Raw genomic sequence first — 144,179 nt, 5'->3', positions numbered from 1 at the left:
TAGCTCACCAACGCCGCCACCGACGACGCCGCCACCGACGACGCCGCCACCGACGACGCCGCCACCTACGACGCCGCTAACAACAACAACGCCGCCATCTCTAACACAATGAAGAATTACTTAACAACAATTTTTATATTTCTAATAGTTAATGGTAAGTTAAATTGAGATTATTTTTGTTTTTTTGGGAATGGAAGATTCAAATGCTAAAAGTCTAACATTTGCGGGGGCCAACTCCAAAAAAAAAATATAGGAAAAAAAATAAAACAAAAAAACATTTTTTTGACATTTTCAAGTGAACAAAACCAACAACAACACAATTAATAATGAAGCATAAAAACGAAATCAGCAAACAACTGCTCTTGTTTAGCAACATAAAAAAATTATTATTGTTGTTGTAGATTTTTTTCTGGTGTTACGGTTTCTAATGTACGATTATTTTAAAAGTTAAGGGTTAAAGTAACTGATATTTGACCGACCCTGTGAGCTGAATTTTGTACATTAATTAAAGACCAAAAAAAAAAAACCGAAACCGAAATCAACAAATACTAGGAAAAAATGTTTGTTAGTTGACCATGTCGTGTATTTCAACACATCTCTTTTTTGTTGTAGGTAATTCATTTATTAATGTTGTATTTTTTTCTCGGCCATTTCATACGAGGTGGCTGAAACCTAAACAAATTTTTTTGTGCCATTCTCTTTGTTTTTAGATGTCGGAAATAAAACTAAAACAAAACATATATAATTAGGCAATTTTTTCCATGGTTTAAATTAGGTAATAAATCAGATTTAAATAGGTTGTATAATTTGTCACAGAGTTGAGGCAATATATATCAAATATGAGGAAAAATCGAAAAAGTGAAGGACATGTTGGTCCTAAGGGGAGAAACACATACAAAGATTTCAGGGCTGTTCCTAGAATGAAGACAAATGCCGAACTTTGACAAATTTCAATTTAATTCGCATATGCAAGTTTCGCATCAGGGCAGAATAAATACATGTTATCAACATACGACCTTTGTAAAGCCACATAGCCCAATGTGTCTGATGAGCCGCTTAACGAACTTCGAAATGCGTCGCATAATGGTGGCTACGTAGGTTCATCTCCTGGCTTTCCTTTTCATTGCAAAACATAGATCATTAAGCACGACTCAAAAGATTATAAATAATCACTTAAAATTTTTTGAGAATGCCTAATAGGTGCGGATTTATTTTAACTAATTTTTAAGAATTTTTAAGGGTCTTCAATAGGCTTGGATTTTTAAAGAATTATTTTTTAAGGACAAATATCGAATTCGCATATGCAAGTTTCGCGCCAGGGCAGAATAAATACAAGTTATCAACATACGACCTTTGTAAAGCCACATAGCCCAATATGCCTGATGAGCCGCCTAACCAACGGCGAAACGCGTCGCATAATGGTGGCTAAGTAGGTTCTTCTCCTGCCATTCCTTTTCATTGCAAAACTTAGATCATTAAGCTCGACTCGAAAGAGTATAAATAATCACTTAAAAATTTTTGAGAATGTCTAATAGGTGCGAATTTATTTTAACTAATTTTTACGAATCTCCAATAGGCGTGGATTTTGTTTTAAATTATTTTTAAGGGTCTTCAATTGGCTTGGATTTTTAAAGAATTATTTTTTAAGGACAAATGTCGAATTCGCATATGCAAGTTTCGCGCCAGGACAGAATAAATACAAGTTATCAACATACGACCTTTGTAAAGCCCAATATGCCTGATGAGCCGCTTAACCAACGGCGAAACGCGTCGCATAATGTTGGCTACGTAGGATCTTCTCCTGGCTTTCCTTTTCATTGCAAAACTTAGATCATTAAGCTCGAATCGAAAGAGTATAAATAATCACTTAAAATTTTTTGAGAATGTCTAATAGGTGCGGGTTTATTTTAACTAATTTTTACGAATCTCCAATTACTTACTTAGCCGGCTTGTGACAGAACTTTCATTCCATAAGCCAAGCTTAAAAAAGATTTCACACGTGTCGGGTTTTTGCGCAGTTTTTCCAATTTGAAATACCATGTTCGGCAATGTTGTATTCCACTTGATCTTTCCATTTAATTATTGACCTTACCCTTCTGCATGAATCATCAGATGGTTCGCTTTTATATGCTTTTTGAGCTGGGGGACATCTTTATCCATTCTCACAACATGACCTAGCCAACGTAGTCGCTGCAGCTCGATATGTCTGACATTGTCGATGTCCGAGAATATACAATTCATTCAGGCGACATTCACTGTCGTCGCAGATCGGCCCATATATACTTCGGAGAATTTTTCATTCAAACACTCCAAAAGTTGCCTTATCTGCTTGCGTATAATAGAACGGGTGGTATCAGCGTCTTGTAGACTGTGAACAGCTTACTTAGACCATGGTAGAAGCATCACTATCCTTCTCCGAATTTCAAACCTGATGTCATTAGTTTTATTTATGGCGGTACCAAGGTATATAAAATCGTTCACTTTGGTCTTCACCTTTGCCTCATGTATGACCTTTTCCAGCAAGATGTTAAACAGGCCACACGACAAACTGTCACCTTGTCTGAATCCTCGTTCGTTATTGAAGGGCTCCGATATGGATATATCGCGGCGTGGATTTTTTTAAGAAGTTTTTTCAATGAATTATGTTTGAGGAGCTCCCATAGGCGCGGTTTTTTTTTAATTTATTTTTTAATGATCTCTAATAGTCGTGAATTTTTTTAAATATTTTTTTATTTTAATATAGGCGTGGTTTTTTTTAAATATTTTTTTTTAAATCTCCAATGTGTTAAATATTGTGAATTATTAGATTGGCAAAACACATTTTATTTAGTGATCCCTATGTTGATCAATAACAATATAATATGTATGTATTTGATGGTTACTGTTATGGCACAATGAATAGGTAGTCCATTTAGCGCAGCTGATGCCTCGATTAACTGTCAAAGTGCGTAATTTCTAATTGAATTCAATGTGCAATGTTGTCAACCATGTGAAATATTATAAGGAAAAATTTGACAGATGGTCGAGACAAAAACAAATGTTTTTATTTTGATACATCACCTTATAAAATAATTTTTTACCATCTCCAATGTTTGGGGATTTTTTTAAAAAATTATTATTTAGAGATCTCCAATAGGCGAGAATCATTTTTAAGGATCTCCAGTAGGTGTGCATTTTATAAAAATTATTTATCAGAGGTCGTCCTATAGCCGCGTTTTTTTACTACCTCCAATAGGCGTGAATTTTTTTAAAGATGGATTCTCTCTTATTCTTTTACATTAAACAATGCAAACTTAATAGTACGTTTACTTTTAACCGGATTTCGTTAACCCCGTGGGTTTCAATTGTCAATTCCATTGTATATATGTCAAATAAATCCTCATAATGTAGGTTGACCCGGTCAAAAGTTCTAATGTATATGCATGTATATGTATATTCCTCTGCCTGAAATCCTCGAATGTGTTTCCCCCATATACAGGTCCGAAATACCCCGAGTAAATATCTAAAGCCGGCTTTATTGACGGATTATCGAGGTAGAGAGGTTAATAGTACGTTTACATTGTAACACAGTGTATGTCAAATAAATCATAACGAAGTAGGTTAACCTGGTAAACATTTCTAATGTAAATGCCGTTTAAGTAAAGGACAGTGATATGACTCAGCAATATGGAGGTGTCATTGTAATCTGCTTTACTACGATTTAATTCATAAATAGAGTTGAATTTACCTCGGTTTAACATACAAAATTAAAGCCACTCAATATCTAAATTTACTTGAAATCCTATTCTAAATCGAAATATTTTCAAATACAACCCTGTTTTTGTGTGAAAAAATTTATCACTTCTCCTAAATGTACCAGAATGCCAAAGCTTTACGTTTCAAAATCCAAAATAGTTGCCTAACCAAAATATGACCACAGCTGACAATTTGGAATTATGAAACCCCTGGGAAAAGTGTATGTATACGTAAACAAATAACAGCTGACTGTCAACTTTATATTATTTCAATACCCGAATAAAAGGTTAGGATTTTGTGCCTCGATTTAGAAATCGAATCGTTAAAATTCCAACAAAACTATGACTATTGCTGACAATTTGGAATTATGAAAACCCGGTGAAAATTGTATGTCATGGTACAATAAATAGGTAGTCCATTTAGAGCAGCTGATTTCTCGATTAATTGTCAAAGTGCGTAATTTCTACTTGAATTCGATGTGCAGTGTTGCTAACCATGTAAAATATTATAAAGAAATTTTTGACAGATAATCGAGAGAAAAACAAAGGTTTTTGTTTTGATACATCAGCTTATTATTGCATCATGGTATATGTAAACAAATAACAGCTGACTGTCAACTTTATATCATTTTAATACTAGTCTAAATACTAGTCTTGTATAACGATTTAGAAATCAAATCGCTTTTAGAACAGTTAAATTCTTTTAATTTTTCCTTCAAATATATATATTTTTTTGTTTGTTTTGCAAAATTAATAATGTAGTATTTATGCAAACAAACATCAGCTGATTTTCATTTAGATCATGATCAAAGGTATGTGTAAACAATTAGAGTGTATTTCTGGATTTCGCTAATCGAGTGGATTTACAAATCGTATATAAAAATTTATTTTAAAGCGGAAGAAGATCCCAAAACAGATGATTTATCAGGCATTGATTAATAGCTTCCATCTATACGGGAGATGACCTCAGAGGACGCCATCTAGACGGGAGAAGACCTCCAAGGTCGCCATCTATACGGAAGAATATCTCCGAGGCCTCCATTTATACAAGAGATGACCTCAGAGCCTCGATATATACGGAAGAAGACCTCTGAGGTCTTCATATATTCAGGAGATGTCCTCAGAGTTTCGATATATGCGGGAGAAGACCTTCAATGCCTCCATTTATACGGGAGAAGACCTCAGAAGCTGCCATCTATAGCTTCATTTGGTTTATTGATAGCTTTAGTTGATTTATTTAGGCTCCCTAATCAAGAATCTTTGAGCTTCAGCTCACCTATACCCATAAACTTAAGTCTTAATTAAAATCTTAGCTCAAAACAAGACATTAAAATGTGTTTATAATTTCGGTATGGCTCATAAAACATTAAGCTAATAAAAAAAATTATGTCAAAAACCATATTTGTGTTACAGTGTACTATATGAAAAAGTAGGTCAAGAAATATGTGACACTAGACGTTATTTCGAACAGACATACTTTTTAATATCAATGTTAATTCCCTATCTAAAAATTCTAATTATAATACAACTCTTGCTATACTGTAGGCTTTTTATCGAATTTAATTTATACAAAATTAATATTCATTCATTAATTCAATAGAACGACATACCGCTTAAGTTTATATGGCTACTAACAGCGATCACGTTTTCAAACAAAAATCGTTATTAATTGCTATCGTTTAATGTCTTAATTTTCTGTTAATGTTTTGTTTTCATGATTTACTTTATTTTGTTTATATTTTCAATTTTGTTGTTTTTGTGATTTATTAGATGAATAATAATAAAAACATCAACACCTTTTTTTCGACATTGGAAAATAATCAGTAACGGAAAGAGATTTTCAATGCATAGAGACGAAATGTTTCGATGTTATCATCTCTATCTTAAGCGGCAGTTGTGCAAGTATTTCATAGACTAATTAATGAAATTGTTATCATCGATCAATTTCACAGTTTAATGAAAAAAAATACAAATACATTAAAACCTGATTTGATTTGTTTGGCTTGTCTTTTAAAGCGAAATAAATAATTATGTTTATGGATTGAAAAACAAAATAGAAAATGTAGACGGAAATTTAACTCGGTTTACCATAGAAAAATAAATCCACTCAATATCTTAATTTATTCGAAATCCTATTCTGAATCGATATAATTTCAAATGCAACCCTGTTTTTTCACCCAAAAAATGCATCACTTCTCCCAAAAGTACCAATAAGGCAACGCTTCAAATAGTTGGGTAACAAAAATATGGCAGGAATTGAAAATTTGTTTAAATGTATGGTAAATATTACAATAATTCATATCGACATATGTTTTTTTTTATAATCTTTTACCTAATAATTTTTTTACCTAATTTCTATTAAAAGTGATGAAAATATTAATTGACAAATTGCTTTAGAAACTATGACACCAATTAAAAGTCTATGTATATGTAAACAAATATCAGCTGACTTTCAATTTATATAATTTAAATTAAAATTAGTCTAAACAACTAGTATTTTATACAGCGATTTAGATTGCATTCTCTAAACGTGACTATAAAGTTGCTGGGCTACATATGAGTTCTCTTCTTGATGCTCACTTCCATGATGCAATAATAAGGTGATGTATCAAAACAAAAACATTTGTTTTTGTCTCGACCATCTGTCAAATTTTTCCATATAATATTTCAAATGGTTGGCAACACTGCACATCGAATTCAAGTAGAAATTACCCACTTTGACAGTTAATCAAGACATCAGCTGCGCTAAATGGACTACCTATTCATTGTGCCATGGTATAGTCTAAACGTGACTATAAAGTGATTAGGCCACAATAAGGTGATGTATCAAAACAAAAACCTTTGTTTTTGTCTCGACCATCTGTCAAATTTTTCCATATAATATTTTACATGATTGGCAATACCGCACATCGAATTCAAGTAAAAATTACGCACTTTGGCAGTTAATCAAGACATCAGCTGCTCTAAATGGACTACCTATTCATTGTGCCATGCCCACTTCAAACTGGAAGATTAGGACGATTCACACATGTCCATAGTTAGGGTTCAATTCAATTTCTAAATCATACCTCGATTAACCATACAAAATTTTGTTTTTGTACCAAAACATGCATTACTTTTCCTAAATCTATCAAAAAAAGGCAACGCATCATATAAATGGATAACAAAAATATGGCGGGAACTGAATTGAAAATTTGCTTAAATTTAAAATGAGTATTGCAATAATTTAAAACAACATATTTGTTTATACAATGGAGAGCATTTTCTATTAAAATTATAAAAATATTGATTGAAAAATTGTCACAGAAATTACAATACCAATTAAATGTATTTGAATACGTAAACAAATATCAGCTGACTGATATTTTTATATCATGATAATAGCTCATTTCCGTATTTTTTGATAGTAAAGCTTGTAAAACTACTCTCGCATTTTTTCTCTTTAAAAACTGGAGGCAGGTCTTCCTCCAGCTAGTCCACTTTCTATTAGAATAGAAGGTATAGGACCATATGAACGAGATTTTCATATATTTTTCATTTAGTGGCAAGTTAAGCGAACACTTAACACAACGCCATTTTGTATTTTTTTAAGCCCGTAGGCGTGATTAACTCTTTAAATGCGCCTTTCTAGTGAGCCGTCCTAAGACGAACTGTACCAAGATCTATTAATAAAGTCACCCAGGTAGCAATCGAAATCGGTAAACAGCTGTTTTTTTCTCAAGTCTAGTGTCAACAATTTCGACTTTGTTTACGTTTTCATAATGGAAGTCAATTCACAATAATGCATTTTGACAGCAAATTTGAGTGACGGTCTCCCTTGATGACCTTATTTATAGGCCATGAACTGTACTCTCACATTTACATTTTTATATCATGATAATAGTTCCTTTCCCGTATTTTTGATAGGAATGTTGGTAAAAAAGGGTGAACTACTCTCACAGTTAAATGCGTATACATACGTAAACAAATATCTACTTGGTTTCTTTGCTATTTTTTTCCCTCACAAAAATTATTAAAATTTTTTTTTCGTTCGTTGAAGTCTTTATTTCGATCTAGTTATCCCTAGCAATTCCTAGATTTACTTTTTCCTGCAACTGCAAAATTTGTCTTGCAGCAAATAGGAGAAGAGAACGCCATTATTCAGACTTCCTTAAATTTTGCTCCATTAATTCTATTAGCAAGGTCTATTTATAAGGTCGTCCTGGAATACCAGCTGAATATCAGCTGCCTCTCAAGTTTGCTGTCAAAATCCATTATTGTGAATTGACTTCCATTATGAAAACGTAAACAAAGTTCAAATTTTTGACATTAGACTTGAGAAAAAAACAGCTGACTTTCGCTAGCTGGGTGACCTCGTTAATAGATCATGATTTTATTAGTTTTCGGGTCGTGTAAACCTTTTCTAGGAAAAGATAGAAAAATAGTACGAAACAGTACTATTTTGCAGGTTTGGGTACACAACTAATAATAGTATAAATCACGAGGATTTTGTACGCCAATTTAGGAGGCATAGTTTAAATGCATATTATGTTTATTCAGTTTAATCTGAACCCGTAATTATCCGTAAAACGGCATATACATTAGAACTTTTTACCGGGTTAATCTGCTTTATGAGGATTTATTTGACATATATGCAAAGGAATTGACAATTGAAACCCACTGGGTCAACGAAATCCGGTTAAATGTAAACGTACTATAATGATTGGAACATTTTGCAGGATTAATCTACTTTATGACGATTTATTTGACAAATAGACAATGGAATTGACAATTGAAATCCACTGGGTTAACTAAATCCGGTACAATGTAAACGTACTATTATCTAAATTAAAAGCATATGTTAGGATATTTCATATTTCTCCCGTACTGCAAGAATCTTTTAAGATTTACTAGAAAAATTATTATCGTATTAAAATGTTAAACTTTCTTGAAAGTTCTGCAATAAAATTTATAATTTATATATCAAAGATTTATATTGCTGACTACAGCCCTTAAGGGGGGGAGACACATACGAGGTTTGCAGACATGCCTCTTTAAGTTCCTCTGTATTAAATATCAATTTGTTAGAGGAATATCTGTGACAAATTTGAGTTTGGGCGCCATTCTCCTTTAGGTACACGAGTTAATTTAGATGGTATAGTGTAAACGCGACCTTAATTACATTTTGTAGATTTCTATTCCTGACTGCAATCCTTAAGGGGAAGACGTATACGAAAATTTCTAACATGCCTATTTAATTTGCATTTGGGCGCCATTCTAAATTGTCCTTACACGAAGGCAGTTCGGAAAGTTATTAGCCTAGCACAAAAAGAGCAGTATAAACAGCAGTATATGAACACATGTTAAATAGGTGTTCAAAAAAGACGCATCCGCAATTTTTTACAAAGAAAGCAGGTATTTCTAATTTTTCCATTGTAAAACATTGCGGATGCGTCTTTTTTGGACACCTATTTCTATATGAAGAAGTTGCCAGACCGACACAAAATTTAACATGTGTTCATAACAACGATGGAAGTTTCCAAAACACTTAACTTTTTTCTGTTTATACCGCGCTTTTTGTGCTAGGCTAAGAACTTTCCGAACTGCCCTCGTATGATATCTTTAGGTATTTGAGATACACCATTCTATTCAATAGCTTTCAAATTAAAACTTTTCTTTCATTAAATTTGAAACATTTTCTGTTTATACCGCTCTTTTTGTGCTAGGCTAATAACTTTCCGAACTGCCTTCGTATGATATCTTTAGGTATTTGAGATAGACCATTATATTCAATTGCTTTCAAAATAACCCTTTTTTGAAATAAAAATTTAAACTTTTTGATGTGTGTCTTAAAAACTCTTTCTTTCATTTCTCACAGCTCAAGTGGATTTTTCAACATCCGATGGAGTCCCTTTACTCACTCAAACGATTTATGGATTTTTGGACTTTACAACCACCATTGGTAATACGGTTATGGTATTTTCGCCACAAAGTGCTCCACCACCGACACCAAATAGTAAGTCCACTAATTTTTATTCAAAAAATTTAACAAAATAATAATTTCCATTTCTCTCCCTTAGGTCCACCTCCACCACCCGTGACAACCGAAGAACCCATATTGATTAAAACTACACCCTTGGAAACTGTGGCACCCAAAGAAGCCGATGAATCGACTATTAGTCCTACCAAACTAAAACCCTCTTCGACGACAACAACAACCTCCACCGGCCATCATGAAGAAAGTACAACGAAACCAAAAGTTACGGAAGTGAAAACATCGACTACTACAGCATTGACGACAACAACAACAACCACGACAGCCGCTAATGTACCGGCATCACAGGTTACTGCACAAGAGCCAGCAGCAGCAACAGCAAATACCGCCACATCAAAAGCCAAACCAGTTCAGTTGCCCAAAAGTGTAACACAAAAATCAGCAGCATCATCATCTTCTTCGTCGTCTTCCTCTTCTCACTCCACAACACCATCCATAATAATCGATAATGTTGTCCACGATCCGGAATATGATTTACTTTCACGACAACCACCACAATATGTTGAAGAAAATTATCGTGTGGTTAGTTTGAGACCAAACAATAAAAATTCCCGCCCAGCCGTTGTTGTTACACCCGAAAAGAATACTGCCTCCACCAGTAGTGTTTTGGCCACCAGAGTTACGGCTTCCACAGTGGCTTCATCCAGTCGTTCGCATAAAAATAAAAAACATAAAATTCGATCATCATCGACTTTGCAAGTTCTAAAGACAGCTGCTCCGGTTCAGCATCCCAAAGTGACGGCTAGTTCTAAGGCACCAAGTCATCGCAGCAGCAGCGGATCTTCTAGCTCAAGTTCAAGAAAAAGCGGTAAAAAGGGGTCGCATCGCACAACCAGCACTACTACAACCACACCACAGCCCCAAGAAGATGTTGTCATTGTTAAGTCATCGTCATCATCATCGGGTTCGCGTAACAAGCCCAAGAGGTAATAATTTATTTTGTTTTGATCATTTTTTGTTTTGGTTAACAAATTCCAAAATATTATGTAATTAAAACTTTTTTGGCTTTCTCCCTTTTCTCATCTTTCTTCTTTTTTTGTGATTTTTTTCATTTTAGGAAAAACAAAAACAAACATTCATCATCATCTTCATCGTCATCATCGAGCACAACAAAACCCAGATACAGCAGCAGCGGCACCACAACAACCACCACCGAGGCCACCGTTAAACGAGCATTTAAACCCAAACTACAAATTTCCAATCCCGATTTAGAAAGTAACAATAATTTACATATTACGAAATTGAATCGCACTCCCGGTCGTTGGCAATACAAAACCTCACCGAAACCGCGTGTTTCGATACGTAAACCAAATGTAGAGGTAAATGGCCCATTGGGCTTGGCCAATGTCTCATCAGTATATCCGGAACCGGCTCTATCTGATAATTTCCAAAATAATAATTTCCTCAACGGTAATGGAATTTACAATCAAAGCGACTTGGATTTTGAAGGTTCACAAAATGGTGCCGTTCTCAATAATATCGATCAAGAGGGTAAACAAAAATATTTTACCGAAACGATAAATGTGGAGATTTCAACACCCGTCGATTTTAAGGATACCTATTATGAGATTGCCACCATTAAGAAGCCTTTTATATTTCAGGTAAGGTTATAATTTGGAAATGATTTAAATTTTGGTAAAAAAAAAGAAATTGAATTGAAATTGATTAACAAAGGTAGAGGAAAAATTGTTAGGTGTGATCTACACATAACTACAATTTTAATAGGGTAGATCACATAGAGAAATTGGTTCAGCTATCAACCAGCTGCTTCTCAAGCTTGCTGTTATTGTGAATTGTCTATAAATTATGAATACGTAATAAAATACGGTAATTTCTGCGTATTTTATAAATGTGTATAGAACGCCCTCTATATTTCATTTTTGGGGGATGATGTCAATAGAAAATATGTTCTACGGAAAATTTCACTATAGGTCAATGAAAAAATATATCAGGAGATATAAGATATATAGAGAAATATCCACTATCAAAATGTAGAATAAAGGACGGTAATTTAGGTCATTTCTGCGTATTGTATAAAAGTAGAGAGAACGTCCTCTATATTTCATTTTATGAGGATGATGTCAATGAATAAATTATTCTATGGAAAATTTCACTATAGGTCACTGAACAAGTGAAAACTGTATATGAAATATATATCAAGAAAATGTCACATATAATTTGCGTATATAAAAAATAATACATTTTTCGGCCATTTTTTGAGTATTTCCATTTTTGACCAATATCTCTCCCTATACTTAATTTTACTGGGATTATGTCAATGGAAAAAATATTCTACATAAAATTTCACTATAGGTCACCGAAGAAAACATATCAGGAGATATAATACATATAGAGAAATATCCACTACCAAAATGTATAATTTTTTGACGTAATTTAGGTCATTTCTACGTATTGCTTATATGTGTAGAGAACGCCCTCTATATTTCATTTTTGGGGGATGTTGTCAATACAAAATATGTTCTACGGAAAATTTCACCATGGGTCACTGAACAAGTGAAAACTGTAGATGAAATATGTACATCAAGAAAATGTCACAGAAAATTTACGTATGTAAAAAATAATATATTTTTCAGGCTATTTTTGAGTATTTCCATTTTCGACCCATATCTCCCCCTATATTCAGTTTTAGGGAGATTATGTCAATGGAAAATATGTTTTACAGAAAATTTCACTATAGGTCACCGAATAAAATATATCAGGAGATATAAGACATATAGAGAAATATCCACTACCATAATGTATAATATTGGACGTAATTTTAGGTCATTTTTGCGTATTGTATAAATGTGTAGAGAACGCCCTCTATATTTCATTTTAGGGAGATGATGTCAATAAATAATATATTCTACGGAAAATTTCACCATGGGTCATTGAACAAAAGAAAACTGTAAATAAAACATATCTCAAGATAATATCACTGTAAATTCTGTTATATAAGAACTAATACCATTTTACGTCATTTTTGGCGTAGTTCAATTTTTGGCCACTATCTCCATCTATATTTCATTTTAACAGAAAGGTGTGAATGGATAAAATACTCTACACTAAATTTCACTATAAGTCACCGACCACAAGAAATCTGTAGCTACAATAAAATATAATTTTTTTTGTCTGTCATTTTTTGGGTATATTTCTAATTGAACCAAATCTCCCCCGAGAACTTCATTTTAGTGGATTTGTGTTAAAATATTCTCCAATCAAGGCTTATTAATAAGGTCAACCAGAAAGATCAGTTCAAGGCCTATTAATAAGGTCATCCAGGAAGACCAGCTGCATATCAGCTGCTTCTCAAGTTTGATGTCAAAAACCATTATTGTGAATTGACTCCCATAATGAAGACGTAAAAAGTGCAATGTTTTGGCCTTAGACATGAGAAAAAACAGCTGACTTTCGCTTGTTGGCTGACATTATTAAACGATGTTGGTTCAGTTGTAAATCAGCTGCTTCTCAAATTGCTTTTATTGTGAATTGACAATAAATTATAAAAACGTCGAAATTTATTAATAATGTCATACAGGAAGACCAGATGAATATCAGATGCTTCTCGAGATTGATGTAAAAATCCATTATTGCGAATTGACCTTTATTATGAAAACGTAAACAAAGACCAAATTTTTGACATTAGACTTGAGAAACAGCTGACTTTCGCTTGCTGGGTGACATTATTAATAGATCTTGGATCAGCTGCTGTTATTGTGAATTGACTTTTAGTTATGAAAACGTTAACATTTTTGACATTAACCTAAAAACACAGGTTTTATTTACTTCTTGGATGGCCTTATTAAAATGCCTTAATACCAATAACAATTGTTATTATAGGGTAGATCACATGGAGACATTTATTGATATTTATAGGCGTTATTACACAATGCATTTTAACCAATATTCACTAACACTCGTGACATTTCTTAATTTTCTAATCATTTTTTTTAAATATTCTTCCCTCTTCCATTCCATTTACAGGCTGGCGTTTTGAAAAAGACCCGCTATATTACGGTAACCTCAACCATTGAAAAGTTCCTAACAAGTGAACCATCAATTGAACCACGCAATGATGATGAACCCTTAACCGAAAATATTTTAGCGGCAAGCGAGAAACCAAGCAGCGGCCTACTAATGGGTAGTGTTATAACCTTGGCCCCCATTTATGTTAACAACGACTCGTACACCCCCTATTTGGAAACGGTAACCGAATCCTTCAGCGTCGTCAATCAAAAATTAAAAACACAAATTCTACCGGTTATCAATGAACTACATAATCTAACCTCATATCACACCTTAGTTCAAACCATAGATATGACAAGCTTAATAACCGTGGTCAAGACCACTTCTCCCGATATGGAAACTAAAGATTTCCATGGTTTCCAAGATTTTGTTGGCAATCTGGATGAAGCAGGTTCGGAAATTAATTTAGATTTGGAATTCGGTGATGAGAATAACAATCAAGAATCTAGCCACGAATCGGGACATAAACACCACCTGGATCATTTGGATGTTTTGGGACATGGTAATAAAACCTCCGCCGCCATATTGCCAACTCTTTCGACAGATCCACAAAATCTTTTCCCCAATATCATTACAAATTCCCGACCGGTCATTAAATTGGAAACTATATGGGATTCATATGTTGTACCCATTACAAATGGACCATCAACATTCTATCGCACCTTGTCCAAGGCTAAGGGTGTTGTAGAGAAGACCGAATATGTTGTGGACACCACAACAGTACCGGCACCAATACTGCCACCAACATCATTGCCTAATCCATTCCTATTGCCTCAGTTGCAACAATTCCAAACTATCACATCACCTGTCGTACAACAAACCGTTGTTACACAGACAGAAAGTAAGGTATTGAAATTGACATTTGGTGCAAAGACGGCATACACCACGCTCTATTCGACACATGTGGTACCCACGGTCCAGACAACATATGTAACGACATCGGTGCCGGTTCAACCAACAGCTAATCCATTCCCTGGTTATTTCCCACCTGCCTATAATCCATTTGCATATTTAGGTTAAATGTCGAAAACAAAAATTGGGCAGAAAACAAACAGAAGTTGGTGGGAGTTATCGATACCTATATATATTAAAGCGTGTTTAGATTTGCGGAAACCACACTCAATTTCAAATGTCAATTCCATCGGGTATATGTCAAATTAAATTCGCTGATTTTATGACTAGAATTTAACAAGGTCTATTAAACAGGTCACCCAGCTAGCGAAAGTCAGCTGTTAGTTCTCAAGTCTAATGTCAAAAATTTGGACTTTGTTTATGAATTGACATCCATTATGAAGACATAATGGATGTCAATTCACAATAATGGATTTTGAGAACAAATTTGGGAGCCAGCTGATACCCAGCTGTGTGTCAGCTGATTCTGTTATACATCTGTTCATCCAGAAGTATGCTGTCAAAATCTATAATTGTGAATTGACTTCCATTATGTAAATGTAAACAATGCCCAATTTTTTCACATTAAACTTAAAAAAAACAGTTGTCTATGGCTTCTGCCCAATTTTTTGACATTAAATGTCTAATTTTTGACATTAGAATTGAGAAAAAAAAACACTATGACTATGGCTTCCTGGGTGACCTTATTAATAGACCTTGGAATTTAGTTGACGTATACGTTATGAATTGACATTTTTTTTTTAACAGAATGAATTATGTAGTTTAAAAGCCCTTCAATTTTTTTCAAAATTTCAAAATCAATTCCCAAAAGTAGAAAAAATGAATTTGAGTAAACTGAGGGAACATTTCTTTTAATTTAGACTTGCCAATTCAAAACATTTTCTGGTAAACGTAATTTATTTGACATTTATATGAGGAAATGGCAATTAAAATGACAAGCATATGTTCCATAAAGGTTATGTTACACGAACTATCAATGCCATATGTGCTGTCAAATTTTCCTATTTTGTATGCCCAGCAAAAAGTGACAGCACATGTGATATTTATGGCTCGTGCAACCTACCCTTAAGCAAGACCTATTAAAAAAGTCATCCAGGAGATCTAGCTGGTCTGTCTCTTAAGTTTGCTGTCAAAATCCATTATTGTGAATTGACCTGCATTATGAAAACGTAAACAAAGTAAAATTTTTTGACATTAGACTTGAGAAAAAACAGCTGACTTTCGCTTGCTGGGTGACCTTATTAATAGATCTTGCCTTTAACATAAATTTATATCTCGTTTACATATCCTTTGCATATATTTCAAATCAAGATCTATTAATAAGGTCACCCAGTTACCGAAAGTCAGTAGTTTTTTCTCAGGTCTAATGTCAAAAATCTGGCTTTTGTTTACGTTTTCATAACGGAACTCAATTCACAATAATGGATTTTGACAGCAACCTTAAGAGGCAGCTGATATCCAGCTGGTCTCCCTGGACGTCCTTATTTTTAGGCCTTGTTTCAAATAAATGACAAAATATTAGGGAGTTCGTTGTCAAATTCCAGAATGTCGATAACGGTGAGAAAAAAAGTGACAGCACACAACAAAGTGATGAAGTGTCAATCTATACGTTAAGGTCGTAAATATTTTTTACCCTATTGACTATGTATTTCAAATGAAGTATTTTCTTTTCCTAAATTTTTCAAAACTATAGGTATCGATATATGCCTATAATGTACAATATTATATACATATTATCCTATCTTTCATATTTTATACATCGAAACATATTTCTCTTTCCATTCCTTCCCTAAATATTCAATTGCATGGCGATACATCAATTTTTATTGTATGCATTTTATAAAGGCAACTGGACACACAATAAATTAGCTCATATCAAAAGAGGTTTAAGTTGGCTTTGTATTAAATGTCAATTTATAAAAGGAATATCAAAGTCAAACTTGAATTTGAACGCCGTTCTCCTATATTCTTTTACAAAAAAGAAGCCAACTTAACATGCCAAGCCTGAAGTCCTCTTATGTGTTTCCCCTCTTTAGAAACAAAAATTGAGCTCCAGTTGGCTACTATCAATAAATATTGATTGCAATCAATGTATTTTACTAGGTTAAGAAATCAAATACACCCATCCACAATGACAACAACAAAAAATACTCAATACTCACAAATTTATCATGCATCTCTTTCAGATTTCATTTGTCCATTGTAAATTTTCTTTATTTTTTTCAATTTTGTTTAATTTATTTTTAAAAGAAAAAAATATGTATTGTAAATCCACACACATACAAAAAACTAAAACACCACACAAATCACATACATTCTAACCAATCATATACAACATTATCACCGCAACACATTTTTATTATTAATTATAAATCATCATTTTGTTTGTACAGTTAGCAATATACAAAACACAAATATCATATTCCTTATCCTTATATATTAAAAAAACAAGTAAAATTAAAAATATAAATATGTTAAGCAACGAACACAATAATAATTATTATAATAACTAATTGGATTTAATTTTTTGTTTGCCCCAAGAAAAAAACCGAATTTAAAATTTTATTTTCTTCCCTTTTTCAATTGTATTTATGTATTTAATGAAAAATTTATGTATGTTTTTATGTATTCATATATTTCGTTTTTTTATAAATTTATATTGGAGCTCAAATTATTGAATAAAATATACATATTTTTCGTTTTGTTGAAATTTTTTTGTAAAATAATTGTGTTTGTTTTTTTATTCGGTGTATGTTCACCTTTATTTTTTTACAATAAAGGAAGCCAACTTAACATGACAAGCCTGAAGTCGCCTTAAGCTGCCCACACACGTCGAGCATGTTTAACGTTTGTGGTACAGTGTGTACCCCGAACGAAAGAAATTAAAAAAAAATCGTTTTGTGAATGTGTTTGTTATAAAATTTTGTGGAGTGCGGATCAGCGGACAATGTCAAGGACATGCACACTTTTTTTGGAAGAATTAATAGATGTTTTTTACACTTAACCTGCAGTGGGAAACAAATATGTTTGAATGAAATAAAATTTAAATTAAATTATGTGAAAATTTTCGTTTTTTGCGATCACTGTGCATCTCCTCGCTTTAAAAATGAAGTTTTGTGGATTCGTTTGATGTGTGTAGCCTAGCTTATGTTTGACGTGTGTGGGCCGCTTTAATATAAAATTCTTACCTTGAAGAAAAGCTCATGTCCCATTTCTTTACTCTCCAATGCTGATGAGAAAAACAGAGATTAAACGATGACGGCCACTGTGACGGCAACGATTGTTCAGACAACCGATGATGAGACGAGACGAAATGTAAACAAACGAAGCCACGAAATGGCCACTGACCAAAACAAAAAACAAATGGGAGAAAGAAACACACAGTCCATTTTTATTTAACAACACATTTTATATTGATCAAATAATTATATTTTCAATACCGATTTGACAAATTCAATTAAAATACTTGAATTAAACAATTTTCACTTCACTTTGTCAATAATTTCGATTTACAATAAGGTATTAAAATATTGATAATGACAGGAGGGGCAAAATGACAAAAACACACAAAGAAAAACAAACACTGATTACCGACATGAAAGAAAACACAACTCGCGAAACTCCCGAGACAAACTACTCGTACCCGGCTTTAATGAAAACACAAAACAACTGACGAGAAAATAATTGTAGGGTTGCCCTAATCAAAGAAATTAGATAAAAAAAAAAACGGTATGGGATTAAAGGAGCAAAAAATATTAATTTTAAATGCTGAAATAGTTATTTTTGTAATTTTCAATAAATATTTACTTAAATGCTGAATTAAGGTAAATTTTTAATGAAACGAACAAGAATTTTAGTAAGGATAATTATTTTGAAGGAATCAGCTGTTCCAAAACCAAACAGCTGATCGTATGTCATGTAGTATACATCCATAACCAGCTGATTTCTGTTAATAAATTCATGATGAACAAATCTAAAATACGCTTAAAGCGGATTTACATGCACCATTTCATCTTGCTTTATCATACAAAATGGTATAACTATACAAGGTAGTCTCATTTGAGAAATTGATAATGGCAACCCTTCTCAATATGGAATTTATATATCAATTTCAAATAAAATGGAAAATAAGTTCCATAAAATGTTACGCATGACGATTGGCAAATTTTCAACAAATTAAAAAAAATATATTTTCCACATTGTTCTCAAGATTTTACTAAGAATGTTGAAATTTATATTTATAGGTTTTATAGGCAGGGAACTTAAAATTATTAATAAATATAAATGACTCAAAAAGATTTGCACTGAACACAAGATTGGCGTACATTTTGATAGAAGAAATTTTTGTTTAAATTTTGAAAGCTGAATGTTGTCAAAAGCTAATTTATGAAAAATTGTAAACATATGATTGCATGAGACTACCTTGTATAGTTATGTCATGGCATTTTTGTTAGGAAAACGATTTTTAAGGATTTAAAATCAGCTGATCGTATGTAACGTATACATTCTTAACCAAATCAGCTGGTTAGTATTTATGATAAACAAATCTAAAATACGCCTAGATTTATAACCTTTAATGTCAGGTCCGTCAATAATCCACTAAAATTATGACGAGGAAATTGAACTCTAGGACTATTTTTGATATTTGAGATATTTAATTTGATGTTTATCATACAAAGAAAGTCTGAATTTGAATGTACTATGAGGCATTTAGATAATGTCTACAAAATCTGCTCGAATTCTAAGATACAAAGTAACCTGCTGTTTAGACGGGTATTAAAATGTTGTAGAATAGAACATATTTCCTGGTTTCTTATTTCCTGGTAATAATTAATTTCAAGCATACATCATTAAACAGCTGATTTCTATTAGTAAATTAATGAAGACAAAATCTAAAATACTCATAGATTTATGACCTTCACTCTATTTTAAATGTCAGTTCCGTCAAACATAATCCACTAAAATTATGACGAGGAAATCGAACTCTAGGACTATTTTTGATATTTGAGATATTTAATTTGATGTTAATCATACAAAGAAAGCCTGAATTTGAATGTACTATGAGGCATTTAGAGCATGTCTTCAAAATCGGCTCGAATTCTAAGATACAAAATAACCTGCTGTTTAGACGGATATTAAAATGTTGTAGATTTGATAGTCAGCTGTTATTTGTTTACGTTTACATATATATTTCCCTGGTTTCATATTTTCCGTACCAACTTATGTCAGGTATACATCATTAAACAGCTGATTTCTATTAGTAAATTCATGAAGAAAAAATCTAAAATACTCTTAGATTTATGACCTCTACTCAATTTTAAATTTTAGTTCCGTCAAACATAATCCCCTACAATTATGACGAGTAAATCCAACTTTAAAACTAAAAACTTGAGATCTTTAATTTGATGTTTATCATACAAAGAAAGTCTAAATTTGAGTGTACTATGAGGGATTTAGATCATGTCTACAAAATCGGCACGAATTCTAAGATACAAAGTAACATGTTGTTTAGACGGATATTAAAATGTTGTAGATTTGATAGTCAGCTGTTATTTGTTTACGTTTACATACATATTTCACTGATTTCATATTTTGCGTACCAACTTATGCCAAGTATACATCATTAAACAGCAGATTTCTATTAGTAAATTCATGAAGAAAAAATCTAAAATACTCTTAGATTTATGATCTTTACTCTATTTTAAATGTCAGTTCCGTCAAACATAATCCACTAAAATTATAACGAGGAAATCGAACTCTAAGACTATTTTTGATATTTGAGATATTTTATTTGATGTTTATCATACAAAGAAAGTTTGAATTTGAATGTACTATGAGATACAAAGTAACCTGCTGTTTAGACGGATATTAAAATGTTGTAGAGTTGATAGTCAGCTGTTTATTTGTTTACGTTTACATACATATTTCCCTGGTTTCATATTCTCTGTAACAAATTTTCAATCAATATTTTCGTAATTCTTATTAACGGTATTACACTAGAACTTTTTACCGGGTTAACCTCCTTTATGAGGATTTATTTGACATATATGCAAAGGAATTGACAATTGAAACCCACTGGGTTAATGAAATCCGGTTAAATGTAAACGTACTATAAAACGTATTAACTGTTTTAATTATATTAATACATATTCATTAAGCAATTAACATATAAGGGTAAATATTTCCGAAGCTAAAAGGAAGACACATAAAATGGTTTAAGACAAGCTTCTTTAATTTGCTTATTTTAAAATGTCAAATTATAAAGAAATATAAGACTTATATTTCCGTTTTTCATCGTTAATTTTAAGCTTGCCTGAAATCCTTTTATGTGTCTCACCCTTAAGTATTCCTTATAACTTTAAGTAATAATAACGAATTGTGTGTGTGTGTTTTTTTTTAATTTTTCTTTTCTAATTTATTAAATAATTATCATTATATTAAATGTAAATTCACAACGTTGCTTGATTTTTAAAATAAAAATAAAATAAAAACGAAAATAAAATTAAAAAACTTAAGTTGATCTTTTGTAATATTACAACTGGACACCAATTAATTTCTCGTAGGTAATTTCAACTTTCGTTATCGATCATGGACGGCATTTTAAATCAATTGATTGAGAGTGCTAAAACTGGCCGATGCCTTGTCAATTTCATCGAAATTCTTCTTGACTTTGGTAACATCCGAGGGAATTTGCAATTCAGGTGTATAGTAGACTTCTTCCAGGAGGCGGGAACACAAATTGCTGCGTAAAGATTTCGATTGATTTTCACATTGGGCTATTAATTTGGAGAGTAGTAGTCGGCTGTAGAAAAGTGAACACAATAATTAAATATTGAAATACATAAAAAAAATATAAAGTATTAATAAAAAATCATTCAAGATCGTTTATACTACCGTAAAACTTGTGTGGAATCCGCATTAACTGAATTCAAGTAAGCTAAAGTGATGGGAAAAAGTTATCGAAGAAAGAAATACAATAAATTTTTTATGTTTATGCTTGTTATATTTTTGGCGGCATTTATTGTCTAATGCCATTATTGTCATGCAAATTACCAGTTTATCATGCTTATAGTATATATTATATATTTAGTAGATATGTCATTTGCTATACACAATGAAATAGATTATTGATTAATTATGGTTATCGATAATAATAAATAATGTGTTAGTTATGCTATATTATCAACTAAAACAAAAAGCTAAATAGTTTCAATTAAATAAACTTAAAAATTATTAGTCACATGCGACATGCTTTGTTCCGACTCATTCATTTATATATCCAAAATCAAATCAAACAAAATAATAATTGTGGGGCAACTGAAGTCTTTTTTAAGTGATTGTGTGAGGCCTTAAATTAAATGACCACCGCCGATACTATCCAAGCTTCGTTTATCTACCAGCCGTTTGGAATATAAAAATGACAGCAAATCATTGTCATTCAAACCTCGTATAGCATCTAAGCTGTGGCGTTGGTGATCATCGGTGGTGCGCACGGGTGCAATAACAAACATCTGGTAACGATCATGCAATTGATTACCTCGAATTGCACCAAATTCCTCTTCGGAAGCTAAAAGGAAACAAAGCAAAACAAACAAAATGGCGGGAAATATTATAATTGATATTTGCTTGTACAGTACATAGGGTAATAATGACATGTTAAGCAGGGTTCACATGTTGTAATATTTTAATTTTATGTAAGAAAATTTTAGGTTTGCGGTAAGAAAATCGCATATCCAATGCATTTTCGATAAGAAAATGTATTATCGAAAGGATTTTCTTACAGAAAATCAATTATCGAAAACAGTTTCTATACGAAAATATGTTATTGAATGCATTTTCAATAGAGAAATGTATTATCGAATTAATTTTCGGTAGAGAAATGAATTATCGATTTCATTTTTTATAAGAAAAACTGTTATCGAATTCATTTTCTACAAAAAAAATAATTATCGATTAAATTTTACAAAAGAATATGTGTTATCGAAGTCATTGTTGATAGTAAAATGAGTTATCGAATAAATTTACTATAGGAAAATGTATTATCGTTTACAGTTTTTAAACGAAAATGTGTTATCGAATAGATTTTCTATAAGAAAATGTATTATCGAATAGATTTTCTATAGGAAAATGTATTATCGAATATATTTTCTATAGGAAAATGTATTATCGAATACATTTTCTATAGGAAAATCTGTTATCGAATACATTTTCAAAAAGGAAATATGTTATCGAATACACATTTTACATATAAATGTGTTATCGAATACATTTTCTATACGAAAATGTATTATCGATTACATTTTCTATACGAAAATGTATTATCGATTACATTTTCTATACGAAAATGTATTATCGATTACATTTTCTATAAGGAAATGTGTTATCGATTACATTTTCTGTAAGAAAATGAATTATCGATTATATATTCTATAAGAAAATGTATTATCGAATACATTTTTTTAATAAAAAGTATTATCGAATACATTTTCTATAATAAAAATACTATCGAATATATTTTCTGCAAGAAAATGTGTTATCGAATACATTTTCATTAAGAAAACGTGTTATCGAAAACATTTTCTATAAGATAATGTATTATCGAATACATTTTCTGTAAGAAAATGTATTATCGAAAACTTTTTCAATAAGAATCTGTATTATCGAATACTTTTTCTATATGAAAATTGTATTATCGAATACATTTTCTATAAGTCGATGTACTATCGAATACATTTTCTATAATGAAATGTGTTATCGATTACATTTTCTACAGGAAAATGTAATATCGAATACATTTCCATTAGGAAAACGTATTATCGAATACATTTTCTATAGGAAAATGCATTATCGAATACATTTTATAGGAAAATGTATTATCGAATACATTTTCTGTAGGAAAATGTATTATCGAATATATTTTCTTTAGGAAAATGTATTATCGAATACTGTAGGAAAATGTATTATCGAATACATTTTCTGTAGGAAAATGTATTATCGAATACATTTTCTGTAGGAAAATGTATTATCGAATACATTTTCTGTAGGAAAATGTATTATCGAATACATTTTCTGTAGGAAAATGTATTATCGAAACGATTTTCTACAGCAAATTGTATTATCGAATACAATTTCTGTATCAAAATGTATTATCGAATAAATTTTCTATGGAAAAATTTATTATCAAATACATTTTCCACAAAAAAATTATTATCGAAAACATTTTCTAGGAAAATGTATTATCGATTATATTTTCTATAGAAAAAATTATTATCGAATACATTATCTACAAAAAAAATTATTATCGAAAACATTTTCTGAGGGAAAAGGTATAATCGAATATATTTTCTATGGGAAAATATCGAAAACATTTCTAATAGAAAAATCTGTTATCGAATATATTTTCTGCAACAAACATGTAAACCACTCTTATATCAGCATGTAAACACTATATTAGAAGTTGCTTCATAGCCTTAAAGGGTTCAGGCCACAATACAAATTCAATAACGGACTTGTATGAAGAATATCCAAATTCTCTCAAAAGGGTTTTCCCATATACTTACTCAATGGGGTCTAGACGAGGGAGGTACATGAAAAGAAATAAAATAAACATTTTTTAATAAAATATAAAAAAAATTAGGAAAAAATATATATTTTATTTTAATTGACACCTTACCTTTTGTGGCATGGCCATGGTATAGGCAGCCAACAATAATACTGACAAAATATAGAAATTCATTTTTGATTTTCTGGGGTTTTTAACACTTTTCAAAAAATATATTTTTCACAAAATATGGAATACTGTTTCGTTTATTTTCGTTTTGAAATAAAATTCGCTTGTCGTTTTGTTTAGCTGGGTGAGGTTACTTCTAAAAGTGAACACCGAACACTGCATGACTTTTCACTTTGACACTTGGCTTTTATATAGTTGGAAATCCCGCAACAAAGAGGACGCAATAGCCGCCTGTTTCAATTAACACAACAAATAGAGAGAAAGTATCCGCCACTACCATATCATCACAAATGCATTGGGTGGGATGAATGGATGGATGGCTGGTGTTGTTTTAAGGATTTGTCTCATTTGTGTAACCACTAAACAACCATTCAGCCATATGATCAAACAAAATACTAGAAAATCCTCAACACCATCATCAGCAGCGGCAGCAGCAACAACCAACCACATTTACACGCACAATCTGTTGTTAACTACTATATCGGCATTCAGTTACATATTTGTTAAATAGTGGCTAAGTGGGTGGTGGTTGGATGGGTGGTTAGCTGCCTGGCTCGCTGACTGTCAAGTGTTTGACTTGTTCTGTTAATAACATAATTTCCCCATCATTTAATTTTTTTGCGGTTAGACCAACACACATTTTGGCCCAGCTTCTAGATAACATTATTTGCCGCACACACACACAAATTTTCCACATGCAAGAATGCTTTGTTGATTTTTAATTCCATTAGTCCAATATGTTTTCAGTTTAGCATTAAGTAATTCATTATTATTATTAGATTTAACATGGCATAGCATTGCAAGACTACGTCAGCTACTGACGTTTTTGTTGATGTTAAACAATATCAAGTACTTAAATTTATACATATGTACAATTAATATTTGGTATAAATTTTGTAAATGATGACGACACTTGTTGTGGAATAGATAAAAAAGAGATATTCCAAATAACTCGCACTGTCCCCGATAATCACCTCACAACATTTTGAAAATCTATTAACACATTAAGGGGGAGACACATAAAAAAATTTCTGGCATGTGGCTTTGGGTTGCTTCATAAAAGCTTAAAAAAGCAACCCTGTAGATAGTGGCTTCATCTGCCAAATATTAAAAACATAATTAAAAAAAATTTGAAGCCTGAAATGTTCCTTATATTCTAGAGTTCAAATCGTGGTACAAGAATACAAGTTATGAAAACTAGACGTGAATAACAAAAAATCAACTCTGTGGGTAGTGGCTTCATCTGTCAAATATAAAAAAAAAACACACGCAACAAGTAATTGTGTTTATTTGACATTTTTCAACACATAATTAAAAAATTTGAAGCCTTAAATTTTCCATATATTTCCGACTCTAATCATGATATAAGAATAAAAGTTATGACAACTTGAGGTGAATAACAAAAAAGCAACTCTGTAGGTAGTGGCTTCATCTGTCATATATAAAAAATAACACATTTTTTGACATTTTTTCAACACATAAACATTAAACAATTTCAAGTCTGAAATGTTCCTTCAAATCGTGGTACAAGAATACAAAGTATGGCAAGTGGAGGTGAATAACAAAAAAAAAACAACTCTGTAGGTAGTGGCTTCATCTGTAAAAAATTGTTGTGTTTATTTGATATTTTTCCAACACAACTAAGAACACGGAAAATTAATGAAAGGTTGTTTTTCTTTCGAAAATCCAGTAGAGAATATCATGAAATATTTATTTCATCCATAATGCGGCATTTATAGTACGTTTACATTGTACCGGATTGCTTTAATCTAGTGGGTTTAAATTGTCAATTCCATTGTATATATGCCAAATAAATCCACATAAAGAAGTTTAACTCTTTGATAGAACAGGCGATTTTTTTATATTTGCCTCACCTTGTAATAAATATACAATGGTTCCAATACTTGAGATGTTAAAACCTCTAATATTTCCTTCCAAAATACTCCATAATTTTTTTATGAGAATCAAATCTGGGGATTTATGAGGTATTTTAATCACCTTTAGACAATTATAAACCATCCATTCGTGAATAATGCATGATTTGAGCTTGGGATAATTATCTGGATAACATTGGAATGTTGTCCCCCATTCTTAATTGGAAGCTATTCTCTGAATGATCCCTCAGAATGTTTCAATAAAGACATTTTTTCAATTATTCCTTCGATAAAGTCCAGATTTCAATAATCAGCTGACTGACAACTCTGGCTCTGACTGGCTAGTCTGAACAGTTAGTATTTAGTTTACCGATTTACGATTTTAGTTTTGGATTTACGAAATCTTAAAATGTCAATTTTATAGCATGTACGTCAAGTGGAATTTATTTCACGTATACGCTTTATTTGAAGTATTCGATACAACATTTTTAACTATTCTTTGAATGGTCTCTCAGAATGTTTTAATAAAAATATCTTATTAATGATTCCTTCGATAAATATCAGATATCCTATACCGTCAATATCAGCTGTCTGGCAACATCAGGTGACTGGCTACATCAGCTGACGGGCAACTTTACACAATACACTGAGGATTTAAAAATCAAGTGGATTTAGCTGACATATTTAAATTTACGAAATCCATTCGATCTGAAACATCAAGTTCTATAGCGTATACGTCAAATGGATTTTATTTTGCGTATACGCTATGGAATTGACATTTCAGATCGATTTGATTTCGTAAAATTACCGCATTTTACAATGCGATTTTTCGGTTTGTGGTATGCTATGCAGCTCTTGTGTGATCTGCTAACGTAATTGAAAAACATTCAATGCTCCCAAAATGACCTGAACCTTTTCCGGAGTGACGTACACGGAAAAAGATCCTTCTTGAGCATTAATGATCGAACTGCTTGTACTCACTTGGAAGTTTATAAGCCCTAATAGTACGTTTGCAATAGTACATTGTTTTATTATATCCAGTAGATCTAAATCGTCAATTCCATTAAATATATGTCCAAAAATATCCTCATAGAGGACGTTAATTCGAAACAAAGTCCTAATACAAATGCCGTTTAGACCCTAATTTTATTGCAAATGCGGTGTAGTGACGTTTGTGGAATGCCGACGGACAAATATGGAGTTTTTCAAAATTTTTGGTTTTAGAAGCAGTTATTTTATCTGTTGTTCCTGAGCGACGTGAACGGGTATTTGTCCTTCCCATCACTAACGTGTTCCAACAGATTTACAGAAGTAGTAATAGCAGTCATAGAATTCGGATACATTGGGCGCCATTTCGTACACCATTTACCACTTTATCGGAACTCCTTCCTGGGCGACATGCACGTTTTTTATTCTTTCAATAGCTAAGGTGTCTCAACAGTTCGAATTTCCTATCCTTGTCGATATTTGCAGAAGCAATAACGCCAGTCATAGAATTCTGGTACATTGGGCGCCATTTCATACATCAGTTGGTATCGGAACTTCTTCCTGAGCTCGGATTTTCTATCGTTGTCGGTATTTACAGAAGCAGTAATAGCTGTCATAGAATTCTGACACATTGGGCGCCATTTCGTACATCATTTGCCTATTTAACGGAATATACAGAAATTCGTAGCCAGAAATAATATAGATCAAACGACGAAACGTTGATCGGACAATTCACTTATTTTTGAACCTTTCTGGCCTAAATACTGTTTCTTTGATAGGGTGACCGATCATGCCTTCTAATAATCAAAATTTTATTTCGATTTTCCCTTTATACATTTAAAAAGTTTTGCCACATTTTTGAATAATTCAAAAATGTTAAAAAATCCAATAAATTTATTCGTCTCTTAGAAACTCTATTCTATATATCCATAATATATTTCTATGAGGAAATTGAAATTTGTCTTAATAAAAATGTTTTATGAGCGTTGTCAAAAAACACTTTGCCTATCCTCATTTTCTTTTTATCCTCCAAATGTCCACACAAAAGTAAGTAGCTCTCAAAAAGTTACAAAATAATGTAGGCTGCACTCATATGCATGTATGTATGTGTGTGTGCTATGTTACATAGAACTTTTTTCACATAATTATTAACATCTTCTGTAACCACCGACGCGCCTCATTCTTGAACTAATTTCTAAATTGAAGTATTTGGAAATTGTTGTGATGCATATAAACATATTTTCCCCCTCTCTCTCGAGAAAAAAAATAAATTATGTTAACGAAGTATGTCCTTTGTCCGGATGATACTACCATTCATTGAGATGACGATGCTGCTGCTTGTGGTAATGACTTATATCTACTTATGAGTAGATACATATGTATACGTAAAAAAAGAAACTATAAGGATACTAGTTATCCTTGAACTCATTTTAGGGGAAATAAAAAGAGGGATGGAGAGGTTAAAGGTATTCTTTTTGTCATATGTAGTGCATTCATAGCTTTCTTTGTATGAGGATGTTTATTAGGTTTGAAAAAAAAAAATACCGAATAACTTTCACAAATATAATATCTGTTCCAAAACCTGCAATAATGTACACATTTTTACTACGATAACTACTTTTCCTCTATAATATTGAAAAATTAGTATAAATTAGTTGTATATATTTCACCAAAATATTTCCTACAGCAAAATATTTATTTATTTCATTATCATTTACAAATATGTAATAGAAAATGCATAGAACATATTAATAACACCTAAAAAAATACAATTAAATGATCGAAGGTTATCGAAATGGTGACAGTCAGCTGATGTTTGTTTACATATACACACATCTTGATATTGAAATAATATAACAGCCCATCAGCTGATTTTTGTTTACATTAAAACGGCTTCTACCAAGGCCCATTAAACAGGTCGTGCAAGACGGGAATATTATCGGCAATTTTAGATGAAAATCCTCCATACTGTAAAATTTGTTGTTTACGTTTTCATACGAATAAGTCTACATTGAAAGCATTTTGTAAGCTCGGGTGAAAATCATTTGGCCTTATCGGACGACCTTATAATTGGCCCATGGGCATCTACATGATGCAATAATAAGGTGATGTATCACAACAACAACCTTTGTTTTTGTCTCGATTGTCTGTCAAATTTTTCCATATAATATTTCAAATGGTTGGCAACACTGCACAAAATGGACTACCTATTCATTGTGCCATGGGCATTAGAACTTTTTTAGGATTTATTTGACACATATGCAATGGAATTGACAATTTAAGCCCACTGGTTAATTTAGTACAATGTAAACCTACTATAATGTTTATTTATGTTCTTCTTCAGAACCTGCTCTTCAATATTTATTTTCCTTTAAAAATTTGAAAAGTTTTTCCTGCATCTACATTTACTGTCAAATATTAGCGTTGCACCGAAAATGTCTACTCCTATTCCTCCTCTTGTAAACTCTGTATAATCAACCATTGCAATTATATGCCAGTGTTGCATTTCATCAGAACAATGATTCTAAATAGATCACGGTTCATATATTTATTTAATATTTGCACTCTAGCGGTCGGCTCAACTAACATGGATTCTTACGCTTATTTTTTTTTTTTTTTTGTCGTCGTTGAGACCACACACGTCAAACATGTACGTTTGATCGGTGTGAAGCTCCTAGGCCACAAACGAATCGACAAAATTTCACTTCGAATTTTTTAAAGATTGAAGATGAACAACGATAGTGACGACTTAAGAAATACTGAACTTTTTTTTTTAATTTCATTCACACCGATTGAAAGCACATGTTTGACGTGTATGAGCCGTTTTAGCTTAATGTACTAGTCTTACACCGTGTGCATCACTGTCTTACATAAATATAGCGGCATATGTAAACAAATAACAGCTGATTGTCAACTTAATATAAGTATAAAATCAAGATCTATTAATAAGGTCACCCAGGTTGCAATCGAAATCGCAAAACAGCTGTTTTTTCTCAAGTCTAATGTCAAAAGTTTCGACTTTGTTTACGTTTTCATAATGGGAGTCAATTCACAATAATGCATTTTGATAACAAACTTGAGTGACGCAGATATCCAGCTGGTCTCCCTGGGTCACCGTATTTATAGGCCATGTATAAAACCAATACAGCTGATTACAACAGCAAAAAGTTTGAACTGTCTGTTAAATTATATAAAATCCCCATAAAATTCCCCATGTAATATTTTCAGTACTTCATATGTCCCTAAAAAACAACTCTGACAATACAAGATCAATGTAAATGTAGCATAAGCAATAGTCCAAACATTCCCAGAGTTGTATTTGAAAAAACAAATACTCATTTGGTCAATTTCAAATTTATATGAAATTTCCTTCTTCGTCTTGTTTGCCAGCATAAATTATGTACTTCAAATGTTCAAAAAAATAAAAACAATTCAGACAGAGCAAGATCGATGTGAATGTAAAAACTACAAATACTCATTTGCTACATTTCAAATTTATATGCAATTTCCATAGAACACGTTCGATGTAAATGTTGCATTAAATTAGCTTGTTTTGATGATCAGGGTCTTATCTACACATTACGATTAATCTCCAGAAAACTCCCCATGCAATATTTTCAGTAGCTCATATGTTCCTAAAAAAAACCAACTCTGACAAGACAAGATCAATGTAAATGTAGCATAACCAACCCAAACATTCCCTCTAACAGAGTTGTATTTGAAAACCACAAATACTCAATATGCTCCATTTCAAATTTCATTTGCAATTTCCATAGAACACGTTCAATGTAAATGTTGCATAATATTTGCTTGTTTTCATGTAAATTATATAAACTTCACCATGTAATATTTTAAGTACTTCAAATGTTCAAAAAAAAAAACAGTACTCATTTGCACCATTTCATATTTATATGCAATTTCCAATGAACAAACGTTCATGTAAACCTTGAAATATATTTGTTTTTTTGTTCAACAGCACTGCCATATGTTTTGATATAAATTCTCATCGAAATTTGGTAAATCACTTTAATTTTTACCTAAAATATGGCAAAAAATCAAACTCTGACAAGCCATGATCAATGTAAATATAGCATAAGCAACAGCCCAAACATTCTCTCTAACAGAGTTGTATTCCAAAAAGCCAAATACTAATTTTCTCAATTTAAAATTTATTTGCAATTTCCTTGCTTGTTTTCACATTCAGGTTCTTCTTCGACTTGTTTAACCCCTATAAATTATATTAAGTACCAAAAATATCCCCATGTAAAAAATCAACTCTGACAAGACAAGATCAATGTAAATATAGCATAAGCAACATCCCAAACATTCCCTCTAACAGAGTTGTATTTAAGAAAAAAACACAAATACTCATTTGCTGCATTTCCCCCCACTCGCACACACACACACAGAAATACCCAACAATCGATCTCCCAATTAACGATCTTCCAAAGAAAGATAAACTACAAATTTAATTTTTTTTTCTTGGTTTTTGTTACTTTTTCGAAATTTGATGAAATTGAAATCTAATTCTATGCGGTTGTTTTTTCATTTGGTTTGAGTTTATTTTTCTTAATTGAGTTTTTCTTATTGGTTTTCATTCATTTTTTTTTTCAATTTTTAGTTAAATTTTGTTAGATTTGTTTCAATAATTCTCTTATTTGCTTTTGCATGTTTTGGTTTTTTACTTTTTACGTTTTTTTCTTTTAGTTTTGTTTTTGTACATTGAACATGACAAAATAACAACAAACATAAATTGAGGGCCACATTTATTAATTTCCATCTCAAATTATAGAATAGGTGTGAATGTGTTTGTGTGTTAGTTGTTTAGTTATTTAGTAGTTGTTGTTGTTGTTGGTTGTTCATTTCGTATTTTTGTTTTTGTATATCTGTTTTGAGAGATATTAGAGTAATCTAAAACATTTCATTTTTTGTTTTTTTTTTTGGTTGATTTTTTTTGTTAATTTTTTTGTAGTTTTTTATGATTTTTTTTTTGTTTTGTTTTTTTTTAATAGTTTTAATTCAATTGAACACTTAAAAGCTAATCGTCTGTCATTTTTTACCACCGGGTGCAGAAGTTTTTAGCACACGATGCCCTGGTGCCGTGGGTGACAAACTCAATGGTGATGGTATATCCTGGCGTTTATCCTGTATGGAGAGTGGCAGAAACTGTTGCTGGCGTTTCTTGCTAAGTTTATTATTATCATAGCCATTGTCGTTTTTACCATAGAGTATGGCCAAATGAACAACACAAAATAGGCCCAAACTCTGTGAAAATTTAAAAAAAGATATTTTTTAATTTATGTTGTTGTTGTGGTCTTCTGCAGGATATATCGAAACTCACCTGGAATATGGCTATAATGGCAGCACCAAATGCAGTTATCAGTAGTGTATATTTAATTTGTTCGGAGACAACGGCTAAACAGCCTCGTTTATAATGAGTATCGCAGGCTGATTCATAAGCGGTTTCAGGTCGCGAGCAGCAGGACCAGGGTAATGATAAACGGCGATAATCAAGTGGTCCATCAACGCCACAGCATTGTAGCTAAGGTGAGAAAAAGTATTGTTAATTATAAGATGTATCAGAATTTGCTAACTTAAGAAAATTATACACTACGTTTACATAGGGCAAACAAAATTAATGTTTTTTTTTTTAATGTCCCGGAAAACAATACATAAAAACCTCAATGTTACGTTTACATTTTACCAGATTTCGTTAACCCAGTAGGTTTAAGTTGTCAGTTCCATTGTAAATAAATCCTCATGAAGTAGGTTAAACCGGTAAAAAGTTCTAATGTAAATGACGTTTAAGAAACGTATTCAATATTTATTATATATTTCTTCTCATGAATAAAATATTTTATGTTTACATTTACATAAAACCATGTTATTATATTATTGCAATGTGGAACATTGTATTGTACAAACTTGATTCACACTAGACAAGTTTAATTGCTTCATTTTTGTAGTTGGTAGTTGTGAGGGTTGAGGTAGTGGAAATCGTTCAACTCTCTCACAAATTGTTGCTCTGTTCATGAATCTGCAATAATTTCTATTAATCGATATTTTTCTTTATATAGACTCGATTAACGAAATCCAGAAATGTACCCTAATTGTTTACACATACCTTTAATCGTGATCTAAATGCCGATCAGCTGATGTTTGTTAGTATGCATACAAAATTATCAATTTGCGCCAAAAATATTTGTTTGCAATTTGAAGAAAAGTGCGTTGCATTTCAGTAGTACCCCGCCGCAAATGATTTTAATGTGTATGATAAACAATGTAAATCCAGTCTGATAAAGAAAATAAACCCTGATCCAGCCTTTAATCATAATTATATGTTATATGTAAATCTGTTTTAAGACTGAATTTACATTGTACTAGATTCAGTAAATCCAGTGGACTTAAATTGTCAATTCCATTGCATATATGTCAAATAAATCCACATACCACCAGAAAAATAGATGTTTACATATGTTCCGTTCCCGTTCTTGCAAAAATCTACTATTTATCGAAATATTTTTCAACATTTACATTTACAATTGGTATCAATTATTTAGGCCATGATCATTAAAATTTTGTTAAATAAAAGTAGTGCTTTCATAACTAAAGAATAAATAAAGCAGAATTTTCCAAAAACAAAAAAAAATTAAATCCGCTCAACATCTTTATTTGCTCGAAATCATATCCTAAATCAAAATAATTTGAAATACAACCCTGATTTTTACACAAAAAATGCATCATTTATTCTAATAGTACCAAAATGGCAACGCTTTACGCTTCAGATTATTCAAACGTTCAAACGTTATAAATAAATAGCAGCATACGTAAACAAATAACAGCCGATCATCAACTTTATATAATTTTAAAACTATTCTAAACAGCTAGGATTTTGTACCCCGATTTAGAAGGCATAGTCAAAAAGCACATTTAGCTAAATATAAGTAGCATTTTCATACAATAGATATTAGCTGGATTTATTCTATATATTCAATATTTCGATTTGCTCGAAATCCTACAATAATTCGAGATAACTTCAAATACAACCCTGCCTTTACACAAAAAATTTATCAAAAATATAGCAGCATAAGTAAACAAATAACAGTTGACTGTCATCTTTAAATAAATGTTTTTAAAACTAGTCTAAACAGTTAGGATATTGAGCCTCGATTTAGAAGGCATAGTCTAAACGCACCGTTAGCTAAATAAAAGTAGTGTTTTCATACATTACATACATGGCACAATGAATAGGTAGTCCATTTAGCGCAGCTGATGTCTTGATTAACTGTCAAAGTGGGTAATTTCTACTTGAATTCGATGTGCAGTGTTGCCAACAATTTGAAATATTATATGGAAAAATTTGACAGATAATCGAGACAAAAACAAAGGTTTTTGTTTTGATACATCACCTTATTATTGCATCATGATTACATATTAGCTGGATGTATTCTTTGCTACGTTTCCAAGAAACATTTTTAAATAAATATGTATTTTAAATGAAAACTGAAATGTTTAAGATCCTTGTAGACTAATAAATACTGTCACTTTCACTGAAATAATTTTTCTCAACTTCTTACAATGACAGGAAAAACAATTGGTTGACGCCAATTTGGGAGACCTCTGTATGCTTTACTTGCATTCTCAAGGTTATTTTGACATTTTCCCTTTTATTATTTTTACTATTTAAAAAACACGGGAACTCAGTAAATCAGCTGTTTGTTTTATGTTTAATTTTTATGAAATGATAAGGGCGTATATACATTTAATTCAGTGTTTGTATTTAATTACATATGCAAAAAGAGCCTTAAACTTTTTGTTGTTTTACAATGGCAACAACAAAAATGGCTAACCCCAAGACATTTAGAAGCTCTATTTATATTCTTTGTTCTCTTCGAGAACACCTCATAAGTCAGTTGTGAATAATGTTTAACAAATATAAGGTCGTGTTTACAGTTAATTCTATTAAATATTTCATAAACAAAAGTAATTGGTCAGTTCCAGTACTAATGGAAAAATTATAAAAAAATTGAATATTCTTACATTTTTTGGAAAGGAAATAATTTTTTTGCATTTACTGGTCACTTATTTGATTATGCTAGTAGTATAAATCAAATATTAATGTTTAAATAAAAATATACAATAAAACAACTATCCAATTTTTTCCACTTCAATATTCAATAAACCGCCCTCGAAAAGTAATAAATATTTCTGTTCACTTCAATATTCAATAAACCTCCCTCGAAAACTAATAAATATTTCCAAATACTCTGCAAAAGTAACCTTCAACTTTTTGTGTTGTTTTACAATTGGTTAACCCGGATTTGGGAGACCTTTGTATGCATTGCCTTTTACTCTCATAGTAAAGTGGACAATTATTCCCTTTCACTACTTTTTTAATAAATGTGCAAATACGATGAAATATCAGCTGTTTGTATCATGAATAATTCATATCACATGTTTAAGGGCGTGTTTACATTTAATTTCGCTAAGCTAAGCTAATGGTACATTTACATAAAATACGTTTTGCGAAACTATTTCGTTGGAACAAATTAACACCTTGTTCCATGGTATGATAGGTTCTGGAACGGATTTTATATTATATGAAAACACTATATCAAGTTGGTAATTCTAAAAAAAATATTTTAATGAAAAATTTTCGTCCTTCACTGGTTTTAATCTTAAATGTGAAAGTACGAAAAAGTTCAGCTGTTTCTATCATGTTAGAGGCCGTGTTTACATTTAATTTCACTAGTTTTATTATTAAATGTGGAAGTACGAAGAAATATCAGCTGTTTGTATCATATATCACTCATATCATATGTTTAAAGCCATGTTTACATTTAATTTCGCTAAGCTAAAGGTAGATTTACATAAATATGTTTGGCGAAACTCTTTCGTTGAAACATATTAACGCCTATTGTGTTTATTATATATGGTATATTATTTATTTATTATTTATGGTATAATAGGTGCTGGAACGGACCTTATATTATATGGCTTTATTCATGATGCAAAAATAAGGTGATGTATCAAAACAAAAAACCATCTGTCAAATTTTTCCATATAATATTTCACATGGTTGGCAACAATGCACATTGAATTCAGCTAGAAATTACCCACTTTAACAGTTAATCAAGACATCAGCTGCGCTAAATGGACTACCTATTCATTATGCCATGCCATTATTTTTTATTATGCGGAATAACGAAGAAATATCAGCTGTTTGTATCATGCATAATTCATATCATCTGTTTAAGGCCGTGTTTAAATTCTTAAATTATTAAATTCTTTGGTACACTGAGAACGATTTTGAAATGTTTCCCTTTTACTAGATTTACTATTAAAAAAAGTGCTGGAACAGACCACATATCAATTTAATAATTATAAAAAAAAATATATTTTAATGGCTTTCCTTTTCATTGCAAAACTTCACAGGTTTTGCTATAAAATGTATAAATAATCACTTAAAATTACTGTTGAATATATCATATGTTTAAGGCAAAATTCAAATACATTTAATTTTTTTTTGTATTTCACAGTTTTTATTATTTAATGTGGAAGTACGAAGAAGCATCAGCTGTTTGTATCATATATCATTCATATCATATGTTTAAGGGCGTTTTTACATTTCATTGAATGTTGCGGTTTACATTGCATTTCATTGAATTAGGAATTGATAAATAAAATCAGTAGCATTTTCCAAAACAAATTAATGTTTTTTTTTAATTAATAGATAATTTCAATATTCATCAAACCCCTTTTGAAAGCAAGTAAACACTTTCCCTTTCAATGCAACCAAAAAAAGAGAAAACCTTCAACTTTTTGTTGTTTTACAAATTGCAATAACAACAACAATAACAAATTGGTTAACCCCAATTTGGTAGACCTTGGATGTTGGGTGTTTTTCAGTATGCGTTACAACCTAATGTACACACAAAGTTGCATACACACACACAAGCAAATAATTATGTATACACTCGACTCAATGACAATTTCTTTGTGAGTGTGTGTGTGCATGTATAACACGCACAGCATAGTTCAATGTGTTGTTGTTTTTGTTATTATTATGATTGCTGGCAACTGTGCCTGTGTATGTATGTGTGTGTGTGTGTGTCAAGGTTACCTGTGATTGCATCCTATTCCATAAATGTAGGTTATCAACCTTGGTCCTGGAGAATTTATCCAAAAATTCGACAAATGAATCATCGATATATATCTCCACCGATGATGGCAAATGTTCACGCATAGCCAAGGACCAGCCGCACAACAGGAATTGTATTAGAATATTGATGACCAGAAAGGTGGCAAACTTGTGAATGAAAATAAACAAAGAAAAGATAAATCAAATGAATGGCTATTATTGGGAGCAAAGAAATTTTTACAACTTACCAGACCCAAAAGACATTTTTTCTTTTGATTGGTGGCCTGACAGCCAATCCAGCATAAAATAAATGTACCCGGACCCAAACACAGGAGCAAGGCAGCTGGGGCCCATAGCCTATTTTGTACAACGCCATAGTGGCCGGAATGACCCCACAGCAGGGATGTGCCCAAAAATATTTGTGCACAGCCAGTGACCTAGAGATGGAAGAGGGAGAGAAAAGGGGAAAATGAGAACAAAGAAACAACAACAATAACAAAAAACAGTCATAAGAAATTGTGTTAACATAGAGCATAGAGTAGCACTCATTGTTTGTCTGATGTTTTTATTTACATTTCTAAGGATAAATACGCAACACTGACACACATACACAAACGTATACATACATGTGTGTGCATGCACTTGCCTTTTGTTGGAAAAACATAAACATATGTAGATATGTGTCAAAGTTGCGCAATCATCATCATCATCATATTTTCACTACAGGACTTTTTAATGAGACAGAAAGACAGACATACAAATGTGCAAGGATATTGCTGTGATGGCATGTATGTGTGAGTGTGTGTGTGTAATATGCAATTTATTTATTTTGTTTGTAAATACTTACCGCTAATAGGACAATATAACAGTATACCATATATTTGAAACATTTTATACGTTTAGTTAATGCCATTTCATATGCTGAACTCTGAGGTGGCAAATTTTTACGATTTTGTTGATAAGCCACCAGCAGTTTTGCTACTAATTCTCGTTTCGTTTGTTATTGTTGGGGAGTACAAATTGTTCTTTGGTTGGACTACCACACCGTCTTCTTCGTCGTTGTAATCTCAAATCTCAGTTTATTTATTTTTTTTATTTTCTTTCGTTCGTTCGTCTATCTGTCTTGTGCTCCTCACATAATGGCCAACCAGCACACAACACTTTGTGTTTACTTGGTTATTTTTTTTTCTGTGTCCTTTTTTTTTTGCTTCTGGCTCCAATGGCCAGCTTTGCTCTAAAATTCCAATTCGTTGTTATTTCTTTATTTTAGATTCGATTTATTCCTCGCACACACACGCACACAGAAATTTATTATTTTGTGCCAAAGACAAGGGACACCACCAAAATTAAATTAGGAAAAAAACAATTCAATTGAACCAAGAGTAATAAAATTTTAAAGAAAGCAGTTTGATGCTGAAAGTAACCAGACTTTTTCTTACATGACATTGTTATACTCTTCTGATTTGAACAGTCAACGCATTATCTATAACCAAATTTACGCAAATACTCCACCGTATAGCAGGATATTGTCTGTGACAAACCAAAGAGCAACAACGACAAACAACAACAATAACAAAAACATAACGTAAAATAGGGACATGGTTGTTTCCCATATGTCAAATACCATGCACATATGCGAACGAAAGGAAAAAAATATCCAATTGGAAACAACCCCTAAATTAAAGGGAATGGCGGGAGGAATTTGAAAATGAGATTAAAAAAATTGAGTTGTACATTAAGTCAAAATTAAAAAAGAAAGCAATAAATTGAATTCCCCAGTTTACTAAAATATATCACTAGTTTTACGTAAAATTAAGGTAGCTGACAATTTAAATCACACATTTTGACATTAGCTCGACAATGGAAAAAACAATTCATATTTGGTGTAAACATATGCTAATGGTATATTTACATACATCAATGTGTCCTCAAAAGGCATATACATTAGAACTTTTTAGCAGGTTAACCCACTTAATGAGGATTTATTTGACATATATGCAAAGAAATTGGCAATTGAAACCCACTGGTTTAACGAAATCCGGTTAAATGTAAACGTACTATAACTGACGTATAGAATTGATTTTTCTTATTGACGGCTTAAACTTCTTAAAGTCGATTAAAATTCGTATTTATATATACAACTCGATTAACGAAATCCAGAATTACACACTATTTACACTTACAAACAAATTGAATTCTGCTATTTACTAAAATACATCACTGGTCTTACGTATAATTAGGGTAGCTAGACTCTAAATAAAGAGTTGATTTTTCTTATTCAACTTAAAGTACATTTATATGTACGATTTTAAATCAACTCGATTAATACAAACAGTTTAAACTTACATATAATCATGAAATAAATCAGCTGATTTTTACATACAAACAAACAACAAAACATCAGCTGCGCCAAACAAAATATTTGTTTTCAAATTGAAAATGGAAAGAAAAATTACAACAATTGAAATTGGAAAATACAAAATGCGATCACAACACAATAATTCTATTAATATTTTTCTATTTTCTTCTTTCTATTTTTGATAGAGATGTATTTTTCAGTACAAACCATACAAAATTAAACGCACTCAATGTCTCGATTTGAGATATTTTCAAATACAACCCTGCTTTTGTACCCAAAATAATTACATTTTCCCTAAAGTATGCTACAAAATACATTACGATTCAAAATAGCTGCCTACTGAAGATAAATTGACAGCTGATGAACAATTAAAATTTGTTTTTAATTTATAATGAGACTTAAAGTACATTTACATATACGATTTTAAATCGACTCGATTAACGAAATCCTGAAATACACCCTAATTGTTTACACTTACCTTTAATCATGATCTAAATGCCGATCAGCTGATGTTTGTTAGTAGACATACAAAATTATTAATTTGCGCCGAAAAAATATTTGTTTGCAATTTGAACTTGAAATAAACAGCTGACATAGGCTATAGCTACATACAAATTATAATTTATTTTGAAATTGTGGCTTGTTATGTCGAACCCATATACAAAATTTGTGGATGTGTATAATGTTTTGAAAAATTTTACAAATATTTAAAACATTAAATAAAAAACAGAACAACTTTTTCGATTTGCTATTTATTGTTATTTATTTTGATTTAAAAAGCCAAATGGTTTTGTTATAGCGCATTTACATACACACTTTTTTATGATTTATGGATTTACGAAATCCTGAAAATAAATTAAGGATATTTATAATACATTTACATAGTACTGAATTTAATAAATCCCTTCAATTACACCTATGTCATATAAATCTTGATAGAGAAGGTTAAAAGTACATTTACATATACGACTTTAAATCGACTCGATTAACGAAATCCAGAAATACAACCCAATTGTTTACACATGCATTAAATCATGATCTAAATGCCAAAAATATTTGTTTGCAATTTGAAAATGAAATGAAGATCAAAACAGTTTTGCAATACTTTGATCGTTTGGAAAGTAAAAAAACGCCTAAATACACAAAAATTCTGTAAATAAGTTTTATTTTTCTTTGATCTTCCATTTTTGTATTTGCCAACCGTTAAATTTAAAAACAAACAACATGTGGAAACAGTTGCAAATTTTGGTACATTGTGAGAGAGGTGTATTTCTTCGTATAAAAACCGAGTTGCATCTCAGTAGTATCATGATTTCGATCATGATTTAAAATAAACCCTGCCGCACGATGATTTAAATTCGTATTATAAATCATGGTAAATTCAGCCTGATTTAGAAAATAAAACCTGATTCAGCCTTTAATCATGATTAGTTGTTATATGTAAATCCGCTTTAAGCCGGTAAAAATCAGGTGATACCTTCTTAACCACAAACGCACAATTGATCTTGGTAAAAATTAGGTCTTTACTCAAATCTTTTCAAATTATTTTGTAATCTGAGAGATTTTATTTTGAAATGTTTCCCTTTTACTAGCTTTACTATTAAAAAAAACTGGTGTCAAAATTAGCAGACAAGACTTTTAGTTTTTGCATTCATAACTGCACATATATTTTTCGTACGACATAACCTATAAACAAAACAAAACCTTAAGTGTTTTCATATATCTTTCAAACAGCTGATTTCAAACCAACTCGATTTCTAAATCGAGATACAAAATTCTAGCTGTTTAAGCTACTAGATAGCTCATTAAACTAGTTCCCTATTTGCCCATATATTCAATAACAATTTATAAACGACCATCACCTTTATTCTTTTACATAAAAAAATTGCAACTAGATTTTACTATTTTCTTCGATATCATAAAGGAAAATTCGTCATCCTAGTAAAAAGTAGCAGATTCTTGCAGTACAGGAACTGACCAATAAATAACAAAAACTAGTAGATTATTGCAGCACGGGAACAGACCAATTAATAGTTTGTCGTAAAAAAATGCCACTACAGAGCTGTATTTTTCATATTTTCCTTTAAACCTTTTCATTGTGTCATGTTCTTCATGTTTATATTAATCATTGATTATTTAATAACAAATTTCTCAATTATTTTCATTTTAATTAAATCTTTGAAAGAATTAATCTTTTATTTATTAAGAAAATACACTTTCTAAAGTTATCCCATTAAAAATGCTGCCAAGTTTATCATCTACCCATAATCATTTACAATACTAACGAATAACCACATGCAAATCTATTACAAAAGCTGCTGTCAAAATGTGACCAACTACAACTAACTTAACTCCGTAGATTTCTTTCTTTTTCTTTCTTCCGGCCATAGGAGACTGACAAAATGGTGCGTGTGTTAACAATTATCAATTTAATGAAAAATAAATATGGAAAAAATGTGATCAAATAACCAAAATGAAAACATGTAAACATATTTATTGATAAAACAATAACAGAAGATACTATAAAGCAAAAGATATTGTGAATGGTGTTGATGTGTTATTAATGTGTGTGTTTTATCTCCCAATACAAAATATTTCCAGACTAAGAAGCGTCGTAACGGAGGTCGCTGCAAGCACAATAGAGGCCATGTAAAGGCTGTGCGTTGCACCAACTGTGCCCGCTGTGTGCCCAAGGATAAGGCCATCAAGAAGTTCGTTATCCGTAATATCGTCGAAGCTGCTGCTGTTCGTGATATTTCTGAAGCCTCCATCTGGGATTGTAAGTTTTGTTTGAAGTGTTGTGTTTCTTGCATCCAAACCCGAGATATACTAATTATTTGTTTGTTTTCTCTAATATTCCAGCTTACACTTTGCCCAAATTATACGCTAAATTGCACTACTGCGTATCATGCGCTATTCACTCCAAGGTCGTAAGAAACAGATCCAAGGAAGCTCGTCGCATTCGTACTCCACCAGTAAGAACCTTCCCCAAGGATATGGCTCGTAATCAACCAAGAAAGTAAATAAATGCTGTTGAAAAGCATTGAATAAAACTTTTTAATTAAAAAAAATTTGCAAATGTGTTCTAATTGGATGAAAATTGAGGCTGGGTCAAGAAAGTATATTTTTGGATGCTGTGGGATAAAACAAAAAAAAATTTGAATTTCTTGGATGCCAAAAAGTAGGGCTTAATTGAAATAGTAGGTTACAAACTGGAATCAGATTTGTTTAACACAACGTTAATTTTTGTTAAAAATATCGACATTCGTCGGGGGATTTAAAACTGCCGGTGAAAATTTCGACAAAGGAAATATTTTATTTAAATAAAATACTTTCCTAAAGCGTGACATAATTATATTTGGCTTTGTAATCTAATATAAAGACCAGAAAGTTAAAAAAAAACTAATTAAACGGCGTTCGAAAATTGGGCTACAATTGGAATTTCAATTTTTCATAGAAAACATGACATTTAAAAAAAATTATTAGAGAATCTTTTTAAAACTTTACTAAAACAAACTAAAATATATAAAATTATTAATATATTATTATATAAAAATTCAAAATATATCTGTAGCATTGGCGGGTTTATTTGGGATATCATTTGTGTGTATTTCTTTATTGCAAAGTAGTCAGGCGTATTCCTAGCTTTTTACTGAAAAAGACAATCACTTATTCAAAATATTTGGATTTTGAATCGCTCTTGTCCCTTTGGATTAGATTTTCTAGATTTCAGAAAATTTCATGTAGTATTTTTATAACAAATTCTTCGCTTTTAGAAGCAATCTAAATTTATTATCTTTCAAGCGAATCACATATGCAAAATTCGAATAGCAGACAAGGTTATTGAACTGTTATTTGAAACCATCAAGGCTTTATATAAATGTTCATTAAGTGTTAAAATGCTGACTGATTTTGGAATTACAACAAAAATACAAAAAAATAAGTGTATTTTTAAAGGAGAACTTTCCAAGCATTTTCCCACGAAGGTATGGAGTTTCTTCCTATATATATATATGTAATCGACACAACCTGCCGAACATTCAAAAGCAATTCTCATGACTTCAGAATATTTTTTAAACCAATGCAAACCAGGAATGCTTAAAATCTCCAAATGCCGGATATTTAGGGATTTAAGAATCTAAAATATTAAATTATAGTTAATACTGTTATACATCCTCATCCAAATCAGTGAAAATAAGGGGTACCATAGCATGGGGCTATACCTAAGTTGGATCAGAGTCCAAAATAGCGGATTGCATTCAATTTGCTTAAAAATTTATTCAAATCTTCCAATATATTGAAAATTCGGTTTCTGAGACTTTTCATAAGCAGGGATCAATAAAGGGATCAATACAGTTGAAATCGCTTATAACGACAACCAGGGGCCATCGAAATTGGTCGCTGTATGCGATATGTGTCGTTATAAACGATTTCGACGTTATTTTTATTAGGAAAATGTGCAATCAGACAGAAATTTTGCTAATAATCAGAATGTCAATATCAAAATATAAACATTCCAGTCGCATACATAGATATATATTTAAAACTGAACCTAGACCGACATTGACGTTTCCACGTACAAATATTTTAAATCTAAATTAAAAAAAGCACTATTCTGTTGATTATAAAGTGTTCATTTTAATTATTTTAATTAATAGAAAATATATATTTATTAATTGTCTAACGAATCACCCTATGTCAGTACGCAAGTGACAGCACTACATTTTTAATATAAATTGTTTCATGAATCACCCTATGTCCCTACACAAGTGACAACACTAAAGTCCTTTCTCAATCTTTATTTGCTTTATATAGTATATACAATTCTTTACATATAAACAAATAAATAATAATAAAGATTAATGTCTTTATTTATAAATGGTCATGAATCGCCTTGTGTTATTATAACACAAATCATTCACAATAGTCATGATGTACAAAACAATCATTCACAATCATTGTACAATCATTCACAATGGTTTTGGTGTACACAACAGGGTGATACTGTTGTCATTTATTTGACTAATGGCAACAATTTATTTGTACAATATGGCAATACTCGTTTAACTCTGACAAAGTAACCACTCATTATAAGGATTTGTGTTTAGCAGAAGCATTTTCTCCACAAATAAAATATTACTTTTTCATTAACAACCTGTGTATTTCCATAGATTTAAGCGGTTTATTGGTAATTTCAATTCCTTTCCTTTTTTCACGCACTAACAAACAACTACAACAATAACTGGAAACGCATGCGGCCGCCGCAAACGAAATTGATATGTGTTGTTTGTGATTACTAAATACATCATTTTAATTTTTCTTCACATCACTAGATTTGTAGTTTTTTACACAATGTCAGCAGCAGCAGGAAAAGGTTTTCACTTCTAAATTGTTGAGATATTTTGTTCAAAAAAAGCTAATAATATTATTGGGCAAGTTGGTAAGGAAAGCGCAAGCAATTTATTGCAGTGTACATCATCATGTCGATACACTATAAATTTAAAAGTACCCTGGATTATGATACTATCACATTTGATGGGCTGCATATATCCGTGGCGGATCTCAAGAAGGCCATACTTCAACAAAAGCGACTGAGCAAAATAACAGATTTCGATTTGCAAATTATAAATGCACAAACGAAAGAAGGTATAACAAATGAAATTAAATTATTGTGTTTGTGCGTGTGTGTTCTTGTTTGGTAAAAGGGATTTAACTTTTTTTCTTTCGTTTTTAGAATATCCACATGATACCAGTCTCATACCGAAAAATACCTCACTGATTATATCTCGTGTGCCGTTAACAAATCAGGCGAAAAAATCATGGGATGCCGCAAACAAGCCCATACAGCCACGTATTGTTCCCAAGCCGGTGGAAAAGACCGACTTTGATTTATCGAAAATGGAGGGTAGTGAAGAAGAAAAAATCCAGGCCATGATGATGCAAAGTACAGCCGAATATGACCCCAAAAGGTAAGGGGAAATAAATCTATTAATACCTACAGTTTGATTAAGTTATTGTTGTTTTTTGTTCGAAAACAAAGTTATCAGAAAATACGTGGTTATTCACAAACGGGAGAGGTGCCACCAACCTATCGCTGTAACAAATGCAAGAAAGGTGGCCATTGGATTAAAAACTGTCCATTTAATATAAGCAAGGAACATACCGAAGTTAAGAGGACAACAGGAATACCCAAGTCTTTTATTGACAAGGAGGAAAGGTTAGACTAAATAATATGTGCAATTTTAAATGCCAAAAAATAATATATGTTTTTGTTCATTATATACAGAGCCATGATGATTGAAAGCCAAGAACCCTTGGTGGAGGAGGAAAAGAAACAAGAAATCCCCGAGGATTTGGTATGTGGCATTTGTAATGATCTCTTTGTGGATGCCGTTATGATACCCTGTTGTGGTAGTTCTTTTTGTGATGACTGTAAGTAGAAAAACAACTATGTTAACAACTAAAGCATTATATTCTTATCACAAACAAAATTTCTATATTTAAACAGGTGTGCGTACGGCTTTATTAGAGTCCGAAGATAATGAATGTCCGGATTGCAAGGAAAAAGGCAGTTCTCCAGGTTCATTGATACCCAACCGTTTTCTAAGGAATTCTGTTAATGCGTTTAAAAATCGCACTGGCTACAAGGCTAGCAGTCAAACCAAAAAAGGTAAATTGAGTGCTATTCATTTTAATATTTTTTATAAAAATCTTATTTGTTTCAAAAAATTCTTCATCACTAGAAGTCAAAAAGGATCCCCCTCCACCAGCACCACCCGGCAATGATGCTGCTGTTGAGGAAGAAAAGCCCCAATTGGATGCAATTAAAAAACAAGAACCACACGAAGAGGCTCACCACGACAAACCAACGGAGGAAATTGAAAAACGGGAGGAGGACAATAATGAAATTTCAGCAGCAACAACAACAACAGCCGTAACCAAAACGGATACTGACAACGAATCAAAGGATACAGGTTTATTGGTGACATCTAAAGCTAAAGAACACACAGATGATGTGCCAAGCACCACCACCACAACAGAGGTAAAACCAAAAGAAGAACATCACCACCACCATCATCATCATCATCATGATGTCAGTCATCCCAGTCCGGCTCATGAAGATTCGGATTATGAGGATAATATTGTGGTTAAAGTACCATCAGCATCAGATACTCGTACTGAAAAGTATTTGAGTCGCCGCCATGCTTCATCGTCGCATCCAAAACCACCAGGACTAGAACCACATTCACCAAAAAGTAAACCACAGGTAAGACATTTTTTATATACAATTTTTTTCGAAAAATCGTTTTAAAAACTCTATAACAAGACTTTATTTTCAACGCAATGTAATTTTTTGCTTCTTGAGTTGGTTTTTAAAACGAAACATTTTTTTATTTTGGTAGTATTATATATACTCTATACTGATTTAATTATCGTACAACAAATTACATTCAATAGGAATCCTTGAAGTTATCTATAAAGCTCTTAAAAAAACCTCCCATTATTTCTGCCTAATGTTTTTCTCAAAGTCTTCATTTAAATTGCCTATAAAGACTCTTATTAAGTCACTGACTTAATGCTAACGGACGCCTCCATAGGTTGCGGATAGCCCAATACTATTCATTGGGTATCTGTGAATAACAAATAAACAGTCGCGGACAATCAGCGGCCTTAGGGGGAGACTCTCGGAGGAAATGACTGAGTGTCTATGATCCCTGGGCCGACGAGGCGAGAATGGCGCCCCTATATAACCATTTCAAAAGGTCTGGGTCACTACCTTTTTAAAGTGCTCTCTCTAACGCTGGGGTGTCATGCGACCTCATGCTCATCAGCCTTCTATGGTTTGCTGTCAAAGTCTCGACTGTATTAAAACGGAGCCTTATTGATACCTGGGCGCCTCAACAAGCTTATTTAGGCCTAGCTGCCAAGTCCTTGCCATAGTAAGAGGCTTTGCCATGGTCGACCTCAATCCCTCACACTTTCTATGGAGCAGAATTTTAAGAAACCACACACCCACCCCCCAAAAATAAAATTAGTATGCGATATTTCGACTGGCTCCCTTGGCACCCTCAGTCTCGAAATTTACAAGGCCAGACCTCAATGAACCCCCTCAAGTGTTAACGACCCAAGCTACCCCCCTGGACCTATCTTTTGCCTCTTGTTCCACTCCCAGTTGTTGACTAGGGAAATAAACCCTGGCGATATTTAAGATCTGCCCAGGCAGTTTGCTGTCGAAACGGATACTGGTACTGTACCAGAGAGCACTTAACTACTGCAACCGATACGTCGGACGGGACAGCGACTCCATCACGGGAAAGGAGTTCCTTTTAATCAAGAGGAGTTCCTTTCAATCAAATTTATCCGGAAATTCTACAGGAACTATACAAACGATATTGAGACTTCCTTTAAGACCTCTAAAAAACCCGGGTATAAAGCTTTCCATTAGGCTGTCCTTCAGATATCGTCCATAAAGACTATCTCCAAAGTTCGTAAATAATCCCTTCAGAGGCCATCTATTAAAACTCCCTTCAGATTTATATCTATAAAGAATCCCTCCTATGTTTCTATAAATATTAACTACAGTTTCAAATTAATTTTAAGCTTCATGAAGGTCTTGTATTAAAGGACATGTTTTTATGAACTTCCTCCTTATTCCTTTTTATAACAGTTTCCATTAGAAAATCATCCCATTCTACGTTAAATTGAATCAGTATAGGGTATAGCCACTTTCCTGGTTTTAATTTTAATTTTTTTTTTACACTTTTTTAATTATTATTTTTACTTATTTGTACTAATCCACCAGTATCATCAACAGGAAAGTAATTCACATCGTTCCCACGATCGGCCAAGTTCTAAAGATTGGGAACGATCACCACGTGATCATGATACACCATCATCATCTGATCATTATGGTGGTGGCTATGATAAAAATAGTCGATCAATTTCATCCTCGAAACCTCCCTTGGAGAATTGTCCACCTCCTGGAGCACCACCACCCGGCTCGGCGGTACAAGTACCACCCTTATATCCTCCACATCCGTCACAAGGCGGCTATGAAATGCAACAACGCCCCATCCGGCCCATGAATATGCATGGCGGCTATCACAATCACATGCATCCACGTCCACCGATGTATCCGCCGCATCCGAATATGCCGCCACATCCGCATCCACAAGTTGGGCCGCCACAGCTACGTATGCCAATTGCAGCAATGGGTTCATATGACCAACAACCCTACAATCCCATGGGCAATGTCGTGGTACCAGGGTAAGTGTGAGACACATTGTAGTACAGTTTGTCATATTTCTTAGACGTATTTCTCAAGCAAAAATTTTCGGGGTCAAGAAAAACCGCTATACTTATACCACACACTCACATTGAATTATTTGCTGCCACATAAAATAAAATGTTATTTTTCCTAAGTGCCTAAAAAACAAAACAAGGAAGTGCAGCAGCAGGTGTTTTTTACTTCTACTTTTTCTTCAGTATTTGTTGAACAAATCAAACGGCGGGAGTACCAAAAAGAGTTGTTAATTTAGCCAGAAAACCAAAGAAACTTAACTTTACATTATTTAACTTGTTTATGTAAAGATGATAATTTATCTATATGCCTAATCATATTGTTGTTATATTGCTAAGTTGTTGTAAATTGTTTTTTTTATTATTCTGTGATAAAATAATTTTATCATAAATCTCAAGAACTCACACACATATTATTTTGTAAGAAGAAACAACAAACAAATGTGATAACAAAAATCAATCAAAATCAACTGATGATGATTATGAAAATTATGATCTCATAACTAAACACTTTTGTTGTAGATTGCAGTTAAATAAAATATATGTAAGTTAAAATATATTTAAAAAATCCTAGAATTGTAGTTAAGCTATAAGCAAAACATAACAAACAACAAAACAAAACGAAAAAAGATACCAAAGTTATTTAAGGATTGCTCTGATGATGATTGCATTTGTTTTTTTATAAATTGTTTATCCATGTCTTGATTTTGAAAGCAATAAAAAAGACTGATTGAACTCGTAATTATTTGTTATTGATATATCGAAAAATAAAAAAGTCACTAAAGAAAGTTATGTGAAATCGAATCAACCCCCTAACTCCAAAAAAGTAGAGGATTAGTTCTCCACAATAGTTGTAATCTGGATTTGTGGATACCCTCCCCAAAACAAAGTGAAGGATGGATTCAATCTCCTACCACCCTGGACGACTATGCAGCATCAATGTGAAGGAAGTCAGTCAGTTTGTGGCTCCCACCACCAGCAAATGGTTTTACATAGCAAGCCTCCAAACAGTTGACGTTGTTGTTCCTCTCCTCACACACACACACATCTGCCTGCCTGTCTGTCCACATATTTTATGAGACCATCCTTTTTTATTGATTGTTGTTGTTGTAATTAACATTTTCGGAGAGGGGTAAGTGTTTCCAGGTTTTTTGTTCCATTTTACTTTTGATACTTGTAAAGCAGTCGCCGATTTTGATGAGGTGTTTTGCGGATCCCATGTTGCACTAAAATGCATTTGGTGCGGTTTATACGTTGTGCGTGTGCTTCAGACTACTACTGCTGCCTCCAACTCCTCCTCTCTACTCCATTTGCCGCCCAGTTTCACAAAATTGTTTTTGTACCAAATTAGATGTGCTTTTTTATTTCACAGATATCAACGATTTCCCCCAGCACCAAATATGCCCAATCGTTTCAATTATCCGATGAGCCGAGAGCATGAAAGTCAAAATCAAATGAGACCCTATAATAATATAGCATCAGTGTATGAGGTGGTCCAGGCCAAAGTGGGATCAGGGTAAGTTTTATTTCAAAAAAAAAAAAAAGAAAAAAATTCAAATAAAATTTATTTTCCTTTTTTTTTTTTTTTGGTTCCACAGCATCATTGATGATCCCTTGGAGGCCTTTAATCGCATTATGAAAGAAAAAGAGAAAAAGAAAACCGAAGAGCGGCGTTCCCCAGATCGTGGTTCACGTCGCCGGTCCAAAGATCGTCATATAAGAGGTAATTTTCGTACATCACCATATAATAATCGCAATTCTAAGGATCATGGCGGTCCTGGAGGTGGTGGCGGCAATAACAGTGGTGGTGGCGGCGGCAGCTACCACGACAAAAGAGGCCGTTCTCGTGATAATGACCGTCGTTGGCCGCGTTATGAAAAACCCAGCGGCGATAAAGAACGGGACAGGGACCGTGAAAGGGACAGAGAAAGGGAACGTGATCGTGGCAAAGATCATGGCTATAGGAATAATCGACGTTCTAAGTCTATGGAAAGAAATTCAAGGTTGGTACAACAAAAGGGTTTCCAAAAAAAGGAATTGATTTTTTTTAACGTTTCTAATTTTTCAGATCGAGATCTCATTCACCTTTGAATAAACGCTATCGTTCACCATCGAATCACAAAGGTCATGGTGGTGGCAATCAGGATAAGTAAGTATTTATTATTGCTAATGAAAAACTTTTTTTAAATATATATTCCATTTAAAGGCATCCGCATCATTATCATCCAAAATCTAGAGCGGAGGATCATGAGGATACAATGCACAGTAATAGGTAAGAATTCACTTTTGAGAATCTCAATTCTCAAAATTAAAATACGAGACTTTTTCATTTCAATATTTTAAATTATAATTTTTTTCTCATATTTCTTTTTTTCTTCAAAACAGACACAAACGTGAAGGTAGTCGTGGTCGTCACAATTCAAAACCATTTGATAGCAAGGTCATGAACAATGACGACCGAATGCCAGGAGGAGATATGAGGTAAGTTTGAAAATATAAAATTTGAAATTAAACTTCAAAAATCTTATTCTGCACTGCAGGAAACACTATAACATGAATGATGAAAATTCTGAACCGCCTCCACCAGGATTTGAATTACAAACCACCACCAACTCACGTAATCCATTCCATAGTAATAGTACGGCATCGCCCTCAACTAATCTAAGAGAAATTCGCCGAAATCCCACACCAGATTTATATGAGAAATGTGTCTCCCAGGATTTGGAGGAGAATAAATTGTACACCAGCAATACCACCACTGCTGCTACTGGTGGTGGTAATCGAAATTCAGAAAGAGATTTACGTTCGTCTAGGACACGTTCTAGATCAAGATCTCGATCTCGTTCAAGTGTTCGCACGGCCGAGAAACGTCGTAAAATGCAAAGGAGTACAACGCCCAAAGGTAAACCTTCAGCGACTGAACATCATCATCACAAAAAGGACAAGGATAAGGGATCATCGTCGGATAAGGGATCATCACATCACAACAAACATAAAAGTGTGGATCGTCACACACAAAAGGACAAGGAACAGCATCACGATCGTGAACGCGAACGTGATCGTGACGATCATCATCATCATGATTTTGATACGAAAAGACGTAGCATGACCCCGCCTAGACAGCAAAAGGAACCCCTAAAGGATGCCAATGATCATCATCATCGTCATAAATCTATGAGTGATCATCATCCCTCATCGCCCGACGAGAAATCCGAAAAGAAATCGGAAAAGAAACTCAAAGAAAGTAAGAAAAAGAAACGCAAAGATAAAAGTGAAAAGAAAAAAGTCAAAAAAGAAAAGAAATCGAAAAAGGAAAAGCATCGCAATAAATCGATAGACAGCAGGCATAATGATGACGATGATGAGGACGAGCGGCAAGATGGTGATGATGAATTGCATAACGAACGGGAACGACGACGAGAACATCAACGTGACCAAGAAGACCGTGACGAACATGATGATGATCAGAAGCAACAAGAACATGATCGTTCGGACGAGACTTTACACGACGATGACAACAAGAATACCAGCAGTCATGAAGAATTGAAATCAACGACAGAAAAGGAATTTCAGCTGTACGACGATCTGGAAGAGGAGGGAGAATATCGCAGTGTGGAAAAGGAATTGCAACCCAACTCGACTCCTAAAAATAATTCATCATCACCGCCTCGAATGGAAATTGGTATTACAACACCACCCAACAAACAAACAACAACAAAGTCGTCATGTGATTACGGCTCGGCCGACAAAACACCACCCTCGTCAGATATTAAGTGCTTTGATGCCGTTCTAGATATACACGAATACGAAACGGATTTCGATGATAGTTTTAAACTTCAGGACAATGTTGCTGGCACCAGTCATAATAATAAATTGGTGGTCGCACCGGAAACATCCAAATGGGAATTAGATGACAATCTTAATACAATGATGGGTGGTGGTGATCGTATGCCGGGAGAGAATAAAAACGATGATGATTACGACCACTTGGGTCATAACAACAACAACAGTGACAATAAGGTAACCAATGATGTTATTGTACGGGCGGAAAAGGCTATATTTGCTCGAGCCATTAATGCCATTCGGCCCATTGAATTACACAAGAAATCTTCCTCGAAGGAGCGGTCTTCATCGGCGAAAAATTATCCCGATGATCATCATGATCATAATATGCGAAATATTAAAATAACATTGCCTGTGAACATTAGCAATGAACGTTCCGTTGAGGTGCGGGAGGGTGAGAAGAAAAAATCCATAAAGGATAGATTAGGCAGTAAAGTCAATCAGCCGGATCATAGTGAACGCCATCACTCCTCTCGAAGAGGGGTGAGCGAGAGCAAAAGTTCCAGTGGCAAAAGAGGAGGAGGGGAGAGAGAGAAAAATAGCCGTGATCGTGAAAGGGGGACGACGGCGGGAGGAGCTGATAGAGAACGTGACCGAAGAGAAAGAGAACGTGAGCGTGAACGCGAACGAGAAAAGGATAGAGATCGTGAAAGAGAACGAGAGAGGGAGCGGGAAAAGGAACGTGAGCGAGACCGTGAACGTGAAAGAGAGAAGGAAAAAGAGCGGGAAAAGGATCGCAACAAAGAAAGAGAACGCCTAAAGCAACGTGACAGTGGCCGAGATCGTGAAAGGGAACGAGACAGGGATCGTGATCGTGAACGCAATCATCATGATTACGACAAAGAACAACGTAACAAAGACTGTAAAACTAAAGAAAAGTCTGATAAAGAACAACATCAGCCACAACGTGGCGGTGATAATGAGGAGAGGAGAAGGCATCATCACTCAACGCCGCCAACGGTTTCGTCAAGGAAGCGTAGCCCCTCCTCGTTATCCTCCGACTCTGATGACAGTGATGTGGAACGTAAACGTAAACATGCCAAGACCGATAAAAAATCACGTAAACGTTCCGAATCGCCAGACAGTGATAGCAAACGATCCAGCAAAAAGAAAGCCAAATCGGACAAGAAGAAGAAAAAGAAGAGTAAAAAATAAACAAACAAAAAAAAATGAGAATGTACTAATTGTAAAAAAATAAAAACAAAAATAACAACAACAAAAAGAGAAATTAAGCAGAAGATGAAGAAGAAATGCTCATATTCAGCATTTATATTATACAAAGAATGAAATTTACAAAAAAAAAAAAAAAAAAAACTCCCAACACATACATACAAACATATATATTAATTATATAATTTATACCATTAAGGAAATTTGATTTTCTTTTTAAAATATAATTTAATAATAATAAAAAACAAAACAACAAAAAAACTTAATATCCTTTCAATATGTGAAGAAATTATTATTTTTTTAATATTTGAATTCCTGTATTATAAAAAATATATTTAAACAAACAACAAAAACCAACAACACGTTTTTAGTAGAAATATTTTGGAGTTTGTAAAGATTTTTTTTTAAAAGCTTATGGTAAGAATGATTTATTATTTAATTTTAAAAGAAAAAACAACATGAAGTAGTTATATTTTTTATATATATATTTTTTTTTATTTAAAAAAAAAACTTCATTTTTTGTTTACTTATAAATATACAATATTGCATGGCTAAAATTATTTTCATTGAAAATTTATTAAAACCAATAAAAAAATATTTTTGGTTGTAAATTTATTTTAAAAACAAAAAATAAATTTTGGTTTTATTATTGTCTTCAAACAAAAAAAAAAAAATATTTTTTTTTTCTTTTTGTGTGGTAAATAATTTAAAAAGTGAATATAACGCAACAAAATTGCTAGCTATAAAAATGTCCGGTTACTTAATTTTTTGTTAAATATAAATTCTTATAAAACGGACAAATTACAATTTTTCATTTAGTTTTTTTTATATATATACAAATGTTATTTGTTATTAGTTGAGCGAGCTATATATTTATATATTACTATAATATCAATAACAAAACAAAAATCGTAAACGAAAAGCAACCCCGCCACATGATTCATATCTAAGATGCCTTGACTTTTTTAGTAGCCTCTGGTTTTTGTTGTTCTTTTGTCTTAAACAATGATTTTGGATAGGATTCGGTGAATATCATGGTACCGGCAAACACCAAAATTGTACCAATCCAATGATACAAAGTAAAGGAATTTTTAAAATACAATATTGAAAAGACTAATGATACAAATTTACGCAGCGTTACCACTAAAGTAACGGTCAAGGAACTACATTCAGCTGTTAAAACGTATACCGAACTTATGCAGACATACTGTGTAATCATATTGCAGATTAAATAGATAATTTGTTCGGGTACAAATGTATTTACACCCATCACCATCAATGGTTCACTTGTGGCACTAATCACCAAATGTTGCCATATATTTGAACCCATCAAGAGGAAACCGGGTAGGGGTAATAAATGCTGAGGGGGAAGAAGTAGAAAAAAATATTTATTTTATTTTAGTTATTATCACAATACAAATCACAACTTACCGTATAGTATAAAGCCTCTCGGGAACGTTTGCCATGTTTTTTGTATAGGACCTCCTGATATATACCCATACAGGCTGATATCAATAGGGCTACAGTTAAAATGCCAATACCAACACACCACCAAAATACAACGGAATAGGTATTTTCCTCGGACGGAGTTTCTTTGCGCAATTTGGGATTACTGGTGTCTTCCTATAAGAATAGAAAATAAAAGAAAATTTAATCAGAAAGAACTATGTGGCAGATTTAGATGTATGATAGGAACACGATATGTTCTTCTATGGTTAGATCATATAAAAGACATTTTCGTATTCTATACGAATCATTAAGGTCTTATAAAGGAAGACCTATTTCATATTCTATGTGGAGACCATTTTAATTTTTCTATATTTTATATGAAGCTTTTGTGGTTTTCTATAGGAAACCCTTTTTTCTATAGTAAAAGTCTCCTATAGGAATAATTTTTCGATTTTCAAAGAAAGTTGCTTTAATTTTCTAAAGAAAGTTATTTTGGTCTTCTTTTGGAGTAAGTTTGTGGTCTTCTTAAGGAAGAATATCACAACATCTTTAAAATGTCATTGTGATCCTTATTTAACCTATTACGAATACCTTTAGGATACCCTTGGCTCTTCTTTACACTTACCACTTTCGATGCCGATACCATGGTACAGGTTATAATACCGATTGTAATCAATATCACCGAAATATATTTGGAAATGCAATATTTCTTTTTCAATATTAAAATACCCATGATCATGTTGGCCATCAGGGATCCCTAAAAATTCAAACAAAATAAACACACATTTACTATCCGAATACAGCAAACAAAATCATTCACATATACATACCGCTCGGAAAATCATATGCAATGGCATGGGTATATTAAAATCAAAGGCATAATTATTACAAACGCTTGTAACGAAAAACATCAACACCAATATGGCATAATCCTTAAAACCAATTACCGGCTTAACTTTACCAAATTTCGATGTAAATATAAAACCCTCAATGGCAATGAATAAGAATTGGGAAAATGTAATAAGATTGCCGGAACCCGAGTCATATCTGAAAGAAAAGAAATTCATTATTATTTTTCGTTACTATGACATCAGATTTGTATACTCACTTAACTAGAAGCTCCAGAAATATGACATTACTACAGCATCCAATAAATACACCCAGTACAGCTGACCAAGCCTTTAGATTCATTTTGAACACGTTGACTATTCTAAAAGCAGTGAGGAGCAGAATAAATTATTCCCTTAGGTTAAATGGTTGGTTACAAATCAAATGCTACGTTAACGTGATTCAGCTATTTTTTCAATATGGTTTGTGTTTTTAATAATCTTAATGATCAAACAAACACGACAAATGACGATTACAACAACAATAGTGAAATACTCCACATTGTTGTTTTATTTATTTTAAAGACAATTGATAGTAGTTCGTTCATTCGTTTAAGGCAAGGTGATAGTTTATTATTGGTGTTTATCTTAACGTTGCCTTATCACCAACAGACTGGCGTACTGACTGTCTGGCTGTTGGTCAAGTTATAAACAATATACAATTTTTATTATGTAATGATAATAATAAATTTACAAATATTACCGAAATTTGCTATATCACTTTAAAAACGATGAACTGTATTTCACCAGCCAGATTTTGTTTATTGATAGGACCACCAAATCGTTTTGGGACGAAATGTTTTAATTGAATAATTCCACTCGAAAAAAATTACACGCAGGCAATAAATAGTATTGTTATTGTATATACAACAACATTTTAATAGAATTTAGAGAATTCAGAACGCACCACACACACTTGCCCTGCTTAGTAGCCTTAGCTTGTGTGCCTGCGTTTAGCCTAAGTAACAACAATTCTCACTGCATTAACAATTGGAAGAAAATCTGTTGTTTTTTTTCGTTTGATTTTTTTATGTTTGTTTGTCCGATTATTCAGCTAATCATAACCAGGACGGAGTGGTTACTTTTGGCTCTGTTTACCAGCTGTTAGTTACAAGCAAACAGTGATGTCAATGCATAAAATGAGGGGTTATTTTATATTTTAGCGATTATACGTAGCCTTCACTAAAATTATATTCAGAAATAGATTTGTTTTAAAGATAAATATATTGAATTTTTATTTCACACATTTTTTAATTAAAATAGGCGGGAACTTTAGCTTCTATATGCGTTACATGATGACAACGGCCAAACAAAGTCAAATTCGTTCACTAAAGGGATTCATTAGAACTAGTTGAAATGCATCCATAGTTCCACACAGTGAATATTTTTTGTTGAACGAACAGCACTTTGTGGTTGCTTTGTAACAACGACCATAGACAATGATGTACAACAATTATGCCAATATAATAAAACAATGATAAATTTACATCTACGTGTATTACACTGGTCACACAAGGTCTCCTTCAATGGAAGGATGTACTGAAAGTTATAGAAATATGCCAAACGTTCCATGCAATATATATTTTTCTTTGAACAACTACTACTCTACACATTGCGGTGTAATAACGGTCATGCAATATGAACCTCATTCACCAAATGGATCAATTGAAACTAGTTATGACAAATGAATGATGCACAACTGGTTCTTATAGTTCCATTCTGTGAATATTTCTTTTTGAACTAATTTGTTGCCGACAAAATATCTCAAAAAAACCATTTTATTAAATAAAATTAGGGAATTTAATTAAAATTAATAAAAAATAAACATTTAGAATGGCCAACATTCTAAATGAAAACTTTGATCTGCTCAAGGTATTGTTTACCGAATGTCTACAGGCCAAAAACAACCCAAAGGACTCGGTAAGTCACTACGATTGCCGGTGGATCATTTTGGGGGAAAAGTAATTTATTTAATTTTATTTACAGCGCATTGATTTAGAGGAGAAAATCAAAAGCGGTTCACTATTATTTGTGTTGATTAAAAAAGTCAATCGCCTTGTTAAGTACAAGGTACGGTCTGGCCGTGAAGAACTGCAAGCCCAAAAAACATTGGTGGATGCCAATCGTTTACATTTGCAGAATCTACTCTACGAAGTCAATTATCTAAAGAGGGAAATTAAACAATGTTACAAATTTAAAAGTCAAGATGAAGATATTGATATCTATGAACCACCGGGAAGTAAGGCTTTGACAGCCGATTCCAATTTGACGCATAAGGAACGTATCAGCCGCCTTGAAAGGGAGTTGAATTTACGTAAACAATTATCCAATGATTGTAAAAATTTACTCAATGATAAGACAAAAGTATTCCATGAAATTATTAATAAAATGGAAAATCTATCAACATTTGCCCCTTCGCTAAAGACATTGTTAAAGGCAACACGACCCCTACAAGAAGCTCTACAACTGCCCATTGAACAGAAATGGACATTGGAAAATAAGGTGCATATGCTGCAACAAAATCTTTATATGACCTATGTTAATTTGAGAGCAATTGAAATGCTAGAGGGTGGCATAAAGGTCACCGTAAATGGCCAAGAAGATGAGGTAAAAGAATATGAAGCTAAAATGAAATTGAAATCATCCGAAGAATTGGAACAGTCATTCCTGTTAAAGCCACATCCTTTGTCATTGCAAATAAAGGTATGAGGTTTTTTGTTTTACCTAAGAAAGAAATTGGAATAATATTATTTTTGTATTACAGCTTAGCCATGAAGAATGCTCAGAGGATTTTGTCATGGTGGACATTTATTATTTGCCCTTACTAATGATTGCCACTGCCCATTGTGAGATACGTCTAAGTGAGAACAATTCCAATTTGATTGAGACAAATTTATTACAAGATTTCCTTAAGTTTATAAATGAAGATGATTTGGGCGAAAATTTGCCTTATTCCGAAACAAGTTTAAATGTAAGCTGTTGAAAATTTGTTTTTCTTTTTGGAATTTTTTTTTTAATTCTATTTACTTTCCCCATAGCTTCAAAAACACAACATCAAATTGGAAGATTTCAAACAAAATCTCTGCAAACACAATCTGGGTTTACCCTATCAGTGGTTGCAAAAAATGATTGGAAACTCGACGTTCAACAACACCAAATGCAATGATATGCAAACACAAAAACTAAAAGACTACACATTGGAATGTGTTAAACGTATACGCAACTACTTTCAAATACGTCATCAATTAATTACCCAAATTCGAGCATTTATGAATAAGAATATTGATGAATATATTGGTGGGGGTGATAAAATAAATCAGCTAAAACCCAACTGTGCCTTGGTACAATGGTCAGCTGTATCATGGGAGGAATATGAAAGTGCACCGACCACCCAACCATTTGTGGTGCAAAAAATTGTCGATGAATATTGTGGATTCTTTAGGGCTGTCATTGTCTTGGGTTCGGCAAAAATGGAATGTCTCATTAGTTTGTCAAATAAATATCCGCTGAATATACCGCTGTGGTCGATCACCGTTCATTGGAATGGTCATCATACTGCATTGAATAATTCCGCCATAAAGGTAGTCGGCAATGCTATTTTTAATTTTTTTATTTTACATAATTAATTTTGTCTCGTTTTTTAGGTCATGGAACATTATACAAATTCGATTAAGGATTGCAAACAAGCAAATCTATTGGCTTCCCAGCTGTTACGCACAATGTATAGTTTTGATATATTCTTGGAAACTGAAGGGCCTCTGTATCAGCCATTGGAATATACTAAGGAAAAAAGTTTTATCAAATCATTTTCAAAACGTATACGCATGAGACCGTTTAAGTGCATTAAAAAGGGCTCGGTAAATTATTTTAAGCAGTAAAATATATTTTTTGGTTAAAACAATAAAATTTGATAATATATGTAATGAAAACCTTTATAAATAAATACATTTTTGATAAAATTTTTTAGAATTTGATTAAAAAAATTTTAAATTTAAAATCAAATTTTTTTTAGATAAATGTTAAAATTACAAGTGTAGATTTTTTAAGCAAATATTTTAGAAACATTTTTTAGAAAAATATCAGATTATATACGCTTGAATTTTTAAACAATATTTCTTTAGAAAAATATCAGAATTTTCTCTTATATAATTTCCAAAGCTATAACGCATTTTTATTTATTTTTATCACTTAAAAATGTATTTCGATTTATTTTATAAAACAACGCCTTTTAAATTTTCCTATAATCAATAAAATGATTACAATTTAATTTTTATTACCCCAAAAAAAATCCAAAATACAAATTATTATTTTTGCCACGAGCAAGAAGAAATTTTAAAGTGGTTTTTGTTTCGTTGAATGAAAGATATTTTTAGAAGACAACAAACACATTGAAATAGAAACAAAAATTCTGCCTCCCCCACAAGTTAAAGAAAAAAAAACAAAATCTATAAAATACTAACAACAATAACAAACATTTCATTCACCCTAGGCGGACGCTGGCTGGTAGTGATGGTGTAGCTATCATTCATTGACTAATGATTTAATTTCTACATGTTTAGTATGTTGTACATACATACCTACATAATGCGATGTCAAGAGCCCTACACAATTTCCGTTTAATTACCCAGATCGGTTTGTATTACAACAGACAGAAAACGAAATAACAACAAACAATTTTCTCCCAAAATTATACAAGATTTTTTTTGTTCAAAAAAATTAAAATAAACAATTAAAGGCATTTTTATATCCATCCCCCCTACCTCCCCCCCAATAGAGTATGTTTAGTATTTTTTTGTTGGACCAACACATGTGTTAACTAGCTAGCTAGCATCCAGGAAAAGAGAGTATGTATATAAAAGGGGCACACATGTGCCAGAAGAAGAGCTACACAGACAGAGTGTGGGAACTAAAAACTGTTTTGGCTCATTTCATGTGTGTGGTCGAAAAATTAAAAATGTAGAATTGTTTTTTTTTTATAAAATGAAGACATTCAATTTCGGATTTAATTAAAAAGGGAATAACAAATCTATTATTTTTTATTATTTATTAAGAAATAAATTGAAAATAGTAGATTTTTGAAGGTTTTTGAAATTTAAATTTAGTTTTAATACAATTTGGATAAAGCTTTGTGATTTTATGAAATACTTATTTAAATATATTTATATCTTTATTCCATTTCATTTATTAAGCATAGTAACAAAGCCAAATAGGTCATTTAAGTTACACAAAATAACATAACTTATACTACTCTATGGGTTGTTCTTTTAAAATTTCAAGTTTGTTGATACCTGGATTTGTTGAAATATAGTCAAAAACGTTTATTAATTTTCAATATTGTTATCATTTAAAAATTTGCTTTAAAGGAAATGGAATATATTTTTTGTAGTTTGTTTCTAAATTGAGATTATTGTTTTTTTTCTATCATTTAATTTGGGACTTACAGTATCGGACAAAACATATAAAATTATTCATGTTTATAAACAAATATGCATTGAACATAACTTTTATTTTTAAAAACCAATAGGATTTATTCTACATTTTATAAAAAAAATTCAACCTTTGTTTTGAAAAAAAACTAAAATATGTATGTCAAAAATTCACGCGAAAAAAACATATTGAACCAAACAATGCAATCAATATTTTGTGGAAAATCCCTTGTTGAGGACGGCTTCTGGGCATGGAAGTTTTGTCTATAGCAATCCAAGCATCTTCCAAGGCTTCAAAACAGTTTTTTTCTTATCTCCTCCCACACCTTCTCTATTTATCTTTTTATTAACTATTTCCCATAAATTTTCAATCGGATTGAATTGTGCTGGCCACTTCATTACTTGAATATTTTTTTTTCAAACCAATATTTTACATGTCTTGAGGTGTGTTTCGGATCATTGTCCTGCTGAAATTGCCATACCAGTGGCATATTCCATTCTGAATGGGGAAGCATAACACTGAATCTACCCATAATCCCATTTATGTTGTGTATGGGTCCTAGTCCATTTCCAAAATGCAACATCACATTACCTCCCCCTATATTTTACTGTGCCTTGGCAATATCGTGGATCTAACCTCTTATTTATTGGTCTCCGTACTCTCTTCATTCCATCAGAACATTTTAAATTAAATTTTGATTCATCCGAAAATAAAAGTGTGTTCCACTTCTGTATAGACCAACTGATGTGTTCTTCGGCAAATTTAATTCGAGCTTTTCTATTTTATTCCCGATAACTTTTAAGTCCAGCAGCACATGCTCTTCTTTGTACGGTTCGACTGCTTATACTTAAGTTGAGATTTTCTACCACCCTCGTAGCTGATTTATCCGGATATTTTTTAGAATTCTCTAACTAATCTTGCATCGTCTGCGTTTTTACTTTAATTTTAAAAATTAATAAAAATGTCACTATTCATTTCGTAGGCAGCCACCTTCAACTTTTGTAAAATATTAAACGTCTAACAAGAGCTAATTATTGCATCACATGTTCCAATATGCTTTTTGTCCAAAAATTCAGATTTTTTGAATTTTTTTCAGTTGTTTGCATAATTTTTTCTGTTGTTCGTAACATTTCGCTTCCATGGAATTTTTTTTATTTATAATTAAAGTATTATAAATAAAAATTCTATGAAATTATTTTTTTTATTCTTTTTTTTATAAATAAATTCGAAAGAATGATTTTTTAATTGTTCCTGTAACCATATCAAAAACTTTCAGTCATTTTTCCCATTAAAAATGTGTCAATTATTATTTTTTTAATTCTCTATCTTTAATAGAAAATAAATGGGGATTTTTGTTTTTAAATTATTACTTCGCCATTAAAGAGTTATAAAACAAAACCCACCCCACACCCATGACTACTGCTGCTAGCTTAATCATTATTGTTCATGATTTTTCAATGCACTCCAGAAAATTAAAAAAAAACTCCTGATATCTATTCCAAAAATATATAAAGATAATTACAATCAATAAAACGAAATAAGTCAGTCAGGCAAAAACAAGCAAACAGCACAACCCAACAACAAAATTCGCAATGATTGGTTGTTGGCTCTCATTTTTGTTTTTAACTCAAAACTCAAAAGTGACTAATTTTTGTGGTGTGTTGTCTTCTGATAATAATAATGGGGTAAAAAAGAAAGAAGCAAAATAAGTGAGTGACTCATCACCAGCAACCATGTAGTATGTGAGTCACAACTGGTCGTGCTCTCTCTCTTCTATTCTTCGTGTTTTTTTGCAATGGAAAAATCAAGTTATTTCCTTTTTTTATGTTTTTCTTTTTATTATTAAATTATTATTATTTATAAAAAGCTGAAATTAAATAGGTTTTTTTCTTCTTATTTTCTTCATATTTCTGCTTCAAAATACAAATATTGTTGTTGTTGATGTTGTTTTGTGTTTTGTTGTTGTTGTTTTTTGATGTAATTGGATTCTGGGTAGAGTGGTGGTGTTTTTTGTTTTTGTTGTTGTTGCTGATGATGTTGATTGATTGAAGAACAAAAATTCATTCATTCATCTGATGTTTTTTTTATCTTACTGACGGTCAGTGGCGCGCAATTTCTCTTCAACAGCCTCACGGGAAGCTTCAGAAAGATCAGTGGCTTGTATGTATTTTTGTACACCAACCAGCGATTTCTTCAAGGCATCAAAGGAGCTGGAGTACAACATCTTCTTCTTTACCTAATTGGAGTATAGAAAGAAAAAAGGAATTAATATTTTTTCCATTGCAATACAACAATTAATTTAAGACTTTTTAAATGTTTGAACATAATTTCAAGACTTACTTTGGCGGTATCGGGGCACCAGGACATAAGGAAAAGTTTCTGTTTTTTGGAACTTTCGGAGGTACCTTGACATTGGTGCATGTACTCAAAGTCAAAAAGACCATAACTACAGAAAAACAAATAAAAGGAAGAAAGAAAAAAAAACAACAACAATGAAGCATATTAAAAGGGAGGGTTTTTCATTTTTTATGGGTTGGTTTGTTGGTTGGTGGTGCGGTGGCGCATCGAGAAACAAACAATAGTGTGTTGTAAAGAAGAACAAGAACATAATGCTAAGCGCTCTCTATGTTATATACTAATATATTGTTTGTTGTATGTATAAGTAGAGACTACACTTACCGGCATTCACCGGGACCACATTTTTGGATATCCTCCAAGAATTGATCGTATTCGGCATTGCGTTCACCAACTGTTTCTACATCGATTTGTTTCTCATCTCGAATGTAGAAGATGACATATCTATGCTTCTTGTCCTTCTTGATTTCTTCATAGGTCGTTTTGCAGACATCTGACACGGTGACTCCTGAAGCCTGTAGGTGGTGATGGTGGGGGGTAATAACAACAAAGAAAGAAAATACAAAACAAATCATGAATAAGAAGTAATCATCAACATATGAGTTCTAACCACGCCCAAAAACATCCTCCATTATGTACGCAAGCATATATATATATATATGTAAATACATACATATATATACGATTACATGTATATATACATACATATTTACTACGATTTGCAACACCCCCTAAAAGACCGGGTTGGTAGATGTTTGTCGTTTTGCCAGATCACAATTGTCAAAAAGACGAAAGAAAAAAAAATGAGCAGCACACCACAGCACCAACTCTGGCGCGGCTGCATCAAAACTCATCATCATCATTTCCTTATTGCAAGCAAACACACGCACACACACACAAATGGCAAGCAGGCGGCAGTTTTTCCAAGCACATAAATCAAAGTTGCTATTTTTTCCAATAAAATTTTCAGTTTCGCAAAAAAAAAAAAATATCTAATCAAGAAAAACGGCTCTTTTTTGTTTTTGCAAAAGCCGTGAATATAATGATAATTTCGCCATTTTTATTCTTGCAAAAATTGTGAGAGGCGTCGTTGTTGTACGTACATACCACTCTCTCTCTGCTCTCTGATTTTTTTTTTGGTACAACAACGACGACGACTATGATATATTTCTGACCTTATAAGGCTATTTTTAAACGGCGTGTGGTCGTTGAATTTATGAAATTCATATATCTATATACATATGGTGTACCAAATATATATATTTTTAGATATTATAACCTCCAAAATGCGAATGAAATATATAAAACTATGAAACCAATTCGAATGGACAAAATTATTTGATTAAATTGCTTTGAGGGGGTCGTTCGTTCGTTGTCGACGTCGTTTTGCCTGCCTTCTTCCGTTAAAGAAAATGTCTCATTTTTCTTACTCCCCACCATTCGCTTTAATTTTTTGGTTTGCTTGTATGTATAACTATATTGTGTGTGTGCGCCGAGAGTTGCTTGTAAATGTATGTGTGTGTGCGGTGTTTGCCGTCTACATTTGCCATTTTTTTTCTTTATTGCTAATATGCGGATTTCTCAGCACTTTTTTCACCGGTCATTTAACGTTTTTTTTCTTCTCTTCTTTTGTTGCTTTTTGTACAATATTTTTTTTGAAGGAGTAGGCATAATTAATCAAGTTTTTTTTGTTTGCTAATTTTCACCAGCTTTATTATTTTGCAAATTTCTCTTACCATTTTTCTTTAAGATAATTTAGGGTGTGTTGTGTAGTAGACCGACGATATATTTAAAATAAAAAATGCGTCGACGTTCAGCAGCGTGTGTTACGGTCGATATAAAAATGAAAAATGCGACGACGTGCTCCGACGGTTGCCAAACGACTGTCTTGCTACTTCGAACGCTATTGCAAATGAAAACTCAAGTGTTTGTGCACAACTGTGACGCTGGGCGTCGGTGACGCTTGTGGCAAAACACTTTAGCAGATGCAGTGGAAATGTGAACAGGGCTATTTTAATGATTTTTTATTTAGTTTTATTTATTAAATTTTATTTTAGTATAATAAAATAATTACAAAATGTGGCAAAAGAATGCCAAAATTTGTTGACATTTGAGATTGAGTGGATTTAGTAGTCTAAACGTAGCCTATGCCTCGAAACGACTCGATTTGTAAATCGAGATACCAATTGTACGTTTACATTGAACCGGATTTAGTTTCCCAGTGGGTTTAAATTGTCAATTCCATTGTATATAAGTCAAAAAAATTCTCATAAAGTAGGTTAACTCGGTAAAAAGTTCTAGTGTTCATGCTGTTTAGATTAGTATTAAAATGATATAAAATTGCTTTGTCAGCTGTTTTTTTAAATACATTAATATCTATTAAAAATTAAAAAAAAAAAAACATTTTTTTAGCAGATGTCATTTTAATGTATTTTGTAGCATATTTTTAGGAAAAATTATTATTTTTGATACAAACGCAGGATTGCATTTGAAGTTATGTTAAAGCGCGTTTAGACTATGCTTTGGTGCAATAGCAGGGTTCACTAGTTTCATAATTTCTGTGAAGTTTCAATCATTATCTTCATCATTTTGACCTATCATCATTTTGATAGGTCAAAAATGCATAAAAACATTTGTTGTTTTAAAATTTAGTAATATTCATTATAAATTAAAAATAGTTTTATATTTTTCATCCGTTTCCATATTATTGGTAGACAACTATTTTAATGTATTTTATAGCATACATTGAGGAGGGTTGTATTAAAAATATATCGCTTTAGCATAGCTTCAGACTTCTATTTGATGTTAAGTTAAAGACGTTCCATGGCACAATAAAAAGAGTTGGGTTAATGATACCTTCTGATAAGACATTGCAGTAGACAACAGTTTTTGTTAATTTCGTTAAGTTAGCCTACGTAAAATACTTCGTAGCAAAAGGCATACATTGTTTGGCAGGCAGGTGATTGATTAAGCATTTTCTCCGGAATATAGTTCACCAAAATGTACAGATATGACAAAATCTCTCCTGTATATGATAATGACATCGAAATGTATGGTATAAACCCTGATATATTTTTAAATGATCAGAACATGCTGCATTTGTTTTCATTAATTCTGACATTATTGCCCATAAGGTACAGGTGTATTTTCCCCCTTCTCCAAAAGCTACCGTACCATGTATAATTGTACCATGGTTAGGATGAGCAATGGTCTCAGAATATGAAAGAATTTAAATTCGATGCAAAAAAATAAGACTATTAAGTAAATAAAACATGCCATGAAAACATACAAAAATGTCTAATGCCATGTACAGAAGGGCGTTGTTCGCTCTCTCTTTCGTAGTTCGACCTTTAATTATGAAGTAATTACTTAGTTCCCCATAAAAATTGTCTGAGCGAACACCGACTTTTGTACATTGTTCAATTCGAATCAATCTCTGAATAACCAAGAAATTTGTCCCATCGCTAACAATTGATCAATTAATTTTGACAGCATGAAAACATTTATAAAATTTTCAAACTTTTTCAGTAAAATTGAAAATGATGAATGAAAAGTAAACAAATGTTAGCTGGCTGCGTCTATAAAATGTATGTCCTCTATCTGTCATCTATTTCTGTAATCTGTCATCATTGTCGTCTTTATTTTTAAAATCTTCATTTCGGTATTTTTAGACACATTTACCGAATTATGTGCAATTTCATATTTTGAGGTCTAACTGGGTAACAAATTTCCCTACAAAAATTTTTAATTATTGAATGTTCGTATTTTTAGAGTTTCTGGACAAGTTTTGTACGAATTGGCTGCTTGATATTGTGGGCTCTATATTGCTAGGTGTTCTTAATATAAAGAAATCCTCTTTTTAATTTTTTTTTAATTTTACGAAAAATTGCTTTAAAAAGTAGATGTAATTTACTAGTCCTTGTGGCCTATGGGTGGCAAAAAATCCTTGGAAAACATAGTCAGCATAGGTCAATTTCTTCTATGTTTCTTATATAAAGACCCAAAGATTATTCGCTTCGGATCAAAAATTTTGGCCCGGTCGTACTAAACGACTTTTTAACTCATTTTGTATATTTATAAGTAAATCTAAATGTACGTTTTATACACACAATTGGTCTGTTCCAGTACTTTTTTAATAGTAAATCTAGTAAAAGGGAAACATTTCAAAGTTGCTCTCAGAGTAAAAAATAATTTGAAATGTTCGGGAACACAAATCTAGTAAATATGCCAAAGTTAGATGGCAATACTTCAAAATCAACACAACAGCCAATCAGAAGTAGGCATTCCTGTTTGCCATTTTTACTCGGCCAAATTTCTCGAGTAAATAGTTTACAAAGAGAAAGCCATTTTGTCTTGTGCTCTCTTAAATTTGATTCAATGTTTTACCAGTTTTGTGGGTTGAGAAACTGTTTTCGAGAAAAAAAATTGCAAAACATGTAAAATGAGTAGATTCTTTTAGGTTCTGGAACGGAACGGAACTATTATTATTTTTATTAAAAATTTATTTTTTCTTTTTGTCATCTATTTTCATTTTCAAAACCAGTGGGTCGATTCACTATCAAATTTAAACAATTCTCAAATCGATAAAATATTATAAAGACAAAATAAACAATATTTCAATTCTATAACAGTTTTTAACAACAATTGTTAAAAATTTTGTTAATAAACAACACCAAAATATTCGAAGTTAAATTATCGACAAATATTTTTCAATATTGAACATGCCTTGTTTTGTTCTGAATTTGTATGTATTTTGTTTTTAAAATGTTCAAAATTAAAAGCTTTTTGAAAGTTTATCGGCAATTTGTCTACATTTTTACAGAATAACATTTTCGTTACTGCAAACGATTTTATGTGTAGACAAAATTGTCGATTGTCGGATCGTTATAAGTTACTGAATCGACCCACTGGTCGCTTTACATAATAATGAAACAATTTTGTTCTGATCCCGTACTACAAGAATCTGCCATTTTTTACTACGACAACAATTTTTCCTTTATGATATCGAAGACAATAATAAAATTTGGTAGATTCTTGCAGTACGGGAACAGACCATTTGTTTTATTAGTTTGTTAAATTGATGAGTCGCCATGCCACTTATGAAATTCTTCAATATCAATGTTGCCGTCTCTTGCTACACCCGATTCATCAATAACACATTTGACAGCAAATCAATCGATTACTACTACCACAATAATCGATTGTTGCCGAACGAATTGAAAAAAAGAAGTCTTCCTCCACGATTAATCGATTCGATAGTTGACACGAAAATCGATTTGACTATAGATTTAGATCATAGACCTAATCTCATCAAAAGAAAGAACAAATTAATGTATATAAAGAAAGAACGTCAAATGTGAAATAAAAAAATGTCAGAATTTTGTGGTAAATATTATGCGAAAATACTCGAAATAAAAGAATTAACAAAACGAAACAGTGAATGTGTTGAAAAACTGCATTTTGAGAGTGTTTGCGAGTTTACACACGCCTACATAATAGCAAAATATTATTGGCATGAAAGAAAATTCACCCCCTTGACGCCTGCTGTGCTTGCAGCCGCGACAACGACGACGACATCGATGAAGAAACAATGAATGAATGAACAAAATGAAAAAAAGTGAAAAAAAAATATGAAAATGAATTCCACCGTTTTGGGGGAATGCATACAAAATATATACATATATAGATTGGGGTCAGAGGCACATTGACAGCCACATAAACCCATAAACTGCAACATTGTAAAATCTAATATTGATGGAGGAACTCCCTTGGTATATCCAAAAAGACACAATATGAGTGTGTGATGTTTGTCCCCAAAAAAGAAAAAAAAAACACGTACATATATATATGTACACACAACAGCTATATATGTATATTTAGACATATCCATCCCAACTATGAAAAAAAGACAAGACAACGAAAACGACGACACCATTTTTGTCTACTGTGAACCAATGAAAAAAAAAAAAAAACAACACAACACAAAATTAATATACATATTTAATGTAGTGTATTTTATTTGGTATTAATTTATTTATATTTTGTGTGTGTTTTTCCTCCTCCTTCTCCACCTGCTCTCTAGAATCTCTTGAAGAATCGTCATGTACAAGGCGATTGAAAATACTCGAATCGGTTATATTGGAACATGGCATGTCACAAGTTGTGGCCGACGACAATAAGGATAGGGATAATGGCGGTGGTATTATCAGCGATGAGGAAAATTTCCCCCATGGCAAAGCAATATCGGTGGAGACCCTCTTGGATGCCTTACTGTTGCTCTACGATGAATGTTCTAATTCATCGCTTAGAAGAGAGAAGACTGTATCAGATTTTATAAAAATTGGTAAGTTCCGTCATGACACCAACGTCATTTTTTTGTTGTTGTTGTTTTTACAGGACATTTTCCAAGAACTGTGTGTTATTTTGAATTAGGCCGGTATTTCGGCGTTGTTGTCAGTTTTGAAGATATTCTTTTTCTTGAAATTTGGAATGGGAGGATAACCCCTGAAGCGACCCATTGAAATACACAAGCATGTAGAAGCGTAAAAGAATCATCCATGGCGCTTTGGGGATGTTTAAGCAACTGGATGAACCACTAGGACTAAAGCGTCCCCAATTTGCCGTTAGCTACCTTAATATTACCCAATGCTAAGAAAAGTCGCAGGTTAGTTCCGCTACTGAAGTCATTCAAAGCTGCCAGCGTAAAATCATCCAAGGCCCTTGGTCCTAATGGTTTTTTTTTTTTTTTTTGATGTCAAAGCAACTGGATGAACCAATAGAACTAAAGCATCTATACAAGGTCCCCAATTTGCCGTTAGCTACCTTAATATTACCCGATGAAGCCAATTAAAAAACGCCTGCCAAGGTGTATCTTAGAGGGCGATTTTGTCCCCGGTAACTAAGGCTCGAAAGGTCGAACATTAAGAGCGGTAACAGCCACCTTTGAATAAATTGAGAAGGAGTCTGCCAAAGTGGGTCTGGCAGTAAACGGCGAGAAGGCCAAGTTGATGACCAAGACTCGGACCAACTGTGAACTACATCTTCGAGGTAGTCAAATATTTTATATACTTTGGTACCGCCATAAACAAAACGAAAGACATCAGTTTTCAAAATTCGGAGAAGGATAGTGTTGGCCAACAGATGCTACTATGGTCTGAGTCCGAAGCATGGGTAGTTCTTGGAGTGTTTCAGAGAAAAATTCTCCGAAAAATCTATGGGACGATCTGGGTTGACAGTTAATATCGCCGTCGAATAAATCATGAGTTGTATCATCTCTTCTCGGACATCGGCATTGTTAGACGTATTGAGCTGCAGTGACTACGTTGGCTAGGTCATGTTGTGAGAATGGATGAAGATGCTCCAGCCCAAAAGTCATAAAAAAGCGAACCAGCTGATGGTTCACGCAGAATGGGAAGGCCACGAATAAGATGGATCAAGTGGAAGACAACATTGCCGAATATGGTCTTCTAAATTTGAAAAACTGCGCAAATAATTACCTTTGAATGTGAAGGCCCATAATTCTGGCCACTTATTATACCAATATTATATTCGATAGTCCCCACTGTCCTCGCACGATCCAAAGCTATCTGAGATAAGATCAGGAGTCAGTCGGACGTGAAATTCAAAAACAAGAAGCCAAAGACCAATAGAGTAAAACAGGGAGTCCCCAATGATAGAGTGACGTCTCCGGAACTGTTTACACATGCGATATTCCTCCTATAGAAGAGCTGGAGGCCTTCTTCGTCTTATAGAAGTCATCAACAACATCGTGTCTTTGCTGATTGGATCTTTTACAATTTTTTTCTTGAATACTAAAATAACACCTCTTTTTGGAAAATGCTGTAAATTTGTCACCCCTGTAGATTTTCTATTCTAACAAGTGCGCATTTTTTGTTTTGGTTTGCAGCTAAACCCGTGGTTTCTTTGGTTAAGAAGTTACGTTTATCCCGCGATGATTTTGAAATTATTAAAATCATTGGACGCGGTGCTTTTGGCGAAGTGTGTGTGGTACGCATGATAAGTACCCAGAAAATATATGCCATGAAAATTCTGAATAAATGGGAAATGTTGAAGCGGGCCGAAACAGCCTGCTTTCGAGAGGAACGTGATGTCTTGGTCTATGGTGATCGCCAGTGGATAACAAATTTACACTATGCCTTTCAAGATGACACCAATTTGGTAAGTAGATTTGCCTTGAACTCCTCCAAATTGGAAATTGATTTAAATTCCTTTTTGTTGTTTTTTTTTCTGTTCCTTACAGTATTTAGTTATGGATTATTATTGCGGTGGCGATCTCTTAACCTTGCTAAGCAAATTCGAAGATCGCCTACCCGAAGATATGGCTAAGTTTTATATAGCCGAAATAATATTGGCCATCCATAGTATACATCAGTTGCGTTATGTCCATCGTGACATAAAACCCGACAACTTGGTCATTGATGTCAATGGCCATATACGTTTGGCCGATTTTGGTTCTTGTCTACGTTTGGGTGCCGATGGCAAAGTCCAATCGAATGTGGCAGTTGGTACACCGGATTATATCTCGCCCGAAATATTAAGGGCCATGGAAGATGGCCAGGGGCGATATGGTGCCGAATGCGATTGGTGGTCGCTGGGTGTGTGTATGTACGAAATGTTGTATGGCGAGACACCATTTTATGCGGAAAGTCTGGTCGAGACCTATGGCAAAATTATGAATCATCAAAATTGTTTTGATTTCCCGCCGGAGGATGGCATAACAAAGGTATCAGATGCAGCCAAAGATTTAATACGGCGTTTAATATGTGCTCCCGAATTTCGTTTGGGCCGCAATGGCATTGAGGATTTCAAAGCCCATCCCTGGTTTGAGGGTTTGGATTGGGACAATATTCGTTTGGGACCGGCACCCTATGTCCCCGATGTGGACAGTCCCACAGATACTTCCAATTTCGATGTGGACGACAATACAATACGTCACAGTGACTCAGTACCGCCTGCCGCCAATCCTGCCTTTTCGGGATTTCATTTACCCTTTGTTGGTTTCACCTTTACCCAGAACAGTTGCATGTCCGATTTGGGTAAATTGGACATCAGCAGCCTAACATCAAACACAACGACGACGTCGTCGAACAAGGAGGACAGTATAGATGGATTTGATCGGTCATTCTATAATACCCTCAAACAGGAATTACTTAACGAAAAGAATCTCTCTCCCGAATGTACACGCCAAATTCTCAACGAATTGAAAATATTTACCAAAAAGAAACAAGAATTAGATAGTAATAGCACTAACTCCTCAGGTGATAAAGAGATGGACAGCGGTGTGTCCAAGGCACGGCTGCAAGAGCTGGATAAGGAGCTAAACGAATTGAAACGCGAAAAATTGGAAATCATCAAGGAATACAATGATGCCTTGGATCGAATAAAACAACAGGATGCCGAACTTAAAGATGCAATAAGCCAAAGAAATCTGGCCATGATGGAATATTCAGAGGTCACGGATAAGTTATCGGAATTGCGGAGTCAAAAACAGAAGTTATCACGGCAGGTATGTAAATTGAAAAAAATTAAAATATTACAAAACCCAATAATAATAATGAACAATTTTTGTGTAGGTGCGTGACAAAGAAGAAGAACTGGAAACAGTAATGAAAAAAATCGATCAATTGCGCCAGGATTTGAGAAAATCCGATAAAAGTCGCCGTGAATTGGAAATGCGCATGGAAGATGCCCTCACCGACATTGCCACGGAAAAGAAACAACGCGAACGCACAGAAGAATTTTGTCGCCAACTGCAGGAGGAATTGAACAAAAAGAAAAATTCCGATGCCTCCTCGGCGTATTCATCATCGGCCAGTAGTGTTGCAGCTAACAATTTCAATTCGGATGCAACACGTTACGAAATTGAACGTATTGAAATTCAATGTACCGAAAAGTTAAATCAACAACAGGCACGATATAATCTCGAAATATCGGCATTGCGCGAACAGCTGAAAGAGGCGGAAAAATATCAAGAGACACTGCTCAACGAACTGCAGCAGTCACGTGAAAAATACGAAAATAGTAAAATGGAAACGCTGAGCGATACAACCGATACGATTAGTGAGCTGAAGGAGGATTATGACAAGGATCGTAATATGTGGATAGAGGAAAAACAACGGCTGCTCATGGAAATGGAAATACAAAATCAAAAGAGTTTACAAATGCAGGCTAAGCACAGTGAATATGAGGATAATATTGAGGAACTGAAGTAGGTTTTATATTTTTGGGTTTTCTCTTTTTTTTTTTTGTAATATAATTGTGGATTCTTTGTTGCAGATCGAAACGTCAAGCCATTTGCCAATGGGAAAAACAAATGTCGGAAATTATCCAATGGGTATCGGATGAAAAGGATGCCCGCAGTTATCTACAAGCCTTGGCCACAAAAATGACCGAAGAATTGGAATATCTAAAACATTCTGGTATGGGTTATTTTTATTTTGCATAGCGTTTCGAATTAAGTTTTTGAAGAACGTGTATCAAATTTGAGTTAAATTGATTCCGATTTATATATATGTATGTAGCTCTCATAAAATTGATTTTTAATTTCGGTTTGTTTAAAATGTCTTTACAATTAATTTTTTAATTTTGTTGTTGTTTCATTTCTTCTTTCAGGACCATTCTATAAAAAGAACAACGATAATAATAAAAATTGGCGTAATCGTCGATCCCAAAAATTGGATAAAATGGAATTGCTTAATTTGCAGTCCTCTTTGCAATCTGAGATACAAGCAAAGGCAGCTATATCTGATGAATTGAGTAAAACTCGTGCTGAACTAATGGCCACACAAAAGTAAGTAGAAAGACAAATACAAAAATGAAGCCTTTCGGCAATCCCAGTCATGTTTTAAAAAATCCACGACTTATGTAGGACCTTAATATTAATATCTTTTGCGCAATTGAAAGACCATATTCGGCAATGTTGTCTTCCACTAGAACTTTCCATCTTATTCGTGGTCTTCCCCTTCTGCGTGAACAATCAGCTGGTTCGCTTTTATGCATCTTCATCCGCTCTCACAACAAGACCTATCCAACGTAGTCGCTGCAGCTCGATACGTCTAACAATGCCAATAACCGAGAATAGCTGGTACAACCCATTGTTCATTCGACGACGATATTCATCATCAACGCAGATCGGCCCATAGATCTTTCGGGGAATTTTTCTCTCAAACACTCCAAGAGCTGCCTCATCTGTTTGCGCAAGTACCCATGCTTCAGATTCATATAACAGCACGGGTAGTATCAGCGTCTTGTAGAGTGTGAGTTTGGTCTGCCGGGAGGTGGCCTTGCTTTTGAGTTGTTTGCTCAGTCCATAGTAGCGCATCTGTTGGCCAACCATTTCCTTCTCCGAATTTCAAAACTGATGTCATTCGACTTTAACTGCTGATCTGGTGCCAGTTAAAGTTTTCCTGCATAGGCGTATTAATTTTTCAGGAATACCAAACGCAGACATGGCTTTACACACTTCTGAACGGATAGGGCTGTCGAATGCGGCATTATAGTCGACGAATAGGTGGAATGTGTCGATGTGTTTTTCGTGGAGTTTTTCCAGGATTTGGCGCAGAGTGAAAATCTGGTTAATGGTGGATTTGCCAGGCCCGAAGCCGCATTGGTGTGGTCCAATAATGTCATTGACCATTGGCTTCAGTCGTTCACACAGTACGCTAGATAGCACTTTATATGCGATGGGAAGGAGACTTATTCCTCTATAGTTGGTACATAACGTCTTGTACACGGTACACATGATGCTGAGGTTCCAATCATTGGACATGCATTCCTCTAGCCAAATTGTACTAATCAGCTGGTGCATGCTGCTTACCAGCATCTGGCCACCAGTTTTGAATGAAGTTTTTGGAGCTTTGACATTTTTTTCTTTGATTGAGTTTCTTCGACATAAAAACAATGGTATAAATTCCGCATATTTTACTGCATTCTAATACTTGGTAAGTCGCCAAATAGTTACGTTCAATTAGATTGAGTTTCTTTGACTTAAAGGTAATGGTATAACATCTGCATACTTTTCCGTATTCAAATTCTTGGTAGGTCACCGAATAGGGTCGTTGAATTTTATTGAGTTTCCTTAACGTAAAGTTTATGGTATAACTTCGGCATACATTTCAGTATACTAATTCCTGATAGGTCGCCGAATAGTTACGTTGAATCTGCTTGAGTTTATTTGATGAAAAGTGTCCACAATTGAGATGAAAGAGGGACTAAGATAAGCCTGGACTTCGCCATGTTAAAGCCAATCAGAGCCGTTGCTTGGTATCTATCAACCCCTACGCCACCCCCACGCCTTATGTAGGAGCTTAACAAATATTTTTAAAAAATCCCCGCCTTATGTGGGACCTTAATATATTTATATATATATTTATTTAAATATTAAATAATAAAAAAAATCTAAATTCACATCCTATTAAAATCAAATCTATTAATTTCCTTGTTCTTCTTCTTGCAGAGATTTGAATGATTATCGCAAACGTTGTGAATCGGCCATGTATGAGTTACATTTTAAGGAAAATCAATTAAGAGAACTGCAGAAAGGTTTGGAGTCTTCCAAGGGATGTAAGTACAAAAATAATTTAATATTTTTTTATATACACGACCAACAAAAAAGCTGCATTAATTTGTTTTATTAAAAAAAAACTATTTTTGATGAATTATTGTGTTAGACTCACAAAATGTGTTTTTTTTTGGAAAAAGTTTTGTCTTAACCCCCCAATGAAGAAAAAATATCACCTATGTTGTTGTTATTGTTGGCAATACCATGACAATTGAAAGCTAAAAATGCCAATTAAAAACTGTTTGCTTGTTGATGCGATGCTCTCTAATACTACTCCTACTCTGACACTCTCTAAGCTGGCTATGAATGAAGTGCATGAAAAAAATGTTTCGTTTTTTTGAAAATCGTTCACTCACACCATGAGTTTGGCCTCCTCACATGCTATGATTTTTGTTTCATTTTTTGAAAACAAAAAAATTAAATTTTGATTTTTTTATTTTGATTTATTTTCTTTCTCTCATTACCAACAAAAAAAATACGAAACATAAATACAAACAATTAAAAATAAACCAATAAAGCCCCCATCGTAGTTGAGGCTAATGTCGATGAGAATTTGGAAAGAAATACGACGAATACCAATAATCCTAACGATAGAAAACCAAATCGTTCAAAATTTAATGTGTGTGCCAGGTGTAATCAGTATACGCGTACCCAGGAACAATTTCTAAATTCTAGTAATAATAGTAGTAATACAAAAATCGGGGACAACAACAACAGTGAGCCTCCTCCTCTCAGTTACTCTTCTTCTGCTGATATTAGCATTATGAACCAACAACAGCCCATGTCAGAAGTTGAATCAGCGAATGTAATTAGGCAACGACATGTGATGACGATGAACAACGACCACAACAACGACCTTAACGATGATGATGACAACAGAAACGATTTACTACTTTTAAATGCCACATCTTTACCGGCTAGCAATACCACCAGCACTCCACCAATCAGCCCAAGTCCAAGTGGTGATGTCAATATTCTTCCAACCTCTTGTTCTTCTTCTTGTTCTGCATCACCACCTATTATTTGTGCAACAGCAACTGCATCAAACAACAACAAAAAACAATCTATGAAAGAAGCAATAAAAACACAAAATAATAAAGTCTACACCTGGGTTGGATTTACTTCATGTTTTCTTGGCATGTTGTATCTCTTCTTGCGCAATAATACAATACAATAATAATACTAATAACAATAAAAAATAATAATCATTATCGTAATAATATTAATAATAGAAACAATTTTTGGAGCCCATGAAAGCAAGCACTTAAGTACAATAGTATCCATCCGCCCTCTCTCTCTTCTCCCATTGAATTGTATTATCTATCTATAAAAAAAAACTATTTATATACCGTTGTTATTTGTTGTTAACAAAAAAAAAAAAAACTTTTCAAATTATATCACAAAAAAAAAAACTAAAAACTTCATTTTCATTGAAAAAAAGCATCAAAAATGTCTTAAGTGTTTCTTTGCTCAAAAATATGACAAAACGAACGAACGACCGGACCGTTAAAAAGAAAACTGCCCAAAGGTAGCACCTTTGTCTGCCAGAACCATCCTCAATTGACTGCTTATAAAACGGCTGATAACATATTCAGACCTTCGGCTTCGCGCAACGCCTTTGCCCACTGTCGGCTTAATCTTCAAGACTGCACCATGTTCCTTAACATGGTTCACTTTGATCGGCAACAGAAATCATCATCATTCATTTACGCGGCTTACCCTCTTCTTTCAGCTTTGAAGCAAGTCATTCTGCTTTCTTGGAAATTTGTCTTTCACCCTTTTTTGCCTCTATCTCTCAACACATTATTTCATCATTGCAACCTCAGCTCGAGCTATTTTCTTTTCACCATGAGCATGAGCGTCGGCCACAAAAAAAACCTAGGTAGGTTTTGTATGCATTTTTGCACATCCTCTTCTCATCCTTGACGGTTAGGTCTCGTTCAAAAATGTCTTGAAGAGTTTTTTTTTTAGACCAAAAGACAAAACCAAAATGTCCTTAAAGCTGGTAATGTATTTTTTTGTTTGTTTTGGGAGCCTAGGAATTGGAACCACCGCCCCTCTTGCCTCATCCCTTACAGCATGAGCGTAAGCCACAAAAAACCTAACGCTTTCCACAAAACCTTAAAAAAAATGTTTCGTTTTGTATTGTATTGTGTTCTTTTGCTTTTTGCTCCTTTGTTAAGTGTTTTTTATATCCTCTTTGTGAAATCCTTCAAAGACAAAAAGCAGCAGAAATCCTGACCCAGCTGCTGATAATTGCTGAAAGCATAACATTCATCACAGTACCACCCTGCAGATCATGGCCACAATCAATCATGCCATTAAGCTCTTTAAGTTTAATTTTTAACCTTTTTTAAATGAAAATATCGAAAATTTTAAATATTTTCAACCTAACCTCACATAAAATATAAACCAAATATTGGTGAGACTGAATCACTTGAATTGGCTTTTTGACATTATGTCAAAATGTTTGCTGAGTTCTTTGCAGAATTTTGTTTGTTTTCATTGTCAATGTTAAAAGGATTAACTTAACCTCACAAAAATAAACATTTTAAACATAACCTCAAAAATAGCAAACTAAAACAGTATTTTTTTACCAGTTTTACCAGAAAATGATTTTGGACATAGCCTAAAAAAATAATAATAATAATATATAAATAATTTTGGACATAATCATCAAAAGAAGAAAATATTTATTTTGGACATAACCTCAATAAAAAAAAATATTTTTATTAGTTTCTTGAAATCAAAATTTTTGCTGAATTCATCGCATTTTTTCGAATTTTAATGATAGAAGGATCAACCTAACCTCACAAAGTTAAAAAGTCTACATATTGAACCTTATAAATTAAAAAAATTAAAAATATTTAACCACAAAAAAAAAATCAAACCTTAAAATTATATTTTTACTAGTTTCTTGACATGAAATCAAAATTTTTCCTTCCGAATTTTTACATTTTTTTTCAAACTAATCTTAAAAAAATTATTTTTGGACATAACCTCAAAAAAAATGGTTTTATTAGTTCCTTGACAAGAAATAAATGTTTGCTGAATTTTTTGCATTTTTTTCCAATTTTAATGATAGAAAGATTAAAAAAATTATTTTTACTAGTTTCTTGACAAAAATTCAAAATATTTACTGATTTCTTCGCAGATTTTTTTCGTTTTTATTAATAGAAAGATTAACCTAACCTCACAAAAAGACAATCTTTTGAACATAACCTCAACAAAAAAAAAAAAAGAAATCAAAATGTTTGCTGAATTCGTCGCAGATAGGCATAAAACAATTGACCTAACCTCACAAATTAAAAAAAAAAAACAAGTAAGGAAATACCCTTCATCAGTTAAGGTACATACATAGTCTCCTAACACACGTCGCCTTTTCAAAAGAACATGAAAAAAAAACAAGTAAGGAAATACCCTTCATCAGTTAAGGTACATACATAGTCTCCTAACACACGTCGCCTTTTCAAAAGAACATGGACTTTGGAGCCGTTAGCCATATTTAAATCTGAGAGATATTTAGGGACTTTGGCGCACCATTCACCTTAAATCGGACTAAATATATATGGGAGCTATATCCAAATCTGAACCGATTTTTTTTTTAATTTCAATAGGGTTCGTCCTTGGGCCAAAGAAGTGAGCTGTGGCAAATTTCATCCAAATCGGATCATAAATGCGACCTGTACTTTTTTTACAATTTAACATCTACATAACCTCAAAAAATCTAAAAGTAAAAGAGAGTGCAGAGAAGAGAGTAATTCATTATCATCTTATCATCGGAACCAATAATTAAACTTTTTATGACAAAAAAACGTCTCAATATTTTATGAATGCAATCGAAAAACTAAAAAAAATAATTTCTGGCCATTTGAACAGGAAATCCAAATCCATTCTGAAATTGTATGTGACAAAAAATAAATGTTCGTCTTTACTACCATATTTTAGATAAATTGGTACAATAAAATATGACCCCCCACAAAACAGCATTGCAATTTTAGGCTAATAATTCTCTACCCCAAAAATCCCCTGGAATGCAAAATAAAAGATTTTTTAATCATTGCAGTTTTTACACAACACATTACACTCTTCTTCATTGGGATTAAAACAAAAACAAAAAGAGAAAAAGCAAATAAATAAAACTTGTGGAAATTTTTCTGCTTTCAAAAAAATAGAAAACATTTTTTCCCAATCACATCAAATATTTTGTCCATTGTTCAAATGTTCTTGTTGTTTTTATGTAACTAAATATATTTGTATTTTTGTTCTTTTTTCATTTATTTGAATTTTTTTATATCAAACACCCACCCACCCCCGTTTGTTTGGTAAACTCGTCCATTCATTCATCCACCCATCCAACCGTTTCATCCAAACAATCCCTCACCCAATCACACCCAAAAAAATTCATCATCTGCTTGCACAAAACAACATAACAATACGTGTGTGTGTGTGTGCGTGTGTGCATTTCTTTGCAAAACATCAACGGCTATCCATCCATCCGCATACCAAAAAAAAAATCAATCAAATCAAAATGCAAATCCTCCTCCAAATGCAGTTCTGGAAAGATCCAATTCACAGGTATCATATAATTATTTCAATAAAGAAGCGGCAGCTATGTTCAAGGAATCAGATCCCAATATATGTGGCCTATCAATGGGTGATACTGTGGTAAGTTATTATTATTTTTTGTTAATTTATTTTGAGTTTTATAAAAATAATAATTCGTCTCTCTCTCTCGTCTTAGATGAACTCCTCCTCGAACATATTCTTTTCGGATGATTCAGCGGCAGCGGCCGGCTCATCAACAGCAGCCGCCTCAGCCTCCGATCAACGTCAAAGTGGCGGTCAAATGGCCTATGGCGGCAGCTATCCCATGAACTTGTCACCCGAACACAATCTATCCTATGGCGGACCAGATGAGGGTAACAAAATGCTTATACGAAATGCCAGTTCCAAAAGTAATTTGAGTTGTAAATCAACAGACACCCATCATCTTCAGCAGCAGCAATCGCAGCAACAAACCCCAAGCATGCATAAACAAAAAATCCATCAATTTCTGGTTCGTACCTTTAGCAGTCCTACCAAATGTAATCACTGCACATCCCTAATGGTTGGTCTCACCCGCCAAGGGGTGGTGTGTGAGATTTGCGGTTTTGCCTGCCACACAAATTGTTGTCAAAAGGTTCCTACTATATGTCCAGTACCAAATGATCAAACCAAACGGCCACTGGGTATCGATCCAACACGTGGCATTGGCACAGCCTATGAGGGTTATGTTAAGGTGCCCAAACAGGGTGTTGTCAAACGCGGTTGGGTGCGACAATTTGTGGTGGTGTGTGACTTTAAGCTGTTCTTGTATGACATATCGGCGGATCGCAGTGCCCTGCCATGTGTTAATGTGTCGCAGGTATTGGATATGAGAGACACGGAGTTTGCCGTGACCAGCGTGAGGGAAAGTGATGTCATTCATGCAGCCAAAAAAGATGTGCCATGTATTTTCAAGGTAAGCTTTAAAAAAACTAACCACGAAAAATATTTATTTTCAAAATTGGTTAAAATCGGTTCAGATTTAGATATAGCTCCCATATATATTTTCGTCCGAATTAATGTAAATTGTGTACCAAAGTCCCTATATATCTTTCGATTCGCACGAAATTTGGCACAGCGTACTGAATTGAGTCTAGAATGATGTGTGAAAATGTTCTTGAAAATCGGTTCAGATTTAGATATAGCTCCCATATATATGTTCGACCGATTAAAGGTAAATGGTCCACCAAAGTCCCTATCCCTATCTTTCGATTTCCACGAAATTTGGCATAGCGTACTTACTTGAGTCTACAATAATGTGTGTCAAATTTCTTGAAAATGGGTTCACATTTAAATATAGCTCCTATATATATTTTCGTCCGATTTAATGTAAATGATGTACCAAAGTCTCTATATATGTTTCGATTTGCACGAAATTTGGCAAAGCGTACTAAACTAAGTCTAGGATGATGTGTGTCAAGCTTCGTGAAAATCGGTTCAGATGTAGATCTAGCTCCCATATATATTTTCGTCCGATTTAATGTAAATCGTCCACCAAAGTCCCTAAGTTGTATTTTTATTATTTAACAGATATTAATTTGTGTACATTTATTTTTTTTTATTTTCAGATAAAAACCTCTCTCATTGAAGGTGGTCCATGCCTAAACACCCTTATGCTGGCCGATAATGAATCGGAAAAAACCAAATGGGTTGTGGCCCTAAGTGAACTGCATCGCATCTTGAAGCGTAACAATTTACCCAATACCGCCATCTATAAGGTCAATGAAATTCTCGATAGTTCTTTGGCGCTGATGCGTAATGCTCTCAGCGCCCTAATTGTCTACCCCGATCAATTGTTACTCGGCACCGATGATGGCCTTTATTGTATTAATTTCGAACAATATGAAATCGCACGTATTGGTGATAGTAAAAAAATCTTACAAATCTGGTATATCGAAGAGGAACATATATTGGTATTGTTGTGCGGTAAACAGCGACACATACGTCTATTGCCGATACGTGCGCTCGAGTGTAGCGATGTCGAATGGATAAAGGTGGTCGATTCGAAAAATTGTGTTGCCGCATGTACGGGTATTATAAAACGTATACCGGCGGTGGTATATTGTTTTGTGGTGGCCCTAAAGCGACCCACAAATCAGACACAGATCATAGTCTACGAGATTAATCGTAATCGCCTGCGTCATCAGAAAATGTGTGAATTTACCGTGGCCTATACGGTACAGTGTGTTCAAATATTGTCGGATATGCGTTTGGTGATTGGTCATCAAAGTGGTTTTACGGCATATTTGCTGCAGGGAGAAGCAACAGCAATGTGTAAGTATGAGAGAGGGAGAGAGGGAAACCTTTGAAGCATGTTATACATATATAGATATTTTTTCATATTTTATTTCTTTGTTTTGTAGCTCTAATACATCCTGAAAATCAGTTGTGTGCCTTTCTCAATTATTCTGGTGTGGATGCAATACGTGTCATTGAAATTCAATGTGCCGGTGGTGGTTACGGTGAATATTTGCTGGTGTTTCAAACACTGGCCATATATGTTGATTTACAGGGACGTAAATCACGAGATCGTGAAATTATGTATCCAGCCCTGCCAACGCATATAAGTGAGTAATGCAAATGTGTAATTTATGGAAATTTCTATAGGAAGATATTAATGGTTTCTTTCATATTTTTTACAGCATATTCCGATGGCCATTTATTGGTATTTTCCGAAACCCATTTAGATATATTCAATACCCAAACAGCTGAATGGGTACAGTCGTTGGGTTTGAAACGTTCTTCGCCTCTCAGTCAACAGGGTAATATTGTGTTGACTCACATAAATGATACACCCTATGTGGTATATTTGGCTAATATACACACAAGTGAGTTGGAAGAGAGGAATTTTGATGTTAGTGTTGTTATTATTGTTGTAAATTAAATATTTTGTAATTTTTGCAGAGGGTCTCTTCCAGTCAAAGAATCTCAAACGGATTAGTGGTGTCAATACCAAGCGTCGATTTTCCATGAGAGAAATCAATAAAACTATTAAAAAGTAAGTACAGTTTTTTTTCTTTTAAAATTTGTGGTTGAGGATCGATATGTTGAACAAATTACTACTGTGTTTCGAAATATTAAAAAAATAACAATATATGCTTTGTAATTTACATGTTTCACATTTGTAAAAATATTTTTTTTTTTATTCCTATAAAAATTCTCTAACGGTAAACATAATACAATATGATATTGATCACATCTGATCGTGACTCAAAATATAAAATTCGTTATAAAAAAAGAAAAACTTTATTCACAAAAAAATCTTCAGCTAAATGTTTCTGTAGAAAATTCAATTTAGTAAAATTTTCATAGAGAAAAATTCAATTAGGCAAACCTTTTCCAAAGAAATGCAATTTAGTTGAACATTTCTAAAAAAAATCTCAACTTTTTTTCTGATAGAAAATCTCGATTCAGCTAAGTTTTTCTTTAGAACCCCCAAAATAAACCAAGTTTTTCAAACGAAAAACTCAATTCAGCTTACTTCAATAAAGAAAAACTTTATTCAGCAAACTTTTTCCTGTAGGAAAACAACATTTAGCAATTAATTCAGCTAATTTTTTCTGTTTCTTTAGTAGAAAATTCAATTTTTTTTCTGTAGAAAATAAAATTTTTATAGCAAATTTTTTCTAAAGAAAATGCAATTTAGTTGAAAATTTATTGAAGAAAAATTCAATTCAGCTAATTTTTTTCTGTAGAAAATCTCGATTCAGCTATCTTTCTTTTCTAATGAAAAACTCAATTCAGCATGCGTTCCATAAAGAATAACTTTATTCAGCAAACTTTTTTCTGTAAAAAAACACAATTAGCCAATTTTTTTGTATAAAAACTCAATTCAGCTAAGGTGTTGTTAGAAAAAACCTAATTCAGCTAAAATGTTCTCCATTCAACTATTTTTTTCTAACAAAAATGCTCAATTAGAATTAAGAAAAACACAATTCAGCGAAATTTTTTGTAGAAAAAACTCAATTCAGATAAGGTTTGTAAGAAAAAAACCTAATTCCGGTACAATTTTCACAATTCCGCTAATTTTTTTGTAACAAAAAAACTTGATTTATTAGGAAAACAATTAAGAAAAACACAATTCAGCAATTTTTTGTTGAATAACTCAATTCAGCTAAACTTTTGTAAGGAAAACATAATTCAGCTAAAATTTTCTCAATTCAGCTAATTTTTTTTTCTAACAAAAATATTCAATTTATTAGTAGAAAATTACATTTTTGCAAATGTTTGTAGAAAAACTCAATTCAGCTAAAATTTCGTGCAAATCGAAAGACTTTGGTCTTTGGTGCACCATTTACATTAAATCGGACGAAAATATATATGGGATCTATATTTAAATCTGAACCAACTCAATTCAGCTAAAATTTCGTGCAAATCGGACTGAAACATAATATATATATGGGATCTATATTTAAATGTGAACCGATTTTCACGAAACTTAGCACACATCATTCTAGACTTAATTTAATGCGCTGTACCAAATTTCGTGCATATCGAAAGATATATAGGGACAAATAAATGAGCTGTGTTAATTTCATCCAAATCGGATGATAAATACGACCTGTACTTTGTTTGTTTACAATTTAACATCAACAGATGGACAGGCGGACGGACGGACATGCATAAATCGACTCAGAAAGTGATTCTATACATATTCTCAAAATGAACCATGGGTCTATCTTGTTTCCTTTTGTGGAGAAGGGTATAAACAATTAATATATTGTTTTTTTTTATGCAGAACCTATTAACCTTCATCTGCGGGAAAATTATTAAAAACTGTCTCCTCCTTCTGCTGCATTTATCTAACTCCCCTATATATTTCTTTCTTTTATAATAACATTTGAAATTTCTAATATGTATTTTTCTCTCTCCCTTTTTCCCCATCATCTTCTTCTAGTACGGACAGAAGATCAAAAATGATTTCAGCGCCCACCAACTTTAATCATATATCGCACATGGGTCCCGGCGATGGTATACAAAATCAACGCCTATTAGATCTGCCAACCTCCATTGAGAGTCCTAATGAATCTCGTAGTCAATTGTTAAGTATGATACAACCGGATATGGCATCCTTGAAACAATTCCGCCAATTAAAAATAGGTCACAATAATGGTAAGTTGGACAGTCAAAAGGGATTTTTTTAAATTTCTTGCTTTTGTTTTTTGTCCTCTAAATGCCTTTTTTCTTTGTTTTTTATTAATTCATATTATTATTGCTCTTATAGGAGTAATGCAGAAAAGCACAATGCATGACCAGCAATCGGAACTAAATTATTCAGAATCTCGTTCACCCAGTCCATTTGGCAATGAATCATCTTCATTTAAAGACATGTTCGATGTAAGATCTCAATAAACCCAAAAAGAAAAATCAAACTGTATTCATAAATTTTTTATATACATATTTGCATTTCTCTCTCTAATTTTTGTAAATAATTTCTATATTTAAAAAAAATATATTTCTATGTGTGTGTGTTATAGCTATTTGTTGTATAATATTGTAACATGTAATCTAATTTTAGGATGAATTATCATTCAGTGCTCAACTTATGAACGAGGGAAATCAACAGTGACATTCATTACGATCAATATTGTCCATATTTTCGGAGCAGCATACCTAAAAAACAAGAACAAAACAGACGAAGAACGAACCATGTGGTGGAAGAAACCGACTAAGAGATTTTGTGCAATAGTATGCGTGTGTGTGTGTATGGGCCTGTGAGAATGGTGTGCTTGCTTGCGTGAGATTTTTCCGTGTGAAAAAGAGAAAATGTGAGACATGTGTGTTGAGACAAAAACAGATCATGCAATTTCTTCCTACTGTCCTGTCGGTATGTCTGTCATCTGGCCACCCACACAACATTTTTCACATTTCATAATCATTTGGAGACATTGCAAAACATTGATCTCATCTCGCTCGCTGGCTCTCCTAACTCTCTTGGACAACACCAGACAGAAAATTTGAGGAGATTACATTACAACAAAAGAAGAAGAAGACGGATCGAATAAGAGTTTGCTATCCAAAAAAATAAACACTGAACTACATACATATTTATATACATGCATATAAAAACAAATCGAATACTTATACATTAATAATATTATATATTACGGTTATTTAATTATTATTATTAATATTATATATAACGAATATTTTTTTGCAAATTATGCTATAACAAACGATAAAAAAGCAAAACAAAAAATATATTTATACATAAAAAATTAATATACAGTATCTATATATATATAAAAAATACGTTTTTGTAATATATTGAGTTGGTTATACTTATTTTTTATATATGTTTATTTTTATTTTTTTATATAAAATTTTTTTTATTTTTTGCATAACCTAAAAAACTTTTTTTATACCTTCAAAAAAATGCATCCACATACAAAAGGAAAATAAAAATACACATAAAATAAATATAAACAAACAATAAAAACATAGACAACAACTAAAACAAATCTTAACTATCAACAAAACTACTACTACGCCACAAAACCACATACATACAAACTAAAATATCATCTATCGTCCCCGCCCCAACACAACCCCCAAAAAATAAATATTCGAAATCAAAATAGAAAAATCATAAAATTATATAGTCTTTTTTTGTTTTTGTTTATAATTTTGATAAAATTGCGTTACAAAACAAAAAACAAAAAGTGTTTTTAAAAGATTCCGAACATAACAATAAAATTAACGAAACGAGAGACGAAAACAAATAAAATGTAGACATATTCTTAATTGGAATTTAGAATGAAACAACAACAACAAAAAATAATAACGAAAAGTATTTATTACAAAAATAAAAAATATGGGAGTTTTATTTTAATGCAATTGAGGAAGGGATATATTTAAAAAATAGTAAAGAATAATTTACATGATCAATAGGTCGATTTTATTTCCCGTCAATGAGAGAGAGGTCTTTACAATCTACCGTACAACTGTATAGAGGACAATAATTCATCTATACAGACGCCCAATCGTTATTATTAAGAGACAATGGCCAATTGTCATTATTCAGCCTTATTCTGGATGTCAATTCCATGTGAATTTACTCGCTCTTCCCCTTCGGCTTATTCTGAACAACATTTTCCTGTGAATTTTTTTCGCATTCTCGCTTTCGCCTTATTCTGAATGAAGTTCGAAAGCGAAAAAATCCGCATTGGGGAAAAATTAGGTATTCTGAATTACAGGGAGTAGGAGAATGAGATGAAATTTTGTGCGAAATTTTTCGCTAATAAATTTAAAGGAAGTTGACTACAAAAACATAAGTAATAACTATGTTTTGAAAAATATTTTCACAATACTTATTCTATGACGATTTAGAATATTATAAATGATAGTAAGCTAATTTTAAACTGGAAAACAACCAGTAAAATGCCATTGGAAATCCTATTGATAACGATGCATGCTGAACCAAGTATTACCAAGGAATGTATGGAGGTAATAAGGAATATTTAAGTGGAGTTTGATGCATTTTGGAGGCGAAATACAGACACTTTGGGTGAGGTTCTGTCTCTCAAGAAAAAAAAAATTTTTAAAAATTATGGAAAACCCAAATTTGCCTGATGAGCCGCTTAACAGTGAAAAACTTAAATAAAAATTATGAAAGAACTAATTTTTTTTAAGCAAATCATAACATAACAGTCCACTTTAAGAATTTGGGGAGATAATAAATTAAATAAAAAGGCACACAATTATGTAGTGAAATAATAAACTGTTAAATAAATAATGAAATCGCAGATTTCTTCCTATTATTCGTTGTGTTTTTGCCATCATAAAAAAATGTTCTTTTATTTGTAATCTATTGTAGTTGTTGCACCAAACTGCATCAAACAATGAACAGCTGTTTCACATGCCATATTGTAGGTTGCCATATTTTCAAACTTTAATTTATTTTCTTTTAATTACAAAGCATTTATACAGCGGATTCTTGATATTTCACATTTGTATTTCTATATAGTTTAAATAACAATAAAAAGTAACAATTTTTAATAACAAAAATCAATAAAAAATATATTGAAAAATGTTACACAATTAAATTACAATGGGGCAACACACATTGCAACTTAAATTAGAATATGGCCACACACATTGCAACTTAATTTACGATATGGCAACACGAATCTTTTTTTCAACCACCATTTTCGAAAACTCGAATCTGCATCTCGCATTTTTGCATCTCCCAAGGTATATTTAATAAGGTAGCCCCATCGGCCCAGCTGTTGGACAAATTTTTAAAAATGTTGTCTAATGTTGAACCAAAAAATTAAAAAACAAAATTATAAATGAAAATCTCCGAATTTCGAAGAGCTTTTTAATACTTTTTAACATTTTCTACAAGAATTTGTGTAAAAAAATCATGTCAATCTGTTTGTTTTGGCAAAATATTTTTGACATATCAAAATACAACAACCGATGTTTGTTGTAGAAATTCGCCGATGCGGCTACCTTGTATATCTACCTTGGCATCTCCCTATTCATTCAGAATAAGGCGAGAATGTGAAAGCGAAAATTTTTTACATGCGAGATATCTCCCTAGCAAATATCCAGAATAAGGCTGATTAAGAGACGGTAGGTAAGGGGTGACGACTATACGTCCTCTTTTTTCGATGACGATCATATATTTTAACTGGGTGTCATCTATAAAATGTATGTCCTTTATATGTCATATTTTTCTATAATCTGTCATCATTATCATATACATATATTTCTAAAACCTTTTTTTATTTTTGTAAATTAAAACAAATTAATGAATAAATTTTATCAAAATTTCAGTGAAATATTCCTAAAAGGGGTCCGAATCTTAGCAGGAAAAACCATATAACTACCCACATTTTCGGTATTTTCAGGATATTTGGACACATTATCTGTTATTTTATATGTTGAGTTCTAAATGAATAAATTTCTCTTAAAAATTTATTAATTATTAAAATTAATTAAATTAATTAAAAAATTTTGATATTTTCACGGGTTCTGGACACGTTTTGCAACCTAATTGGCTATTATTTGATATTATGAATTCTATGTTTTCCTAATATAAAGAAATCCATCTTTTCATTTTTTTTATATTTTACCGAAATATTCCTTCAAAAGCGATAGTAATTTACTATTCTTTGTAGCCTATGGTTGGCAAAATATCCTTGGAAAACATAGTAGACATAGCTCAACATATCTGCTTTGTTCCTTATATAAATATCCTAAGATTATTCGCTTCGGACTTTTTATCTGATTTTATACATATTTTTTTAAAAAATATACTTTTTTCTTTTTGTCATCTATTTTCATTTTTTAAAAACTGTTCGCCTTACAATAGGTCACCTTAATATAGTCCTAAAAAGTCGCCTTTAAAGAGGACTACAATGTCACCTTTTTTGTTCGGCCAATAGGCCATTTTTATAAAGTAAAAATTTATCGTTTTTATTGAGAGACAATAGGGCGTCCAAATTGATGGACAATGAGTTTCTCCGACATCGACACTACCTTGGCTCTCCCTTCGCAGTGCAGCCTTTTCAACACTCACAGATCCCTTGGAGTGTACTGATTGGTCCAAAGTCCCAGTCATCATCGTCCTCTATGTGACAATAGGCCGTCTAAATTGAGGGACAATAAGTCTCCTATATTGAAGAAAAATAGATCGTTTCTATGGGCTGTCGTTCGGGCCGACATCGACACTACCTTGGTCCTTCTTAGCAGAGAAGGATTGTGTCAAGTCCTTTTCAACACTCAGAGATCCCTTGGAGGGTATTGAGCATAGATTGTCTTGGGCCTCCTTCGCAGTGAAGGATGGTGTCAGGTCCTTTTCAACACTCAGAGATCCCTTGGAGGGCATTGAGCATAGATGTCCAAAACTGCCGAAAAGCCTACTTTAAGAAACGTGGTTAACACATGTTCTCTTTTTTCTCTTTTCGTCAATCATTTTTAGTGATGAATTCTCAGTTACGCTCACTTCCTCTCAATTTATTATGTACATCATTGTCCTCTTTGTGACAATGGACCGCCTAAATTGAGAGACAATAAGTCTCCTATATTAAAGAAAAATAGATCGTTTCTTATTGAGAGACAATAAGTCTCCTATATTGAAGAAAAATAGATCGTTTATACGGCATGTTCTTTGGGCCGACTTCGACACTACCTAGGCCCATCTTTGCAGTGGAGAATGGTGTCAGATCCTTTTCAACACTCAGATATCTCTTGGAGGGTATTAAGTAATAAGAAGTCACAGTCATTATCGTCTTCTTTGTGTTCAGACTACTCTCAATTTTCTCCTCCTTTGGAGGGAGAACTGTGATTGAATTTACACGAGTCCCCCGAGAGAACATCCGAATGAATTTGAGATTCCTCTTAATTAGAAGAAATTCTCTGTCCCGTCCGATAAACCGTTTGCACAAGGTTAACATCTCTCCGGTATTTTTTGTCAGAGATCTCTTCATGGCACTGACGCATTTGATATTTGTAGCAGCCCTGTTGCTTTAGCAGCCCTGTCGTGGATGGAACATATTACAAAAAAAACATGATTGGGCATGATTCGCTTCATGCTCTCTTAACTGGCAGATAACTTTACAATCAAATGATATGTTTTTTAGTATTTATTTCAATTTACTTACATTCGAATCAATCCAGCTGGGCCCGAGGGTATTGTGAAATCGCCAATTTAATTTTAATTAATTAAAAAACACCAATTTTATTAATAAAAAACACAAAATATGTTTTCACAAATTTAACATGAAGTTTCAAAACTAAACGCGATTTCTGTGAAATATCAAGTGGTGACAGATTATCGATAAAATAAAAGCTCATATTTTATTTATCGATTTCTAGTATGAGCAGAGTTTACAGGCGAGTTTGAAAAATAAGCTGCTACTGTTCCCATAGCTACCATGGTTCTCGTGGAAAGTCTGTAGTGGTGTATTATTAGCTTTATTCCCGCATTTTTTGTTTTCTCACTTCCTGAATGTGAACAGTTCTCAGCGATGCAGCTAGTGACTAGTGATCGATGTAAAATGGAATGACTTCCTGGATGTCGTTGCAGTATCGCTTGATGTTCTTCCGAATGTGTCGACGGGATGGATCCTGAACCCCTATATGGTGGTTGGGATGCTTGGGCAGATGGCATGCCAGCAGGAACTTTCTGGTGAACAACACATTATGTTGCTGCACTGACAGTATCCTTACCTCCTGATGCAGATGATCCACACTCGTCCTCTGAACACATCCGTTAGGTAGGGAATTATTCTGTGTGGTTTGAAGCATTCTCCATTGCGAATCTCTGGTGGACGAAGTCCAAACTGGGGCAGGACAGACCTGCTTACAGCTTTGTATGTGGTTAGGTGCACCTTACAGCTTTGCCATCCGTCATGGATGGCAGCAGGAGGGGCTCCAAAACCTTTGCTAGTGGTGACAGAAGGCCATGTTGTGAAAATGAATGAAGTTGTCCCAGCTCAAAAGCCATATAAATTGGAGTCAGCTGTTGTTTCACGCAGAAAGGAGAAGGCCAGGAATCAGATGGAAAGATCAAGTGGAAAACAAAATTTCCGAACATGGTATTTCAAGGTGGAAGAACGTTGCAAAAGGCCGAATACAATAATAATTATTATGCATTTTTCCTTGTTTCAAATTCTAATATTTACCCATTTCAATTTTCAAATCTAACGGATTTCCAACCAAAATTACAATGTTGCATATAACCACCCCCACCCAGTACTCACACACACACAAATGAGGTTCACACATATCACCTTTCTGACTGTTATGTGTCAAAGACGATTAATCGATGTTATCGATTGTCGAACTACAACGCCCTAAAGCACTGACACTGGAGTGTATTATTATTCATTGATGTTAGTATAGAGATATCAAAAAAAGAAAGAAGGAAAAATAAATTAATATATAAAAAAACGATGTGAAATGTTCTAATTATGAATACGAAATATAAAAAAGAAGAAACACCCTGAGATATATACAAAAAATAGAAAACAACAGCAAATAACTAGTCTACAAACGTGCGGAAGAAGTTTTTATTTTATTTTTTGGCGAACAAGAAACGAGAAAAATTGTAAGTTTTCGCAAACGACATCGTCGTCGTCTTCGTCGCGAACAGAGTTTTTTTGGAATTTTGGTGGATGGATGGATACCTGAATTTTTTTTTTTTTGGAATTGGTGCATTTGTGAGGTGTTGATTGAATGAATGTTGCGCGAATGTATGCGTGTGTGTGTGAAGAACCGAAAGAAGAAGAACAAGAAAAAAGGAAAATTGGATATATATGTGTGTGCAAGTGTGTGTGCGAATGTGTGTAATCAATGTTACACAGTAGAAGAAGAGAATGAAGTTGGATGGAAGGATGGATGGTTGGTTGGACATTCAAGTTTAAAATAAAAAAATTAATATATTTTTTAAGAAAGTGTATTAAAAAATACAATTTTTAAATATGCTATTACGAAATCTATTAGTAAAAAGAGAAAATGAGTAAAATATGTTTATTTTTTGTATTTAAAGAAAATTACGGTCAATGAATTTTCCCATAAAAAAGGAGGCACAACAGCAGCAGAAATCAGCACAACACCACCATCAACTACAACCACCCCACCACCCAAACACCTAAATTGCTGTAGAGCACAATAATAATAATAATAACAATAAAAATAATAATAAAACGACTTCGAGATGGCTGATCTAGAGGCTGTATTGGCGGATGTCAGTTACCTGATGGCCATGGAGAAAAGTAAATGTACTCCAGCAGCAAGGGCCAGCAAGAAACTGATATTACCCGATCCAAGGTATGTGAAAAAATTTTTATGTTTAGGGCAATCAGCACATCATGGGAATGATGGCGGAGGAGGATGGTCATGTTTTGAATGAAATTTTATATTTTGTTTGTCTGTCTGTATGTCTAGTGTTCGCTCAGTTATGTATAAATATTTGGAAAAGGAAAACGAATTGGAATTCCATAAGATATTTAATCAGGTTATAGGTAAGTTAATAAATAAATAAAAACTCTTTTTTTTAAAATATCTCTTGTGATTAATATTTTTTGCTCTTTTTGTATTGTTGCTGTTTTCGTTGTTTAGGTTACAATCTATTTAAAGATTTTTGCGAAAACGATTCTGAGGAACCCATACAGCAATTCAAATTTTATGAACAGGTTAGATGAACAAATTTTATTTTTTAATTATTTTTTGTTTGTTTTACTAACAACTAATAATTGTTAAAAATTTACTAATTTTTCCAGATCAAACAATTTGAGAAAACCGAATGCTATGAAGAGCGCAAAAAAATGGCACGTGAAATTTATGACAATTTTATTATGGAGGAAATGTTATCGCACACATATGTAAGTGTCGATAATTTAAAATCTTAATTTTGAATTGTAATCCATTCTCAAGGGATTAAACAAACTAATTTTCAATATTTAAACAAAAAAATTAAAAAGGAATTTATCCTTTTGTAATATTTCGTATTTATCAAACAAAAAAGCCCATTTAAGGAAGATTTTTTTTGATTTGGTTCTAATTTTAGGCATTGCTCTTTTTGAAGATCAATTTTTTAATTTTTCTTTTTGTTATAATTTGGTGTATAAGCGTTATTTTGTGTAAGAATCCTGTAAATACATATTTAGCGATATAGGTCGGATTTTTGGTACAGGTCCCTTTGAAGGGTTCTATTTTTATTTTGTTTTTTGTATTTTTTTGTCGTAATTTCCAACGGAATTTGTTCAAATTTGGTAAATAAGTGTTACTGAATCTACAAAACCTTGCGACAAAAATTTGAGGATATAGATCGAATTTTAGGCATAGGTCCCTTTGAAGGTCTATTTTTTAATTTTCCTTTTTCAGATTTTTAGCCACTATTTCCAGCAAATTTTGTTATAATTTGGTAGAATAGCGTTATTTTGTGTCATAAAATTGGAAATAGAAATTTAAGGATATAGGTCGGATTTTTAATATAGGTCACTTTGAAACATTCTATTATATTTTTCCTTTTTGTAATTTTCGGTTACAATTTCCACCAGAATTTGCTCTAATTTAATAAATAGGTGTTACTGAATCGACAAAACCTTGCGACAAAAATGTAAGGATATAGGTCGAATTTTAGGCATGTGTCCCTTTGAAGGTTTATTTTTTAATTTTCCTTTTTCTAATTTTTGACCAAAATTTCTAGCAATTTTTGTAAAAATTTAGTATATTGAGATTACAGGGTGTGAGAAAGCCTATGACAAAAATTTGTAGATATAGGCCAAGTTTTAGGCACAGGTCCTCTTAAAGGGTGCTTTTAAAATTTTTCTTTTTTAATTTTTGGTCATATTTTTCAACGGTCATATTTTTTTTTGTTCTAGTTTGGTATATGGGTTTTATCAGTTTGATACCTATAATCATTGGATTATAATTTGTGTTCCCTTTAAAGGTCCATTTCAATATTGTTGTTATTTAGGGCAAGAAACCTTGTGACAAAAAAATTTTGATATAAATCGAGTTTTGGGTATAGGTCCCTTTGAAGGGTACTTTCAAAATTTTCCTTTTTCTAATTTTTGGTCATATTTTTCAACGTAGTTTGCTATAATTTGGTATATTGGTGTTATTAAGTGCAAGATACCTTGTGACAAAAATTTGTTGATATAAGTCGAATTTTATGTATAAGTGCCTTTGATGGGTATTTTCAAAATTTTCCATTTTCTAATTTTTGGTCATGTTTTTTCAACATAGCTTAATAAATTTGATATATTGGTTTTACTCAGTGCAAAAAACCTTGTGACAATTTTTTTTTTTTTGATATAAATCGAATTTTTGGTATAGGTCCCTTTGAAGGGCACTTCCAAAATTTTCCTTTTTCTAATTTTTGGTCATATTTTTTAACGTAGTTTACTATAATTTGGTATGTGGGTGTTACTTAGTGTAATAAACCTTGGGACAAAAATTTGTTGATATAGGCCGCATTTTAGAAAGACTCATTTGTGGGGCTAGTTTTAAATTTTCCTTTTTTTAATTTTGGTTTCCTTTTTCAACTCCTTTTTAATTTTGTATTTTTGTGTATTTACCAACGAATTATACGTATAGGTCCCTTTGAAGTCATTTTTAATTTCTTCCATGTTGTAATTTTTTGTCAAATTATTTCCTTTTCAGGATTATTCCAAAGATGCAGTTATAAGCGTACAAAAGTATTTATTAAAAAATGAGGTACCCACAAATTTATTTGAGGTAAGTGCTTATAATTATATTTTTTTAGTTTTTAATAATTGGTTTTTTGATCTTTCCCCTACACACACAGCCATATATTGAAGAAATTTTCAGTTATTTAAAGGGCAAACCTTTTAAAAAGTTTTTAGAAAGGTAAACATTTCACTTTTCATAAAAATATTGAATTTTATTTCATTAATTTTTTCCATTGCAGTGATAAGTTTACCAGATTTTGCCAATGGAAAAATTTGGAACTCAATATACAGGTAAATTTTGAATTTATTTATTTTTTAATTAAAATAAATAATATTTTTTTGTTGGTTTTTGGTTTCCAGTTGACAATGAACGATTTTAGTGTACATCGCATTATTGGTCGTGGTGGTTTTGGTGAAGTATACGGCTGCCGGAAAGCCGATACTGGCAAAATGTATGCCATGAAATGTTTGGACAAGAAACGCATCAAAATGAAACAGGGTGAAATGCTGGCATTAAATGAACGTTCCATGCTGCAGGTGGTCAGCACTGGGGTAGGTTTTTTTTTCTTAAAGGAATTATTAAAACATTTGAATACCAATTTTAATATTATTATTGTTGTTGGTTTGTTTACAAACAGAATGACTGCCCTTTTATTGTTTGCATGACATATGCATTTCATACACCAGACAAATTGTGTTTCATATTGGATTTAATGAATGGTGGTGATTTACACTATCATTTGTCACAGCATGGTGTTTTCAATGAGGACGAAATGAAATTCTATGCTGCTGAGGTGAGTACAGTTTTCTTTCTAATTTAAAAAAAATACTATTTAATAAAATTTTTTTTATTGCAGGTCATTTTGGGTTTGGAACACATGCACAAACGTTTCATTGTTTATCGAGACTTAAAACCAGCCAACATACTCCTCGACGAAAATGGCCACATACGCATTTCCGATTTGGGTTTAGCCTGTGATTTTTCACGCAAAAAACCCCATGCCTCAGTGGGTACACACGGGTATATGGCACCCGAGGTCCTGTCAAAGGGTACTGCCTATGATTCATGTGCCGATTGGTTTAGTTTTGGTTGCATGCTCTACAAACTACTCAAGGGCCATTCACCATTTCGACAGCACAAAACCAAAGATAAACATGAAATTGATAAGATGACCCTAACCATGGTGAGTTCTGCCGTTGAAAATATATTTTTCTCATTTTGTTATTTTTTGTATTAAAACCAAACCATTCATCTGTTTGTTCATATATACCAAACACACACAACACATCCACACTAACCAACAATACCACCACCACCACCAACAACAACTTCTCTATTACTTGAAATTGTGCCGGTGCAGAACGTAGAACTTCCAGATACGTTTAGTCCCGAACTGAAAGATTTATTAGATTTACTTCTACAAAGAGATGTTGACAAACGTCTCGGTTGCATGGGTAATGGGTATAGTGTCGTTTTAATTACTCCACATTTTTCCAACTTAAAACAGTTGTAAATTAATTGAATTTTTTTATTGTTTTTAGAGCCGAAGAAGTGAAATCACATCCCTTCTTTTCGGGCATCGATTGGCATCAGGTCTATATGCACAAATACACACCACCATTAATACCACCGAGAGGCGAAGTCAATGCGGCTGATGCCTTTGATATTGGTTCATTTGATGAAGAAGATACCAAGGGCATTAAATTGACAGAATCCGATCAGGAACTGTATAAAAATTTCAATCTGACAATATCAGAAAGGTAAGGAAATGAACACACAACTTTTTTTGAATAATGCGTAACGTTTGTTTTCTCTCTCTCTCTTTTAAGATGGCAACAAGAAGTGATAGAAACAGTTTACGAAACCATTAATCAAGAAACGGATAAAATCGAACAGAAGAAAAAAGCCAAACAAAAGCAACATTTCGATGCCGATGAAAAGGAATCCGATTGTATTTTACATGGTTATATTAAGAAATATGGCGGATCCTTTGCCTCATTGTGGCAAACCAAATATGCCAAATTATATCCTAATCGGTAAGTACTTGAAAAAAAAAATCAGGCAAAAAAGAACCAAAAATTGGGATTTAATCCCAATTTCAAAAAGATTTTGCTATATTTTGGTATGTAGGTGTTAGAGAGTGTAAGAAACCTTGAAACAAAACATTGTTGTTGTAGGTTGATTTTTAGGTATAAGTCCCTTAGAGAGATTAATTGAAAAATGTCCTTTTTGTAATTTTTGATCGTATTTTCTAGCAGATTTTGCTATAATTTGGTATATTGGAGTTACTGAGGCTATGAAACCTTGAAACAACAAAATTTTTGTTATAAGTCAAATTTTAGGTTTAGGTCCCTTTGCAAGCTTCGCCTTGCAATTTCCTTTTGGTAGATTTTGGAGACATTTTCCATCAGGTTTTGCTATAATTTTGAAAATTGGAGTCGCCGAGTGTAAGAAACCTTGTAACCAAATATAGTTACTATAGATCGGATTTTAGGTGGAGGTCCCTTTGGAGGGTTCATTTTAAATTTTCCTTTTTGTAATTTTGGGGCTCATTTTTTGTCAGATTTTGCTATAATTTGGTATATTGGAAATACGAAGTGTATGAGACCTTCAAACAAAAATTCGTTGATATAGGTCGGATTTTAAGTATAAGTAACTTTGGAGGGTCCATTTTATATTTTCCTTTTTGCAATTTTTGGTCACATTTTCCAGCAGATTTTGCTATAAATTGGTATATTGGGGTTGCTGAGTGTAAGATACCTAGAAACAAAAAATTGTTTAAATAGGTCGGATTTTAGGTATAGGTCCCTCATTCTAAAATTTTCCTTTTTTTAATTTTTGACCACATATTCCGACAGATTTTGCTCTAATTTTGTATATTGTTATTACGGAGTATATGAAACCTTGAAACAAAAAATTATTGCCATAGGTTGGATTTTAGGTATAGGTCCCTTTGAAGGGCTCATTTTTAATTTTCCTTTTTGTAGTTCTTGGGCACATTTCCCAACAGATTTTTCTATAATGTGATATATTAGGGCTACCGAGTGTACAGAACCTTGTAACAAAAAATTTTAGTGATGTATCGGATTTTAGATGTAGGTCCCCCTTTGAAGGTCTCATTTTTATTTTCCTTTTTGCAATTTTTGGACACATTTTCCAACAGATTCTGCTATAATTTTGTATACAGATGCCACCGAGTGTAAGAGACCTTGAAACAAACAATTTTTTATATTTGACGAATATTAGGACAAGGACCCTTTGAAGGGCCCATTTTTAATTTTTCTTTTTGTGATTTTTGGACACATTTTCCAGGAGATTTTGTTAAAATTTGATATATTGGGTTTATCGAGTGTACAAAACCTGGAAACAATTTTTTTTTCTAATTTGTCGGATTTTAGGTGTAGGTCCCTTTAAAGGGTCCATTTTTAATTTTCCTTTTTGTTATTTTTGGACACATTTTCAAGCGGATTTTTCTACAATTTTGTGTATAAGTTTCACCGAGTGTAAGGGACCTTGAAACAAAAAATTATAAATATAGGATGAATTTTGGGACAAGGTCCATTTGAAGGGTTCATTTATTAATCTTCCTTTTTGTAATTTTTAGGCACATTTTCCAGCAGATTTTTTATAATTTATATATTGGGTTTACCGAGTGTACAAAACCTTGAAACAAAAAATTTTAGTGATTGGTCGGATTTTTGGTTCAGGCCCCTTTGGAGAGACCATGAAACAAACAATTGTTAATTAGGGGCGAATTTTAGGTCAGGATGCTTTTCAGTGGTACTTATTAAATGTTCCTTCCTTCTCCTATTTTCAATTCACTTTCGGAATTTTTTCTTTAAAGAAAAAGAAAAATTTTATTTTTTTTAGAGTTTTTTTCAATTTATTTTAAATTTGTTTTCATAACCTCACTTTCGTTTTTCTCTTTTCTCTCATCTCATCTTCTTTACAGCCTAGAATTACATTCAGAAAGTGGTAATAATAAACCAGAATTGATATTCATGGATCAAATAGAAGATATCTCTTCAGATTTTGTACCTTACAAAGGTGAACAGTGTATTCAAATACGAGTCAATGATGGTTCCCGAGATGGACGAATTTTACTAACAAATCCCGTGAGTTCACATTTTTTTTTTTGTTTATTAGATAAATAACATAATTATAATCTGTGTTATTTGTTTCCAGGATGAAATCGGTTTAAAAGAATGGGCCTACTCTTTACGTTCAGCGCACAAAGTGTCACAGGAGCTGTTGGGTTCAATGGCGAAAAAGGCCGGTAAAATTTATGGCAGTGAACGTGATGGCAATAAATCCATGTATATATTAGGAGGAAATTCAATGCAGAAGAATGCAAATGGTGCGAATTAGCATCAACTTTTAGTAGTATTAATTTAAAACAACACACACACAAACAAACAAAAAAAGAAAACCACCACCCACATCACCAATTACACACATCCCCACCCACCCACACAATCAGACTCACTCACAAAAAGAAAACATAAACAGGTTTACATTTAAATAAGAAAAACAAAAAAGAAACAGAAGAAGAAAAAATCCACAACAACAAACCAAGTGAAATGAATTAACAATAGTTTTTAAGGCGTAAACGAAAAAACAACAACAACAAAAAAGATTATATCATAGTGGAAACAGTAATGAACACAATTGGACATTATTATGATTATGATGATCATATATAGTGATGATATGGTACACATGCAGCTTCTCTTTGAAACAAAAAAAGAAAAAAAAAACAAATTTATATATAAACAAACAAATCTTAAATGCCAATTAAATGTGTGGTTATGAAACAACAACAAAACATGAATAATACACCTTAAAACAATCCTGTACACTAACAAAAACAACAACAAACAAAAATCACCAACATGAAAAAAAACTCTTAAAACAAATAAACAAAAAAAAGAAAAGCATTTGTGTCAGTAAAACAAAAAAATGAAAAATAAAGTAAATATCAAGTAATCAAAAAATGGATGACTACCAATTACTTTATCTTTTTCATGCGGTTTTTATTCTAATTTTTATATTTACTACCAAAAAAATTAAACGAATCCTTTGATGATTTTTTTTAATTTCTTTTTTGTAATTTTTGGCTAAATTTTTAACAGACTTTTCCATAATTAGTTAGAAGGGTGTTATTCGATTTAAGAAACCTTTGAAAACAAATTTGTTGGTATTAGTCGATTTTGGCGTATAGGCCCCCTTAAAGGGTACTTTTGGAAATTTCCTTTTTGTAGTTTTTGGTCAAAGTTTCCGATAGATTTTTCTATAGCTTGGTATATTGGTGTTTCATAGCGGCAGAAACCTTGAAACAAAAATTTATTGAGATAGATCGAATTTTAGGTATAGGTGCCTTGAAAGGTCATTTAAAAAATTTTCATTTTAGAGTTTTTGGGTACAGTTTTCAGTCGATTTTGTTCTAATTTGTTATATTGGTATATCTCAATGCCAGAAACATTGAAACAAAAATGTGTTGACATAGATCGAATTTTGGTTATAGGTCCCTTTGAACGGATATTTTCAAAATTTCCTTTTTAGAGTTTTTGATCAAAGTTTTCTATCGATTTCGCTGTAATTTGGTATATTGGTGTTACCGAGCATAACGAACTTTGAAACAAAAAATCCTTCATATAGGTCGGATTTTAGACAAAGGTCCCTTTGAGAGGTTATTTTAAAATTTTTCTTTTTTTTTGTAGTTTTTAGTCGCATTTTCCAACAGATTTTGCTACAATTTAAAATACAGGATTCAGAAGAGGTGAGAAACTTTGTAACGGAAAATATTTGGTGAAAACCTTATTTTATGACAGGTTAAAGGTTTTGGTTTTTGAAGATTTTTTTCGCAGTTTTCGGCCAAATTTACTATAATTCGGTATTACCGAGTGTAAGAAACTGTTTAAGAAAAATTTGCTGAAATAGACCAAATTTTGAGTATAGATCCCTTTAAAAGTTTTTTTAAAGTTTTGAGTCAAAATTTCTGGTCGATTTTGCAATAATTTTGAATATTGGGTTTACCGGGTGTGAGAAACCTGAAAATGCAATTTTTAAATTTTCTTTTTGAGATATTTGGCATAAAATTGCCAAATGTTGGTCTCAATTAAAACCTAACCTAATTTAAAAAATATTTTTAAATTATTATTTTTTTTGTAATATTTCCTATTTTTAATATTTTTTATTTTTAAAAAAATGTAAAGTTGATTTAAATTCCATTAAAAAAGTACTACACACAATTATTTTGTTTTTTAAGTCTTTTTTTTATTCAAATATTTATAAAAAATAATAATCGTTTTTTTTTATTTGTCTACCAAAAATCATCCGAATCATTACCATCCTGATTCGTTTTCATATTTTCCGTTTTCAACAACGTTGTATAACTACGCAATTCCTCTTCCTCTTTGCGTTTCTTTTCCATTTCCTTTTCCAGTTCTTTTTGTGCTCTCAATTTGGCTTTTTGTTCGGCTCTATCCTGAGCATCACGTTTTTCACGTTCTGCCCTCAAGTCAGGATAATCTTCAGTCTTGGTGCGATTCAAACGATTTATAATTTCATTTTTCCGCTTTTCAACTCGAATCATTTTCACCGCTTTTTCATTGTGATAGGCCACTTGACCGGGTTCCATATCGGGTGTCTTTTTCAAATTCTCCCACATGGTATAGACAACATCAATGTTATTTATTTTGTTGCCTTGAATACTGTTGGCCTTAACCAATTGCGCGGCATCGGTTAGAACGTCGGCGGGTATGGTATCAATTGTTTGTCCCTGGGGTAAAAAATGGTTGCAATGAGTTATAGAAATAAATAGAAACTCACGATTTATCATTCGCTTACCTTTTCTAATCTAAGATAAACGTGTGCCGATGAATAATTGTGTACATGAAACCATACATCTTCCGGAAAGCCCCATTTTATTAGGTCTTCATCTGTAAACGGAGGTAGAAAGGGGAAATCAATTATATTTCAAATCGAATGAGAAAAATCAAAACCAAACCACGTCATTATTTTAATTGTGCATCCTTCATTTTAACGTCAAAGCGGTTCACAGAACATCGTCTTCGATATGATCGGACAAAGCAGCGGAAATGACTAAAAAACTTTTCCGTTTGCAGCCCATTGTGTAAAAGAAATAGGGCTGCTACAACAACAACTAAAACTTTTCAAATTTATAACGGGAAAATCAAAAGCAATTTCGATTAGTACCAGATTCTTTCAAATTCTGGAGCAGAGCATATAATTCTTTATCTATAGACAAAAAGTTTCCCATGCTTCGTTTTTAATGTTACTACTGCTTCGTATTAGTAATTTTCATAATTAATATTGATCATACGTCCTGAAGATAAAAGCATGTTTGAGCTTGCGTTTTTTATAGTCCCCAATATAACTGAATCGAATTGAAGGAAGTACCTCGTAGTCGCGAAGAACGGAGCGTATTGGTCTTAAGAAATTTCTTTATAACATCCACGCCTATTGGTCTTAAGAAATTTCTCTACAAAATCCACCCTTATTGGTCTTAAGAAATTTCTTTATAAAATCCGAGTTTATGTAAATGGTACGCCAAATACCCTATGCTAATTTTCTCTTGATGAACGCTTTGTAACGTCAGGTTACCGGCATGAATGAATGTAATTATCACAGCTGAAAGAAAAATGTAAATTTAAGAAAAATGTAAATTTAAGTACTCCATTGCCAAAAATTATTTCAACATTCCGTATAGATTCCTGGGATCCCCCTATGAAGCTACCTCTTAAATTCCAAAACATAAAAATACAACCAACATTAGATCTTTGCTCTGTAGAATCGTGCAAACTTACTCTCATATTTATCACGTCCCATGTACAGCACAGCCGGTGGATCCACAACATTGCTTTTAAAATAGAAGACCATTTTCTCGATTTTTTTTTGTTGGGAATTAATTGGAAAAAAATAGAAACCCAAAAATTTTGTTTAAAGCACAACCATTCAGCGAACACACAACACACGCGAATTGTTTTTTGTTTTTGCAAAGTCAAAAAACAGCTGTTTAGGGATCTATCAATCGAATGTTGTCATTCATGTTAGTAGATGGGTAGGGCGTATGGCGTAAACGTATATGAGAGTATTATGGGTAAGTGGCGGGAGAGAAATTTAAGTAAATTTTTAACTATATAATAAATAAATCTTGGGAAATATGATTGCTATGGAATATTTGAAAGTCGTAGGTGTGAATTTAGTCGTCTAAACGCTGAATAAAACTGAAATACTTCACCTCATACATATAATTAAAGCTCGTTTATACTACATGCTAAAAGAAAAATATTAAACGATTTTTAACACAACACATATTTATATGTATTTTGCACGTAATGGAGATGAATTTCTATTAGAATAATAAAAAAAATATTGACCATCTACTTGTAGTTAGAAATTGATATGCATACGTAAACAAATATCAGCTGACTGGCCTCATATCATTTTAATACAGATGGGATTTTGTACCACGATTTAGAATACACAGCATTTGTGTCAGTTTACTCGATATTTGGTGAAAATTGTTGTCAAATGTTACTAAATGTTGTCTGTTTACGCAAAAATTAGGTAAAAGAGAGTAAAGTGATAGAGCAAGTTTAACAGTTCTACAACAAAAAAAAAAAAAAAAAAAAAACTTACTGCAGTTTTCTGAAAGAATTTTATACAGTAAAATTTTGCAATCCCAGCAATTTTTGAATCAGCTATTTTAAGACTAATCGACAAAACTTATGTGCAATATATCCAAACATTTTAATTTCCAAAGTGGAATTTTAAATTGCGTTGTATAAAAATTTAGAAAATGGAAAAAAATTAGCGAATCTGCAGACTATTTGCAGAATCTTACTGAATGTTGTCTGTTTTTAAGTTTTATAGCAAAAGAGAATAAAAAAGGCTTACCCTCTAAAATATAACATAATGAGTAAATGTTACTGGAAAAGTAACCAGACACAGCTAATCTTAATGCCCTCCGACGAGAAAAATTCCCACATTGGACTTCACTTGGAATATAACACATTGACATTGACATATTATTTAAAATATATTTTTTTTATTAAATATAGAATAAATAAAGTTTATTAAGTTGACAAACATTTTGAAATATAAAAAAGAAATAGAAATATGTACTCTAACAAAATTAATTTATGTCAAGATACTGTGCTCCAATCTTTATAAATGTTCATTCTTCCTTTGCAAAATTTATATTTTTTTACGCAACAAGACATAAACAATTTCCAAGAAGTTTAAGGCAGATGCTCCAGCAACAAGACCAATAACGCCACCCACTGAAACTAAAGAAAAAAGTATACGTTATTACTAAATATATATTCGATTTATCCAGGGATTTCAAATGCCAATTCCATGGCTTATATGTCAAATAAAATTCAGTTCATTTATGACGTATACACTATGGAAATGACATTTGAAACCTATTCTATATAAAATTCTTACCAACCAAATCCAAATAGGTTTGAGTAACCACACGATTATAACGCACCGATGGCAAATTTGTTATACTAATTTCAATATATAGTGTATCGGTAATATCCAAACTTTGTATTTGATTAGTTCTGGAAAGAAAATATAAACATTAAAATAAGAGCGTGTTTGGTCTATTAAATCCACACGATTTCATACGTCAATTTCATAGCTTATACGTCACATTAATCCTGCTTACAAATCCATTTTGACATTTGAAATCGAGTGGATTTAAACGCACTTTAACTGTCAAAATGTTTGGAAATTAATTGTTTTTAATATTTTAACAAAACATACCCAACTAATGTAATTTGCTGTTCCACACACGAAGGATAGCAGGCATTTTTCGATACGACATATTCTTTGACTTGCGCTGTTATTTGAGCTAAAAAGGAATATTTAACATATTATTTACCTAGAGAAAATAGTACTTTATATTTACCATCGGATATGCAACGTAAACCTTTTGTATCGCAATAATATGGTTTATCTATAATTAAAAAGAAATTAAAAATGGGTGCATGTAAACAGTATATAAAAATGTAAGTCATAGAAATGAGAATCAGCTCATGGCCTATTAATAAGGTCTTACAGGGGGACCAGCTGCTTCTCAAGTTTGCTGAAAAATTATATTATTGTGATTTGACTTTCATTGTGAAAACGTAAATAACGTCAATATTTTTGACAATAGACTTGAGAAAAATCAGCTCAATTTCGCTTGCTAGGATACCTTATTAATATTCAAATGGAAACCATGCACTTTGACAGCTAATTATTAATAGATCTTGGTCAAATTCAAATGGAAAACATGCACTTTGACAGCTAATCGAATAATCAGCTGAGCTAAATGGAGGACCTATTTATATTGCAATGGTATAGCCAATGTCTTTTAATAAGGTCATCCTCAAGCTTGCTGTCAAAATTCATTATGCACTTTGAAAGTTAATGGGATAGTCAGCTGCGGTAAATGGAGTACCTACTTATTTTGCCATGGTATAGCCAAGACCTTTTTATAAGGTCATCCAAGGAAAACAGATGGATATCAGCTGCCTCTCAAGCTTACTGTCAAAATCCATTATTGTGAATTGACTTCCATTATGAAAATGTAAACAAAGTGCAAATTTTTGACATTGGACTTGAGAAAAAAAGAGTTGACTTACTCTTGCAGTGTGTCTTTTTTAATATAACTTAATCGAATTTAGTTTATCGGATAGTCAGCTGCACAAATGGAGTACCTATTTATTGTTCCATGGTATAGCTAAAAGTTATTTAAGCAGCGCACGGACTATCATCTGTGAATTACAATTCTTTTCAATTTTTATTGGTTTGATTGTCAAAGTCATCTGGACTCTTTTGGACTATCTATCAGCTGTGAATGTCAATTCTTTTTAATTTTTGTTGACTTGATTGCCAAAGTCATTAAAGTTGCTTAAGCAGTGTACAGAGTATCATCTGTGAATGACAATTCATTTCAGTTTTTGTTGGTTTGATTGTTAAAGTCATCCGGACCCTTTTGAAATATCTATCAGCTGTGAATGACAATTATTTTAAATTTTTGTTGGTTTGATTGTCAAAGTAATCCGAACTCTTTTGGATGCTTTAAAACTCAGTCGTCCAAGACCGATAAATTGAGTTTAGACTATGACTTCTAAATCAGCTGCTGCTCATTTGGAATTTTAAATTAAAAAACCTCCAAACATAAAGCTTTGCCATTTGGGTACTTTTAGAAAATCTGATGCATTATTTGGTAAAAAAAACATTGTGTATTTGAAATTATCTCGATTAAATATAGGAGATAAATCGTAATCCCAAAAATTAATGGATTTTATTTTGTATGATAAAATTTGTTTAAACTTACACTCTTCCGGTGATGTAAAGTGGGTACAATTACATTGATCTAGTTCGAATTTGATGCGTAAATATGACATGCATGTGGAAAAACTTAGAATATAATACATCATATTATAATTACAAAAAACTTTAAATAACGATTTTTCACCTTACCTATAATGCCATGGCGATCCTGGGTCTTTTTCTTCGGGAAATTTACAAGATCTCTGCTGTAATGCTTCCTCCTTGACATCAGGATTATTATCATATTCCTCAACATTGAAACGATATATTGTGGGATCCGAAAAGGCATCATATGTTATGGAATTGAAATAGGGTAAATCATCGGGACTATGGATGTACATCTTCAGGAAGAGATCATGGTGTTTATTGAGGAAAAATATTTGTTTTAATGGCTTAGAACCCGTTAAAACTACTAAATCCACTCGATCTTAATTCCATAGCGTATACATCACTTTATTAATGTTCACAAATCCAGTTGATTATATTTGACGTTTACGCTATAGAATTGACATTTGAGATCGAGTGAATTCGTAATTCTAAACGTAGTCTTACCTCATATTTCCATATGAATCCACCTTTCAAATGGACTTTGAGATTTCTCTCCCTATTTGATATGCCAAACTTAAGGGGTAAGTTGTCAAATGATTTGCTGTCATGTAAATAAAATAATATATAAATAAAGTATTTAAAAATATTATTAGAGAGCGTTTAGACTGCTAAATCGATTTTAAACGTCAATTCCATGATGCAATAATAATGTGATGTATCACAACAAAAACCTTTGTTTTTGTTTCGATCTTCTGTCAAAATTTTCATAAAATATTTCACATGGTTGGCAACATTGCACATCGAATTTAAGTAGAAATTATCCATTTTGACAGTTAATCAAGACATCAGCTGCTTTAAATGGTCTACCTATTTATTGTGCCATGGTCAATTCCATAGCGTATGCTGTGGATTATATTTGAGGTATACGCTGTGGAATTGACATTTAAGATCGAGTCGATTTCGCACATATATTTTATACTTACTAATCCAATATATTATTGGCCAAATAACAATAACCCATTTCCAATTGATGAAATTTAAAAATATCCTCACAATTGTCAATAGTTTTTCCCAAATATGAGACATTGGCCATGAAAGCTTTGCAGGTGGGTGGTAAAAGCTAAAATCAAAGGGGGTTTTTTATTATAAATAAATGTTATAGTACATTTACATTGTACTGGAATTCGATAACCCAATGGGTTTAAATTGTCAATTCCATTGCTTATATGTCAAATAAATCCTCATAACGTAGATTAACCTGGTAAAAAAGTTATAATCACGATGCAATAATAAGGTAATGTATCAAAACAAAAACCTTTGTTTTTGTCTCGACCATCTGTCCCTTATAATATTTCACATGGTTGGCAACATTGCACATTTCAAATATTATATGGAGAAATTTGTCACCTTTGTGTTTGTCTCGAGGCACAATAATAGGTAGTCCATTTAGCGCAGCTGACAAACTGTCAACAATTCAATGCTTTTTGTTTTGATATATCACCTTTTTGTTTTGATATATCACCTTATCATTGCATCATGATCTCGACCATCTGTCCCTTATAATATTTCACATGGTTGGCAACATTGCACATCGAATTCAAATAGACATTATGCACTTTGACAGTTAATCGAGTCATCAGCTGCGCTAAATTGACTACCTATTTATTGTACCATGGTTATAATGTAAATGCCATTTTACGAAGCTATGTCATTTATTTGACATATTCCAAAGATAACTGACAACATAAATAAGGCGTTTTATTAAAACACGTTAAATGTAAATTCGTTCTAAATAAATATGACATGTTTTTAGACTCACCTCCCTTCTCAGCCGCAATATATCCACTCCACATGTCGAATTCAAACCACCACAATAATCTTCCTTGAAATGAAAATTATTCGGATTGGTGAACATATAATCGTGTAAATTTTTCACATAAATTCCCCGCGACACAGTATGGGGAATATTTTCCGCCGCGACAAATTCACTGACACGACCACTTGAACGATTTTTCGTAAGACAAAATGATACTGCCGGAAAAGTGTTATTCCATTGTAAATATGTCGTTTCAATGCCAATACTAATCGAATCGGAAAAATAACGTTTTATTGTCAATTCGAAAATCCAAAGAATATTCCAAGCGGATATGCAGAAGACAATGCCCCAAAATATTCTGGAAAGGAAGGCAGAGTTAAGAGCTCATTTTTTATAATTGAAAAATAAAGTGAAATCGCATTCTTACCTGTAGTATAGACTTTCCTGGCGAAACCATTTGTAGAGTTTTTCACAAATCCGTGCACTCTTATTTTCGTTCATTTTGCTTTGAAAAGAGGAGAGGTATTAATATCATCACTTTGCAGCTTATTATGATAAATTGCTTGTGTCGAATATACAATCAACAATGGTCAGTCAGTCACACATTAGATATGTATGCAGGGTATGGATTCAGAACATTTGGGATAAAATAAATAGCAGCAAGAAATGAAAATTCGTTTCTCAGTTCTCAGATTGAAAAATCTTAATTTAATCCTGGCTGAATTTAAGTTTTCTTATGGAAATCTTAGTTCAGAACGGGTGAATTCAATTTCCTTTTCTTTTGAAATTAGTGATATTTATTTCAACACAAATGAGATTAAAATAAAATATTAAAAAAACCTGGTATGGTGTCAAACCCCTGTAAATAAATCTCAAAAATTTAGATTTAATTTTTAGTTTTAACTTCAGCAGTTTATAAGTAAGAATATAAAAAATCGATGATAATGAAGAACGGAAGATACTGTTGAAGAAAAATGTCATTAGCTGGATAATAAATCTCTGGAAAAATATCTATTCAATGAAGATAATGGAGAACGGAAAATACTGTCGATGAAACATGTCATTGGCTGGTTGACAAGGGCATCAGCCATACTCCACAACCCCCGAAATGTCAAATTAGAGTCAAATACTCACAAATACCGAAATTTGGGCGGGACCTTTTTATGGGGGCTTTTTCAAAACATGGACATATAATCAGAATTTTTCGGCGAGGATGTATGACAGCCTCCAAGAACCCGGTATGCCAGATTACAGACTTTTCGTTTGGATATTGCGACTAAAACATTTTAATACCGAATTTTGGGCAAACAGCTGCTCATAGAAAGAGTTTCCTAAATCTAAACGTCTACTAAGGTAGAGTTGTATTTTCTCCTTTTTGACAAAAGCTACCCTACCTTTTATAATTGAACCATAGTTAGTTCTTGATCCATTTGATTAGCTGTCAATAATCACATGGATCAAGACCTATTAGAAAATTAAAAAAAAAACAGATTTTTTTCAAAAATTATTATCAAAAATTTGGACTTTATTTATGTTTTGATAATGTTATATCATCAATTCACAATAATGTATTTTGACAGCAAACTTTAGAATCAGCTGATTTTTGTGGATAACCTTTATTAATAGGCCTTCAGGAATGAATTTCATAAATCTCATTATACAATAATAAGGCGATGTATCACAAAAAAAAACTTTGTTTTTGTCTCGACCATCTGTACAATTTTCCCTTAAGATATTTCACATGGTTGGCAACATTGCACATCATATACAAGTAGAAATTACGCACTTTGACTGTTAATCGAACCATCAGCTTTAATGTACAAAACAAAAATTAGACGTTATTTAGGTTTTCGAAATGTGAAGCCAATTAATAATAATGGATTTAGGCAGAAAACTTGAGAATCAGCTGATTTGGAGGTGACGACCATGACAAGGCCTATAAAGTTTGCTGTCAAAATCCATTATTGTGAATTGTCTTCCATTATGAAAACGTAAACAAAAGCCACATTTTTGACATTAGACTTGAGAAAAACAGCTATCTTTCGCTATCTGGGTGACTTTATTAATAGATTTTGGACCATCTATTAAATTTTATGTAATAAAAATTCTCATGGTTGGCAACAATGCACGTCAAATTCAAGAAGAAACTATACACCATGATGCCATAATACGGTGATGTATACCAACAAAAACCTTTGTTTTTGTCTCGATTATCTGCCAAATTTTTCCATATAATATTTCAAATGGTTGACAACACTGAACATCGAATTCAAGTAGAAATTACCCACTTTGACAGTTAATCAAGACATCAGCTGCGCTACCTATTCGTTGTGCCATGCTATACACTTTGACAGTTAAACGGATAGTCAGCTGTGCTAATGGAGTACATAAACCACTAATGCACAAAATACTTGTGGTTCCCAAAACTGAATAGATAATTCATATTATATTAATAATGTCACCCAGCAACCGAATGTCAGCTGATTTTCCTCGAGTCTAATGCCAAACATGTGGACTTTGTTTACGTTTTCATAATGGAAGCCAGTTCACAATTCAATCAAGTTTCCTCGAGAAGCAGCTGATGTCTAGCTGGTTTCCCTGGATGACCTTATTGAGAGGCCTTGAGCTGTTCTTCTTTATCATCTAATAGAATGTTGACACACCATATTAAAAATAATTTACTTTTCTCACTAAGATTTTAATTTTCACACATAATCAAAAAAAAAAAAAAAAATAAATAAATAAATAAATTCAATATCTTAAAAATTAATTTTCTTAAACTGAACAGTTTTTTCAAGATCTATTAATAATGTCATCCAGCAAGCGAATGTCAGCTGTTTTTTCCCAAGTCTAATGTCAAAAATTTCGACTTTGTTTATGTTTTCATAATGGAAGTCAATTCACAATTTAAGTTTGCTTGAGAAACAGTTGATGTCCAGCTGGTCTCCCTGGATGACCTTATTAATAGGCCTTGAGCTATTTCTCTTTATCATCTAATAGAATGTTTACACACCATATAAAAAAGTAATTTACTTTACTCACTAACCTTTTAATTTTCACACATAATCAAAAAATGTAAATAAATAAAAAATGGGTAATTAACTTAAGAATTAATTTTCTGAAACTGAACAGCTTTTTCAAGATCTAATATTTAAGTCACCCAGAAAACGAATTTCAGCTGTTTTTTCCCCAAGTCTAATGTCAAAAATTTGGACTTTCTTTAAGTTTTCATAATGGAAGTCAATTCACAATTCATGTTTGCTTGAGAAACAGCTGATGTTCAGCTGGTCGCCCTGGGTGACGTTGTTAATTGGCCTTGAGCTGTTTCTCGTTATCCTCTAATAGAATGTTTACACTTCATATTAAAAAAATAATTTACTTTCTTCACTAAACTTTTAATTTTCACACATAATCGAAAAAAAAATTAAATAAACAAAAATTGCGTCATTAACTTAAGAATTGATTTTCTGAAACTGAACAGCTTTTTCAAGATCTATTAATAATGTCATCCGGCAAGCGAATATCAGCTGTTTCTACTCATGTCTAAGTCAAATATTTACTTTTTCATAATGGAAGCCAATTCACAATTCCAGTTTGCTTGAGAAGCAGCTGATGTCCAGCTGGTCTCCCTGTATAACCTTATTAATAGGGCTTGAGCTGTTTCTCTCTATCCTCTAATAGAATGTTTACACAGCATATTAAAAAATAATTTACTTTACTCACTAACCTTTTAATTATCACACATAATCGAAAAAAAAATTGGGTCATTAACTTAAAATTAAATTTTCTGAAGATGAACCCACTATTAACTATGACCTTATTGACATACGATACGAATGATGAACAATTGCCAAATAATGATGAGTAATGTTGTAATTTAATATTGATGATATGTATTGCAAAAGATCATTGGCTCAACTAAATATAGAAACAAATACACAACAACAATAATAATTTGTATTGAGCAGATCAATGATCTCTTGTGTGAGTTTTCTGTAATAATTTCTATGCTAATAATATTTCCTTGAGTATGTTCAAAAACATTTTTTTGGATTCCCCTCTAAATAATTATTATTTAACAACACAACTGCAGCGATATTATTTAAATCACATCATGTCCATGTTCCTTTAAAAAAAAAAAAATGAAAACAAGACAAGACAAAAACATTTTGTACACTGTCCGAAAAAAATATACGTGATTAGCTGCTATTGTTAGGCAATTTATTTATGGACCCTGTGTGTGTGTCTTTTTTATGCTAATATTGGAATTTGGATTTTTGTTTGGAAATAAAATGCAATAATAACAACTTTCTTGCTTTCTTTTTTGTTATTAGCACCCTAACTTGAAAATAAATAATCCCCCTCAATGTGGAAGAGGAAATAACTAATTGTTGATGTGTGTGTGTGCGCGCATTTTTTCTTTTCTTCTCTTTGGTGCTGGGTGCTGCTTCTTCATTGTATTCTTCTTCATATTTTTTTTGCCGAATTTGAATGGCAATTCAAATAAGAAAGCCTGAGCCTCTCTTTCTTTTTCTCTCCCTCCCCCTTTGAAGGGTCCCCTATATTGTGACGGTGACATTGTTGGCTAGGTGGTAGCCGTCTATTGTATTGTCATTTAATTTTGTTGCAATGCATCGCGTAAAAAATGATTGCTACAGATAGAATATTCTCATTTAGATTTAAAGTAACTTAGCTCACACACACATACACCAACACACAAACATTCTTACAGCTATATATGTATATAAAAACCTAAGATATATTTGTTATTGGAGGCTTATTAAGTGTCTCTACCGCTACTGCTGTTTGCCACATTAAATGCTGAACTGTGAACTGACCGGCAATGTCTGTGCCACAAGAAGCAACTGACGCACACACAGACAGAGATACAAAATAGATCGCGTATTATCTGCACATCTGCAACAAAAGCACGTCTTTAATTGAATAATAATAAACAATAACAAATAACCGGAGTAGCCATTCGGTGGTCGCGGGCGACTGACGGCAATATGTCAGTGAAATGCGCAGGCGAATGGTTGAGCCAATGATTGAATAAAAAATATTACAATTTTTATACAGTAAGTGTCAAAAGTGATAGTTTGGAAAAGATCTTCAAAACAAATCAGAAGAGAAAAACTGATTTTTTTTCACACAAGAGGTCGTTATGGCAAAAAATAGACCAATATCGAAATTTTCCTGCAAAGATGACTATCAACCATCAAGAACCCGATATCTCTAATGTAAGCCTCTTCGGTTGGAAAATGCGACTAAAAACTGAAAAAAGTACCAAAAGGGGGTTTGAGCTTTACGTGGGTCCTATATCAAAACAAGGAATTTTGATTTTCAGGTAGAAGTCTATCGCCCTCCGCAACAAGGATGAATTTTTTTTAGATGTCAGCCTATTTAATGAGAAGCTCAGTAATATCTGAGCAGAGGTTCGAATAGGTTTTGAGAAGCTTAAAAGAGGCCTATTAAAGTCGGTTATGATGAGTTCCGTAAAATCCGACAGATGTCTGAACAGGTTATAGAGAGCGTAGTAGAGGTAATAGTAAGTTCTGAGGAGTTTGTTAGAGTAGATCGAGATCCTAACAGAGGTTCGACACTTAATAGAGGCCAATAGAGGTTCGAACACGTTAAGAGGAGCATGGCAGAGGTCCACATAGGTTATGAGAAGTTTAGAAAAGGCTGATAGACGTCGAAACTGGTTTTAATTAGCATGCTAGAGGTCCTAATAGATTATGTAGAGCTTAGTAAAGTTGATCAAGATCCTAAAAGAGGTTCGAATATGTAGCTCGAATCTTGATAGAGACTAATAGAGGCACGAACAAGTTATAAGGAGTAGTAACAGAGGTGCGAATGAGTTATTCGGAGCTTAATAGAGGCCATCCGATCACGTTATGAGGATCATGGTAGAGGTCCACACAGGTTATGAAGGTTTTAGTAAAGATCGATAGACGCCCAATAAGGTTTCAATGATCATACTAGATACCCTAGTAGGTTATGAGGAGTTTAGTAGATTAGATCGAGATCCTAACAGAGGTTCGAATATATTGTTCGGAGCTTAATAAAGGCCAAGAGACGTCCGAACGTGTAGCTTATGATTTGTTTAGTGGACCTCTACTCCTCTAATAGGTTATGAGGAGTAGTAGTAGAGTAATAGAGGTTAATGGAGGTCCGGACACGTTATAAAGGGCATACTAGAGGTCCTAATAGGTTATAAGGAGCTTGGTAAAGGTCAATAGACATCTAAACAGGTTATAATATGCATACTAGAGGTCCTAATAGGTTATGAGGACGAGTAGTTGAGTAATCGAGAATCAGTATATATTTAGAGAAGTTCCGTAAAATTTGAATAACTTAAGGAGGCTTATATTGAGGTTCGAATATGTTATGAGGAGCTCATTGGAGATCAATAGAGGTCCACATAGGTTAGAAATTAAGGAGCATACAAGAGGTTTGTATAGGCTATAAGAAGCTCCGTAGAGATTCGTTCAGTAATACATATCGCAGGAGAGGTCCGTATAAGTTATACAGGTTCGTATAGGTTATATAGAGCTTAGTAGAGGTCCGAATAGGATCTGCAGAGGTCCATATAGGCTATAAAGTGCTTCCTAGATGTCTCAATAGTTTATAACAAGGTATAGACGAGTACCAAATACATTACTCACTAAAAATACGTTGGAATTATGAGTAGCTCTGAATTAACTAGAGATCCACATAAATGTGCAGTCGAATAGGTTATGAAAAGCCCTGTAGACAACTAAATAAATTGTGAGGAGATCATTATGGGTACGAAAAGTTTATAAGGAGTTCAGTTGACGTCCGCGTAGGTTATAAATAGCTCAGTAGAGGTTCGTATAGGTTATAAAGATTTCATTAGAGGTCAGCAAAGGTCCGAATAAGATCTGTAGAGGACCATATATGCTATGAAGAGCTCCTTAAATGTCTCAATAGGTTATGAGAAGGCATAGACGAGGACCGAATACATTATATAGAGCACATTAAACATACGTTGGAATTATGAGTAGCTAGTACAGGTCTGAATTAACTAGAGGCCCGCATAAATGTGAAGTCGAATAGGTTTTGAAAAGCCCAGTAGAACAGTATATAGATTATGAGGAGATCATTAAAGATACAAAATGTTTATAAGGAGCTCAGGAGGGGTCCGCGTGAGTTCTAAAGAGCTCAGTAGGGGTTCGTATAGGTTATATAGAGGTCCGGATAGGTTCTGCATATATTCTGTCCATATATGCTGTCCATATATGCTGTCCATATATGCTGTTAAGAGCTTCATATATAGGTACACAAATTAATAAGGAGCTCAGTATGGATCCGTATAAGTTATAAACAGCTCAGTAGAGGCTCGTATGGGCTGTATAGAGCTCAGTAGACGCTCGTACTGGTTATATTGAACACAGTAGAATGTATAGGTTATATAGAGCTCAAAACCCAAATGTGGTTATAATTTTTTTAAGAATCCAGTAGATATTTAAATAGGACATTAGGTATCCTTTAGAATCCCGAAGATGTTCTAAATATTGTTTATATAGAGCTCAGAATGCTTTACAAAATCGTATTCACAAATACCACTAACCATTTAAAGAAATTGCATACCTAAACCATTAGAATTACAATTATCAAGTTGGGCGCCATTATAATATTCGAAATTTTATAATATTTTTAGCCTAGGTCGTTCATTCTCAAGATGTCCGATGAAGTTATGTGAAACCTAGTAGGGATTGGGTTGATCCTTAATTTTATGATCACTTTATCTTTAACCGCGTACCAACTAATGACACCAACTGTAACATGTTTTCGATTTCCGTGCCGCTTCGACTTCCTCTGTACATGTGAGTGTGTGTGGCGGTATATGCGTTTCTTTTGCAATAAAAAACAACAATAAGAAACACAAAAATATACCACACACAGCCACACAAACATTTTTACACATTGTTACGGATGTTTTTGAGAACATGGTCATTCCGCAGAGACAAGATCAAGATCTGACAGAAACGGTAGTCAAAAATTGAAGAGCAGTTCTAATTGAACACTGGTCTCGGTCACATAAACACGGAATAACCCAACAAAAAAGACTAAAACGGAATTGTAGTGCAACCCAAAGAAATAGAAAAAAGGAAGTTCAATCAGAACTAATTAAAAAAGTTTGAATCTGACTTGGAACGGTCAAAGAAAATTTTTGAATTTTTAAATTTGAAAAGAAAATAACAAAATAGTGAACAGTTATACTGAAATGTTATTACAAAAAGCTTGGGCGCCACTTACCATTTGGCTAACAATTTTGAATTATTCCAATGGAAATATCCTCACAACAACCGTTAACAATGAAGAACCCTACACGCGAGATTTTTACAGTGTACCCACAACGGTGAAAACCTATGAAAATGATACCGTTCTCTTGCCTTGTGATTACAAATGTAAGTGCAATCAGTGTGTCAGTACGTCTGTCGTGAGTGAGGTTGTGAGTGACAGGTGTCATCTTCATTTACAAACATGCAATGTTGATGTTCATGTTTTTCGAAAATTGATTTGTTGTGTTCGCTTTTTTCACCTTCTCCCCTCCCCTCCCCCATAGCTTCTTATCATTCGGTTCGCTGGCTAAGGGATGAAGATTTGCTGATGGAAGCTCCCTATATGGAAGAAGTATCCCTCAATCGTTATCATCTCTTGAGCAATGGCAGTCTGCTTGTCATGGATGTTCAAACGGAAGATACGGGTCGATATTATTGTGAAATGTTAACACCATCCGAAAAGGCGGTACAGGCACATGCCATAGAAGTACAGTATCCTCCAAAGGTGTATGTAACGCCAAATGGTTTTCTAGAGCTACCAATTGGTGCAGTATTGGAGATAATTTGTGAAACTGAAGGTGTCCCCCAACCCGCCGTATCGTGGACTTATAACAATGAAACAGTGGTGGATTATTTGGTCGGCAATCGTCAAACTCATATTGTCGAAATCAAATCGCGTAATATGTCCGGTAATATTGAGTGTGTGGCACAGAATGGTGTCGGCCAACCGGTGGCGGATGGTGTAGAGTTGCTTGTCCTGTGTAAGTATTTTTGAATTTCTTAATGGAATTCGAAATCGAACCTTTAAAAAAATGTGTACCTTTAAGAAAGTCAACAGCTAACATTTTATTTCTCTATGGAGCTTTGCTGGACTCCTATGAAAATATTTCCACCTTTATAGAAGTCTCAGTACCATTTAGACCCTATGGTAATACATGGGACTCTTCTAATTATAGTCGATCCTTTAAAAGTAAACTTAGTAGCTATATTATGGCATGTATATTTCCTCAGTAACTTCTGGAATATATATAATTCAGAGCTGAATATTTATAATTTATAATTCAGACTTTATAGGATATATTCGAACCTCTATGTAGCCCTGTTAGGAACTTTTCGGACTTTTATTGAGGGCACAACACCTTTTTCAGACCTTAATACGGCCTATGCCTTAGAAGTTAGACATAACTCTACTGAAGTCAAAATAAATTTTTTGGTTCTCGAAATTGAAAACTTTATATAGCAAGGCTGACCAGTAGTTTTCTACCATATTCAGCTTCCCATACATTATTCAAACTTTGACTAATATATTCATTCGTTATTCTGAGCTCTACAGAACTTATCACAATATTAGGCTCTTTCAAGCCTATTCGAACCTCAACTGACCTCCCAAGACCTCTCGAATTTGAAAACCTTATTTAGCAAGCCTAAATAGGTCATTTTCTATCATAATCGGATCTCTACTACCCATTCTTTATTTGAATTTATACTGATCTCTTCATCGGTTATTCGGAGCTCTGTTGAGCTATATATATATTTTATACTTCTTTCAGACCTCTACTGAGCTCTTCGTAATCATTTCAACCCTCAATTTTGCTCTTTCCAGCCTATTCGGATCTCAACAGACCTCCCAATGCCATTTTAGGACCTCTTCTGTACATATCATATTTTGTTTATACCTCTAGTGATGGTCTTATACTTTATTCGGACCTCTACTGAGCTCTTCATGACCAATTTGGTTCTTTCTTCTTCTGAGCTCCCAATACATTTATAGGAGCTCCATTGAATTTTTCAAACTTTGTTTGAATTTCTACTAACCTCCATATACCTCATATGAACTACTAATGAACTCTTCCGAACCTTCTTTGACCTCAACTGTCCTCCTCATACTTTTTGGGTCCTGTACTGAGCACCCTATAGCTTACACGGACTTCTACTGATAATAATATATTACGACCTCTACTAAGTACCACATAATCAGTTCGCATAGCTCATTGTACCCTGAGCATAGCTCAGTAAGCTACACATAACATGTTTGGACCTCTAACCTGCTGTATCGCATAACCTCTCCGTACCTACATCGACCTCTACTAAGCTATCCTGTCATTTTCGGACATTCAATAATCTCCTCGTAACGTATTCGGTTTTCTAACTCTCTCCTATTAGTTAAGTCGGACTTGTCCGAACTCTACAGACAATGTTCGGATTGTTTCTGATCTCCTCATATCTTGTTCGGACCTCGTTAACATTTACTAAGCTTCACTCATAATCTCTCCGGACCTCTACACAGCTCACCTTATCATGTTCGGACCCTCAATGTACTCTTCATAACCAATTCGGACGTCTAGTTTAGTCGGACTTGTCCGAATTTCACATACATTATTCTGACCTTTTCTGATTTCCGCATAACCTGTTCGGACCTCTATTGACCTCTACTAAGCTCTTCTTTATATATGCCGACATTTTCACATTTACCTCAGAATTCCATTGAGGACTACTTCACTCCTAATATCTTTGCTATGCTCCTCATAACCTCTACGAACCTCCATTGACCTCTACTATGCTCATCTTATCATATTCGGTCCTTCAATAATCTCCTCATAAGTTATTCGGACCTCTTTTTACCTCTTATTTGTCTTTTTTCTCTCTCATATTCAGGCATCTTGTAATCATATAAGAACTTATTATGACCTGAAATATGCTCTTCATAATCACTTCAGACTTCCACTGACCTCTACTATGCTCCTCACAAACTCTTCGGGCCTCCATTGACCTCTACTAAGCTCATATTACCATATTTGGACCTTCAACATTATCCTTATAACCTATTCGGACCTCTAGATACCTCCTCCTAACTTTGTCGGATATTATTTAGACTTTTACTAAAGATATCATAACCTGTTTGCGTCTCTATTGGCATCTACTAAGCTCCCCATAACATATCCTGACCTTTTTTAAACCCATAATAGCCTGTTTTTAACCTATATTGACTACTATTAATCTTTGCATAACTTTTTCTAACCTCCACCTAGGTCTTCATAACTTTTTCTTATCTCCACATAGGTCTTCATAACTTATTGGAACCTCCATTCAGGTCTCCTCCACCAAGTTCGAATATTATGCTTCTCATAACCTATTCTAACCTCAATTATGTTTCTCATAAGCTATTCAGACATCTTTATAACATATTCAAAACTTTTTTGACATATTCGTACCTTTTACGAACCTCTATTTAGTTTTTTATATAATTCGGTCCTCGAATATTTCTGTAAAATCTCTTCTAAATCTCCTCTCACTTCCCCTCTTTACAGTCGCACCAGAAATTCGCAGCCCTCAAAAGATCTACTACTCCAAGGTGAGTGGTCGCATTCAAATGGACTGTTATGTCGAATCGGCACCTTTGGCTAAGGTACGTTGGTATCATGCTGGCAAACTTATCGCCATGGGTCCCTACTACACTCGGCAAGATGTTGAAATGCCTCTGAACTACACCTACAACAGCCACAACAACAACAATCAAAACAACCGTTACTATTCCGATATGCGACATTCGCTGATATTGAAAAATGTCCGCGAATCCGATATGGGCATGTATGAGTGTCGTGCCGAAAACGCACATGGCGTCCAAAGCAATTATATGGAGCTGACATTCCGTCCAATGCCGTGTACCTTTAAAACAAGTCCCGACATGCAGAGCCCGACATCCCACACCCTGGTGTGGCAGACAGAAAGTTTTTCGCCGGTTATTGAATTTAAACTGAAATTCCGACAAGTACCATCTGGTGAGTATGTGGCGCAGAGATGACTGGCTGGCTGTCAGGCTGGGTGGGTGACTGAGTGATCATGCTCACTCACTCGTTACTCCATAGTGTGTTTTTTAAATTGTTTAGCTGGCATTGTTGGAACGATACCTCGGGTCATTATTCAATTGACTTAATTGAATTGTGGGTGTGAGGTTGTGTGTGTGCGAGCTGTTGATATTTCGGCCCCCAGCGACTGTGTTTTGATATGCCCACTAAACATAAATGATTAATTATGTTGTTGTTGTTATGTTTTTATTACAGAAACTACAGTCTCGTTCACAACATTGGCCAGCAGACCAGAATGGACCGAATTGACCATACCATCGGATATTTCAATAGGTAAGTCTAAGAATGCGCTATTGGAAATTATTATTTAGCTGTACTAATTAAGAAATAACCTTATTCAGCTTAGCAGAGGTCTATAGAGGTTCGAACAGGTTAATAGGAGCCTAGTAGAGGTCCGAATAGGTGACGAGGAGTTTTATAGCGACTAATAGATGTCTGAACAGGCTACGAAATAGAGCATAGTAGAGGTCCCAGGATCTCCGCAGAGGTCACAGGACCTCAGCAGGGGGCCCAGGATCTCAGCAGAGGTCCGAAGATGAAAAAATCGTATTCCGCTCGGCTGAATTGAGGATTTATTATGGGAAACCTGATTCAACTGGGCTAAATAGAGGTCCGAATGGGCTATGAAGGGCATAGAAAAGATCAATAGATGTTATGACGCGTCTAGCAGATGTTCGAATATATTACATGGAACATAGCAAAGGTCTATATAGGTCTTGACAGGTTATCTAGGGTCTAGTAGAGGTCCCAATAGAAGTTTAGTGGAGATCAAAAGATATCCGAACATGTTATGAGAATAACTCTGGAGTCCGAATAGGTTGTGATGGCCTTTGTAAAGGTCAACACGTTATAAGAATTTATATAGGTTCGAGTAGCTCATCATGTACCGTTATGCTACGTGGAACTCCGATTATATTATAAAAAATGGAAATAGCTTTTGAAGAGGTTGATACAGGTTGAAACAGGTTACCAGGAGCATACTAGAGGTCCGAATAGGTTATATGAAGAGGTCAGTGGTGTTCAATAGACGTTCAAGCTGGTTATGACTATTATTGTATAGGTTCGATTAACCATAAGAGGTCCGAATTTGTTAGTTTTTGAAGAGATAAATACAGATTCAAACAAGTAATGAGGAACATATTGAAGGTCGGAATAGGTCATGAGGAGTTTAGTAGAAGTCAATATAAGTCCGAATAGGTTATGAAAATTACTCCAGTGATCGAATAGGTTATGCAGAGGACAACTGTGGTCAACAGAGGCGTAGAGGATTAAGTAAGTAAGTAGGAGTCCGAGCTCAGAATATGTTATAAGATGTGGTAATAATTTCTGAAGAACTTAGTAGAGGTTCGAATAGGTTATAAGGAGCCATTTAGAGGTTCGAATAAGTTATGAGGAGTTAACACGAGATCAATATAGGTCCGAATAGGTTATGAGAATAACTCTAGAGCCCGAATAGGTTATGAAGTGCTCCGATGTGGTCAATAGAGGTACAAACAGGTTATAAGAAGCGTAGTAAAGGTTCCGGTACGTCAGTACAGGTCAGAATATATTATAAGGAGCTCAGTATAAGTTATAAGATGTAGTAAAAGTGTATGAAGAGGTTAGAAGAGGTTCGAATAGCTAACAATGAGTTTAATAGAGATCAATAGAGGTCCGAACAGCTCATACAGAGTATTCGAGGGTCGAACTAGTTTATGAAGAGATCAAATGGTGGTAGGAAACCATATTCAGCTGGGGTGGATAAAATGTTTCTTATGGGAAATCGTATTCAGCGTGACTGAATAGAAGATTTCTCATTGAAAGGTTGAAATTGTGCTGAATACTAATTTTCGTATCGAAATTCAGCGTATCTAAAGTATTTTTTCGAACGTAACTTCATTAAAACTTAGCTGAATAGTAGTTTTTGTGATGAAAACTTAGCTGAATAACAGGTTTTGTGTTGAAAACTTAGCTGAATAACACTATTTTTTGCAGAAAACTCAACTTAATTTCACTGAATGACAGTTATCACAAGGAAAGCTCGATTCAGCTTAGCTGAATAGTATTTTTCATAACGAAATCTTAATTCAGCTTAGCTGAATAGTATTTTACAAAGTAGAATCTCAATTCAGCTTAGCTGAATAGTGTTTTAGAAAGAAATAACTCAATTCAGCTTAGCTGAATAGTATTTTTCGTAGAAAAATCGTAATTCAGCTTAGCTGAATAGTATTTTATATAGAAATAACTCATTTCAGCTTAGTTGAATTGTAGATTTCATTGAAATAAATCAATTCAGCTTAGCTGAATAGTATTTTTCATAGTAAAAACTAAATTCAGCTTAGCTGAATTGTAGACTTCATTGAAATAAATCAATTCAGCTTAGCTGAATAGGAATTTCAATAGAAATAATTAAATTCAGCTTGGCTGAATTGTAGATTTCACAGAAATAAATCAATTCAGCTTAGTTGAATAGTTGATTTCACAGAGATAAATGAATTTAGCTTAGCTGAATAGTATTTTTCATAGTGAAATCTTAATTCAGCTTAGCTGAATAGTAGTTTTCATAGCAAAAACTCAATTCAGCTTAGCTGAATTGTAGATTTCACAGAAATAAATCAATTCAGCTAAGCTGAATAGTAGATTTCACACAAATAAAATAATTCAGCATAGCTGAATAGTTTTTTTTCATAGTAAAAACTCAATTCAGCTTGGCTGAATTGTAGACTTCATTGAAATAAAGCAATTCAGCTTAGCTGAATAGTATTTCTCATAGTAAAAATTCAATTCAGCTATGCTGAATAGCAGTTTTCATGTATATAACATAATTCAGCAAAACTTTTCGTAGATTAAATTAAATGTTGTATACGAATTATACAATTCAGCTTAGCTGAATCCAATTGAGATTAGATTTGGTAAATAAAACGGTATTCAGCTATGCGGAATAGCAGTTTTCATGTATAAAACACAATTCAGCTAGGGTTTTTGTAGATTAATTTCAATTCAGCATAGCTGAATAGTGATTTTCTGTTAGGAAACACAATTCTTCAGGATTACATTTAAATTTTTTGAAATAATTTTTATATTCAGCTTTGCTGAATATAATTTTTCTTAACTGAATATGATTTTTCTTAACTGAATATGATTTTTATTAATTTATTTCCTGATTTTCTTTTTCCAAGGACCCATTTACACCACCACCTACACATTATATGGCCTGTATCCGGCCAGCATTTATCAGGTTGTGGTATTGGCCCGTAATCATTACGGCTGGAGTGATAGCAGTAAAATTTTACGTTTTGCTACCGGTGGTGAAGGTATGTTTGCCAAACAAAAATTTACCTATCTATGTATGAGTCGGTGACTAATTGTCTCTTCATTTTTCAGTTGAATTTCCAAATTATTCCACCGAATCGGATAGTGGTATCAGTGGCACTGACGCTGGAGAGCTTGAAGATCGCAATGATGATTTAGCCAATGACGCCAACGGAGATATGGAGATAACAAGTAACGATATTACGGAAAATTCAATTGTCGTCGAAAAAGATAAGACACTGTACTCAAGCATGTATGCGTTCTCCTCATCGGCAGCGTCCTCAGCAATGGCGGCTAGGTCACACTACGATCTCATATTAAATTGGTGTATAATAAATTGTTTTGTAATCATAATTGTGCATAGAATCCGCGCGTAAATAAACCTAAAGTAAACTTTTGTACTTTTTTTGAGCAGTCATTTGAGGTATGCAGGCGGGAGAGGAGGAGGGCGGTCAGACAGAAAGACATAAATTCCGAATGGCAGACACAAGCCAATTTACTTAGACGCTATTGTCAAATTTAATTCAAATGCCTGTAAAAAACCCTAAATGAGGGGATTATGTGTTGATTTCCGAGGGGAAAAATAAAGGGAGAGGACACAGAATGACAATTTGCCACTCAAGTGCTAAACTTGACACAATAGAGCATGCAAACACATTGACAATAAAACCCGAGTTTGGATTTTTTTTATATTTTGTTGTTATTATTATTATTTCTTAAATTTTAGGTTTATTATCATTAATCCTATTCACAATCAATCATTCTTTTCTTGTTGTTGTTAAATTAAATTTGCACTAACTTTATTTGTGTATTTGGTTTATTAAATGTCTATTTTGTTGTTGTTTTTGTGTTTTTTGTTCTCTTTTTCTTAAAAGACTCTTTGAATAAGTCTCTCACTTAATGTCGTAGGCCCACATGCCTTTGCCTATAAAACGTTGTTGTAACAAGGAGAAGCAGTACATATAGGGATAGGTGGCAACTCCTTGAAGCAGCTGATGATTTTTGTTCCTTGGCTCCACCGCCAAAACCAGCAATGACCACATTTTCTTTGTCATCGACAATGTCCAGGACATTGTCATCTGGAAAAAGCAAGAAAGAATATATAAAAATCAGGAAAAAAATATATAAAGGGACCTTATTCAGCCATGCTGAATTACAAATTTCCAAATGAAAACCCTATTCAGCCAGGCCCATAGAAACCTTAATTCAGCCACGCTGAATTGAAGATTTCCCATGGAAACCTTTATTCAGCCGGACTGAATTGAAGATTTCCTATAGAAACCTTAATTCAGCCAGAAGATTTCCTATAGAAGATTTCCAATAGAAACCTTAATTCAGCCAGGCTGAATTGAAGATTTCCTATGGAAACCTTAATTCAGCCAGGCTGAATTGAAGATTTCCTATAGAAACCTTAATTCAGCTGGGCTGAATTGAAGATTTCCTATAGAAACCTTAATTCAGCTGGGCTGAATTGAAGATTTCCTACAGAAACCTTAATTCAGCTGGGCTGAATTGAAGATTTCCCATAGAAACTTTAATTCAGCCAGACTGAATTGAAGATTTCGTATAGAAACCTTAATTCAGCTTGGCTGAATTGAAGATTTCCTATAGAAACCTTAATTCAGTCGGGCTGAATTGAAGATTTCCTATAGAAACCTTAATTCAGCTGGGCTGAATTTAAGATTTCCTATAGAAACCTTAATTCAGTCAGGCTGAATTTAAGATTTCCTCTGGAAAACTTAATTCAGCCAGGCTGAATTGAAGATTTCCCATAGAATCCTTAATTCAGCTGGGCTGAATAGAATATTTCCGATTGAAATCCATATTCAGCTGGAATGAATTGAACATTTCCTAATTGGAACCCTATTCAGCAATGGCTGAATGTATTCTGCTGATCCTTACCTTCACTCTCCTCTCTGATTGTGAAAATATAGGGCGCCGAAAATTTCGACCAACCCATTGTGTTTTTGGTTTTCATGCGTGTCTGCCATTCTCCGGGCAGCAGTTCCATTTCATGGGTAATCTTCCAAATACCATCCTCGTGACGATGTGTATGCAGCACCGAGGTTGTACTCCATGTGTAGGCCTTAAAATAAATGAAACTTTAAAGATATATTTGTATTGCTATAAAACGAAGCTGGACACAATGGAAGCATTCTAATGGTCAATACATACCCCGGTCATTTTGTAATCCAACACAGCTTCGGAGAGGGGCTGTAGACTGCGAACCAGCCAATATAGGGTCACAACATTGCCTTTGATCTCGACACTTTCAAACTGACCTCTTTCGGGTTCCAACATCAAATGGACTTTCAGTTCACTGGAACCAATGGAGTTCTAAAAGGGAGCAAAAAAACAGATTAGGGAAATCTTATCTCTTGGCTCTCTATCCCGACTTACCTCTGCCTGACATTTATATTCACCCAGATCATCTGTCGTTACATCTCTCACTGTGAGGGTGCTGCGATTGAAATGTTGTTCCGCCGCATAGGTCATCATGTATTTCTCGGACAGACTTAAATATTGATTATTCTTCAACCATCTGGTAACCGCAATGGGATAACTTCGATAATCACAATACAATTCCGCGGTACTACCAATGTCCGTATTCACATGATGGCGATGTGTCGAAACTTTGGGAGCATAATGGACTACCACTTCAAAGCGGCCGTGTTTGGGAGTGGCTGAACCATCATCATCTATACACTGATAGATACCGGCATGATGTTCATCGACAGGATCAATATAAATGGCATTTTCATCAACTTCGAGCTCAACATCGGAGGAGCGGCGATTCTAAAGGGAGGAGAACAAAAAAAATAAAGAATTTATATTTAGAAATCATTGATTCAGCTACAATGAATAAGGTTCCCGTAGGAAATCTTCAATTCAGCTCAGCTGAATAAGGTTTCCCATAGGAAATCTTCAATTCAGTTCAGCTGAATAAGGTTTCCGATAGGAAATCTTTAATTCAGCCTGGCTGAATTAAGGTTTCCTATAGGAAATCTTCAATTCAGCCTGGCTGAATTAAGGTTTCCTATAGGAAATCTTCAATTCAGCCTGTCTGAATTAAGGTTTCCTATAGGAAATCTTCAATTCAGCCTGTCTGAATTAAGGTTTCTATAGGAAATCTTCAATTCAGCCTGGCTGAATTAAGGTTTCCTATAGGAAATCTTCAATTCAGCCTGGCTGAATTAAGGTTTCCTATAGGAAATCTTCAATTCAGCCTGGCTGAATTAAGGTTTCCTATAGGAAATCTTCAATTCAGCCTGGCTGAATTAAGGTTTCCTATAGGAAATCTTCAATTCAGCCTGGCTGAATTAAGGTTTCCTATAGGAAATCTTCAATTCAGCCTGGCTGAATTAAGGTTTCCTATAGGAAATCTTCAATTCAGCCTGGCTGAATTAAGGTTTCCTATAGGAAATCTTCAATTCAGCCTGGCTGAATTAAGGTTTCCTATAGGAAATCTTCAATTCAGCCTGGCTGAATTAAGGTTTCCTATAGGAAATCTTCAATTCAGCCTGGCTGAATTAAGGTTTCCTATAGGAAATCTTCAATTCAGCCTGGCTGAATTAAGGTTTCCTATAGGAAATCTTCAATTCAGCTTGGCTGAATTAAGGTTTCCTATAGGAAATCTTCAATTCAGCTTGGCTGAATTAAGGTTTCCTATAGGAAATCTTCAATTCAGCCTGTCTGAATTAAGGTTTCTATAGGAAATCTTCAATTCAGCCTGGCTGAATTAAGGTTTCTATAGGAAATCTTCAATTCAGCCTGGCTGAATTAAAGTTTCTATAGGAAATCTTCAATTCAGCCTGGCTGAATTAAGGTTTCTATAGGAAATCTTCAATTCAGCCTGGCTGAATTAAGGTTTCTATAGGAAATCTTCAATTCAGCCTGGCTGAATTAAGGTTTCTATAGGAAATCTTCAATTCAGCCTGGCTGAATTAAGGTTTCTATAGGAAATCTTCAATTCAGCCTGGCTGAATTAAGGTTTCTATAGGAAATCTTCAATTCAGCCTGGCTGAATTAAGGTTTCTATTGGAAATCTTCAATTCAGCCTGGCTGAATTACGGTTTCTATAGGAAATCTTCAATTCAGCCTGGCTGAATTACGGTTTCTATAGGAAATCTTCAATTCAGTCCGGCTGAATTAAGGTTTCTATAGGAAATCTTCAATTCAGTCTGGCTGAATTACGATTTCCATTGGAAATCTTCAATTCAGTCTGGCTGAATTAAGGTTTCTATAGGAAATCATCAATTCAGCCTGGCTGAATTAAGGTTTCTATAGGAAATCTTCAAATCAGCGTGGCTTAATAAGGGTTTCTTTGGAAAATCTTCAATTCAGCCTGGCTGAATTAAGGTTTCTATAGGAAATCTTCAATTCAGCCTGGCTGAATTAAGGTTTCTATAGGAAATCTTCAATTCAGCCTGGCTGAATTAAGGTTTCTATAGGAAATCTTCAATTCAGCCTGGCTGAATTAAGGTTTCTATAGGAAATCTTCAATTCAGCCTGGCTGAATTAAGGTTTCTATAGGAAATCTTCAATTCTGTTTAACTCACTCCAGCTGAGTTGAGGTTTCTATAGGAAATCTTCAATTTTGCCTAGCTGAATAAGGTTTCCATGGGAAATCTTCAATTTTGCCTAGCTGAATAAGGTTTCCCATAGGAGATCTTCAATTCAGCCTGGCTGAATTAAGGTTTCTATAGGAAATCTTCAATTCACCCTGGCTGAGTTAAGGTTTCTATAGGAAATCTTCAATTCAGCCTGGCTGAATTAAGGTTTCTATAGGAAATCTTCAATTCAGCCTGGCTGAATTAAGGTTTCTATAGGAAATCTTCAATTCAGCCTGGCTGAATTAAGGTTTCTATAGGAAATCTTCAATTCAGCCTGTCTGAATTAAGGTTTCTATAGGAAATTTTCAATTCAGCCTGGCTGAATAAGATTTCCCATGGGAAATCTTCAACTCAGCCTTGCTTAATAAGGTTTCCCATTGGAAATCTTCAATTCAGCCTGGCTGAATAAGGTTTCCCTTCGGAATTTTGCCATTCAGCTTTGCTGAATATGGTTTTCATTGCCAAATTTACATATACTTACATATACTTTGCCTAGCTGAATAAGGTTTCCATGGGAAATCTTCAATTTTGCCTAGCTGAAAAAGGTTTCCCATAGGAGATCTTCAATTCAGCCTGGCTGAATTAAGGTTTCTATAGGAAATCTTCAATTCACCCTGGCTGAATTAAGGTTTCTATAGGAAATCTTCAATTCAGCCTGGCTGAATTAAGGTTTCTATAGGAAATCTTCAATTCAGCCTGGCTGAATTAAGGTTTCTATAGGAAATCTTCAATTCAGCCTGGCTGAATTAAGGTTTCTATAGGAAATCTTCAATTCAGCCTGTCTGAATTAACGTTTCTATAGGAAATCTTCAATTCAGCCTGGCTGAATTAATGTTTCTATAGGAAATCTTCAATTCAGCCTGTCTGAATTAAGGTTTCTATAGGAAATCTTCAATTCAGCCTGGCAAAATTAAGGTTTCTATAGGATATCGTCAATTCCGCCTGGCTGAATAAGGTTTCGCATAGGAAATATTCTATTCAGCTTTGCTGAATATGGTTTACATTGCCAAATTTACATATACTCACATTCAAAAACCATTTAATATTGCTCTCCTCACCACTGGCCTTACACTCACACACATGCGATTCCCCCTGCCGATAGACAATGCTGCGATCCAAGACATCACGACCATCACAGCGTATCGTAAATGCCTTCTCAATTGTCAACACAACATTTTGGGTAATATTTTGTGGCAGAACTGTGCAAAAATAATTGCCCTCATCATCCGGCTGGGCATTTCGCAAGACAATCGAATTATTTTTTAGGGCTTCGAAGCGGTCGTTCATTGAGTGTTGGCCATTGATGATGACAGTTTGATCCTTATACCAGATGACGACATTGTTTGCTATAGTTCCGATAAGATAGGCGCACACCGACAGACACACCAACACATGTACATGGGGTGGAAGAAATTAAAAGGGAAATTAATAAAAATAGCGCGTAGGGGTTATCAGCCGTTTTCGCTATCAGCTAAAGCAAACAGTTAAACGTTTTTTGCCATTTGGCGATAACGGCGGCCGTTGTCGTTATTTTTGTTGCTTACTCACCGTGAAAGTTTTTCACGTCACAATTCATTAGAACATCCGCATTTGGTTGGGCCGAAATTTCAATTTCCGCCCGCTCAAAGTAGGGTGGGTCCACAAACACCGTCTCCAATTCAATTAAAGGCTCCGGCCCACCACTCGACGACTCCAGGTCATCATAGTAATCCTCATAGTATATGTTACGGTCATAGTCGGGCAGGGCCAGACATGGTGCTTAAAGGATTCGATTTAAGGTTAAGATTTTTGGGGTTAATACTGAGGTTTTGCCATAAAAAGCAAAAACGACAACAACAAATGGCAGGGCGAAAGGGGGAGAAAAAAGAAATGAATATTTTTTACTATGAATGATTTAATGGCGATGAGGGGGAGATGTATGTATACCTAAATGTGTGTGTGTGGGTGAGAATAACATTAACAATAACCATAAGACATTAATAACATGACCTACCCATTACCCAAATAAATCATGTAAATAAAGTGCAAAGTAAAGTGCCAAATATTTACCTATGTTGTAATTTTTATTAATTAAGCCTTGCGGAAATCTTCAATTCAGCTTGGCTGAATAAGTTTTCCCATAGGAAATCTTCAATTCAGCCCGGCTGAATTAAGGTTTCTATAGGAAACCTGCAATGCAACCTAGCTGAATAAGGTCTCCCATAGGAAATCTGCAATTCAACCTAGCTGAATAAGGTTATTTATAGGAAATCTGCAATTCAGCCCGGCTGAATAAGGTTTTTTGTAGGAAAACTTCTATTCAGCCTGGCTGAATAAGGTTTTTTATAGGAAAACTTCTATTCAGCCTAGCTGAATTAAGGTTTCTATAGGAAATCTTCAATTCAGCCTGGCTGAATTAAGGTTTCTATAGGAAATCTTCAATTCATCCTGGCTGAATTAAGGTTTCTATAGGAAATCTTCAATTCATCCTGGCTGAATTAAGGTTTCTATAGGAAATCTTCAATTCAGCCTGGCTGAATTAAGGTTTCTATAGGAAATCTTCAATTCAGCCTGGCTGAATTAAGGTTTCTATAGGAAATCTTCAATTCAGCCTGGCTGAATTAAGGTTTCTATAGGAAATCTTCAATTCAGCCTGGCTGAATTAAGGTTTCTATAGGAAATCTTCAATTCAGCCTGGCTGAATTAAGGTTTCTATAGGAAATCTTCAATTCAGCCTGGCTGAATTAAGGTTTCTATAGGAAATCTTCAATTCAGCCTGGCTGAATTAAGGTTTCTATAGGAAATCTTCAATTCAGCCTGGCTGAATTAAGGTTTCTATAGGAAATCTTCAATTCAGCCTGGCTGAATTGAGGTTTCTATAGAAAATCTTCAATTCAGCCTGGCTGAATTAAGGTTTCTATAGGAAATCTTCAATTCAGCCCGGCTGAATTAAGGTTTCTATAGGAAATCTTCAATTCAGCCCGGCTGAATTAAGGTTTCTATAGGAAATCTTCAATTCAGCCCGGCTGAATTAAGGTTTCTATAGGAAATCTTCAATTCCGCCCGACTGAATTAAGGTTTCTATAGGAAATCTTCAATTCAGCCCGGCTGAATTAAGGTTTCTATAGGAAATCTTCAATTCAGCCCGGCTGAATTAAGGTTTCTATAGGAAATCTTCAATTCAGCTTGGCTGAATTAAGGTTTCTATACGAAATCTTCAATTCAGCCCGGCTGAATTAAGGTTTCTATACGAAATCTTCAATTCAGCCCGGCTGAATTAAGGTTTCTATAGGAAATCTTCAATTCAGTCTGGCTGAATTAAGGTTTCTATAGGAAATCTTCAATTCAGCCTGGCTGAATTAAGGTTTCTATAGGAAATCTTCAATTCAGCCTGGCTGAATTAAGGTTTCTATAGGAAATCTTCAATTCAGCCTGGCTGAATTAAGGTTTCTGTAGGAAATCTTCAATTCAGCCTGGCTGAATTAAGGTTTCTATAGGAAATATTCAATTCAGCATGGCTGAATTAAGGTTTTTATAGGAAATCTTCAATTCAGCCTGGCTGAATTAAGGTTTCTATAGGAAATCTTCAATTCAGCCTGGCTGAATTAAGGTTTCTATAGGAAATCTTCAATTCAGCCTGGCTGAATTAAGGTTTCTATAGGAAATCTTCAATTCAGCCTGGCTGAATTAAGGTTTCTATAGGAAATCTTCAGTTCAGCCTGGCTGAATTAAGGTTTCTATAGGAAATCTTCAATTCAGCCCGGCTGAATTTAGGTTTCTATAGGAAATCTTCAATTCAGCCCGGCTGAATTAAGGTTTCTATAGGAAATCTTCAATTCAGCCCGGCTGAATTAAAGTTTCTATAGGAAATCTTCAATTCAGCCCGGCTGAATTAAGGTTTCTATAGGAAATCTTCAATTCAGCCCGGCTAAATTAATGTTTCTATAGGAAATCTTCAATTCAGCTTGGCTGAATACACGTTTCTTTAAGAATATTACAATATTTGTTGTCATTTTGAAATATTACACCCCCATTCCACACTGTGCAGTAACTGAACATGCATTTTTCTAATCTCCCTTTTTTAGATATATTGTCTTATATTTTTCCATCTACATATATTACTCTTTTTGGTAGTTTCATTGTCAAGATACAGAACTAAATCAAGAAAATTTTCAAATTCAAGGTCGGTTGTTTGTTCGGCAGCCAAGCCAGTCGGCTAGTGACATTTCTGGTGTGTGTGGTGGTTTCTGGTTCTTGGTATGTAATTTGGGTGGGGTGTACAAGGTATGCGGGTAAACCTCTTTTTTATTCTACATATTTTTGTTTTTATATATTTTTTTTTCTTTTGCCAAATTCAATATCAAATATATTATGTACATGCACACACACATATGTGTGTGTTTTTGTTTGCATAGATATCTGCGGATAAATATGACTGTACTTTATTTATCTAAGAACTTGAGGTAGTAGAAAAAAATAACACATTTTATATCATACTGTGTGCAATAGTTTGGTTGTTGTTTTTTTGTTCTTGCGAGGTTTTGAAGCACAAACATACTTAAGAATATATGTATGCATGTGTATTTATAAGTGTGCGTTTGCATAAAAAACACTGTTGTTGTTATTGACATAGTCTAAGAGATAATATGGATATTTATAATAAAGACAAGAGAATAGAATAGAATAAGGTTAAACTTGGATTCCATCAGCAATCTTGAGATACAGAGAGAAAAAATCTTCAATTAAGCCCGGCTGAATTAAGGTTTCTATAGGAAATCTTCAATTCAGCCTGGCTGAATTAAGGTTTCTATGGAAAATCTTCAATTCAGCCTGGCTGAATTATGGTTTCTATGGGAAATCTTCAATTCAGCACAGCTGAAAAAGGTTTCCTATAAGAAATCTTCCATTCAGCTTGGCTGAATAAGGTTTCCTATAGGAAATCTTCCATTCAGTTTAGCTGAATAAGGTTTACTATGGGAAATCTTCAATTCAGTTTGGCTGAATATGGTTTCCTATAGGAAATCTTCAATACAGTTCGGGTGAATAAGGTTTCCTATAGGAAATCTTCAATTCAACGTGGCTGAATTAAGGTTTCCATAGGAAATCTTCAATTCAGCCTGGCTGAATTAAGGTTTCTATAGGAAATCTTCAACTCAGCCTGGCTGAATTAAGGTTTATATAGGAAATCTTCAATTCAGCCTGGCTGAATTAAGGTTTCTATAGGAAATCCTTAATTCAGCCTGGCTGAATTAAGGTTTCTATAGGAAATCCTTAATTCAGGCTGGCTGAATTAAGGTTTCTATAGGAAATCTTCAATTCAGCTTGGCTGAATTAAGGTTTCTATAGGAAATCTTCAATTCAGCCTGGCTGAATTAAGGTTTCTATAGGAAATCTTCAATTCAGCCTTGCTGAATTAAGGTTTCTGGTTTCCATGGCTGAATTAAGGTTTCCATAGGAAATCTTCGATTCAGCCTGGCTGAATTAAGGTTTCTATAGGAAATCTTTGATTCAGCCTGGCTGAATTAAGGTTTCTTTAGGAAATCTTCAATTCAGCCCGGCTGAATTAAGGTTTCTATAGGAAATCTTCAATTCAGCCCGGCTGAATTAAGGTTTCTATAGGAAATCTTCAATTCAGCCCGGCTGAATTAAGGTTTCTATAGGAAATCTTCAATTCAGCCCGGCTGAATTAAGGTTTCTATAGGAAATCTTCAATTCAGCTTGGCTGAATTAAGGTTTCTATAGGAAATCTTCAATTCAGCCTGGCTGAATTAAGGTTTCTATAGGAAATCTTCAATTCAGCCTGGCTAAATTAAGGTTTCTATAGGAAATCTTCATTTCAGCCTGGCTGAATAAATATTAACATATTCCAAGATTTCATTCTCACTCCCCGACAACCTTGCCTTTTTAGAGATCTCGAAAAAATTTTATAAAAATTTACGGATTTTTATTTATCTTATTAAAAATAGTTAAATATTTGTTGTTGTTTATTTGGTAATAATTATTTTAAACGCCCAAGACCCAAAAAAAACTAAATAAATTTGAACTTGAATTGTTTAAACAAAAAACAAACCGTTACATATTTACATATACTTATCTCAGACGAAAAAAAAAATAGAAAAGAGGGCAAGCGAGCGGGGGAGTGAGTGATGCCATAATTTTTGGCCCTGATTGTTCATTGCTCTTAACAAAAAATGCCATACAAATAAAAAATATCTAAATACCTATAACATCTGTTTTATTCTTCTTGCTCCTACAATTATTATATTTATTTTTATTTTTTGTTTAACTTGGTTTTTTGTGAAGTGTAGCTACAATTAACAACAACAAAAACCGTAAGGCAAGAACATAGCCACACATATCAGGCGTATGAGTGCTCTCAAAAAGTATACCAACAAGAGTTAATGTTTGTTGTTGTTGTTGCTGCTGATGTTGATAATAAAAAGAACAAAACCAACAACAACAGAAAAGACATATTTTTCTGACTTGTTGCTATTATTGTTGGCCTAAATGTCGTTATGCACGCTTGGGGCGAAAAAAAAACGATAGACTAGGGAACCGGATAAGCTTTAACTGTGATAAGATAAAAACACACACACAGACACACAAACGGTATTGGCATGTGCGTGAGTTTGCATGTGTGTACAGATGCCTGTTTGTATCGTAATGCGGAAAAATACCTGCGGGGTTCCCTTCTCTGCATCGGAACGCAGTCGTTTCTATTTTTATGTAATTTTTTTTGTTATTGTCTTTTTTCTTAATTATTGTTATTTTTCGCCTTTTGTTTTGTATAAAAATGTTTTCTAATAAAAACTGAAAGTGTTTTATTATTGTTTTCCCCATTGTTGACGTGTTGATGTAAAAGTCAAAAACAGCCAACAACAACAGTTCTATTTATTATCTTAGACAAAAAAGAGGGCCAAGTGTAAGAACAAATATCAAAGAGAGAGGTGGAGATAGAGTGATGAGTGAGTAGTAACAGGGTTGCCATTATAATATTAAATAGGAAATATTTTCTTTAGGAAATCTTCAATTCATACCCGCTGAATTAGGTTTCCAATAGGAAATCTACAATTCAGCCCGGCTGAATTAAGATTTCTATAGGAAATCTTCCATTCAGCCTGGCTGAATTAAGATTTCTATAGGAAATCTTCAATTCAGCCTGGCTGAATTAAGATTTCTATAGGAAATCTTCAATTCAGCCTGGCTGAATTAAGATTTCTATAGGAAATCTTCAATTCAGCCTGGCTGAATTAAGATTTCTATAGGAAATCTTCAATTCAGCCTGGCTGAATTAAGATTTCTTTAGGAAATCTTCAATTCAGCCTGGCTGAATTAAGATTTCTATAGGAAATCTTCAATTCAGCCTGGCTGCATTAAGGTTTCTATAGGAAAACTTTAATTAAGTCAGGCTGAATAGGGTTTTCTATAGTAGAACTTCAATTCAGCCCGGTTGAATACAGTATCCAATAGGAAATCTTCAATTCAGCCCGGCTGAATTAAGGTTTCCTATAGGAAATCTTCAATTCAGCCTGGCTGAATTATTGTTTCTATAGGAAATCTTCAATTCAGCCTGGCTGAATTAAGTTTTCTATAGGAAATCTGCAATTCAGCCTAGCTGAATGAGGTTTCATATAGGAAATCTTCAATTCACCCTGGCTGAATTATGGTTTCTATAGGAAATCTTCAATTCAGCCTGGCTGAATTTAGGTTTCTATAGGAAATCTTCAATTCAGCCTGGCTGAATTAAGGTTTCTATTGGAAATCTTCAATTCAGCCCTGCTGAATTAAGGTTTCTATTGGAAATCTTCAATTCAGCCTGGCTGCATTAAGGTTTCTATTGGAAATCTTCAATTCAGCCTGGCTGCATTAAGGTTTCTATAGGAAAACTTTAATTAAGTCAGGCTGAATAGGGTTTTCTATAGTAGAACTTCAATTCAGCCCGGTTGAATACAGTATCCAATAGGAAATCTTCAATTCAGCCCGGCTGAATTAAGGTTTCCTATAGGAAATCTTCAATTCAGCCAGGCTGAATTAAGTTTTCTATAGGAAATCTGCAATTCAGCCTAGCTGAATGAGGTTTCCTATAGGAAATCTTCAATTCACCCTGGCTGAATTATGGTTTCTATAGGAAATCTTCAATTCAGCCTGGCTGAATTTAGGTTTCTATAGGAAATCTTCAATTCAGCCTGGCTGAATTAAGGTTTCTAAAGGAAATCTTCAATTCAGCCTGGCTGAATTAAGGTTTCCATAGGAAATCTTCAATTTAGCCTGGCTGAAATAAGATTTCTATAGGAAATCTTCAATTGAGCCTGGCTGAATTAAGGTTTCTATAGGAAATCTTCAATTCAGCCCGGCTGAATTAAGTTTGCTATAGGAAATCTTCAATTCAGCCTGGCTGAATTAAGCTTTCTATAGGAAATCTTCAATTCAGCCTGGCTGAATTAAGGTTTCTATAGGAAATCTTCAATTCAGCCTGGCTGAATTAAGTTTTCTATAGGAAATCTGCAATTCAGCCTAGCTGAATGAGGTTTCCTATAGGAAATCTTCAATTCACCCTGGCTGAATTAAGGTTTCTATAGGAAATCTTCAATTCAGCCTGGCTGAATTAAGGTTTCTATAGGAAATCTTCAATTCAGCCTGGCTGAATTAAGTTTTCTATAGGAAATCTTCAATTCAGCCTGGCTGAATTAAGGTTTCTATAGGAAATCTTCAATTCAGCCTGGCTGAATTAAGGTTTCTATAGGAAATCTTCAATTCAGCCTGGCTGAATTAAGGTTTCTATAGGAAATCTTCAATTCAGCCTGGCTGAATTAAGGTTTCTATTGGAAATCTTCAATTCAGCCTAGCTGAATTAAGATTTCTATGGGATATCTTCAATTCAGCCTAGCTGAATTAAGATTTCTATAGGAAATCTTCAATTCAGCCCAGCTGAATAAATGTTCACGTTAGGAAATCTTCAATTCAGCCAGGCTGAATTAAGGTTTCTATAGGAAATCTTCAATTCAGCCTGGCTGAATTGTGAGTTTTGTTTGGCAACCCTTAATGCCGGATGACTTTTCAAGATGATATAATATATGCTGTATGACGGTGATGTTGAGCTGCTGCTGATGATGATTGCCAAAGAATATAAACATCGTCGGAAGATGATGAGTTTTGTTTTGATGAGAGTGAGAGAAGAACCCAAGTGAGTATGAGTAATATGAATTGGTTTGTTGGTGTTAGTGTTCTAGTTTGTGTTTTTGTTGAATGCTGGCTGAGTGGCTGGCCGTTTGGCCTTTACAAGACCACATGAGTGGGCAAAAAAAAAAGAAGAAAAATAAAATGTGCGTTATCTGTTGGCGATTATGTGTGAGGGTATGTGTGTGTGTGTGTGTGTGGGGGGGTACTTTAATTATGAACTGATGGCTAATTTTAACACTTACCATTGCTAATAAATCCTAAAACTAGGCAAATAAATAAGCCTAAAAGCCAAGTTTGCATACTGATTATTCTCCTGGATGATGTTGTTGTTGTAGTGCGGGCCATATTTTTATTCTATATAATTTTTTTTGGGTTATGTGATTTTTTTCTGGTAACAAAAAAAAATTGGAAAAAAATATTTTTCTTATTTTTGGGTTATATAAAATTTGATATTATTTTTATTATATAAATTCACTTATTTTTTTTTTTTTATTTATTTTTTTAATTAAAAATTTTAATCGAAATTTTGCAAAAATATTTTTCTATGCCATGAATATTTTTTTTTTTTTATTCGACCATCATCATCATTAACTAATTAATTTTGTATTATTTTCATGTTTTTGTTTATTTTACACTTCGAGCACCACTTATTTACTAAAATAAACAACAAAATAAAACACCAGACACACAAACACACGAATTATTCACGATCCGTATGCAAATTTTGTATTTGTTTTTCAAATTCAAAAAAAATCGAAAAAATTTTTTATTTTTTGTTTGCATGTCGTTACATTATCGATCGATCAACAGCGCCATCCACCGCCGGCGACGGTCATTTATTTGTTGGACTCATTATTACATTGTCAGGCGAAGTGTTGATATTTTTTTTTAATTTTTTTTATTTGTTTAAAATTCTGAATGAAACAATTAACAAAATAATGCCGTATTCACTCACGTCTTCACTAATCCACTTTTTGTGACACGAAACGGGAAAACTGCATTCGAAAAAAAAAATTGGCACCTTTAGAATCCACAAATGAAAAAAATAAAATCTCGGTCTCGGCCAATACGTCGTATACGTGGTCGTACCTCTACTACTACTCGTCGTTCGCTCTAACAGAATTCAACTAAATTGTAATTGCGCCAATAAGACGATTTCGAGTACTCCTCCACTACCAGAGTACTGGTGTGTGTGTGTACAGTGGTAATAGTCTCATATCTACATACATACATTCATAACCCACTGACAATCATATATATGTTTGTAGATATGTCGTGCATACGAGTACCCCCAGTCGTAGATATGGGGAAAATGAGAATGTTGTTAGTCTCGAAACAAAACCGAAACACATTCGGATGATCAGAGTAAAATGTTTTTATCTCTACATATTGCCGGCCAAGCAACCAGCCAACCTGGCTGACTGACAGGTTTGTTGGCAGCAGCAGAAAAAGCCGTCAGCAACATGTACCCAAGGGAATTTTTGCACATTTTCCTCACCCCTTTAGAAAGCATTTTGATTTATTAGCTAGCAGGATCTGCTGCAATCGGTATCTCAAGAGGTCATAAATTTGTTTTCCAGGTATATCACAGAATGAAAATTACTTGATTTTGAATCAAGGGAAATCGAATAATTAACTCATGTAAATTAGGGTGTTATATTTTGACAAATACCCGATATATGGGCCAAAATATCCAATTACCAAAAATTACGAATTTGGGTATTTTTTTGGTAACCATATTTCCTAGGTCATAACTTCCAAGGTAAGACACAAATTTAAATGAAATAAAAGGAATTTTAAAGAAGGACATCTAATCTGGACAATATGTATGGTAGTCGGATATATCCGAACAAATACCCAAGATATGGCCAAAAATACACAAATACCCAAGGTTGCAAATTTGGGTACTTTTTTGGTAACCACATTTCAGAGGTCATAAATTCCGAGGTAGTACACATATTTAAATAAAATAAAAGGATTTTAAAAGAAGGACATCTAATTTAAACATCGTGTAAGGTACATGGATATATCTCAACAAATACCCGAGATATGGGCAAAAATACACAAATACCCAAAGTTAACAATTTTGGGGATTTTTTCGGTAACCATATTTCAGAGGTTATAACTTCCGAAGTAGGACACATATTTAAATGAAATAAAAGTATTTTGAAAGAAGGGCATCTAGTAAAAAATTCTTGTAAGCTACATTGATATATTTCAACAATTACCCGAGATTTGGGCAAAAATACACAAGTACCCGAAGTTACCAATTTTGGGCATTTTTTCGGTAACCATATTTTAGAGGTCATAACTTCCAAGGTAAAGCATTTATTAAAAAAAATTAAATTGATTTTGAACGAAAAACAGCTTATCCTGACTTGATGTACGTTTTGTGGATATATCTAAACAAATAAGCGAGATATGACCAAAAATACACAAATAACCGATGTCACCAATTTCGGGTATTTTTTCGGTAACCATATTTCAAAGGTCATAACTTCAAAAGTAGGACACATATTTAAATGAAATAAAAGGATTTTGAAAGAAGAACATCTAGTAAAAACTTTTTGTAAGGTACATTGATATATTTCAACAATTACCCGAGATTTGGGCAAAAATACACAATTACCCGAAGATATCAATTTAGGGCATTTTTTTGGTAATCACAATTTAGAGTTCATAACATCCAAAATATGACACATATTTATATGAAATAAAATGATTTTGAAGGAAGAGCATCCAATCTAAACACTGTGTGAGGTACATTGATATATCTTAACAAATACCCGAGATATGGCCAAAAATATACAAATACCAAAACTTAACAACTTTGGGAATTTTTTTCGGTAACCATATTTCAAAGGTCATAACTTGCAAAGTAGGACACACATTTAAATGAAATAAAATAAATTTTGAAAGAAGAACATCTAATCTAAACATCTTTTAAGGTACATTGATGTATCTCAACAAATACCGAAGATATGGCCAAAAATATACAAATACCCAAAGTTAAAAATTTGGGTATTTTTTTGGTAACCATATTTCAGAGGTCATAACTTCCGAAGTAAAGTATTAGTGTAAAAAAATGAATCGATTTTGAACGAGGAAGGGCTTATCCTGACTTTATGTGAGTTTTGTGGATATATCTAAACAAATACCCGAGATATGGCCAAAATACCCAATGTTAACAATTTGGTGATTTTTTTGGTAACCATACTTCAAAGGTCATAACATCCAAAATAGGACACATATTTAAATGAAATAAATGGATTTTGAAAGAAGGACATCTAATCTAAACATCGTGTAAGGCGCACTGATATAGCTCAACAAATAATCGAGATATGACAAACAATACACAGATACCCGAAATTACCAATATTGGTCATTTTTTAGGTAACCGTATTTCAGAAGTCATAACTTCCAAAATATTACACATATTTAAATGAAATAAAAGGATTTTGGGAGAAGAACATCAAATCTGAACATTGTGTAAGGTACACAGCTATATCTGAACAAATTCCTGAGATATGGCCAAAAATATACAAATACCCAAACATAGGAATATAGTGACTTTTTTCGGTAACCATATTTCGGTGGTCGTAACTTCAAAAGTAGTCAATATATTTAAAAGAAGCAAATTGATTTTGAAAGAAGAATATATCTTCATACATCGATATAAATTTTGTGAATATATATCTGCACAAATACCAGAGATATCTGAAAAAATCCTCAAAACACGGAAATCAAAAATTTTGGGCATTTCGTGAGTAATCATACTTAAACTGTCATAACTTTGAAGCCATACAATATATTCAAATAAAATAAATTAATTTTTAACAAAGACAATCTATTCTTAAAGTGGAGTAAGATACATTAATATAACCCACGTAATAGCTAAGTTATCGGCAATACAACATAAGTACCTTAAAAAATCAACGTTTGGCATTTTTCTAGTCATCACATTTCTACTGCCATAACTCTTAGAGTAATTGGTATCTATTAATAAAAATAAAATAATTTTGCAAGAATAATATCTAAACTTTAAATTTATGTAAGTTAAATTTATATATTAAATTCAATACCAGAGTTATGATCAAAAATACACCAATATCTAAAGTTAGAAATTACCGAAATTTTTTGAGTAACCATAATTGAGAGGTCATAACTTTAAAACTACACGATATATTCACATAAAATATATTGATTTCGCGTAAGAAATATATGATCTTAAACTGGTATAAGTTTCAATAAAATATCTAAGAAAATAATGGAGATATTGGAATAATTTAATAAGTACCCAATAATATCACATTATTTTACTTTTTTCGTAAACCTATTCCCAAGGTCATAACTTTTAGAGTATTCGGTGTATTTTAATAAAATAACTTAAATTTTTGGAAAAAATAAACACTAATATTTATGTTTTTTATAAGTCATATGGAATGTATCTTATCAAATACCATAAAATATCGGCAAAATTATAAAAAATACCCAAATTTCCCCAGTGTGGGGAATTTTTTTGTAACCACATTCCGGAGGTCATAACTTCTAAAGTAGGCAACATATTTCAATAAAATAAAATGTTTTTGAAAGAAGAAAATCTATACTAAAGTTGGTATAAAATTTATTGACATTTTCGACCAAGCATGTAATTTAATTACCCTAAAATACCAACTGTCAGAATCATTTCTAAAACCACATTCTAAAACCTCTTTTACAGCCCTCAAGTAAAAGGGAAAACACATACGACTCTTCAGGCCTGGCCTGTTAATTTGGATTTGTATGCAATGTCAATTTATAAACGAATATCAGAGTTAAACTTAATTTTTGACACCGTTCTCCTTCATTCATTTTACAATATAATAAGCCAACTAAACATGCCAAGCATCAAGGCCTCTTATGTGTTTCCCCATTACCATGGGAAATAATAAGGGTATTTTAATGAAATAACATATTATTATCCTATTATTTAAAATTATTCAAGATTAATTACCAATAAAATTTTTTTGCCAACATTTAATTTATTTTCTGCAAATACCTTACTTTAAAATTATTTATTTATTTTCTTAATTTTTTTAATTGTTTATTGATTGTTTTTTTTTTTCTATTTATTTTTCAAAATCTCCCTCCCAAAAAATTCCTATCTAAATATTTACTTGTTTTCCAATTTAACAATC

The 144,179-nt window shown here is 33.2% G+C and overlaps 13 protein-coding genes across 13 annotated transcripts; 7 read left to right on the top strand and 6 right to left on the bottom strand.

Annotated features, from left to right (window-relative positions):
- The first annotated feature begins 105 nt into the window (after positions 1 to 105).
- LOC133325542 (uncharacterized) lies at positions 106 to 14,829 on the top strand. Its single transcript, XM_061534282.1, has 5 exons — positions 106 to 154; positions 9,592 to 9,729; positions 9,794 to 10,694; positions 10,826 to 11,369; positions 13,753 to 14,829. The coding sequence occupies exons 1-5, from the start codon at positions 109 to 111 to the stop codon at positions 14,812 to 14,814; spliced, it is 2,691 nt and encodes an 896-aa protein (XP_061390266.1). The 5' UTR covers positions 106 to 108; the 3' UTR covers positions 14,815 to 14,829.
- A 17,429-nt stretch (positions 14,830 to 32,258) lies between these two features.
- On the bottom strand, positions 32,259 to 38,412 carry LOC133325527 (23 kDa integral membrane protein). The gene is made up of 5 exons (XM_061534268.1): positions 38,286 to 38,412; positions 37,687 to 37,875; positions 37,421 to 37,606; positions 32,639 to 32,839; positions 32,259 to 32,562 (listed from the first exon to the last, which is right to left on the bottom strand). Exons 1-5 carry the CDS (start codon positions 38,349 to 38,351, stop codon positions 32,347 to 32,349), a joined length of 858 nt encoding a protein of 285 aa, XP_061390252.1. The 5' UTR covers positions 38,352 to 38,412; the 3' UTR covers positions 32,259 to 32,346.
- A 3,687-nt stretch (positions 38,413 to 42,099) lies between these two features.
- LOC133325531 (small ribosomal subunit protein eS26) lies at positions 42,100 to 42,825 on the top strand. Its single transcript, XM_061534271.1, has 3 exons — positions 42,100 to 42,202; positions 42,399 to 42,576; positions 42,660 to 42,825. The coding sequence occupies exons 1-3, from the start codon at positions 42,200 to 42,202 to the stop codon at positions 42,818 to 42,820; spliced, it is 342 nt and encodes a 113-aa protein (XP_061390255.1). The 5' UTR covers positions 42,100 to 42,199; the 3' UTR covers positions 42,821 to 42,825.
- Positions 42,826 to 45,277: 2,452 nt separating this feature from the next.
- Positions 45,278 to 54,104, top strand: LOC133325541 (E3 ubiquitin-protein ligase RBBP6). The gene is made up of 14 exons (XM_061534281.1): positions 45,278 to 45,443; positions 45,532 to 45,766; positions 45,838 to 46,014; positions 46,084 to 46,229; positions 46,306 to 46,467; positions 46,541 to 47,064; positions 48,601 to 49,064; positions 50,470 to 50,613; positions 50,696 to 51,100; positions 51,166 to 51,246; positions 51,304 to 51,369; positions 51,483 to 51,578; positions 51,638 to 52,416; positions 52,510 to 54,104. The coding sequence occupies exons 1-14, from the start codon at positions 45,278 to 45,280 to the stop codon at positions 54,093 to 54,095; spliced, it is 5,031 nt and encodes a 1,676-aa protein (XP_061390265.1). The 3' UTR covers positions 54,096 to 54,104.
- Positions 54,105 to 55,056: 952 nt separating this feature from the next.
- On the bottom strand, positions 55,057 to 56,750 carry LOC133325526 (UDP-xylose and UDP-N-acetylglucosamine transporter). The gene is made up of 5 exons (XM_061534267.1): positions 56,668 to 56,750; positions 56,390 to 56,606; positions 56,185 to 56,316; positions 55,542 to 55,733; positions 55,057 to 55,470 (listed from the first exon to the last, which is right to left on the bottom strand). Exons 1-5 carry the CDS (start codon positions 56,748 to 56,750, stop codon positions 55,057 to 55,059), a joined length of 1,038 nt encoding a protein of 345 aa, XP_061390251.1.
- A 1,521-nt stretch (positions 56,751 to 58,271) lies between these two features.
- LOC133325540 (THO complex subunit 5) lies at positions 58,272 to 60,324 on the top strand. The gene is made up of 5 exons (XM_061534279.1): positions 58,272 to 58,366; positions 58,433 to 59,149; positions 59,211 to 59,417; positions 59,485 to 60,027; positions 60,091 to 60,324. Exons 1-5 carry the CDS (start codon positions 58,280 to 58,282, stop codon positions 60,322 to 60,324), a joined length of 1,788 nt encoding a protein of 595 aa, XP_061390263.1. The 5' UTR covers positions 58,272 to 58,279.
- Positions 60,325 to 63,951: 3,627 nt separating this feature from the next.
- On the bottom strand, positions 63,952 to 64,803 carry LOC133325539 (cofilin/actin-depolymerizing factor homolog). Its single transcript, XM_061534278.1, has 3 exons — positions 64,553 to 64,803; positions 64,214 to 64,319; positions 63,952 to 64,109 (listed from the first exon to the last, which is right to left on the bottom strand). Exons 1-3 carry the CDS (start codon positions 64,801 to 64,803, stop codon positions 63,963 to 63,965), a joined length of 504 nt encoding a protein of 167 aa, XP_061390262.1. The 3' UTR covers positions 63,952 to 63,962.
- Positions 64,804 to 69,497: 4,694 nt separating this feature from the next.
- LOC133325538 (serine/threonine-protein kinase Genghis Khan) lies at positions 69,498 to 87,023 on the top strand. The gene is made up of 17 exons (XM_061534277.1): positions 69,498 to 69,613; positions 70,311 to 70,571; positions 72,135 to 72,406; positions 72,489 to 73,754; positions 73,822 to 74,456; positions 74,525 to 74,667; positions 74,861 to 75,038; positions 76,704 to 76,810; positions 81,364 to 81,476; positions 81,553 to 82,311; positions 82,964 to 83,669; positions 83,759 to 83,962; positions 84,038 to 84,223; positions 84,300 to 84,393; positions 86,293 to 86,507; positions 86,620 to 86,732; positions 86,914 to 87,023. The coding sequence occupies exons 1-17, from the start codon at positions 69,598 to 69,600 to the stop codon at positions 86,962 to 86,964; spliced, it is 5,319 nt and encodes a 1,772-aa protein (XP_061390261.1). The 5' UTR covers positions 69,498 to 69,597; the 3' UTR covers positions 86,965 to 87,023.
- Positions 87,024 to 94,016: 6,993 nt separating this feature from the next.
- On the top strand, positions 94,017 to 100,945 carry LOC133325545 (G protein-coupled receptor kinase 1). Its single transcript, XM_061534285.1, has 15 exons — positions 94,017 to 94,175; positions 94,293 to 94,369; positions 94,467 to 94,540; positions 94,628 to 94,729; positions 96,516 to 96,590; positions 96,661 to 96,722; positions 96,784 to 96,835; positions 96,905 to 97,096; positions 97,183 to 97,338; positions 97,402 to 97,728; positions 97,906 to 98,006; positions 98,087 to 98,305; positions 98,375 to 98,581; positions 100,498 to 100,660; positions 100,731 to 100,945. The coding sequence occupies exons 1-15, from the start codon at positions 94,063 to 94,065 to the stop codon at positions 100,911 to 100,913; spliced, it is 2,103 nt and encodes a 700-aa protein (XP_061390269.1). The 5' UTR covers positions 94,017 to 94,062; the 3' UTR covers positions 100,914 to 100,945.
- A 1,918-nt stretch (positions 100,946 to 102,863) lies between these two features.
- Positions 102,864 to 104,450, bottom strand: LOC133325529 (coiled-coil domain-containing protein 25). Its single transcript, XM_061534270.1, has 3 exons — positions 104,375 to 104,450; positions 103,395 to 103,486; positions 102,864 to 103,326 (listed from the first exon to the last, which is right to left on the bottom strand). The coding sequence occupies exons 1-3, from the start codon at positions 104,445 to 104,447 to the stop codon at positions 102,868 to 102,870; spliced, it is 624 nt and encodes a 207-aa protein (XP_061390254.1). The 5' UTR covers positions 104,448 to 104,450; the 3' UTR covers positions 102,864 to 102,867.
- A 1,317-nt stretch (positions 104,451 to 105,767) lies between these two features.
- On the bottom strand, positions 105,768 to 110,265 carry LOC133325536 (uncharacterized). Its single transcript, XM_061534276.1, has 10 exons — positions 110,192 to 110,265; positions 109,768 to 110,122; positions 108,932 to 109,068; positions 108,453 to 108,549; positions 108,051 to 108,241; positions 107,905 to 107,987; positions 106,489 to 106,536; positions 106,344 to 106,431; positions 106,020 to 106,138; positions 105,768 to 105,859 (listed from the first exon to the last, which is right to left on the bottom strand). Exons 1-10 carry the CDS (start codon positions 110,263 to 110,265, stop codon positions 105,768 to 105,770), a joined length of 1,284 nt encoding a protein of 427 aa, XP_061390260.1.
- A 7,750-nt stretch (positions 110,266 to 118,015) lies between these two features.
- On the top strand, positions 118,016 to 126,118 carry LOC133325535 (neogenin). The gene is made up of 7 exons (XM_061534275.1): positions 118,016 to 118,199; positions 118,358 to 118,834; positions 121,382 to 121,852; positions 122,135 to 122,212; positions 125,098 to 125,232; positions 125,303 to 125,528; positions 126,106 to 126,118. The coding sequence occupies exons 1-7, from the start codon at positions 118,016 to 118,018 to the stop codon at positions 126,116 to 126,118; spliced, it is 1,584 nt and encodes a 527-aa protein (XP_061390259.1).
- Positions 126,119 to 126,127: 9 nt separating this feature from the next.
- Positions 126,128 to 131,563, bottom strand: LOC133325534 (neural cell adhesion molecule 1; the record flags this gene model as incomplete). Its single annotated transcript, XM_061534274.1, has 6 exons — positions 126,128 to 126,309; positions 127,133 to 127,316; positions 127,406 to 127,567; positions 127,631 to 128,026; positions 130,870 to 131,189; positions 131,392 to 131,563. Coding segments are annotated over 6 exons (1,416 nt in total), but the record flags the coding sequence as incomplete, so codon positions are not given.
- Between the last annotated feature and the right edge of the window lie 12,616 nt (positions 131,564 to 144,179).

The sequence above is a fragment of the Musca vetustissima genome, unplaced genomic scaffold (assembly GCF_032173495.1).
Source record: "Musca vetustissima isolate MV318-11 ecotype Yass unplaced genomic scaffold, APGP_CSIRO_Mvet_v1 utg7569, whole genome shotgun sequence".
Classification (NCBI taxonomy): Eukaryota; Metazoa; Arthropoda; class Insecta; order Diptera; family Muscidae; genus Musca; species Musca vetustissima.
The sequence above is the reverse complement of the archived record's forward strand: the minus strand, read 5'-3'. Positions and strand labels throughout refer to the sequence as shown.

What these genes read in the sequence shown, in the direction of transcription:
- LOC133325542 (XM_061534282.1), top strand. Translation starts at nt 109, where the DNA reads ATGAAGAATTACTTAACAACAATTTTTATATTTCTAATAGTTAATG. An exon ending in TCCACCACCGACACCAAATA is followed by an intron (nt 9,730 to 9,793) that starts GTAAGTCCACTA and finishes TCTCTCCCTTAG; the next exon opens with GTCCACCTCCACCACCCGTG. An exon ending in TCGCGTAACAAGCCCAAGAG is followed by an intron (nt 10,695 to 10,825) that starts GTAATAATTTAT and finishes TTTTCATTTTAG; the next exon opens with GAAAAACAAAAACAAACATT.
- LOC133325527 (XM_061534268.1), bottom strand. Translation starts at nt 38,351, where the DNA reads ATGGCATTAACTAAACGTATAAAATGTTTCAAATATATGGTATACTGT. An exon ending in GGAATAGGATGCAATCACAG is followed by an intron (nt 32,840 to 37,420) that starts GTAACCTTGACA and finishes TTCTCACCTTAG; the next exon opens with CTACAATGCTGTGGCGTTGA. An exon ending in CCATTATAGCCATATTCCAG is followed by an intron (nt 32,563 to 32,638) that starts GTGAGTTTCGAT and finishes AAATTTTCACAG; the next exon opens with AGTTTGGGCCTATTTTGTGT.
- LOC133325531 (XM_061534271.1), top strand. An exon ending in TGAAGCCTCCATCTGGGATT is followed by an intron (nt 42,577 to 42,659) that starts GTAAGTTTTGTT and finishes CTAATATTCCAG; the next exon opens with CTTACACTTTGCCCAAATTA.
- LOC133325541 (XM_061534281.1), top strand. Translation starts at nt 45,278, where the DNA reads ATGTCGATACACTATAAATTTAAAAGTACCCTGGATTATGATACTATC. An exon ending in TTTATTGACAAGGAGGAAAG is followed by an intron (nt 46,015 to 46,083) that starts GTTAGACTAAAT and finishes CATTATATACAG; the next exon opens with AGCCATGATGATTGAAAGCC. An exon ending in TAGTTCTTTTTGTGATGACT is followed by an intron (nt 46,230 to 46,305) that starts GTAAGTAGAAAA and finishes ATATTTAAACAG; the next exon opens with GTGTGCGTACGGCTTTATTA.
- LOC133325526 (XM_061534267.1), bottom strand. Translation starts at nt 56,750, where the DNA reads ATGAATCTAAAGGCTTGGTCAGCTGTACTGGGTGTATTTATTGGATGC. An exon ending in TTTCTGGAGCTTCTAGTTAA is followed by an intron (nt 56,607 to 56,667) that starts GTGAGTATACAA and finishes CTTTTCTTTCAG; the next exon opens with ATATGACTCGGGTTCCGGCA. An exon ending in GAGAGGCTTTATACTATACG is followed by an intron (nt 55,471 to 55,541) that starts GTAAGTTGTGAT and finishes CTTCCCCCTCAG; the next exon opens with CATTTATTACCCCTACCCGG.
- LOC133325540 (XM_061534279.1), top strand. Translation starts at nt 58,280, where the DNA reads ATGGCCAACATTCTAAATGAAAACTTTGATCTGCTCAAGGTATTGTTT. An exon ending in AAAACAACCCAAAGGACTCG is followed by an intron (nt 58,367 to 58,432) that starts GTAAGTCACTAC and finishes TTTTATTTACAG; the next exon opens with CGCATTGATTTAGAGGAGAA. An exon ending in CTTTGTCATTGCAAATAAAG is followed by an intron (nt 59,150 to 59,210) that starts GTATGAGGTTTT and finishes TTTGTATTACAG; the next exon opens with CTTAGCCATGAAGAATGCTC.
- LOC133325539 (XM_061534278.1), bottom strand. Translation starts at nt 64,803, where the DNA reads ATGATTTGTTTTGTATTTTCTTTCTTTGTTGTTATTACCCCCCACCAT. An exon ending in TGTGGTCCCGGTGAATGCCG is followed by an intron (nt 64,320 to 64,552) that starts GTAAGTGTAGTC and finishes GTTTTTCTGTAG; the next exon opens with TTATGGTCTTTTTGACTTTG. An exon ending in GGTGCCCCGATACCGCCAAA is followed by an intron (nt 64,110 to 64,213) that starts GTAAGTCTTGAA and finishes TACTCCAATTAG; the next exon opens with GTAAAGAAGAAGATGTTGTA.
- LOC133325538 (XM_061534277.1), top strand. An exon ending in GATAATATTGAGGAACTGAA is followed by an intron (nt 74,457 to 74,524) that starts GTAGGTTTTATA and finishes TCTTTGTTGCAG; the next exon opens with ATCGAAACGTCAAGCCATTT. An exon ending in TTTGGAGTCTTCCAAGGGAT is followed by an intron (nt 76,811 to 81,363) that starts GTAAGTACAAAA and finishes CTCCAAATGCAG; the next exon opens with TTCTGGAAAGATCCAATTCA.
- LOC133325545 (XM_061534285.1), top strand. Translation starts at nt 94,063, where the DNA reads ATGGCTGATCTAGAGGCTGTATTGGCGGATGTCAGTTACCTGATGGCC. An exon ending in AATTCAAATTTTATGAACAG is followed by an intron (nt 94,541 to 94,627) that starts GTTAGATGAACA and finishes TAATTTTTCCAG; the next exon opens with ATCAAACAATTTGAGAAAAC. An exon ending in GCCAAATTATATCCTAATCG is followed by an intron (nt 98,582 to 100,497) that starts GTAAGTACTTGA and finishes TCTTCTTTACAG; the next exon opens with CCTAGAATTACATTCAGAAA.
- LOC133325529 (XM_061534270.1), bottom strand. Translation starts at nt 104,447, where the DNA reads ATGGTCTTCTATTTTAAAAGCAATGTTGTGGATCCACCGGCTGTGCTG. An exon ending in GGGACGTGATAAATATGAGA is followed by an intron (nt 103,487 to 104,374) that starts GTAAGTTTGCAC and finishes CTCCGTTTACAG; the next exon opens with ATGAAGACCTAATAAAATGG. An exon ending in TTTATCTTAGATTAGAAAAG is followed by an intron (nt 103,327 to 103,394) that starts GTAAGCGAATGA and finishes TTTTTACCCCAG; the next exon opens with GGACAAACAATTGATACCAT.
- LOC133325536 (XM_061534276.1), bottom strand. Translation starts at nt 110,265, where the DNA reads ATGAACGAAAATAAGAGTGCACGGATTTGTGAAAAACTCTACAAATGG. An exon ending in GATTCATATGGAAATATGAG is followed by an intron (nt 108,242 to 108,452) that starts GTAAGACTACGT and finishes CTCTTCCTGAAG; the next exon opens with ATGTACATCCATAGTCCCGA. An exon ending in CTTTACATCACCGGAAGAGT is followed by an intron (nt 106,537 to 107,904) that starts GTAAGTTTAAAC and finishes TTTTAATTATAG; the next exon opens with ATAAACCATATTATTGCGAT.
- LOC133325535 (XM_061534275.1), top strand. Translation starts at nt 118,016, where the DNA reads ATGTTATTACAAAAAGCTTGGGCGCCACTTACCATTTGGCTAACAATT. An exon ending in CTTGCCTTGTGATTACAAAT is followed by an intron (nt 118,200 to 118,357) that starts GTAAGTGCAATC and finishes CCTCCCCCATAG; the next exon opens with CTTCTTATCATTCGGTTCGC. An exon ending in ACCATCGGATATTTCAATAG is followed by an intron (nt 122,213 to 125,097) that starts GTAAGTCTAAGA and finishes TCTTTTTCCAAG; the next exon opens with GACCCATTTACACCACCACC.